General features: G+C 37.9%; 1 protein-coding gene across 1 annotated transcript; it reads right to left on the reverse strand.

The window, feature by feature from the left end:
• Window positions 1–11,283: 11,283 nt before the first annotated feature.
• On the reverse strand, window positions 11,284–97,358 carry LOC136826050 (polyamine-modulated factor 1-binding protein 1-like). Its single transcript, XM_067082942.1, has 10 exons — window positions 97,231–97,358; window positions 80,616–80,743; window positions 70,369–70,492; window positions 61,358–61,502; window positions 58,215–58,353; window positions 55,640–55,739; window positions 52,058–52,304; window positions 40,308–40,376; window positions 24,692–25,253; window positions 11,284–11,416 (listed from the first exon to the last, which is right to left on the reverse strand). The coding sequence occupies exons 2-10, from the start codon at window positions 80,722–80,724 to the stop codon at window positions 11,292–11,294; spliced, it is 1,620 nt and encodes a 539-aa protein (XP_066939043.1). The 5' UTR covers window positions 80,725–80,743; window positions 97,231–97,358; the 3' UTR covers window positions 11,284–11,291.
• Between the last annotated feature and the right edge of the window lie 46,821 nt (window positions 97,359–144,179).

Raw genomic sequence — 144,179 nt, forward strand, 5'->3', positions numbered from 1 at the left:
TTGTAATGCATAAGGGGTATTGCATTCTACCTCATGTTTTAATCATAATCTTGGACAGTCAATGATAATTCTTTCTGAAGTTCACTACGAATTACAGCTAATAGATCTGATCTTTCATTCTTTAACTACACACCACTGACTTTGACTAATTAAATCATCATCATTTACAGCCCTAGTCACCAAAATATAAAAGCAATTAACCTTAAATGAGATAATCACAGCTTACTTTCTAAATACACACATACATATGTACATGTATACTGTATATGTAAATATATATCTACAACCAGCAACGAGGGTGAGCGAAATGACTTAACCAAGTGCTTTCATCTATTTGTGCACCTCAATATGGTTTAGGTACAAGTACCAAATAAATAAAAACAGAGTCACAAAAAGACTTTGTGGCATGACAAACAATGCTAACAATTACCAAGTAATTTTAATACCTAAAATACATACTTGTCTTAAAATACCGTTCCTTAAAACTTCACCCACTTTATATATACCTGGGCTGTACCAGTCTTTTTATTTCAAGATATTATTAAAGTTTGATTCACCAGATCTTTACAAAACACAATTTCCTTAGATTCTATTCAATTAATGCTATGATTACTATTATTCATACTTTTATTCTGATCATTCATATAAAACTAAGACTACAGTTTTTTTTTTTTTTGGGCTAAGTTTTTAAGGGCACTGTGGGTCAGCAGCCCAAAGTTTTTAATCATAACCTTGACAAGATATGTGAAATTGTTGCAATTTGAGGTACTGTATCCAGACAGTTTTACTGAAAACACCTTTTATAAAGCCCAAAAAGATGTTTCATGGACTGACGAAAACTCAATGTTCTATGGACTGACGAAAACTCAAAAAGCTTGAAAACAAAAATAATCTTGTGCTTCCTTTTTATACTTGTTTTAATAATACCCTGAGAAAGGTCAAGGCACTGGGTATCAATGTTATTTTTAAAACACTAGGGACTATTAGGAACATGTTACTTAGATACTGACCAAAAACTGAAACAGGATGTATCTATAAGATTCATTTTAAAGAATGTAACAAAGTATATGTGGGACAAAGTGGAAAGACACTGGCAACTCAACTGAAACAACATAAATACTGTGTAAGAACAGGTAACATGTCAAATGCATTATTTATACATATGAACCAGCACTGATTACACAAAGAAATACGATGAACCTCTCAAAAGGAACTTGGGACTCAGATATTATAGATAAAATCTTCCTCCAACCAGCAATTAAGCAGATTAAGAGGCTGTCAACTGGAGTGATATAACAGATGACCTCAGGAACTCTTGGTATAAATACCGCTTTTCTGTAACTCGTGAAATATATAGCATTAACTTTCTATCTTTTGGCATTTTTATGGGTTCCTTTAATTAGATAGATAGACAGACAGATAGTTAGAAAGATAGAAGGATAGACACTATATATATATGTGTATGTATATATATATAGGCAGTCTCTGCTTGCCAGTGGCATTGGTTAACAGCATTATGGTGTTACAGCGCATGGCTGGCAACGTCTTTAACCGGATTTTTAGTGCTGATTTCTGGTTAACAGCACCGTTAAGAACAGCACCTTAAGAGGGGATTTCGGAGCTGATCTCTGGTTAATGGGGCCATTAAATGGGGTTTTCAGTGCCATTATCATCAATTTTCAGTAAGCAGCGCTTGAACGGGAAGGGAACGCCCCCGTTAACTGGGGACTCACTGTGTGTGTGTTTATATATATATATATATATATATGCGGTAAACCTCCGTATTCGTGGGGGATGCATACCACTCCCTCTGCGAATAGCTAAAATCCTTAAATACTTAAAACTCTTCTAACACACTTACAGCTGCTTATCTTGGTAGTTAAACATGCAAAAAAAAAAAAAAAAAAAAACTTTAAAAATGCTTACACAGGTATTATCTTACCTACGATGGGGTTGGATTCCAAAAAACCATCGTTTGTTGGAAAAATTGTATCTCGAATATAGCTTAGCCTGCACTAAGGTATTCAGTACCATGTATACATGCTGCATATATCGTTTATCGGCATAAAAATAGCAGTAATATGTGTTCTTTCATGCCCAGTAATTTTGATTAAAATGCTTTCTCTCCAATTTTAATTATGGTCGCGTTTCATCCATACTGCCGATGCACGATAATTTATAGTCATTAACATTGTTTTCTCAGCTTCAGCTACAACTCCATACCGAATAAGGGTATAATGTAAAAACATGTCAGTCCTATTCTACTTAATGTCATTTGTACCATAACCACGGTAATTGTTTACTAACGTACGATGGCTGAAATACAAGCAAAACAGCTGCTGTCATCTGATTCGGTTATAAGCAAAGCAACAGTTTCTTGTTCGCATGTTTAAGGCTGTATGCTTTTACGCAAGAGTATAACATTACTAACAATACTTTTATCATTCTCTTTTACTTTTTTAACTAGAAGATGGGATAAAGAGATGGAGAGGAAAAGAGTTGGTCTATTGTAATTTAGTCTCTCCCTGTACAATCAGACAGCTACATTGCGCCAGTGAGTTAAAAATATTCTATAAAATATCGTCATATCGGTATTAATTACTTACCCCACTAAAAATCAATTATTGTAACTCAGGCACTACCTGGAAGCACCTGGTATTTTAGCAGTTTATCACAAAAAGTGCATTTAGTCATGAAATATGAAAATACAGTAATTGGTGAATATTTCTCAGTGAAATATATATATATATATATATATATATATATACTCCGAACTGTCCTTCTACCCGCAATAACGCTTCGCTGCTGCTGAAGAAAAGGCGTTGGGTGGGTGATACATAGTATAATGCTACCGAGGTCTAAGCGATGTCGGGCAGGGCAGCCGATCGAGACTAGGTCTACCCCCAAAACCAAATCAAAAAGTCCTTCAAAAAGAAGGCATCATTAACACCCCATACAAAAAGAAAAAAAAGCACGTTAAAGAAGAAATATATATATATATATATATATATATATAATATATATATATATATATATATATATATATATATATATATATATATATATATATATATATGTGTGTGTATATAATATATACACCAATTTTAAATTTTAGTCATACTGTAAGTCCACCACAATCGACGTCAGCAGTGCTTGAAGCGTCATTAATTAAGTCTCCGCTGAGCAATTTTCTTTGGTGACATTCCGACTTTCTTCCACCTCAATTCGTCACCTAACGCATTGCCAGGTCACACATTTCTACTACATTTCAACTTTATAAGTATTTGTCCAACTGTCATAAATCATGTGTGTATGTTCTACTAGCTGTTCATGGCAGCATCAAGACTGTATCCATATTGAAACTCTATACGTTTTGTATTGTAAGGTGTACTTGTTCGCCAGATATTGTGTTAATTGTTTTTGACCTCAGGTCACGCTCAATGTCATTGTCTTCAGCAGTTCGGCGCAGTGCGATACGCTATATAAACTGCCTGAATCTGTAATACCAGCAGTAACTTGGCGTGGAGCACCATCGTGCATAGAACAGTGCAGCCGTGGTCTCTTGAAAGCAGGAGGTGATCTTCAAGAGCAGTGGTCCAGGAATTCATTGTAACATTTTTTGGGAGGAAGTGCAATCCTCCACAACCTCTAAACCACCTAAACATCCAAAAATCATGACAGATTCGGGGTGCTTGACGGTGGCAACTGTGTAGGCAGGGTTGAATCTGCTGACTGAAGATGGCCGTCTTACTGTGATAGAACAGCCCTGAATACACTGGAATGGTGATTCATCTGACCACATGACCTTCCTCCAGTCATCACCTGTCCAGTGGATGTATTTCTTGGTGAAATTCAGTCGAGCTTTCTTCATACGATCTGTCAGAACAGGTTTGCGTGCAGCACGGCGGATGGGCAGCTGGAGGTCCTTCTGGAGACGGTGTTGGATGCAGCGGATTGATACATCTTTTAAGAGGACTGGGTGACTTGTTTTTAGCTGAGAAGCTGTAAGACAAGGGTTTTTACGTAGTTCTCTCACAAGAAGATGATCAGTGACCTTGGAAGTCTTCCGTGGGCGTCCAGGATAAGGTTTTCTTGGGGGAACGACGTTGGGTGGTAGGTCACGAGCAGCAGCCAGCAGCAACATTACGGTTGACTTTGCTCGGCCAGTACATCTACAGATTTCTTTAATAGGCACTTTTTCTTGCCTCCAGGCTAATATGCAAGCCTTCTCCTCCTTATTCATGTGTGCATGACCCATATTTAGGGAATATATAAAGAATTAAAAGGCAAGAAGTGCTCCAGTCCAAATACTGGGATCTTGGGGGCAGAGCAAATCAAAGCAATAAATTTTCCGTTTGCTGTCTGGGTCAGCACTGAGTTCTGAGGCACACACCTCCCACACACACTACCACAGGAGAGTTGCCAGATATCACCTGCCAACTCTAGCTCAAACTATAGGGCGGTGTAACGACCCGAGTGGGCCGTTATGCAGGTTCTTTAACATACTCAGGACGGGGCTGTCTTGACTGACGGCAGATGCAACAAACAAAGGAGGGGAAAACAACAAAAACAATATAATGAGCTCAATATTAATTTATTCACAATATTTAAGTGAGTCAGGTCTGGTAAAAAGATAAAAACCATAAATACAAGAAAAAACCAAAAGGCAGCACTAAACAAAATCAAGTTAAAATAAACAAAAAAAAATAGCTTTAAAAAAAAGGCAAAAATAAACAACAGCAGGCAGAAAAAAAAAATACCAAACATACGTCCTCCATCGGGTCACCAAGACAGCCCTCAGCTGCAAACAGGGACAAGACCCCACAAACCACAATACCCGATGGAGACATCAGGACAGCCTCACGCTGTCATCAAAGATGAGCAGCTCGTGGTCACACGACTACTCATGGTCACACTCCACCTCTCTGACGTGCTCCACTAATTTGCTGCTCAAACTCGACCAACGCCGACTCAAAAAACTGCCTGCTGCTGCCACAGCCGCTACCTTCGCTGCCCTACCAGACCCCCGACTGGCGAAAGAAAACGGCAGCTCACCGACGAGAACATCAAACAAAAAAACTTGAAGGTAAGGAGGCAGCAATCCACAAAAGGAACGAGCGGGAACCAGCAGTTCCGCAAAACCATCACTAACGTGACACCTCCCACCTAAAAGAAAAAAAAAAAAAAGATTTTTTTTTTTACACTCATGATCCTCCAATGCCGTAACAACCCCGCCAGCCAAAACAGAGCCATCCTGTCACAGTCGCCATTGTAACGACCCTGGGCCGTTATGCAGGTTCTTTAACATACTCAGGAGGGGGCTGTCTTGACTGACGGCAGATGCAAACAAACAAGGAGGAAAACAACAAAAACAATATAATGAGCTCAAAAATTAATTTATTTACAATATTTAAGTGAGTCAGGTCTGGTAAAAGATAAAACCATAAATACAAGAAAAACCAAAAGGCAGCACTAAACAAAATCAAGTTAAAAAAAAAAAAAAAAAGCTTTAAAAAAAGGCAAAAATAAACAACAGCAGGCAGAAAAAAAAACCAAACATACGTCCTCCATCGGGTCACCAAGACAGCCCCTCAGCTGCACAACAGGACAAGACCCCACAAACCACAATACCCGATGGAGACATCAGGACAGCCTCACGCTGTCATCAAAGATGAGCAGCTCGTGGTCACACGACTACTCATGGTCACACTCCACCTCTACGACGTGCTCCACTTCATCCAATTGCTGCTCAAAACTCGACCAACGTCGACTCCAAAAACTATGCTGCTGCTGCCACGCCGCTACCTTAGCTGCCCTACCAGACCCGACTGGCGAAAAGAAAACGCAGCTCACCGACGAGAACATCAAAACAAAAAACTTGAAGGTAAGGAGGCAGCAATCCACAAAAGGGAACGAAGCGGGGAACCAGCAGTTCCCGCAAAACCATCACTAACGTTTAAATGCAAATAGATTTTGGACATCTAAACAGTGGATTCTTATAGGTCTGATTTCTATTTGCGGTGGCGGTGTATATATATGTGTATATATATGTGTGTATATATATATATATATATATATATATATATATATATATATATATATATATATATATATATATATATATATATATATATATATATATATATATATGAACGTCTTTACTGTAATACTACAGTATAATATGAAGTGAAGATAAAAAGGCCCATAAAACACTATTTGAACGTTGCAACCATATATTTCAGGCACTTCCTTCTGTGCCCCTGTTCACTGGTAAAATATGGACAGATGAAATGTTACAAGGGTATATATACAAAGCATATATAGGTGTGGCATTAAGTCTCCGATGGTATGCAGGTGACCGTTTCCTAAGAAGGAGGAGAATAAACAATTCCCTAGTGGTTTTTGGCCTCAATAACGCTCGTTTGGCGACGATTCTGGTGGTCATGTTTCCTTTAACACCTTCTTCAGAAGCGGTCTGAGGATTAAAGCGTCGATGTCGAACGATTTCCAATGTCCTCCTGACAAGTTCATATTGTTGGTTTGATTGATGATAGCAGATTCCGGCATCTTTCTTTTGTACGGACAGCTACTTTTGAAAACCAGCTCCGCCCCGCGCTCCAGTTTAAGGAATGGCCTGTATCTCTGATATGTAGGAAAATCCCCGAACTCTCCGAAGCATAACGTACCGATCTTTTGTGTTCTGTTATTCTTTGCGAGAGCGATCTGCCTGTCTCCCCCAACGTAAATGTCATTACAACTGTTGCACAGTACCTTGTAAACTCAGGCTTCTTCCCCTTGTTATTTAAGTATACGTTAATGAGCGAGCTCCCGATGGATTTGGGATAATGGAAAATAAAAGGATTGTTAGACCTAAGTTCTTCAGTGGCTTTTTGGATGTTTTCGTCGTACGGAAGCTTTATTTTGTTGTTAAAATCTATTTGTCTGTTGTGAGTGGGACCTCTATAGTATATTTTATTCGCTTTGTTAATAGCCCTCACGATAATCCACCACACATTACATTACATGTAATACAGTACAGTAACACTAAGATTAAAAAAAAAAATCAAGATTGTTACTGTACTCACCACAAAAGAAGTTGAAGTAAAACTTGAATGAAGATGTAGATGGGTACCACTTTTGCTGCTAGTAAAAATGATGAAGATGAAGTGATGACGACTTTTGCACTGTGCAGTCCCAATGATTGTATTTACGTCTCTTCAGGCGGCCAGTACTCCATTCCTGGGGCACCACTTCCACTTCTTCGTGGTTTCGAAGGTGTAACCATAGTAACGCGCAGGAACGGCTCTTTTGCGGGCTGCAAACATTGTGGTGGCAGTTGCTGCCAGCTGCTTCTTTCGGGTTGAAGGGGCCATGACGTCATCCCGACCATGTTGCAGGTGAACTGATCGAACCATATCGTGCGTCCCATTCCTGCATGCGCGATTTCTTAACCAGGTTGCAGGGCCTGGCGAGCCATTCAAAGTCAAAAGCCAGTTTGGGTGGCTTCTGTTTCTTGCTGTGCCCGCTATTGCATTTCGCCCGACTTAGGTCAACTCTTGAGGTCTTTGTCAGTTAGCAGCTGGGGTGGCGGTCCTGAAAAGTTCGTCGATGTCACCATGGTCATGTCTGCAAAGCCCTCTCAAGGATCGCAGCCAACTGCACAGCTTTCTGTACTGCTGAGTGTTGGATTTTGGCGAGTGTAAATCCTTTGTTGTCGTAAACAACCTTGGGCCTAACTTCTTCAGCTGGCGTTAATGGTGGAGCTTCATTTCTTCAGTGCCTTGTGGATATTTTGGGCGCGTAGCAATTGTGTACTGCCGCCAGTATGCCTTCAGTTGAATCGTCGTCTTCTTGGGCAACATCCACAGGAAACAACCAGGTTCGCCAGGGCATTCCCTTGTGTATAGGGCCTTGAATGCCCTGATAACCCCTGGTCCACTGGCTGAATAAGTGATATCGTGTTGGGAGGAAGGAACTCAACCTAACCCCTGAATACGACAGATCAGTAGTACGGCCACCAGCATTATCCATAATGAGAAAGGACTTTGAATGGCATGCCCTTTTCTGCTAAAACACCTTCACTTGCGGATAAAACACTGGTGGAACCAGTCAGAAGTCAACATCTTCATATCAGGCCTTTGGATTGTGCATCAATGTACGGGTAGCAGATCCTTGTTTTTTTTTTTTAAAGCCTTGGGTTTTTAGACTTGTAAATAAGTCCTGGCTTTAATAAAAATCCACTGTAGCATTACCACACATCACAAAGGTCTGGGATCCTTGTATGCTTCAAAGCCAAGCTTTGCTTCCTCTTTGAACAACAAAATTATGAGGGGTTCTTTTTCCAAAACAAGCCCGTCTCATCATATTAAAACTAGTTCGGGCTGATATCCACCTTCAGAGATAATCTTCTTGAGTTTCATTGACTTATGTTTCAGCGGCGACTGTGTCAGCGGCAACCTCGCCAAGCAAAGGAAGCGCTTTTGAGACCGTGGCGTTCTGAAACTTTTACAGACCACCTTTCATAGCAGAAAATTGCAGTTTCTTGCGTGGTGAATGACTGGACGTCCCTGGTTGCAGATCTTCTACATCTTCTTCATCTTCTGCTTCTTCGTGGTTGCCACTGTCGTCCTCTGGTTCCTTAGCGGTGAAGGTCTTGTACAGGCTCCTAGCCTTTGTTTGGATAATGTTCGTACCCAAGGCTATGTTCTTCTTTCAGCAGTCGGCTATCCATACAGCCAAAGCAGCTTCCATACGGACAATCATTTCATTACGAGCCGTAACCACTCTCTTCGCCAACTTGTTAAAGGTGATGGCAGCTGTCTTCCTAATCTTCGCCTCGTCCTTGTAGATGTAGCGAATGGTGGGTTCGTTCACGTCAAAATGGCGGGCTACAGCCGTGAACTTTCTCCCTTCCTTCAACATATCGAGAAATTTCACCTTTTCAACGATCGTCATCATTCTTTGATGGTGTTTAGGCTCAGTATCAGCCTTTGAAAGAAAGCAGCAGCGCGCAGGGAGCCATTGCAGGGTGAAAATTGAAGCAAAGTTCAACAAAAAACCACAAAAAAATCACACAGCACGCTTAAAGTAAACCGTTTGGCGGCTTGACCGAAGTGGCGCAAAGAGAGACAGGAGTGCTGCGGGTTCTGAGTATCCAGTCTAAGCACCAATCACAGACCCGATTAGAAACCAGGAAAGCTGTGATTTGTCGTCTCCCCTACCATGCACCAATCACAGCCCGTGTTACAACGCACCTTAGTCACGGAGATGGCACGCTATGTTTCCCAACAATGGAACCGCAGCGGTGTATGGGCATCACTTCGATGGTTCTTTTTTTTTTTTTTTGTCATAGGGTTACAAGTGCAAAATTGTTTTTTTGCTATTTTATGCTTGTTTGTTGTTCTTAGACTAGAAATACTATTTATTAAATATTTTAATGGATTTAATGAGAATTTTAGATTGCTCATATATTGCGATTTTCTAGAATTTTCAGAAAATCCATGATATATTTTCCATTAATATATATTAAGAACTCTTCTGAAGTCATGAATTCAAGATAATCAATTGCAGAAGTAGGGATCACTGTGTGTGTGTATATATATATATATATATATATATATATATATATATATATATATATATATATATATATTATATCTCAGGTGCTGTTAGTGACTTGGGCCTCCAACAGATTCTGCCCATGGGTAATACAGTATAAGTAAACACAATGAGGATCATATGAGAACAATGTCAAAGATATATATATATATATATATATATATATATATATATATATATATATATATATATATATATATATATATATATATATATATATATATATATATATAAAAAGAGGGTCTTAAACTTTCAATTATCAACACAATTATATCAGCCTGGTAGGGCGGTGTATCTTGGCATATCAGGAACACAGGAAAACATCTACTTGGTAAATGACAATGACACCACTCCTGGAAGCAAAATAATTCCAGATGTGACTACTAATAAGGTGATATCTCACTTAGGATGAGTTAATACACAAGTAAATTGGACTGCATTACTCTAATCACTTCTAATAAGGGAATGGCATTGCTCTATGCACTTCTAGCAAGGGACACACTCACACTGATAAATACACTGTTGCAAGGTCAAAGGAAAAGGGACTGAATTAAATCATGAATTGGGAGAGAGATACTGAGTTAGAGAACAAGTTACACTGGCTTAGAACTAACCCTCAAGTCACAGGACGTACTGTACTTTGCTTCTTTGTGATGCTTAGATAGAAGATTCCACAGGCGTGGTAGACCTCAACTATCTTGGGACTATGTCTAGCTCAAAGGTTAAAGCTCTCTAAGTGTAGGAAATAAGTGCCTAGCCTGGCACGTGGCTCAATGCTTCAGATAGGCATAGCCTTCAGCAGACACAAGCAGCCTGACTGACAACTCCCGTCGTCTTGCCCTTTTTGTAGCAGAAAACTGTGCTGCAGGCATGGCTTATGGCGACAGATACGAGTGTACCTGCACATTAATGAAAGATCTTTCGCCAGTACTTGAAAATACAAAAGGGGGTTAATGAGGTTTGGGCTTGGCTAGGAAGGAACAGTTATCTTTTCCAGGTGTTTTCCCTGGTGACTTGTTAAGTCCAACCCTTGAAAGAGGGCAACAAGACACCCCCAAAAATTCCCTGTCACTACATATACTCTGGCTATACCTATCCCCCTAGGCAAATGGAAAATTTTCTGAATTACTGAAGGACTAAGCGATATAGCAGCATAAAATCATAAAATTATATATATATATATATATATATATATATATATATAATATATATATATATATATATATATATATATATAACTATATATATAATATATATATTATATATATATTGTATGCACCTCTTATATTATTTGTCTTTCATTCTCTACTTGTGCTGTGTTTTAATCTATTCCTAGAATAATTTCTATACAAAACTTACAAAACATATGCACTGCAAATACTAGTGATGGTTCTGTGCAGTTAAAAACATGTTTTAAATTAAGACCTAGTCAAAAGTAAAGGTGTATGTGCATTGCCTGTGGCTTGTGTGTTTTGCTGATAAGCTTTTTTCCTGTTAACTATTTTTCCAATTATCTATTATATATATATATATATATATATATATATATATATATATATATATATATATATATATATATATATATATATATATATATATATATATAATTCTATATTTATATACATAAATATATATACAAACATATAAAACTTACTTTAATAATAAAAAGATGCTTAGGCTTTATATACAATTTCTGGAGTTTGCAAGAGAGATGACATATAAACTTTCCATGATTCTTTATTCTGAAAAGACATACTGCTTGTCACTGATGGTGATGATCTCTGCAACTCTGCACTCTAAACAATTAAGAAAGAAGGAAAAGATAAATTTCTATGACTGCCCTGTTCACTGCCTTTGATATAACATACTACAATTTCAAACATTGAAGAAGTTTCTGAACATCACAACACTTTACCCCTTACAGCTTGTAACAGAAAACATTAACACCAGCATTAGCCTTAAAGTTGGGAGCTAGTGTGTACATTTTATAAACCTGTAATTGGGACAGGGTAACTTAACAGCTGTTAGGTCCTAAGGTGCTGACAGGAACAAAGTTGACTAGCAGTTGGACCTGTAAATTAAATGTAATTGTCACTGGGATTAATGATTGGATGGGAAATGGACCATTAATCACCCTGCCTGATCACCATCCCCCTCTCTCGTCTTCCCCTCAAACTCTGTTGTTGCAACATAATCACATCCAACAACAGTTTATTCTAAGTAGTTTAACTGGATATCCGACACTTAAACCCAAAACAATCTATCAAGACTAATAATGAATGAATGATAAAAAATCCTATTCAAAGTCATACCATCATTCTCAAAAACAAGCAACATATTACGCTAGAATGTGTCCATTCTAGGTAAACCGATTTATCATCTTACACCTAGGTCCCTCTTTTTCCTCTTATAGTATATATTTATTCTTGTCCAACTCAAGGTTCTTCAATAACACCAGCCCGGCTCAGGAAGCTGTGTCCATTTGTAAGATCCCTTCCCAAGAAACACATGGATCTTAAGATATTCCAAGTACTGTATTAGAATGGCAAATCTGAGAAACCAACTTCAAATTCAAAATGTTCAATACAGAATTCCTGATACCTGTATTTAAGAACATATGTGCATATTTTCCAAATCAGATTGTGTAAACCCTTAAATACAAAAGTGTCTTGCTTGTTTGTTCATGGAGAAGCTAGTACTAATAGTCTTCGAGGGGCGATTACAGTTTCATATGCTGTGGGTTTCTGTCTGCTGATTTCCTAGCCGTGACCCACCACCAGGTGGCAGTGGGTACTGGCTAAAGAATCGGCGGACGAATACAAAAAGATGCAGACCTAACCTGACAAAACCGACCTAACCCCGAAAACTTTGCCCCCCCTGGACCCCCAAAGGCGTGCCCTTACCAACCTAACCGGGAGGGGAGAATGGCCGATATTGGTGGCTCCATTCTTCTTCATTTTGGCGCTGGGACACTTGCTTTTGGCGGGATCTGGACAACTGGAACTGGGGAACAGGACCTCCGTGGAACTGACCAATCGTTTGGATGCGGCGTCCTGTGATTGTTGTGATTGCGAAATGGAGCCACATTTTGACGGAGTGTTGAATCGGCTCTATTTAAGGGATATGCGTTTAATTAATAAAGCTTTAGCCATGCTTGATGAGGGACAGCGGTGCCTTCATCACACTTGCCACAAGTCCCGCCGAAGTCATAAGTGAGCAACTTTTCATTAGGTAAACCAGCAATGACCGCTCTTCATGATACAAAACACCTAAATCCATAAGGGTCACTGGATTCTTAGCTGCAAATTCAGCGACTGGGTTGGATACGACACGGACATAGCCATGTTGGCAACTCTTGAACTCGGACGAGACTGAGGCGGGTCGCCAGGGCAAGGCGGGTCTCGAGAACGCGTCGGGTCGGTCGGCGGGACTCAAGCATTTGGTCGTTGGTCGTCAACTGTTTGGGTGGAACTACTTACCTTGGCGGAGATATCTCGGCACGGCAGAATGAGTTAGGCGGCCCAGCATACGAAACTGTAATCTACCCGTCTTCGAGTTTAGTTTTGCAACCGTTTTGTGGATTATAGTTTGTTAATTCAGTAAGCATGACTAATTAGTCAGGGAGAGGTTAACTATATCCCTTTGGTATAGCTAGCTTTTGTTCAGAAAGCAGTGTTGGGTGCCACTTATGCAGGTAAACATGTCTAATTATTTGGAGCCATTGCAGAACAATGGATCATAGTTTAATCAGCAAAAAATTTTCCGAGAAACCTCCAATATGTATTGCCATTTTTTGATGCCGTTCAACTGAAATGGCATTATGAAAAGTAGTGATACAGATTTTTGGTCTTGGCCCAAATTCTATTCTTAATAAAAGGGAGAACGTAGTTCAATATGTCAAAATTCAAAAACTATAAAAAATCTAATTTGAAAATTGTACAGTTGGCACTGTAGAAATAATTTTGGGAGAGCTGTCCCATTGTTCTGCATTCTTACCAGTGCAAGAATGCAGATTGGTGGGTCTTAGTTTCCACTGGACACATGGTCAGGTATTGACTAAAATCTAACCAAAGGTCATCTTGACCTAACCTGACCTAGGATACCATGCCCTGACCTGGCTGAGGGGCTTTCACACACTGAGGCTTACCCAAGTAACAATGGACATTGGACAAGAGGACTGCCTGGGCTACCCCTTAATGGTAGTAGGCAAAAATCCTAATTGTTTTATCTTACTAATCAACAAACAACAAATGAACTTTTTTACCTTATTCAAAATTACTGACATTGAAATTGTCTGGTTCCAACCTCTTTTTATCCTTCTTCAGGAATTTGGAGTTGATTGTGAAAGGGCTAGACTCAGGTTGTATTGTATTTGGCCAAGACAAGAAAATGTTTGGCAGGCAGTGTTGGGTGGCTCTTGAACAGATGAAAATGTTTATTCCAGAAATGTCCCCTCCCCCCCTAAAAAAGAAAAAAATGTTTCATTTACTGTTTCTGGATAAAATCAAGTTTATGAGTAAGGAGGTGGTGGTACCTGAGTTTCTATGGCCTTGAATTTGTCACATTTTGAAACAGTAAAAAAAAAATAAAAATAAAAATAAAAAATAAAAAACATCACATGCTTCCATTTTGGAGGCTGGGTTTAAATTTTCCGTGATTAGGTAACTGGGCAATCAGGGCATCACAGTAAAGAGTAAGGTGCTGTGTAACAAGGTTCATGTCAATCTAGGAAAATTTACCAATTGCTTTTTTCATTTAGAAATGATGGAAAGGATATATAGCCATGACCCATCATTCCGTAATCTAATCAAATATTTCCAGATTTACCATATTTTAGACAGAACACCTTTCATATACAATTTCAAAATAAAATAAAGTATATGGGTAAATAGGGGATAGTACCTAAGAGTTTCTAAAGCACTGAATTCATCACATCTTGAAACAGTAACAGGAAACACTCACATCATGTGCTCCTATTCTGGAGGTTGGAGCAGGAAAGAATGGCTGAATCTGGAACACAGTGCAGGTATTATGCGTAGGCAAATGAATCATATTGTTCCAATTGGTTAGAGGAAAAAAATAAAAATAAAAAAAATTTAAGCCTAGGGCATGACCTACAGGGATTGGTCATATGGCTCTAGATGGGTTTTAATTTACTGCAACCAGGATGCTACAGTATGTCCATCTTAAGAACTAAGGGAAAGATGTGTTGCAAGACACCATTCACATCAACTAGGAACTTTTTACTTTCCAGCATAAAATTGGCAATCAACAAATTGGCAAACTGAGTTCTTTTCTGGATGGTTCCAAACATATTGAAAACTTTAATTCTATTGTATCTTCTGCCTGGAGGCGATGGAAAAATATAGCCTGACCCATCGTTCTGCACTCAATCCTGATTAGTTCTTTCTTCAATGTAACTGAGTGTACTCTACAGTACAGTACTGAATTTGCTTATTTTGGTTTTTGCTCTATTTTACAACACCATTTCAGTGTTGATAGTTTATTTGCTACTTTTTACCTGAATTTTTGTTGTATTTACACCACTAGTGTCACCCTACATATTGTGTTTTTTTAATAGGCTTGTGACCTGCTTGCTCAAGTAAGATGAAGCAGGAAGTGTATCTTCTTAGTGATCTTAGCCTAACCTTGGTTAGCCTATGAAAACAATTTTAAAATATACAAAATCCAAAGAAATAAAAAGTACTGTATACATAATTGAATATCTAATGTGTGTACTAAACACAAAGCAATAAAAAATACAAAACTTCCAAAAATAAAATGTTTCATGAAGTACCTTTATCACATAGACTAGCCCACCTAAACTACTATTCAAGATCAAAATAATGACTGTATCATGAAACACAAACAATCCATAGGTAGTGAAGTAATGTATGTACAAATGCATATACCATTAATGCTGTGTAATAACAATAAAAAAACAAAATGTTCAAACCACAATAGATGTTTGACAGTGTACACTGGACTACTCTGTTATTCAAATTTTTGTGATGAAATATCTCTAATGTACATACGGTACGTACAACAGATGGTATTGTAATTGAACCATATACAATTCTACTAAACTTACTATTGAGTAACTAATGTATAAATTAAGCTACACTCATACACTAAAACTAAAGGGGCTGTAGCATACAGCTATGCCTCTCTCTCTCTCTCATATAATACACTGTACAGACTCTTTCATGGACACCTGTAAAAAAATTTAAAATACAATTTTAAAAATACAAAAATACTACAAAATTTTTACTATGACCTCAGACCTACTACACTGGGCTAAACGACTGCACCTATACACATCACTCAATACTGGAGTTGCAATGCCAAGCACAAGGTGCAGGAAAATTTACGTTTACTTACGAAGTGCTGCTATGTAAAACTGATGGATCAAGTTCAAGAAATACGAGATGTCTTTATATATAAAAAAAAAAAATAAAAAAAAAAAAATAAAAACTGCAAAAGATGTTCTGAATTTATTCTAAAATTAATGAGCTTTCTTTAAAGAAAAATATTATTTTATGTTAGCATGAAAAAAATTAGGATAATACAAACCATTTAAAATGAATCTGTAGGTATACTGTAATACTTTTTATCAACACTGGACTACTCTTATATAACATACCCGTTTTTGTACTATAAAACAAAACACTGTTTTTCATGCTACGCATGTGTCTTCTGTTACTCTGTGTAGGGGGGTGATGTGCAAAGGCTGGTGACAGAACTTGCATCTTGTGCTGCAATCCACAATGTGGTGATGCTGATAAGTTTTGTCACACTTGTGAAAGGGTAACAACCTGTGTTTGCCTCTCATGTAAAATATGTTACATCTCTATTATTTGTGATCCAACTTTAATAATTTTTCCTTACAAATTATTTCTTAGTCATTGCAGATATAACTGAAAATGTCACAAGCAATAAATGTGAAAGGCAAGGGACCTGAACTGAGCGTAATCTCAGGGAAGATGATGCTGATCACGATGGGGTGAATGTTGGTGCCTCTATCTCAGCAAGTGAACAATACATCTTGTCATTTATTCAGTTAAAAGTGTAAGAAAAACTTCTCAAGGCTTTGTTTGAGGATGAAACTGAAATTAAAATGAGTGAGTATAAATTGAAAGAGTCTGAAGATTAGCATAGAGAAAATGAGCGAGAGGGAAGGGAGGAGTGAAAGTAATGGTGATGATGATTATATGAGTAAACAGTCAGTTACTTATGCAAAACATTACAAATCTTTAATCAATTTGTATTTTTCACAACTTACAAACCTGAGGCCTTTACATTGGGAAAATTCTCCTGCCCAGCTGGAATACCGGCTATTCTGCATAATACAATCAAGGCATGGCAGAGTAATACAGTGTCATCCAGTGGGGCCAACAAGTGGGCAGTCTCATCTCACTTGCCCCCTGCTTGCCTCCAAGAATCTCTTGATGCAGCCAGTGATCTTCTAGCCCAGGGAAAACTGGATGAGAGGTGGTGGAGGTGGGCCATTAATGTAAGGGCCTCAGGTTTGTATGTTAGGAAAATTACAAATTAATTAAAAATTTGTGATTTGTTCCCATACAAATACAAACCTTCAGCCTTGACATTGGAAGACTTACTTATTGGTGTGAGGAAAAGTAAGTAATGACCGACTTTAGGTCCAGCTCAACTGGGCTCACTTCCTGACCATTGTTAGAGTATAGGAAGGAGTTGAAAACTTCTGACTAAGAGGAGAAAAAGTTTTCCTAGTAGCCAGACATCCGGGCTTTTGACATAAAGAGCATAAGATTCCACAGTGTGCCAAGAAGAACAGGAGGATTTGTATCTATTGTAAAACCCACAATAGGTTTACTATTTTGATCTATGAAGAAGTACAGGCAGTCCCGGTTTCGAAGACGTTCGAGGATTCTGCGCTTTTCAAATATATTCATCAGAAATTATTTCCTGGCTTACGACGCATGTTCGGGGGTTACGAACGCCGATCCGACAGAAGAAATATGGCCCCAAAATGGCAGAATAATCATAATTTGAAGGTTTTTATGTAAAACTCAATAATAATGCAGTTTACATCGTTTTCAATGCACCCAGAGCATTAAAATGTAAGGTTTTCTTATGATTTTTGACGATTTTCGACGATGTTCCGGCTTACGACGATTTCAGGTTAAAAAAACGGAACCCCGTCCCGACCCGCCTGTACTCTGTTTAAAGAGGGCAGAATAGCATTGTTTCTATTTCTGAGATTAGCTCACTGTATGAAAAGTAAAAATAAAAAAGATGTCCACTTCACCTGTATCTAGAGAGATCCTTGCTGAAGATTGTCCTCTTTGCTGCTTGCTGGGAACGGAGAAGGAAAAGGAGAAGGTAATGAAAACATTCAACACAATCACCCTTTCTTCCACACCAACATCCAAACTAGACACAATCTGCCCACAAGCAGCACTGGTAAGTTAGGCAACTTATTGGGCAGCCACCACCGGACCCAAGGAAAAAGTGTCCAAGGACCTATGAGTGACATACTTCAGGTAAAAAGAGGTAAAGGTGGTCTGATGATTCCACATAACAGCCGTCAAAACTCTTTGAACAGATACATTCTTCTTAAAAGGGATGGAAGGGTCGAGATTGGACATCATGAGCCCTAAGTTGTAATGGGGTTTCAATGACATAAGAAGCAAATGCACTTCTGATCACCTCCCGTAGCCAGAAGGAGATGACATTCTTGGACACTTCCTTCTTGTTCCAGCCAGTACAAACAAAAGCCTTTGAAACCCAGATCTGAGGTACCGAGGCCTTTTTAGATAGTAGCATAGTGCCTGAACTGGACATATGAGCATTTCACTAGGATCATTACCAACAAAATCTACAAGAGAAGGAATTGAGAAAGACTCAAATCTGTCATCAAGAACCAATGGATTCTGAGTCTTAGCCACAAATTCCAGGACAAATTCGAAAGACACCAAACTCTAGCACCTTGAGTGTTTTACCTCAGAAGAAAGGTCATGAAGCTCTCCAACTCTCTTGTTGGATGCTAAGGCCAGTAAAATACCATCTTGAAGGTTAAAGCCCAATCTGAAGAACCCCATAAAGGCTCACACGGGGAGCAAGTAAGGCTGCTAAGAACCAGCGACAAATCCCAGCCAGGAGGTTTGAGTTCCCTAGGGGGGCAAGATTGCTCAAAACTTCATAAGAGCAACATGAAGTCATTCTGTCTGATGGCAGCTAGAGCTGTAAGGGGGAGTTTCCATTTTGAAACAAGTCTTCCTGTAGAACAGATTCAAAGTTGACCGGTCCGTAACAGGTCTCCACCCGCCTGATGCCTTCTCTACCAGGCAAACTCGGCTGTAGAAGCCCATGGAATGATCCTTCACTACTTCCACAGCTCCCTTCTACATCATCTCCTTCACTTCACTCCGGAGAGCCAGATCCTTCGGCAAGCCTGGAAGGTATGTCCTCTGACGGAGATGACGATCTGTGAGAGGAGGATGAAAGTCGAAATGGAGTAGATATCCTACCCAAGGAACATCTACTACCCAATCTTCTGCTTCTAGCTACTGCTAAGTTGCCCAGTGGCTCACCAGACACCCCACCACTCAAGGCAGGGGATGGGGAGGGGCACCCTCTCTAGCACTTCCTCCTCTAGCTCTACTCTACCTCTGCGTCCCCATGGTCGCGGCTGAAAGCGACACTGCTGAGAGGTCTTAGTGGTCTTATGAGACGATTGTCGTTCCCTACGAGGACCCGTCAAAGTCTGAGGTTTCTTCTTCGAAGAGGGCTGTTTCACTCTAGCTGTGTTGGGATGAGCAGGACCCGACGATTTAGAGACAGCTTGCAAAACCAGATAGTCGTTGTTCTCATCGAGCTTCATGACAACCTTCTTGTATTTAGGCTCTTTAGAAGGAGCAGGGAGTTTTTTAGGAGGCATTTTAGGGCATGATTAGCACCGATACACAAAGATTAAAACCAACACACAAAGATCCGAGATTACACCTGACGAGAAGATGCTACGTACTATGCAGAGAACTGGCCAAGATGCGATCATGCAGGCTCCCACAAAATTCCATCTTCCATGAGATGGGATTGAGGATCCAGCCAATCATCACCAAGTCTACAGCCAATGAGCACCAAGGAAAATGAATGGCGCTCCTGGATTGGCTGCTTTGCAGACGACAGCCAATAATATATGTCAGTACTGCTGCGCCTGGGTATACAGCATCCCAAGAGAGATGTTATTGAAATTTTGCTGTTTTTACATTAATATATTACAATACTGTAATGCTTGAAAATTAGTAAATCTTTTTCATCATATAAAGTGTACTGAAGGTAGTCATGAAAATAGACTTAAAGGTACTTACACTCCACAGATGTACGCAAACATATGTTCCCTGCCAGTCCCGTCGTCCTGCATATTTTATGCTCTACGTAATATGTATCATCCTAAAACACTTTATGTACATAATATTTAAAAATCATCCTACAACAAAACTTCTAATAAAATGTACAGTATGCGCAGAATATCAATGTTATACGTATGTATGCGCAGAATATCAATGTTATATGTATGTGCATTAGTACCATGTGTACATGCCTACGTATGTGTTTACCGATAATTGGCAAATGACCCAGCATCTCAGTTCACTGCTATCTCTTGGCTGTGCATGTTTTATGTAAGTTACTACGGACTTAGCATTTTGGAATCATGCCCTAAGATGCCTCCTATAAGGCCTGCTCCTTCTAAGGCTTCTGGCAGAGCCTAAGCACCTGAGGAAGATCATGACACTTGAGGAGAGGGCAGACATTATTGTAATGCTGCATGAAGGCAAAAGTCATGGAGAAGTAGCAGCTTGTTATGGTGTACTGCAATCACATCCATTGAGAAGGAATATGAAGACAGTAGAAACCTTGGAATGGCCTTTACTGGAGAAAACCTCACCACCCTCTCTATCTCACCAACAAACTGTGATTTTGAAGAATTTCCTGGTGTGTACAAATTTCTTAAGAAAGCAGGCAGCTGCATACAATAATAAAGGCATGGGATGATAATGAAGAAAGGGCCACAAATATTTTCAATGCCATTAATGAGCTCATGCAGCCCTACTGTTCCACCTTTATTGCCTAAAGGGCAACAAATGTTTTCAATGCCATTAACCCTTAAACGCCTACTGGACGTATCATACGTCGACTAAAATTGTCTGTTGGGTGCCAAGTGGACGTGCCGTCGTCGACTACAAAAAATTTCAACCTTCAGTCAACTTTGACTCGACCGAAATGGTCGAAAAACGCAATTAATAGCTAAAACTCTTACATTCTAGTAATATTCAAACATGTACCTTCATTTTGCAACAAATTGGAAGTCTCTAGCACAATATTTCGATTTATGGTGAATTTTTTTGAAAAAAACTTTTTCTTACGCCCGCCGCGGTAACTCGGCGAAAATTTCAAAATTCTTGCGTCATTTTGTCGTAATTTTTGCACTGTTCTATATTAGCCGTTACATAAAGTTTTATATATGAAAATGTGCGCAATTTCATGTAAAATACAGCAAAATACAACCCATGGTTGTAGCTTTTATCAGTTTGGAAATATTTTCATATAAACCACGATAACTGCCCAAATTTCAACCTTTGGTCAACTTTGACTCGACCGAAATGGTAAAAAAAACGCAATTGTAAGCTAAAACTCTTACACTTTAGTAATATTCAATCATTTACCTTCATTTGCAACCAATTGGAAGTCTCTAGCACAATATTTCGATTTATGGTGAATTTTGAAAAACTTTTTTCCTTACGTCCGCGCCAGAAATTCTTTCGTCACGTTGTCGTAATGTTTGTGTGTGTGTGTGTGTTGCTGACTAGGGGTCAAAGATTTCTCACGAATTGTCTCTCTCGTTCTTAGTTAGCGCAATCTACGCATTACTGTTTCCCTGCATGTCTTTGACTATACAGTAAATAATTTTAAATTGATCTTATTTTACCTGTACCGTCTACAAACTGTAAATGCACCGTTCTAAAACATAGAGCATTTCAGAACAAAGAGAAAGAGATAGAATAAAAACTTTTTACAAACGAGGTTGAGAAGACTTCTAAAAATAGATCGGTGGAATGGGGAGAGAGAGAGAAATAGTATACTAATCTTCACACACTCCTATATTTTTACGTCAACCATTTATTTCTTTTTTTAAGGGTATGTATTAAGCTAGCTTTTAAATGAAATTACAGTACCTTTAATTTCATTTAAAAGTTAGTTTAATACTGAATTTCCATCTTTCGATACCTAACATAAGAATAATATCTCTCTCTCTCTCATGTTATTCTCTCTGTCTCTGTAATAATTCATAAATAATTTAACTTGCTATTTCAGCAAGGAAAATACCACTCTCTCTCTCTCTCCGTAATAATTGATAAATAATTTCACTCTCTTAAGTAAGGACAACCCTTATCTCTCTCTCCTCTCTCTCGCTCATAGTTAGCGCTCACGCATTTTTACAACTTATTATTTCTCTGTGTGTTTTTACCTGTACAGTAGATAGTTTAAACTCATCTAATTTTACCCGTATCATCTACGAGGTGAAAATGCGCTAGTGTGGCAAATACATTCTAAAACACAGAGACATAATAACTCCTACACTGGTATGATCATGTTTGCTTCTGCAAGAGGATTGCCTTCCATCTACTTAAGGGTGGTATGCCAACTTTGTATGAGGGAATACAGCAGTACCCCTAAATACCAGCAGATCATGAGGAACACCACAATCCTCTACAGCGACATGGACCACTACCACCTCTACTGCAAAGAGGTCCTTGCCATTCTCCAGTGGGAACCAACAATCAACATATCCCAGGAGATGCTCCTTCTTACTACTGTCAAGAGATCGAGGCACACCTGAGATAATGCAACTGCCGCCTTCCTCCTCCAGCAGTGAGCCGAGCGAGCAGAATCCCCAGTGCCAGCTAATCAGCACCTCCATTGCACACCAGACTTGCAGCCAATAAGAGAGCTTCCAGGCTGTGATGTTCAATCAGAAATTGTCTCCCTTCTTTGTAAATCCCTTTCCAGGTATAAATATTCCATGTATGTACCCCTGGTGCCATTCACCCTTTGTAAGCGGTAGTGTGGATTACTGAAATGCCAGGATGATAAACAAACTTTGGTCAGCTGCTTTAAAATTTACCTGCTGAAATGAAGAAACATATGCCAAGTTAAGGTGCAGTATAAGCTCAATGGCATACAAACTTTTATTCTTTTCAATCATAATAATAATAATAATAATAATAATTTAAGTAAATAATATTATAGGGCCAAGCTAGGTAGTACCATCTGGGGTAAAACTAGCCTACAGTAATGAGCGATGGGATAACTTTAGCCTGCTCAGGAGGCCTTACCTTTGTATATAAGGCCTGGGAGTGATTCTCTCAGCTGTTTTTCAAAAGTACATCTTATATGCCATCAAATACAGTATGTTTCTTCTAAGATTTAATATGAGTCCTAATTCTCTATGTATGTGAAACAAACTTTGCAAATCATATGCCATTTTGTTGAGTTTTCTACCTTTACTCCACTCCAAACCACCTCTTTTATCTCTGAACCTTTTCATTATAAAATCTGTGAAAATGACAAACTGCAACGGTGAAACAACATTCCCCGGTAAAAATTGATGGGGATATAGTGCACATGATCTTAATGCCAAATGGAGAAAAAGCACTGACTAGAGAGCAGTGAGCAGGATACATCACTGCCACAAATGTTTCAATCAAAGCAGTGCAATAAGAGCATTATAGAGTGCCATACACCAATGAATATACACTGAAGAAATAAAATATCTACCTTATACACAACTGAAGAATGTTATTAATGAAATGCCATAAAGATATGTGAATTGCTGTTCATGATAAGAATGTAATAACAAGAACAATGAAAGTTTGGAAGATGTACTGGGCCAGAAGACCACATGGGAGACTAGTAATTGGAATTACTCTTTACCGACAAAAGAACATCCATAAATACACTTGAACATCTCTAAATAGCAATCATAGAATTCAAACATACTGCACAAACATTAATCGAGACAAAAAACAAATCTTGAGGAATGTTAGAATCTGTAAAGTAGTAGTTGTCAGTGATCACCAACTTGTCAATACCACACAACAACTGAAATTAAAGGCATCTGACAAAAATTTTGGCAGAGTATCTAGGCTTACTACCATACAGCTTTTTGAAGATAATCATCAAGAGGTTTTTGCAACTGAATGTCAAAATAGCTCTACAGTTCTATATATCATATCTGAGGAGCAGCAGACTAAGAATAAGGCCTTGTTTAAAATCAAGAAGGTATATAAATCTTGCTGGGAAAAAAGTATTGGGATATGGGTTAACATGAATATCAGATACAACCTGGGTTATAAAACAGAATAAACAAAAGCAAATGGTACCTGGAGAAAACTTTGAGAGATGAAAAATACAAAGCAGAATATACCAAGTCTACATAATGAAGTTAAAAGAAACTCAAAAAGAGTCAAGTGTAAATATCTAGACAAACAGGCTGACGTTGGCAAAGCCAAGCATTCAGGGGGTGGCAATGGTTTCTGAGTAGGCACAGAAAAGACAGAAAAGACAAATAAAAATACAGCTCAAAAGGAGGGATAAGTCAATATCTTCATCCAAAGAAATAAATCTGTGCAGATCATTTTTTTTTGAAAGGCATGAATAGAGATATGAGTATAAGCTGACTAATATTCCTCATGATGACAAAGAAAGGTACAGTATTCTTTACAGGACACATGTATAACCTTAGTGTCCTAATGCTAAAAGATTACAACAGGCTGTTACAAAATGAAAATGAAAGCAGATCATTGCATGCAGAAAACAATTAACAATTCATTGCATGCAGTACACAATTAACACTAAGTATTGCAAATAATAAAAGATAACTGGGCTTACACATAAACAACCCAAGAATGTAGTTAAATTACTTAGTGACTATATATATTTAACAATAACAAAAACTTGACCCAACATGCTTTAAAAATTTTCTTCACTAATAAAAATGTTATTAGGTATTTACTGATGGACGAAGTGTTACCTGACCGAGAAACTGATGGAACAGATTGGCACAGTCTTTTCTTCTGGCTGTCTGCAGAGTACTCAGATTCCTGACTTGGAGTGAAAGTCAAACTCCTTTTGGCTTTCTCAAAGTATGGGCAACTGCTCCTCAATTCAGCATTTGAAACACTTGTATTATTACTTTTGAACCTGTTAAGAGCATTAGATGCTAATGAGTGCCCACTAACATTAATACTGTAGATACCAATCTTCTCTTCCAAGGATGTCAAGCAACTAGAACCAGTTGTTTCTATGGATGGAGCAGCAGAGTGGCTTTGTGAGACAGGCTCAATGGAGCCTCCCAAGGATGAATGCATTAGTGTCCCTGCTTCAACAGTTACAGTACTTGAAGATGTGCATGATGGGGGACCACAACAACTTTCACTACTTGTTGAAGGGATTCTGCTCATACCAAAGGCACCAAACTGAACTGAAGAATTAAAATGTCTATTGCCACCTTTCATATCAGTAAACTTGACATCTTCAAATCTCTTAGGCTCCTCTAAAGATCTGGATATCTTCTTTTCTCCAAACTTTGGAAGCTGCATAAGTAAAAACAAACTAAATAGTGAATTACAGTTAAAGAAACTTAAAATATTAAAATTTCACATAAAAGTGTAACAGTACCGAGAGAGAGAGAGAGAGAGAGAGAGAGAGAGAGAGAGAGATTATAGCTACTAAAACCAGGATCACAACACCTAGGTTAATGACACTGTAGTAAATTAAAACAGGAAACTAAAAAATAAACACATGAGTTTGAAAGTAGTTTCATATGAAAAATATCTAAAAACATCATTAGTATACATATACAGTATATATATATATATATATACACAGCCATACCCGAACTTATGCGATGTTAGGTTTCAGAACCCTTCGCGTAAGGCAAATTTTCACGTAAGTTTGGCACGGTCATTAAAAACGCTAATAAATCCTTATTTCTAAAGTTTAAACACTAAATATGACCCTAATCATGCTCCCAGATTATTAAACTAACTTTTAAATGAAATTAAAGTTACTGTCATTTCATTTAAAAGTTAGCTTAATACATTACCTTAAAAAAAAAAAGTTGACATAAAAATAAAGAGTTGGAAGAGAACTTCTGTCTCTCTCCCCTTCCGACTGATCTACTTTTAGAAGTCTTCTCAACCTCTTTTTAATAACTTCTTTATTCTAATACTTCTCTTTCTCTTTGTTCTGAAATGCTTTTCCATGAACAAACAGTGTTTTTTATTTGGACTAATATAACTCTTAGTTATTATGTCTCAGTGTTTTAGAACATATTTGCCACACAAGGACATTTACAGTTTGTAGATGGTACAGGTAAAATTAGATCAATTTAAACTATCTACTGTACAGGTAAAGATGTACAGAGAAATAATAAGTTGTAAAAATGTGCGAGCGCTAACTACGAATGAGAGAGAGAGAGAGGTTGTCCTTACTTAAAAGAGTGAAATAATTTACGAATTATTACAAAGACAGAGAGAATAACAAAGAGAGAGTTGTCCTTACTTGAAATATCGTTATTTTATTTATGCATTATTACAGAGAGAGAGAGAGAGAGAGAGAGAGAGAGAGAGAGAGAGAGAGAGAGAGAGGAGAGAGAGAGAGAGAGTTATTCATATGTTAGATATCAAAAGATGGAAACTCATGATTTATGAAGGAAAAAGGAAAAAGAAAGAAGTGAGAGAGAGAGATAGTACCAGAAATCCTTTGAAAGATAGTGGGCAACGATTGGCATATTTCACAGTTTTGCCCTCGCCCCTCTCTTCAAAGGTTTCACGAAAGATCATGAAATGATATTTGTTTGTTTAAAATATCACATAATTTACTATAGAAATGTATGAATTTTGTAATTACAGTTATATTATTATTATTATCTGTTTTAATCTTAATATTTGAAAATTAGTACTTATTATTAGGTAAATCATTTATTTATCATATACAAAACAAATAAACATATACATGTAACCATACAAATTCTCTCATCTCTTACCGAGATAATTTTTATGGTTACATGTTTACTGTATTTTATTTGTTTTGTTGATAAATAAATTATTTACCTAATAATAAGTACTAACTTTCAAATAATAATAATAATAATAATAATATAACTGTAATTACACAATTTATATATTTCTATAGTAAATTAAGTGATATTTTAAACAAACAAATATCATTTCCTGCTCTTTCGTGAACTTTTGAAGAGAGGGGTGAGGGCAAAGCTGTCAAAATGTCAATCATTGCCCACAGCGTGTCGAAGGATTTCTGGTACCCTCTCTCTCTTTCGTCTTTCTTTTTCCTTCATAAATCATGAATTTCCATCTTTTGATACCTGACTAAGAATAACTTCTCTCTCTCTCTCATGTTATTTGCTGTGTCTCCGTAATAATTCATAAATAATTTAACTTGATATTTCAAGCAAGGACAATCTCTCTCTCTCTGTAATAACTGATAAATAATTTCACTCTCTTAAGTAAGGACAACCCTTATCTCTTTCACTCTCTCTGTCTCCTCTCTCGAGAATTCGCAAACGTCGCGTCTGCGAAAAAGTCACGTATGACAATTAGTTAGGTTCCAATGAAAAGTTTACGTGTCTGTGAATTTGCATAACTCAATCATTAAGACTGAGGTATTACTGTATGTATGGTATGATTATATATATATATATATATATATATATATATATATATATATATATATATATATATATATATATATATATATATATATATATATATACATGCATACACACATATATATAGTTGACCCATGGTATTTGCGGGGGATGGGGACCACAACCACCTGCGAATAGCTAAAATCTGAGAATACTTTACACCCCCTCCTCTAAAAAGGCTGATAATTGCTTGTTTTATCAGTTCAAACAACAAAGACCACCTCTAAAAATGCTTATAACTACCTATTTTACTAGTTCAAATACCAAATATACCTTAAACTATCATCCTAAAACACTTTAATATAATTTCAAAGTTATCTTACAACATTACCCTTAAAATATATATGTATGTATGGCTTACCACTTCGTATGAAAACTAAGTCCTCCCCTATACTGTACTGTATTCAGGCACACATTTTCTTTCATACAGTTACTATTCAAGCCGTCACGTTTTCTTTTACAGGGGAAACATTGGTATTTAATTCACTCACCAGTGATCAGTGTTCACTGGAGATGATGATGATGATGAATTAGCTGTGCAGTCCAATGAATGAGGATAAAGATATGACTGCACAGCAAAGCAGAGGAGTTACATCTCCTCTGGGAGTGCCTCTTCCCCTTCTTCAGGGGTTTCAGGAGGCTCCATCACGTTGAGGTAATTGTACATTTTCACGAAGGTGTTAAGATAGGGCTTCATGAGATCATAAAGGCCATTTGCAAAATTAGTGGAGCTTTCCTCAGAATCATCCTATGCTTCTATCATCGTCTGCAGCTCCTTGGCTTTCCTCAGAATTCTGTACAGCCCTTGAAATTATTCAAAATCCTGCTCCTTTGGGAGAGGGGGGGATAAAGAGTTCATGAACGAGGGCAGAGTTCTTCTACACCAAGGACCATTGCAAGATTTCTACCCTCTTCATTTTCCTTCTCTATGGAGGAGGTTTGAAAGCTGATGAGGTGGAGGCTGTTCTGACATCTTTAGTTTTCACTAGGAGGAAAATGCTTCTCTTAAATCTGAGCGTGTCTCATCACAGAACGAGACAAGCTCTTGTCCTAACTCCCTGGGTTATGGATGGCCTGGGACTACCAGTTTTTAGGCGATACTATACCATCCAGCTGGGCAGAGCTCTCTAAATTACTCCTCAGAGCCAGTGAGCGCTATGGCTCTCTGAGAATGAGCTGGCACCAGGTGCAGTTGCCACCGGGAGTTCTATTCAGAGGAAGAAAGTAGTTCTTGCCATTACACCATAGGTTCTGGATGACCTTCGAAACTGAACATTCAAACTGGATAGAAAACTTTAGTCTTCCTCAAAGCTAGTGAGTGCTACTGGGTGCTCAGAATGAAAGCTGATGTCATGCCAAAGCTGGTGCAAGGCTATTGTTATAGGCAAGAGAGTAGGGTGCCAGATGAGCTATGAGCTTGGGTGTTGTCTGGCGCTCCTGGAATACATGGATGTCCGTAAAATTCCTAAGGGAAAAAGAAAAAACGGATCCAGGTCTTGGATGGGTCCCTGTCCTTGACTTAAATCCAAGGAAAAATGAGCAAACTACTTCTTCTTCCTTGCTTGGGAGTGTCAGGAACTTCAAAGGGAATTAAGATATGGATACCAACGAACTAGGTCTCCATGTTTATACATGAGTTATGCATAGTTCGATAGCCCTTCATGGGGTAATTGTAAAAGGAACATGGACGTCTCACAGAGGAGATGTAGGGCCTGAGATACTAGCTTTGGAAAGTTGATCCCCAGGGTCAGAAGATGGCAAGAGAAGATTGACTACCATGTCTTGCAATGGTCTCTGCAATACATATAACCATGTCTTGCAATGGTCTCTGCAATACGTCTAAAAAAACCTTCAATGGTAATCCTCCAGACAGCAAGGAGTTTGTCATTGGAAAGATCCTGACTACAGAGATCTCTTGAAGTGAGGTTGTCGAGGGAACACCACAGTGGGGAGGATCCTGTAGAGTCCGCCCACAACAGAGAGCGTTCAGGGACCATGATACGAGCTAGAATAGGGCTAAGTGGACAATGTAACTTGGAGTTAGCACAAAGACTGTGCAGCTCCTTCTTGACTGTGATGAAGGGTGTGAAGAGAGGTAGTCCGATGGATATGTCTACAGCATGGGGTCTGTTGCACATGCTATAAGAATGGTATGGACCACAAAAATTGGAAAATGAAGATCCCTTGAAGGAGCAAACAGGTCTGTCCCATAGATTCCAAGGATCCCAGCAGCCTGGGGATTGACGGTCTCCTTCTGACGTCTCAGTACGTCTGATAGGGCTTAGTTCTATGAACCGATCAAGAACTAGAAGATCTGACTGATCTGTCCACAGAAACAGGTCTCTTCCTTTAGAAGTAGGTTAGTTAGTTGTAAATGATTTGTTTAACCAGACCTCTGAACTCTTTTAGGGTTCTTCTCGGGCTGGGACTTTAGAAGTAGGGAGATGTGGGGATAGAGCCTTGTTTACAGAAGTAGGGAGATGTGGGGTTAGAGCCTTGCCTACATAAAACATTAGAACTGCGGTCTAGTCTGAATGTTTACCACCACCTACGAGTGCAATAAGGTCAACAAGCACTGAAGTTATCTGAAGAAACTTCCAACTCTAAGAGAAGGAACTGAAGGATTCAACCTTCCGGGGACCACACCCGGAAAAAGCCCCAGTTCCTTAAGAAGGCTCCCCAACCCATAAATGAAGCACTGATAAGAAATCCAGGACTAGGTTCACGGATGAAGGGACTACCTTTCCAAAAGACTAAGTTCAGACGACTGTAAGAACAAGGGCTCCAGAGAAAACTAGTGCTGTCAGGAGGCCGACATCTGGCAAGGACATGGAAGGGTGCTTCCTGCATCTCCAAAATCCATTCAACAGCCATGAAGATTAAAGGAGGAGGCTATCTGGTTCGTCCTCTATCTGCTGTGGGCATGTTTCGCATTGGTAATCATGCACTCACAGCTAAAAGCAAACTAGTAGGACGTGCAGAACCACAGACAACTGTGCAAACAAGCTACCAACTCTGCAGACTTTATGTCAGCCAGGAGAAAACATCAAAATCTTTGGAGATTTAACAAAAACTGAACTTGATAAAACTTAGCGTGGACTCAAAGATACCCTCATACAATAACAAAGAAGTGCAGAACTCTATGCCCAGAAAAAATCCATACTTGTAAGAACCTGGGCCTTGTGAGTTTACGCCAGGCGAACAGAGGCCACCGAATACTAGAGATATAATGATGAGCTCTCTAGTGCAGGTCTGGGCCCTCAACGAATGCGCCAGGCACTAGAAGTGGCGCCAGGAGCTCGGGAAAGGGTCCAGGAAAACAGGAATTGGCACCTTACAGGAAATGTCATTCAACCAAGAACAAAACTGAGAGAAGACTGTGAGAAGAAGATAGCTTTAACTTGACAGGAAGCATATGACAGCAACTGTCAACATGTAGATCTTCTGCAGAGTGAAGAACCAAGAAGCTTACGGCATTCTAGGTACTGTTTGAGTCGAGCTACCTCTCATGTGGTATTCAAACCTCCTCATGGATAGAGAGTAGCAAAATAAAAACCAACCTATCATGTGGCTAATCACAGCCTCCCATGATTAGTGAAGAACGATGAACCTCCCACGTGGGATGTGGTATTCATACCTCCTAATGGATAGAGAGTAGCAAAGAATAAAAACCACCCTACCATGTGGCTAATCACAGCCTCCCATGATTAGTGGAGAACGATGAACCTCCCATGTGGCTAATCAAAGCACTCTCATGTATGGAGGTACGATGAACCTCCCATGGCTAATCAAAGCACTCATGTATGGAGGGTAGTTGTGAACCTCCCATGTGGCTATTGTAGCCTCATATGGAGGAGAGTTGAGTGTGCAGGATCTTCGAGTTCTTCCCCGTCCGTTACTGTCTGATGTCTGCAGAAGAGGTTGGGAAGAAACCAAACCTCCACTGGATCTGCTTATCTCAAAGTACTAACGTCAAACCCAATATTCTCACTATGAACCTGACTAACAGAGAATCAAAATTCCAACTTTCCTCAGACTACATTCATTACCTAGAGTTCCCCCACCCTTAACATTACTACATGATTATAAGATCGAGTTGGTCGTCGCAAAGGGACCAAGTGAGAAATTCTTCTTCGAAGAAAACTGAACGTCTTTAGGTAGAAAGTCGTCAAAACCACACCGACTTCCAAGTGGCCGCCTCTAAGAACCTCCGCACTAAGAGAGTACCCCTTAGCTAAATGAACGCACCCACGATAGAACGCGGTTAGCGGCCACACACCGACTAAGAGAACAACTTTCATGTAAAAAGGAGAACGATGCATCTCCCAAAGTGACTATTCAGAGCCTACCCATTAAGGAGGGAATGAGGCAGTGTGCTGAGCCGATGACCCTCCGCCCAGGTTGCGGCAAGGCCCGACTGGCGAGAAGTATCCCAGCACCGATGAAACAACCTAGGCTGGCCTACGAGAGCACCTCTTTGGACTCTCGTGGGAAACTATCAAAGACTAGGATACTTAAGATGTACTAAACTTAAGTTTATAATCACATGCACTGGTTGCTTAAGATTCTAAAGCCTAGAAGGAATTTCTCTATCTGGTTAACTAATAAATCACCGCACTTCGTGAATACTACCTTAGCTAAATGAGCGCATCCCTAGATAATAGACTTCATAGATTAAACGTGGACTAAGTGAATAACCTTCCGAGTCTTCGCACTAAGAGAATACCACCTCAGCTAATTGAATGCACTAGATAGGAGAATTTGTCACTGTCACAGCCGTGGGCCAGAATTGAACGCCTCTTAAGTAAAGGAAGAAAACAAAGATGGACTATGAAGTAAACTACACTCCAGAATAGAGGACTCAGAACCATTCTCAGAAAGGAAGATGAAATGGACATACTCAGATACTTGATAATGAAAAAACTGAAATACTAGCGATAATGAAAAACTGTTAAATACTAAATATAATATCACGTCAAACTAAATTGCGTTCAGGGCATAAACCTCGTGACCACACAAGAATCGCGGAAGTGTGCCGCGTAAATCGTGTTCGTGTAGGAGCGCTTTATGAACCAGGAACCAGGAACCTTTTCTCCAAAGTAACTAATCGCATCCTTGACAGCGGAATGGGAAGGATTCGAGGGTGAGACAAGAAGTGTACACAGAAGTGACTTGGAGTTATCAACCTTTGATAAATATTCGCATCAGACATAAAGACATCCCCGTTGATGCTGTAAGGACTGGGGTGTGAGTGACATACTGGCTGGGTGTTTACTGGTTTATTGGTGGTTCCTTACTGAGATAAATGTACAGAATCTTCGATGTTATTGACGTGTGCGAGTGGTAATGTAGTGTCTACACACAGACAGGTAAAACAGAGATAAAAGGTTCAGACATCTGTGTTTGTCGGCAGACAAACAGATGGCGATATCAAGAGACATGGTTAACATACAGTGATGAAACATACATCAGTGGAAAGGCCAGGAAATTCTACATATGGCCAATTGCTTGAGATTCAAGACAGATTAATGGATACAATGCAGTAGCATAATAAATGTGAAATGGAGAGACATTTGGCATCTTCACAAACAGAAACATGTGGATACAGTTTGATACAGAAGATTCGTTGGAACATTATGAGTACATGATTAGAATGCTTGCATGGCAATGCAAGTAGTGGTGATTGTACATACATTAAGACAACAATGCTTAAGGAGAACAGACGGAAATATTGCATGGTTGAAATCGTTCCTGTAGAGAAAGAAAACGACGCTCCAGTTTTGTCCTGTCCATTCCGACGATGACGATTGACGAACACACGTTGTTTGGAAGAGACAGCGTGGCTCTACAATATCTCCCAAGGCGGGTAACGCCGGATTGTCTGGAAGAGACGGCGCCGGGGTGACGGGCTCTTCACAATGTTCCCCATGCGAGGCATCGATGCGAAATTCTTGCCGACAATTGTGGTTGGCTCAGGGCTTGCCTGAGGCAGGTAGGAGGAGGCTGAAGGGCGGCATCCAGCAGGAGCTGGGAGGAGGCGGGTTGAAGGGTGACGCCGGATGATCCTTCAGTGGCGGCTCGAGGGCTGAAGGATGACGGCGCCTGATCTTGGTAGCCAGCTCGAGAGGGCGGCAGCAGGGCTGAAGGATGACGTGGCTGGTCCTTCGTTGGTCAGCTCGTCCAGTGCGAGTGCGGGGCGGCTTCAGATTTCCTGGAGGAGGCATCCAGGCTCCGGTGGTGGAGTGGGTCATCTCGGAGGGTCGGACTTCTCACTGGAGAACTCAGGACAGTGGGAAACAGCGAGGCGGCGAAGGGTCATCATCTTGGGTCGTCTCATCTTTGGGTCGGCTCCGGGTCCGCAGTGTAAGGACCGGGTATGAGTGACATACTGGCTGGGTGTTTACTGGTTTATTGGTGGTTCCTTACTGAGATAAATGTACAGAATCTTCGATGTTATTGATACGTCTGAGTGGTAATGTAGCCTACACACAGACAGGTAAAACAGAGATAAAAGGTTCAGATATCTGTGTTTGTCAGACAAACAGATACGATAAAGAGACATGATTAACATAGTGACAGTGGAAAGGCCAGAAATTCTACACATATGGCCAATTGGCTTGAGATTCAAGACAGATTAATGGATAAAATGCAGTAGCATAATAAATGTGAAATGGAGAGACATTTGGCGTCTTCACAAACAGAAACACATACAGTTTGATACAGAAGATTCGTTGGAACATTATGAGTACATGATTAGAATGTTTGTCTGGCAATGCGTAGTGGTGATTGTACATACATAAGACAACAATGCTTAGGAGAACAGACGGACATATTGTATGGTTGAAATCGCGTTCCTGTTGAGAAAGAAAATGAGATGCTCTTGTTCTGTCCTGTCCATTACGACGATGACGATTGACGAACACACGAACACACACGTGTTTGGAAGAGACAGCGTCGGGCTCTTACAATGCCGGAACCGAACACTCGCAGATAAAGAACCTTAAACGAACGAAGCAGAGTTTTAGCCTCGGCCACGACTTCCGGAAGAAGAGAAATACTTATCATTTCCTGCCTAGGAAACTTCCCGAAGATCGCCCCCCCCTTTTTTTATCTGCAGCTAAAGCCAAAAGAAAGAAATAAACCTAAACAATTATCTTAACATTAGAACTTCCGACAAATCTCGAGGGGAGCCGAGGAACGTAATCGAAGAAGATCTTACTACTAGAAATTTTCAGGGAAGATAGAAAAATGTACTGCAAAGTGCTGAGCGGTAGCCAGCAATAGCCGAAAAATGGAAGACTCTTGACTTTCTGAAGGAATAAGAAAACCAGCTATTTCGGTTATGGCAGGCCTAAAGATGGAATGACCTTCCTTCGACACAGACTCCCATGTCAAGTTGACTGGCAAAGCTTACGGGTTGACTTCTCAAGCTGGAAAGAAACACTGTCTAGACATAGCTTTAGAGTGTCTGGACTGTCTAGCTGTTAACTCGCAGTCTCCCACAACTAGGTTCATCACGCAAGAGTTTGAAGATAATGGTGAAAATGCGGTTGTCTAAAAGATCTTCTGCATGAGGAGGAACATCGAACTTCCGCTAAGGAGCATTAGGAATTCGAACCGAGGGCGTTAGAGCCAGCAAGGAGCTAGTCATAGACGTCTTGACACTACCGCAATTCCTGATTACCTGATGAATGAGACCGAATGGGGAAAGTATACATCTCTTAAGTTCTAATGATCTTGTTCCCGGAGTTCTCAGATACGACACGGTAGTTACGATGTCGCAGCAGACCCACTACTGTGTTGCAGACTAGGACTAAAACACCTGAGGGCTTCCTTTACAGCCGAGGTTCCCGGAAGGTTGACTCCTTTCGTTCCGATCCCTCCAGAGGCGAAGCCTGGGTTTCTCCTCGGAGGTTGTCTCCCAACCTGATATGAGGCATCTGAGTATAGATGAACGTCAGGAAGAGGGGAGACCAGACCTTCGGATGTCAGATGCTTCTTCTGACTATCACAGACGCATCCGACAAGCGAGAAATTGTTCCAGATTTATACCTGCATTCTCGATGTGGAAGTCCCAGCGATTCCTGAGACATACCTGAAGAGAAAACAAGCGGAGACACAAGACCCTGGAATATGAGAGAGAGAGAGAGAGAGAGAGAGAGAGAGAGAGAGAGAGAGAGAGAGAGAGAGAGAGAGCATTCTCCCTAAGAGGCTTCTTCAAGTGGGTACCAGCTGTTCCCTGTTAGACAGGAACCCTCTACTTCCACATTCTGTACCTTCAACGATGCATAATTGCCGACACTGGAGACATGAGTTAGAAGCAAATAAGTTCAAGTTATGCTGACCACATCCTGTTGTACCCAGAGCAGCCACACTAATCATAGCTTGCTGTGACGCTACTGCTGATGATGGCTACGAAATAGACCATGGAGATATCCTCCTCGCTAAAAGACTGTTGCAGAGCACAAAAGGCGCCCTCAGCAGAACCCTCTGAATGTCCTGGACAGTGAGGCGAAGTTTCAAAAGAAGCCCTCCTCTCCTGCCAAAGAACGTTGTACAGTCAGGCAACATGTTAACCTGGTATGCCAGCCTTACTGACACTGAAGTGATGAGGTGTCAGGCAGTACCAGACTGGAGGAGTATCTCATCTTGTTTGAGTAACTATCGGTTCTGTACTTGGCACAGCCACTCGAACATCGTTGCTTCGTAGTAGGCTCCTCCGAACCTTGGATTGAGGATAAAGTGAGATGAAGTCTACCATCCACTTATACTCATTCTCATTGGCTGAAAAAGAACTAATATCCGGTACCGGATCCTCTTCTTCAAAGAACAATCCTTGTCAGACTGGTTTGACTGAGCTGGAGGATTGTCGGACTGGTCTGACCGAGCCGGAGGATTGTCGGATTGGTCCGACTGAGCCAGAGGATGTCAGACTGGTCCAACCGAGCCGGAACAGGAAAGAGGCAGGCCGATCCCTAGCAAATGCTGAACTCGAAAACCCGGAACTTGCTACACCTGGGTGCGTGAGACAGACACCTGACGCCGAACATACTGGGAGGCACCAAAGTAGGCTGTTTCAAACCCGCACCACCCAACGGGATGACGCACACCTGGGCGGACCACGCCCCTCCTGAGAGCGAAGAGGCCGCAACACCCGAACCCTCAAATCCGGATGTATCAAAACACGCATGAGAATGGGGAACTCAGAACTGAAGACCCGAATACATCCCGAACTAATATGGGATGCCTAGACGGAGGGACAGAGAAAACCCGCCGGAAAGTTGAAGAAAGAAGCCGAAGGAGGAAGGAAGAAGCCACACCGATGTAACCACCGGAGCGCCCCAACGCCGGGGTTGGACAGATGGAGAAGGTCCCAAATCGGACCGAACTCAAAGGAGTATTGAAGGGAAGTACCATGTACCCTGGCGGCGGACAGAAGAAGGTAGTTACCAACTATCCTGGAGAATGGAAAGGCTGCGGAAACTATTGGTGCTGATACACTGAACGCTGGCGAACTGCCAACTGTAATAGCATCCGAATCGAGGGGATACAATACCAGTTGGAAGCTTCTCGGTGCTGATACACTGAACGCTGGCACAGGCTGAATCGCTGACTGTAGCATCCGCAAGAATCGCAGGAGGATACAATACAGTTAGGAAACTATCGTGCTTATACACTGATGCTGGAAGGCAAACGCCGACTGCCATTAGCGAGTATCCACAAGAATCGTGGGGATACATTACAGTTAGAACCCGTGAAGAATGAAATAAGAGTTGCTGGCGCCCATAAACACTTGAGAAGCAACTAGACCGGATGCCTGAGAAACTACTGGATTTGCAAAGGGTGATAAAGACGAGCGGATCCGTAAAAGTACCCTTCCCTTAACCCCGAAGAGAGAGAAGGGGCCATGAAGCTCTAATATACAGGTTGAAGCAAGAAAGCCTTGCTCTGCTGGAGTTAAAAGCCAAGAAAACAGGGCGCAACCAAAGACCCCTTTGAGCCCTCCAGAGCGGAACGAAAGAAGATTGGAGAAGGCAATGGAAGAAGGCTTAGAAGAAAAAGGGAAAAATGGGAAAATTCGTGAGCGGCTTTAAGAGGCCATAGATTTAAAAGAAAATAGACTAGTCCTGTTCCCCACCTGATAATCTTGATAGACATTATCAAATCAAGAAAATTCTTTAAGACATGATCATGAATATTGGAAAAACTCGATCCCAGAATTACCACCATCGCAAGACGAAGAAATTTTAAAAACCCCAAAAGGAAAAGGAACCTTCAAGAAGGAGTATTCAAGGAAAACAAATTCAGAACCAGATATATAGAAACTAAATCTGAATGACCCTCCACGGATCTGGAAACCTTGTTGCACAGAAATACAGAAAGCAGGAAATAAAACCAACGATTGACCTAAATGAGAGACCTAGACATTAGCAATACGCAACCAAACCCTGAACCCAAAGACCACGTTCAACTACTTTTCCTGTATAATTTCTAAATTAGGAATTCTACCCTTCTGAGTGATTCCTAATTCTAAATTCACCTTAGAACTTACGCTTTTAGAGGGAAGGGGGAAATCTGCTGCCAACACTGCCTGCTCTGCGCCGAGGGGGCCGGCAGATTCTACCCTTTTTTGGCCTGCGAATCTCCATAACCCACAGCACCTGTTAGGGCTGGTTCTGGAACAGGCAGGGGGCTGAAAAAGAACGAGTAGTATCTACAGCACTATTACTACTATCCTTATCTCTAGGTTTCCGTTAATTTAGTCATAAAGCTGTAAAAATAGACTAGACATGCCCAGCTAGTAACTTGTCCTAACTTTTTGAATAATTCTTCCATCTGATCGACCGACCAAGACTGCCGCTATCTGACTGATACTACACTGTCTTCCTACATAAAATAAAACAGAATGTCGATCGTGTTTGAGGGTACTCATCCTACCTTGCAGGACTGATGTGGGCCGATGAGCATCAGCATCTCCAAAGAAGAAGGCTCTGCTGTCGAAGATGTAAACAAAGTGGAAACATTCGGCGCTAGCAGATTTGCGATATCTTCTTGTTTGACTACTCAAACGAGTCAAAAGTACTGATCCCAAAGTCAAATTCGGAGAAAGTTCAAATCCTATCAATAAAGTATCCATCCAGGAGAAAAACGTTAAAACAGTCAAATCGTGATCCTGATGTCCAAATTCTTAAATGGGGTCCGGATTAATGACTAAAAATTCGCCTGATGTGGGACACACCCACACAGCATGGCAACAAAAGCAATTGGGGATCTCTGTCTCACTCGGCTGGGACTTGCAGCAGTGTTGCCAACAGTACTTCAGGTGACTCATTTGACAAGATTTTCTTGTAAGCGTTGGTAACGCTGACAGTTTATTACCCACTTAGTGGGTAAAAGATATGGGGATGTAGTTCGGGCTGGTAGGTGAACAAGGCTAATTCAGGTGTTCAGGGAGTGTATTGCAATACTTGTTTTAATGTTTTTAATAATATTTGTAAGTGAGATAGTACAGTATGTACAGTATCTTATTCAACTGCAAGCTTAAAATCAATCAGCAGATACACACTTACACAATCAAATGCCTAGTATAGCTTAGTCTACTGTTGTTATTTGGGTTTGGTTCTTTCTAACAAGAATCTTTTTATATTATGTTCTGTAAATACTGTATCACTGAATGACATTAAGTTTTCATTTCATATTGTTGATACAGACATTTTATTTCGTGTCTAGTCAGTTAGAACAATTATATATTTCTCTCCATATAGCTCAAGTGTTTTGTTGTAGTTACACACACACACTATCAAGATTTCAATACTGTGTAATATATTTTTAAAATTTCGTTTCTTCCCAGAAATGATATTGTTATACAGAATTTGTAAAAACTGGTCAGAGAGAGAGAGAGAGAGAGAGAGAGAGAGAGAGAGAGAGAGAGAGAGAGAGAAAGAAGTATAGCTTGGTTTACCAGACCACTGAGCTGATTAACAGCTCTTAGAATTTGCTTGAAGGATTAAGACTTATTTTTACAAAATTGGTTATAGCTGAACATTGTGGAATCTTATAGCGAGAAATGATTTCTATCACCAGAAATACAAACTGACATGTACCCAGACAACTTCAAATGGTACTGAATTACATTATTAAACACCATGCACTCACAAACAGTGCACTTACACATACATGCATCATTTTACTTTTCCTTACACCCTCATGCAATATTGCATTAGTTATTTTCTAAATGACATTAAGTACACTATCACTTGTTTCAGAGGTCCTTTATTCCTCATACTATTGGACTTATGGAACAGCCTCCCTTAGGGTGTTGTGCAATTTGAACTTTAAAAGTTCCAGTGAAGATGCAACCCATTACTGCCCTAAAGCAATTCTCCTTGTATTTTAATACTTTACCTATATTTTTATCTATTTATTTATTAATTTGTTTATTTAATATTCCTTCTGTTACTTCTTTCAAATGAACACCAAATGCTTTGGAAGCTTGAATTTCAAGTCAACGGCTCCTGTGACCTTGTTCCATATGAACAGGGTTTATCTTCTGAATAATAATAATAATAATAATAATAATAATAATAATAATAATAAAAATAAAATAATAAAATAATAAATAATAAAGAAATAAATATAATAATAATAATAATAAAATAAAATAATAATAAAATAATAAATAATAAAAATAAATAATAATAAATAATAATAATATAATAATAATAATAATAATAATAATAATAATAATAATAATACAATAATACAAACATGCTATGTGAAAGTAATTGGTTTGTGGCAAAGCATTCAATTTTTTCCTTCTGTGCTTTACAATTTTTTCAAAATAAAAATTTACAATTTTCCTTTTCATGCAACAGCTCATTCACACAAGAATTCATTAACTTTTTATACGCAAACTTACTTGGAGTTTCGGAAGAGAGAAGCTTAAACTCAAGTATGGCTTTGGACGAGGTGTATCTTGTCTTCGAATCTGTTTGAGAGAAAAAAAAAAAAAAAAAATCAATATCAAATTACTCATCATAAAACAGAAATTGAACCCATTTTAGATGGAGCTATTTTCACCAGCTTTGGAGGCAGAATGAGTTCTTTTTTAATTTTCATACTGAATATGTGCATTTTTATTCTGATACAAATGATAGTAATAAGAATATCAAGAAAAACCATATTCTAACCCATGTGCAATTCATTTATAAATATTGTGTAAATGGGAGAGAATCAGCCAAACATCACATCACTATGAACAGTGAGACACCACTCTGCTTAACGGGCTAATTTCCTTACACTGATTTTAAACTGACCCCCCCCCCAAAAAAATAGCAGGGCTATAGTCCTGTGGTGCCTTTCCAATTGTAGGCCAAATGAAAAGAACTAACTTTAAATAATTCACAAACAATCTGATTGATCTATGAATAAAATGTTCTCATTTGACCATTTTATAATTAGACGACACTTTAGGTGCAAAAGTGTATTCTAAATGCACTCACATGGTTTATTTGTAGCAATGACTACATCTTTCTCCATTTATTTTTTTAATTAATATGTTAACACTCTAGCACTGCACATCACTGTAGTAATTAACAAATATTTACAATAATATAATTTTATGTACTTGGCAACTGCACGGCATACATTGCTGTGGACACACTAGTACATAGAAATAAAAATACAGTCCACATGTTCAGGAGACCAGGTAGATGACTTGGTTTTTATTTACGTTATATTAAACACCTTGATGGCAAACACCACTCAGCATCCAATTCACATTCCACATTTCCATATGAGTGTTTTGTCATTATATATATATATATTATATACATACACACCAGCAGGGAAGCACCATCTACATATCAGTAAAGACACCATGGCCAAAACCCAGAACAGTATTTTAACTTTATTGGGACATGTTTCGAGGTACTCTCACTCATCAACCTACAAATTAAATTGATAATGACAATTACAGTTTCTTATATTAAATTCACAACAATTCAGCAAAATAACTGTAAAAATGATAAGAAAACATTTGAAAGATGGCTAATCAAAATAAATAAATGAAAAAAAAAAAAAAAAAAACTAAGAAGTGACTTACCGAAGTGTTCAAACCATCTCATCCAAGCTGATCTGGTAGTTTTTCTATCGAAGGAGCCCGAAAATTGATCATCCCATTGAACAACAAAATTTTGAAAGTTAAACCAATAGGCGAGTAACTTGACATAATGTTTCCAATGGTTCACCCAATCAAATGCTGCTTTGGCATCTAAAAAGCATAAAACATACAGGCGTATTTGCGTGAAGCAATAATTGGTAACAATTTTTAAAGCATTAACACATATTTCGTGCCTAGATTTGCTTTTTAAACCCAAACTGATACTCACTTGTATATAAAATTCCCATATATTTACTAATATTAAATTTAGCATTTTAGAAATGTGTGTAATTGCAATTGGTCTATACAGTACAGTACAGTAGTTGTTTTTAACTGCGGGGACTTTGGTTACATTTTTAAAAGTGGGACTATTATAACTTTCATAACAAAAGCAGGTAAAAATGAATGTTAAGGAATGAATTAAAGGAGAGGGGTATCAATGAGAGCAAATAGTCTGAAGCATACCTATAGACTTCCCAAGGGATACAACCAGAGCCTGCTTTATTGATGGACAAAGAATGAGCAGCTTTCTTCACCACATCAAGAGTAATATATTTAAAGTTACCATCACTTATTTCAAGTTTCCACACAGTATTCCTAGTAATGCTCTTGAATGATATTCAAAACAGATTGAAAATGCTTTTTCCACAATAGGAATATTTGTTTGATACCCTGAGCCTCTCTGCAATTTTATGGGGGGACATTGGTGCATTTTCTTTTTACTCAGTAATTTAATGTTTGACCAAAACATTTCATACTCTTAGAACTAGACTCTGACCAAGTGCTCTCGCTCTAATGCTCCTCATGCTCACAACAACATTTAAGTGCTAGTTTTAAACCTAGAACGAGTCTGTCACATATGCAGTGCCCAGGCCCTTCTCTTGGAGACCCATTCATCCCCAGAAAGGAATGCGCCTCAAGCAAAGTCACAGGCCCCTCAAGAACGAAATCTGACCAGCCAGGCACAGCTTTGTACCTCTTTTCTTCTACTGCGGAATACTTCTTTTTCCATTGGCCACTATAGTAGTACACAGTTCATCATGTCTGTCTTGTATATAGTGTTTATGATCAACAGAATGACAGCACTGATTAGAACAAAAGAGAACGTGCATGTCAGTAGTAACATTAGAGAGCCTCGACTTTAAAAGACTAAACATTTGTCTCAGAACTTCATTACCAAAATCCCAGTTAACCATCTCCAAACTTCATTTACTGGCAGCAGAGTACTTTAGGAATTTGATCAACATAGCTAATCATGGTAAGTAGTAAATGATCAGACTGTGCAATCATACTCAATATAGCAATAACTACAGGTTGGAGAAGTCCTCAGTTATAATGCAGAGGTCGATCCACGTTCTAGACAAAGGACCAAGATTAACGTGAGTGTAGGAATCATGAGAGTGCACAAAGCGAGACCAACTCTTCATAAAAATTTGTATTAGAGCAGAGTTAAAGTCACCAAGAATGCAAATATTCTCATGTTCATCATCTTCACTAGATTATATTTTGCCTATCTTCTCCAAAAATATGTCAACATTTACATTTGTATTAGTAGGCATATATACATTAACAAGCAAAATGGAAGTATTTTCCAGCTTAAGGGACAACCCCAAAAATCCTATCATCATCATATTCCACAATTTTGGTAAAGGGGGACAAAGACTTAAGCCAAGCCAAAGGAAAGATAATCCTCCATATGGTTGGTCTATCTGTAGTTCCACATCATCTTTCATTGGAGATATTGAAAATGTAGAAAAATTATCACGAATATTTTGTACAATGGATAATTCGCTTTTGTATAACCATGTTTCTTGCAAAGCAATTAAAGATGACCTATCACACAAGCCTCTTATGTACTCAACAGCAGTCTTAATACCGGAAAATACTGAACTAAAACGGAGAGTTATCATGCTGTTGATACAATGTTGTCCAGTATTTATGATTGGCTGCAGCAGCCAGAAGAAGATGGTGTTCCTAAATTCGTTGCTTGGGACTTGCGAAAGCTGCCCTGTATGGAACTTAAAAATATTGATGGGTTCAACCTGATTAAGAGAACCGATGCCCTCACGCATGACATATCTGAAATGAAAGAACACCAAAATGTTATCTCTACACAAGTATCAGAGATGACATCGGCACTAATTAGATTACAATCTCAAGTTGAAATATTAACCACAGAATGTGGTCCAAGCTACTGTGTTAAGGTACGTGATGGTCTAACCTTAAATAGGGCGCCACCTGCTCTTTCAATGCAACAATCACATAGGACATTAAAAGTACCCAAACATCTCCTCGTAGGGAAAATTTTAATCAGGTTGATGCTATATGCAACGGACTGAGTAGCGGTGACACTGACCGAACTCTGCAATCACTGATCAACAGAGTGATAACTGAGGCCCAAAATGAGTTTACCAACTCAGCGGATGACAGTGGCGGTGATGATATGGAGAGGGGTTGGTCACTTCATGAGGGATAGGGAAGGTTTTCTCTGACCACTCTCAAAGAACGACAAAAAAATTATGAAGTTAGAAGATTAGATAGGCCTCCATTAGTTAGGGGAACCAGGAAGGAGACTGCTTTAAAGACCATCCCACCACCACTGCATACAGTATTTGTCACGAATCTACATTCAGATACAACTCCAGAAGTAATGAAGTCTTATGTCAGCGATCTTTTCCCAAATGCTGAAATTACTGTGGACAAGATTATCCCTCAAAATCCTTCAAGTAACAGGGTTTCCTTTGTCGTCAGATGCCCTGCAGAGCATTATGATGCCTTGCTTAGTGCTGGCTCGTGGCAAGAGGAGGTGAGGGTCTGGCTTTTTCACCCAGCTCGAACTTCCCATTTTAAGCACCAGCAGCATCGAGAACCAGAAGAGCAGCAACAGCATAGAGAAGCGATTACTGAACTCAACAGAGATCAGGAACTGACTGCAAATGATACATATGAATATACGATGTATTTTTACCTTTTTTCCTGATGTTTATGGATATCCTAAAAATTACAAACTTCAATTGTCTTGGTATTAAGACTGCCATTGAGTACATAAGAGGCTTGTGTGATAGGTCATCTTTAATTGCTTTGCAAGAAACATGGTTATACAAAAGCGAATTATCCATTGTACAAAATATTCGTGATAATTTTTCTACATTTTCAATATCTCCAATGAAAGATGATGTGGAACTACAGATAGACCAACCATATGGAGGATTATCTTTCCTTTGGCTTAGCTTAAGTCTTTGTCCCCCTTTACCAAAATTGTGGAATATGATGTTGATAGGATTTTTGGGGTTGTCCCTTAAGTTGGAAAATACAACTATGATGTTGACATATTTTTGGAGAAGATAGGCAAAATATAATCTATAATTGAAGATGATGAACATGAGAATATTTGCATTCTTGGTGACTTTAACTCTGCTCCTAATACAAATTTTTATGAAGAGTTGGTCTCGCTTTGTGCCTCTCATGATTCCTACACTCACGTTAATCTTGGTCCTTTGTCTAGAACGTGGATCGACCACTGCATTATAACTGAGGGACTTCTCCAACCTGTAGTTAATTGCTATATTGAGTATGATTGCACACAGTCTGATCACTTACTACTTACCATGACTAGCTATGTTGATCAAATTCCTAAGTACTCTGCTGCCAGTAAATGAAGTTTGGAGATGATTAACTGGGATTTTGGTAATGAAGTTCTGAGACAAATGTTCTTTAGTCTTTTAAAGTCGAGGCTCTCTAATGTTACTACTGACATGCACGTTCTCTTTTGTTCTAATCAGCGCTGTCATTCCGTTGATCATAAACACTATATACAAGACAGACATGATGAACTGTGTACTACTATAGTGGCCAATGGAAAAGAAGTATTCCGCAGTAGAAGAAAGAGGTACAAAGCTGTGCCTGGCTGGTCAGATTTCGTTCTTGAGGCCTGTGACTTTGCCCGAGACGCATTCCTTTCCTGGGGGATGAATGGGTCTCCAAGAGAAGGGCCCTGGGCACTGCATATGTGACAGACTCGTTCTAGGTTTAAACTAGCACTTAAATGTTGTTGTGAGCATGAGGAGCAATTAAGAGCGAGAGCACTTGGTCAGAGTCTAGTCTCTAAGAGTATGAAATGTTTTTGGTCAAACATTAAATTACTGACTAAAAAGAAATGCACCAATGTCCCCCATAAAATTGCAGAGGCCTTAGGTACCAAACAAATATTCCTATTATGGAAAAAGCATTTTCAATCTGTTTTGAATATCATTCAAGAGAGCATTACTAGGAATACTGTGGAAAGAAAACTTGAAATAAGTGATGGTAACTTTAAATATATTACTCTTGATGTGGTGAAGAAAGCTGCTCATTCTTTGTCCATCAATAAAGCAGTGGGCTCTGGTTGTATCCCTTGGGAAGTCTATAGGTATGCTCCAGACTATTTGCTCTCGTTGATACCCCTCTTTTTTAATTCATTCCTTATACATTCATTTTTGTCCGCTTTTGTTATGAAAGTTATAATAGTCCCACTTTTAAAAATGTAACCAAAGTCCCCGCAGTTAAAAACAACTACTGTACTGTACTGTATAGGCCAATCGCAATTGCCACACACATTTCTAAAATGCTAGAATTAGTAATACTGTATTAGCAAATATACGGGAATTTTTATATACAAGTGAGTATCAGTTTGGGTTTAAATCAAATCTAGGCACGGAAATATGTGTTTATGCTTTAAAAAATGTTATCAATTATTACCACGTACAAAATACGCCTGTATTTTTATGCTTTTTAGATGCCAAAGCAGCATCTGATTGGGTGAACCACTGGAAGCTGTTTGATAAAAAGTTATGCCGAAAAGTACCGAAACAATATGTCAAAATTTTGTTGTTCAAAATTTTGTTGTTCAATGGGATGATCAATTTTCTGGCTCCTTCGATAGAAGTAATGGCTTGAGACAGGGAGGCATTCAGTCACCCTACCTTTATAACATTTATGCAGACAACCTGAATATTTGACTGGCTGGTTCCGGAATAAGATGTCACATCGGGATGTTGCTTTTAATAATTTTAGCTATGCATATGATCTAGTTATTCTCACTCCCACTGCTAGGGCACTTCAAAACCTTCTGAAGATTTGTGAAGACTTGCCATAGAACATGATATACAACACCAGCAAAACTGTGCATATTGATTCCTTCATGTAACAACAAAAGTCAGGACTACGCAACGACTTCATTGCAAAACGACTTCCTACAATTTGTAAATTCATTCTCGTATCTGGGCCACATAATTACTAGTAACAATAAGAGTAACGAAGACATTGAACAGCAGCGTCAGAAGCTGTGTGTGAGAGGGAATATGCTTATAAGAAAATTTAATTTCTGTGATGATGAAACTAAAGTTCAATTATTCACTTTTTGTACGACAATCTATCGTTCTTCACTATGGTATCACTACATACAAGAAACTTAAGGAAGACTAAGAGTGTGTCATAATGATATAATAAGGGGGCTCATGGGGGTCGCCTGAAGTAATAGTGCTTCACATGTTTTTGTGACACTGGGTTTGCCCTGCCTTGATGTTATCCGGGGCCATGCAGTACAGTATTTAGTTTAAAACAGAGATTGGAGAAATCAAATAATGTTTTGATACGAATGCTAAAAGACAGTGATGAGTCTTTATTATTTACATTATACATGATGAATGGCACAGAATACTCTATTGACAGATAAAACTGCTTTTTTTTTTATGTTCTATATTTGGAATGATTTGTGCCTTATGTTTTTTATGTATATGGAGAATAATACAGTTGTTATTGAGCTTATTTGTGCTTGCTTTTTAGGTCTAGTTGCATGACCCTTTTCAAAGTTTGTTGATTGGTAAGATATTAATTTGGTTGTGATAATTGTATTTTTTCTGTAAAATTGTTTGTTTAATATATCAAAATTGTAGACTCTTGGCAGCACTACTTTTATTTGTAATTTATTGTATATGAATTCATATTCAAAATAAAATATTATTATTACATACGCATAAAAATTCTCTCATCTCAGTAAGAGAGAGAGAGAGAGAGAGAGAGAGAGAGAGAGAGAGAGAGAGAATTACTATTTTTATAAATTAATGTTATTATTTAATCTTACTAACTTAATATTAACATTGTACTGTAAAACATTATTTTATCATAAAATGTATATGTAGGTACAGTACAGTATTGTCACGAAAATAATATGAAAATACAGAACACTGCTCTACAAAAAAATTTGCAAATATGCGAGTTTCCCGCAAATAAATAGATAGGTTCCACAGAAAAATCTGTGAACAGGCGAGTTCGCAAATAGGCGGGGGCCCGACTGTACAGTAATTAGTGAATAGTGCTCTATGACAAAATCCACGATACTGTATAGTGAATTTTCCACGATATAATTGGAGATAAGTTCCACAAAAAATCTGCGATTAACTGAAAACGTGATTACTGATCTGCGGTCTAGCAGGGACCCACTGTATTACAGTACTGTAATATATTAATGTAAATAGTGTAAAATATCAATAACATTTTTTTTTACTTATAAAATGTTCTCCCCAAGCCAAGCGAAATGCAATGCTCTAGCGAAGGAAAATGCATCTTGGGATGGATGCTGATACTGTACACCCAAGTGCAATGCTACTTGACGTGCTATTGGCTGTTGTTTGCAAAGCAGCAAATCGAGCTGTGCCATTCATTTTCCTTGGAGCTGACTGGCTGTTTACCCCCATGACTTTCTCTCGAGATGTACGAAGCCTGCATCTCTGTCAGTTCAAAGCAAATCCTTAGCCTGTGTGTGTTTCACTGTGTACCTTTGTACTTTCCTAGTCTTTGACTGCAGTGTAAATCTGCCCTAAGATGCCTTCTAAACACTGCTCCTTCTAAAGCTTCTTGCAATGAGTTTAAGCGCCAGAAGGTCATAATGCTCGAGGATGTATTATTTCTGGATATGTTAAAAGAAGGTAAGAGTTATGCAGCTGTAGCCCGCAATTTTGCATAAATAAGAGTACTGTACGCTACATGAAGAACAAAGAGGCGGAGATAAGAGAGGCCTTGAGTGTTAGCTTCTTGGGTAGTGCAAAAAGAGTTTCTACAGTGCGTGATAAGACAACTGTTAAGATGGAATCTGCATTGGTGTGTTGGTTAAAAGACTGCTTTACGAAGAAGATCCCCCCTTAACGCCAACATCATTTGTACAGTAAGGTGATGATTTGCTGGAAGCAGACTTCTTAGGCTTCGATGATTTGCATAAGAAGAGGAAGAACCACAAGCAGGACCACTGTCAGCTCCTCAAAGTTTTCAGACCAGAGCCACAAGCAGGACCATCGTCAGCTCCTCATGGTTTTCAGGCCAGCAAGGGTTGTTCCACCATTTTCAGAGGTGGTTCCAACTCGAGTGTTTCTCTGCGTGGCGAAGCAGCATCAGCAGACACAGAAGTGGCCACGAAATATCCCAAGACCTTTCAGAAAATCATCAGGGACAAGAGCTACTGTCCAGAACAGGCATTCAATATGGATGACACTGGCTTGTTCTGGAAGAAAATGCCTTCATGGACATACCTTATGTAGGACAAAGCCAGAGCCCCTGGGTTCAAGGCCCAGGACAGGGTTACCCTAATCATGTGTGTGGGAATGAGGCTGGCTTCATGCCAGGCCTCATTTAAATGGCTGCAAACCCCAGGGCCCTCAAGAATAAGAGCAACGGGTGGCTGCCTCCGCTTTTGATGCACAACCCCAAGGCCTGGATCACCAAAGTCCCTATCTCTAACTGGTTCATTCAGAGCTTCATCCCTCAAGTTAGGCAATATCTCAATAACTTGGGTATGGAATTCAAGGTGTTGCTGATTATGGATAATGCTGGTGGCCAGCCTGTGAATCTTTATTATGACAGAATCCAGCTTGAGTTCCTCCCTGCCAACAGCACCTCTCTTCTTCAGCCTATGGACCAGGGCAGGATCTGTGCCTTCAAGGCACTCTACACCCAGAAATCCCTCCAGCACCTTGTGAATGCAATGGACACTGATAGTGAATTTATACTGAAGGACTACTGGCGTAAATTCATGATTACCACGTCTGACTGTCACATACTGAGCACTGAAGGACATGAAGAAGGAGACCCTGAATGCCTGCTGGAAGAAGTTGTGGCCACTGATAAGGCAGTCCAGTTGGGACACCCTCATTGATGCCCACTCTGACCTCCTGACGGACCAGGATTTGGAAGAGAGCTGACAAAGTCTGTCAGTGAGGAAGAAGACACGCCAGGTTCAGGGGATGAGGAGGAGGATGAGGGCCTGTCCTAACTTAAGAGGATAATCAAGGAGGCGCAGGAGTCGGCTATGGCACAGGATCCTTATATGGAACGTTCCTTTAAGTTTTCAAATGCCCTTGATGTGGCAATGGTACCCAATAACGATGCCCTCACCAGCATAAAGAAGCAGTGACAGCAGCTGCCTATCACCATGTTTATCAAACGGACGAAGAAGGACCCTCCAAAGCCTCCCAAAACCCCTGAAGAAGTGCCTCCCCAAAGTCCCCTAAAAAGTGCCTGGAGAAGGGGAAAGAGGCGGGCCCGGAGATGTTACTTCTCTGCTTTGGTGTGCAGTCATATCTTCATTGTCATTCATCAGACTGCACAGCTAATTCATCATCACCTTTAATCAACATTCATCACTGGTGAATACCCGTATGATTTAATCATTATTATTATTGTTACAGGTACACTGTTATTATTAACTAATCTTATTAATCTTATTATTTGAAAATTAGTACATACTTATTACATGTAGTATTATTATTATTATTATTTAATCTTATATTATTATTTAACCTTAATAAACTTAATAATATTTGAAAATTAGTACAGTACTGCAAATCACATTTTAAAAAATGTGGAATTATTTCTAATTTTGTATATAAAAGTTTATGATAAAGTAATTCATATTTCATTGAGAGAGGCAGGTGTTTTACAATGGAAGTTTCAGCACAGTAGCTGGAGACGAGACTTGACAGGAACGGTTCAACTAGCAAGGGAGATTATAACCTTGAGTTGCTTATGTAAGAAATTTGGATTTTAAATATTTTTATACAGTGATCAGAGATGAAACATCAACAGTGATAAAATATCTTGTGTACAGTACTGTTATACAGTAATATGTGATAATCATAGCGTCAACTAAACTTGTAATGAAGTAAGGTACAGTAAATCAGAGAAAGAAAAAAGTATGGCAACAAATACCTATGTACTTGTGTTTACATCAGCAAAAACAATTACAAATGTTAGGATGATAATTTTTTTTTTTTGTGCATATTACGATGACAACAGATCAATATAATAATACAGTATAAATGGATTCTGTAAGTGAAATAACATTATTGATATTTTGCTGTTTTGTCGTTAAAGGATATGTAAAGTGAGAGGGAGAGAGATGGGTTGAACTGAGGAGTTTACGCATATTGGTAAGCTGTTTTGTAATTCTGCAGGATTTTAATTTAGCATTTTATTGATATTTTGTTGTGTTTACATTAATATTTGAAAATTGGTAATTAATTTTATATAATAAAAAATGTATTTAGTCATGAAAATAAAATGAAAATACAGTAATTAGTGAATACTGCTCTATGAAAAAATGTGTGAATTAGTGAATTTTCTGTGATATATTTAGAGATAAGTTCCACAGAATAACCCACAATTAACTGAAGGTGCAATTGCTTATCTGCGATCTAGGGGGGACCAACCGTAGTATGAAACTTTTTTTCTGCAAATGCAATTGTAGTTACCAGAACTGAGTAGGAAACTAAAACACAGAGCGAACAGTTCACTAGCAGGAGCTCTATCTTCCTCTCTCCTTGACCAAAACATCCACAGTTAGGATGAGAATATTTGGAATGGCCCCAGTGGTTTTTGTATTTCACTACACCTCACAAAACTTACTAAAATAAATGAAAACTATTCTGCATAGTTGACTTGAGTGTTGTAAAATATTTATAAAAAGGATTTTGTAAAAAGGTAAACGTTCCCGTTTGAGTTTAATCATCCAGAATCCAGATGAAGATTTTGCAGGGAAATTCATCAGTTTACAGTCTATATACATCATGCAGCTGTAATATAAAAATGTATTTATAAAGAGCAGTTCTGCTCAGTAACTGCTGTTAATAATTGGTGGATGCAAGGACAATCTTAACCACTGTGAAAGAGCACTGCTTGACTATGAGGAGATCAGTGTGGTGCTCATAAGCAACAGGCTACGAATCATTGGTGTACATCATGCTGAGCCTGAAAACCTCTCTCTTAATAAGCATACTTTCTTCAGTCCTGTAGAGCCACACTGATTTTTCCTAACAGCCTAGAGTACCCCAGATATTACCTAAGCACTTGGTTTTCTACAGAGACAATCTTAGCTAAATGAAGTGTTTGCATGACAATACAATATGGGTCTGTGACTATTTGGCAGTTTTGTCAGCACCAGCTATAACTCAAAAAAAGTAACATTAAGTATGAATACTAACCGGACTCATGGAAATACATGGACGGGGAGATACACTTCTAATATTGGAACTCTGTGGACTTTGCCAATTCAGTGGCTGTTGTACTTCAAAGCACCCTTGATTCTTCTGCCACAGCTGTTGCTGCTGAAGTCTTTGCTGCTCCTGTCTCTGCTGAAATTCTTGTTGTCTTTGCTCCAACTGCTTTTGCTTTGCAATCTGAGCTGCTGATATTTCCTCTTTGAATTTTTGAATATTTATATCTAGGTTCCTGCAGAAGACATTAATAAAACTTATCAATTCAAAAGCAATCCTGAATGACATACTCCTTTGCTCAGTAACCTGGGAAAAACTGGTGTCACAAAATGATGAAAATAAGCAGTACAGTATATAATATAATCATGACCACTCTTTTCTAGAACTGCCAGGTCTCCAAAACTTGAAGATATGACTGTTGGTTACTGATGTCTAAGAATCAACTGTCAAATACTTGACAATGAGAAAACAAATACATTGCAATATAATTTTTCAAATATTTTCAAATATGTAAACATTTACCTACACTTACCTTGAGAAGTATCTCAAAATTTCTAAAATAAATCACCACAAAAAAAGCATGGAATTGCTTAAAGTAGACTCAGCATAGAAAAGACAACCATACATTCACCATATAACAGATAATAATACTGTACACCATTTGAGAAGTCATTGTCAAGGTATGACCATACAGTAGAATATTTCCATTCTGCACCAATGAATTATTTTAAATGTTACACCACAATTATATAAGACCCTCTGAGACTTGACCTCCGCATTTTTAGTCGTGACTCTGTATGTGAAGGGAGTGAATTATGTGTAAATTTTAGACTGCTTGTAGAGCTGACTACTGATGATGTATGAATAGTAATTAAGATGGAAAATAGAAAGGCAACATGAAATTATGGGATTACAAAGGAGATGGTGCAGCATATTAGAAACTGTGGTGATAGCTGAATGGCTGATCAGTAAGTAAGGTGCAATTAAGAGGTGAGAAAGGTTCAAGTTCTTTGATTCATTACTGGGTATCAAGTAAAATTCTTAAATAGGACATTTACCAATAATTTTTCTTTGCATTTTTTCATATTCAAAAAGCTAGGCCTATTGATTTAATGAACTTGAAGGTTATCTGCTGAAAAATTACTCAATCATTTATATGTGACTGGTCTTTCACTTAAATGCTATTACATAAACTATCTTGTTCACTGTAAACTTTCATATCCTGTAATCTAGCAAAGAAATTCTTACTAGCAGTTGATCATAAGGTTATTAATGCATCATCAAGGGAAAAAGAAACATACATGCACATGTTACTGATACCTACTCTTCTCTAAATACTCAAGAATACACTGGGCGAGAATACCAATGTTGTTTTCATCAAATAATACTGAAAATGCATGGACTGTGAATAATCATATAATGAACTTATTTCCATACATACAGCATTGACTGTAGACCTAAGACTTTATATCCTAATAAATCCGTACCCTAACATCAACTTTATTTCCCCTTGTAAACAGATTACACCCAAACAGAATTACAGGTATAAAAGGGCAACTGCCCGGCATAGGATTCAAACCTATGCATTTTGGGTTTCATAAAGAGGACATGAACTTATCCATCAGCAATCAAAAGATTCATATGTTAATTTTGACCTTGTTGTATATGATCCTCTTGAATTAAGTTCTCTGTATATACTCACTTATTACTGATAATAGTTTATGATAGTTTAAATACTATAGGAGAATCAACCAAATCACAGTTGAAATACCTATACAGTAGTCTAAACAGAAGACCACGTCAGTAAAGATGTCGCGGGATGCTGGTAGTAGGTACTGGGCGGAGGGTGGGGAAGAAAGAGGATTCTTCATGACGTCACTACAAAACCGAGTCGACAGAAGAAGCCATCTGCACGAGTGGAGGAGGAGGGGATTCCTCCATGACGTCACCATGTAACCTTGACAACTGTGGTGTCGCCTGCCCAGATGGGGGAAGAAGAGGTTTCTTGCACAAGGTCATCACGTAACTATAAAGGCATCTGAGAAGCGAGAGCTGTTCTATCACCAGGCTAACTCACTCTAGATAAGTTAGTGGCGGAAAAGGATGGGCCGCTGTATGAAAAGGAATAATTGTCCCAAGGTGACGATTACGAGATGATAGAGAGGAAAACTCAGTAAAGAGGGGGGAGGGTTACTGTCCTCTTAGGTCCAAAAAGAAAACAGAGGAACTTGCATGTGGCTCAGAACTACTGAGGCAAACGTAAGTCAGGTATTTCCCCATTTATGATGTTTCCTTTTACAATAAATCGAGTTCGCGATGGGGTTAGCAGTACTGATGGTATCGAAATTATGATGCGATACCGATACGACAATATTTGAAAATATTTTTAAATTTCACACATGACGGGTGCAGGCAGCAGCATACAGTCAGGCAGTGTATGGTGTACGATACGTTGGCCCAAAGGGCTAGGATGCGAGTATCTCTTGGCCTGACCTAGACCTCACTTGCCCTCGCCCTCTACGAAGTCAAATTAGGTCAGTGTTCGTGGTGCGTGATTTTTGTGCGCCTGACTACACGTATAAACTGTTCAAAACTCAAATTAGTGTATATCAATATAGTGCCAAGAAGAAGAATCCCATTACTTTAGAGCAGAAAATGAAAATTACCAACCAGCATGCTGCAGGAAAGGCAGTCATGGTGATCACTTGTGACAAGTATCTATCGCAATCAATGGTATACGCCATCATTGAGGACATGAAACGGAAAATGGACGCTATAAAGGCATCTGCTTCAGTTCATTCCACGATTACAACAAAGAAAAGGACAGGGCCTTTGGAAGAAATGGAGCAGTTACCGGTCACGTGGATGGAGGACCAGATACAAAAGTGTGTGCCACTCGCTGATGCCATATGAGCTGCTAAATTTAAGGATGCTTTACATAAGATTGTCATTGATGAAGGGTATATGCTGGAGCAAATCTTTAAAGTCAACGAAACGGGACTGTATTAGAAGCGGATGCCTCAACGGTCCACATCCATAAAAAAGCAACAACAATGCCCAGGTTTAAGGCATACAAAGATCGACTGACTCTTCTGCTTGGGGGAAATGTGGCTGGGTATACCATCAACCCCTGGTATTTGCAGGGGATAAGGACCACAACCACCTGCGAATAGCTAAATTCCGCAAATACTTGACATCCCATCCCAAAAAGTGTTTAAAACTGCTTATTTTAATGGTTCAGACACCAAATGTATACCTTAAACTATCATCCTACACCAAATATACCTTAAACTATCATTAAAAACATTTTAATATTATTTCAGTCATCTTACATCATTACCCTTAAAAGTATATGGCTAACAGCTAAGTGTGAAAACTTTTCAAGTTACACCATATATTCAGCTACATCAATTTTCTCTCATACAGTACTGAAACAGTCCTGTTTTCTTTTTACAGTACACAGTAATTTACGTTGTTATAGACAAACTATAAAATAGCAATACAATACAAGGAAATAAAAAAGAAGTCTGGCAGAATTAATCCTGATGAACAAGCAGCTATTGTACTTACTGACTCTTCTGTTTGCAAATGTCCCTTTCCCTTTCCTCTTCTCGAAGTTTAACAACCTTTGCAGCCAACTCCAATGTAGCAGCTTTAAACTGTTGCCAATCTGAAAAATATTCCAACACCACATCATAATTGAAAAGCAATAATTAATAGTTTATATTCCTGAACACTATAGTTTCAATTCTTTCAAAAGAAAATTGATTTTTTTTTTCAAATGAACAAATCACTCATAGGTTGCCTACATTCATGGTCTTCAAATGTACCAGACACTGTTGTCTTTTATTTAACATGAAAGAAGGATGGTAGCAGTCTTACATATGAACCAACTGGAAAGTGTGTCTCACTTTTCATGAAGAGCAAACTGTAAGCATTAAAACAATTAGCAGGGCTGGGAAAGGGGAAAATGAATCAAGGTAAATACAGACAAAAAAATTTTATGGGGATGGTTGAGCTGCTAATGCCCCAGAATTGGCCGATTATGACCACTAGAATTCATCAAGCCTCCCGGGAAAGAAGAAGAGCAAAGAACCCAAGGCTCAGAGGGAAACAAGTTGTTCAAGTCCTGAAGAATTCCTGATAAACTAAGGCTTCTTATGTTTGATTCGTTTTGCAACTGAATAATTGCTTTCTCATAGCATGAAAAATAAACCATAAAAAATTGTGTGAAATAATGAGAAATCAGGGGCTATGAGAAATTTTTGCACTATGACTACCCAAAATTTTCAAAAATAAAGTATTTGCTATAGCATTTTTATTTTTGTCCATCCTAGAATACACCGTATAACTTACCTAATTATTGCAATGGAAGAAAGTGTACTTAACCCTTCGAACCCTTTAGGCTACCTGTACTAACCCACCACCTTTTTACCATCTCAGTCCTTGTGCTAGCTGTACTACCCCACTGAAAAGTTTTTAATTATTCATTGCTTACTTCATAATAGAAAGTTTTCCTTTTTGTAGATCAGCATACTAGCTACAGTGGTTCCTAGTGATTAATTTTATTCCAATTTGAAATAAATCATCATCCCCATTCCCCCTTAAAATCATTCCAGATTAATAAATAAAGTGAAAAGATCAAGATTCCTTTTCTCAGTGGCTTTTGGCCACGTTCAGTGTCTATCAGGGGTAATGCACATCTCTGCTTTACCCGCTACCTAGAGAAAACAAGGTCTCACGTGAGGGATTATTGGGGGTTAAGAGGCGTGACTTCCCGTGGTCACTTTTTTTTCTCCTATGCAAAACGTTGTCTCTTTAATATTAGAAATTATGTTTCATTCTTTTAGAAAAATAAATCATATACTGATCATATTAAGAAAATAATAAGTGTTGGCAAGGACAAAGAAAATTAATGGGAGATATATAATGAGAACATACACATGGAAAATTATCCATTTACCTGAAAACAAAAATTGTATTGTACCTGTGCTAGAATATTTTTCCCCATTTGCAAGTGCACCCAGCACGACTGCATACTGTATACATATTTGTTTCAGTCACGGAATACACATGAAACTTGAGCATAAGAAAGAGAGAGAGCAAACTGGGGTGTGTGTGTGTGTGTGTGTGTAAGGATGGCACAGACATCCCTAGAGTGGCACTGAATCGATGGACAACGGAGGGGTTTGGATCACAAGGCCATTCGGGCTCTTTATCCACCATGAGATGCTGCCATGCTTTAATTTGTTTCCCCCCCCCAACTCTCCTTTGCACACGCATGCAGGCATGCTTAACACAGTGGCACAGGTAAAAGCAAACGTTTCGTGTGAATATACCGACTGTTGACCCTTATATTCATCACCACCATCACCAGCACTAGCTTCACTATTATCATCACCATTACATCCACTCCCCCTTCCCTCTCATCTATCCCTAATGAAATCACAGCCCTCACAACTATACACTAGACTTTTCTGCAAGCATCCTCTCAAATCATCTCTTCTGTGGTCATTTTCAGACTCTTCCAAATCATCTTCGCTTGATTCATTCAGCTGCAAAAGAAATAAAAACTGGGCACTATACCATGAAAGGTGTCACAGCTTTGTTTTTGTATAACAAAAGGTGTAGTATAAAAATTTTACACCCACTGCTCAAGTCACCATCTCCTCCCACAGACATCATTGCCTATAAGTCTTCAGCCAGACTTAATTGCACAAATGTAGCCTACTCCTCAGAGTTACCTCTTAAGACACAAAACACCAGTGTTTTCAGCAAAACAAAGCACCACAAACCCAGGGATTACAATGCATAGAAAAGCATCTGCTAATGTCTGTCAGTAAGGTGTATTGACTGATTAAACCAAAACTCCTATCATTCCTATGTTTTCTGGCAAGTGGCTTTACTGCACAGCTTCAGTCATTTTTGACTTGAGAACTATTCACTAAACACCCAAAAACAAAACCTCTTACTATCAAAATGCTACTTTGTATTTAAGATAGAAGGAAGTCATTCTACTGATAAAGTATACATAAACTCTCAAAATGCACTACGTGGATGTTTAAAGTCTCTTAGCTTTTCATCTGAAACTCTCAAAATACTAGTTTTGTGTTTCAACAGACCAAGAGAGAGACAAAAAGATTACCTTCTAGAGCTGCAGTTCTATAATTCTTCTTCACAATGGCCACTTCAGACTTGAGCTCTTCTTTCTGTTGCATCACATGATCTCTCTTCAATGATTTCTCGGTGACACTGTCATCAACTAAGTGAGGTCCCAAAAGTTTCTGATGATAGAAAAAACCACATTTCTTTAACAATACAACTATGGTAATCTCAGCAAAAGTAAGTTTTCCTTTAAATAAATTTTTACTATTTCTGAATTCACTACTTTACTTCAATTTCCAGACATTTAATTCAAAAAAATTTTTTATTTGCATTTTTAAATAAAAGTGAAAATTATTTTCCATACTCATTAGTACTGTATTATGCAATTAATGAAAAGACTTGTTTTGTACACAAAAAGACAAAGGCCTTAACAACAATGCCAGTATTGCCATCATCATCAAGACTAACTTTCAACTACTGTATACCCGTTTTGATGAACAATGGCATTTAAACGTAAACACTATAGCATACAATAATGACATGACATGTAATGCTGGTGACTATACAAATAATCAAGTTTAGAATGAGTTTTGAGCTGAAGATTCCCATCAGAAGTGAAAATACAAAATTAGCAAAAACAGCTGTAAACTTGGCGCTGACTGCAGATTCTCATTGAGTTTCACATAATTACTTAACTATTTGAGCACCGTAGGAAATTTTCTATGTCTGGCATCCAACACCGCATGGTGGGAAAAAGGGAATTATAGGCAGCCCTTCCAGGTTAGCCAAGCATTATTCTTTTGTTTATTTTCAATGTTAATCGCAGATGTAAGCTACCTTTAACAGTAGGTAAGTTATCCCAAATAATTATGTTTTATAAAATGTACAGAAAATAATATTACTCGCATACTATTTTTGTTTTAAGGTCAACATTACTCTCATCCTTCACTTTGCTAGACATATGCCATAAATGTGCAAAACAGTTGGGATTTTTTATTCTCACATTTTCACACACACAATTGTTGTAGGAGTTAAATAATTGGATGTAAGACAAAATATACCAGGATGTAAGAAAAAAATATACCAATATCTTTTGAAGATTATGCTTGCTGAGGGAAAGTGGTGTGTTGAAACGTTCTTATCTTTGTTAATCTACAGACACAACTGCCATTATCATCATTCACTATGATGACTGAGTCAATATTACTTCCTTAACTAGAATGCTGTTCTCTGGTGTGGATGTATGCTTCTGGCAGAGATTTATCTCCTTTAGATAGAGTTGTTCGTGGTGATAGATTTCTATTTCCTAACAGTAGTAGTAGCAGTTACATCTTGGACCATTGACTGACGGTCTCTTGTTTGTCACTTTTTCATAAGTTGTATTTCAACAGAGATCTTTCACATTCACAATTGATCCCTGATCCCCATTATCTGCTGAGAGCAGCCAGATTCACTGAACAGCAGCACCAATATGCAGTAAACGTGCCTTGCAGTCAAACTTCTCAGTTCCAGAGGTCCTTTATTCCTCACACTGTTGGACTGTAGAACAGCTCCCCATAGGATGTCGTACAATTGGAGCTTCAAAAGTTCAAGTGAAGATGCAATGCATTATTAACCCAACACTATTCTCCTTGCATTTTAATACATTTTTATCTACTTATCAATTTTTTTCTTTCTTCATAAGTGAGATCTCTTCTTTCTGTAATTCCCTTTACTTCCTCTTGCTTCTTCCTAATCAACACCATATTCTTTGGAAGCTTGAATTTTAAGTCAATGGCCCCTATGGGCTTGTTCCATATGAATAAGGTTTCATCTACTGAATAATACTAATAATATAAGAGTATCTGAAAGATACTGTACAGTACAGCAGTGTCCTGTACCACATGTACAGTAGCTACTGTACAGGCATCCTCAGTTTATGATGGGGGTTCCGTTCCTATGCTGCGTTGTAAGCTGAAAATCGTTGTAAGCCGAAAAATTGTTGAAAATCATCAAAAATCCTAAAAAAAAAAAAAACTTACTTTTAATGCTTTGGGTGTATTGTAAACGATGTAAACTGTATTTTTATAGAGTTTCTCATAAAAAAAACTCAAAATTCTGATTATTCTGCCGTTATGTAGCCATATTTCTTCTGTCAGATCGGTGTCGTAACCCCGAAACATGCGTTGTAAACCAGGAAATAATTTCTGATGAATATATTTGAAAAGAATCGTGACCTCAGAACTATGTAAGCTAGACCTGTCTTAACCCGGGACTGCCTGTATTGTGTGTTGTTCATATGCATATGGTGCATAGTATGTCTTGTTAGGAAATTGAAAAAAATACTATCTTATAGTTTAACACTCAGTTTTTAGTTTAAAGTGTTTATTAGTGTTTATAAGCATATTTAGTGCATATGGTTATGCAGTATTGACAAGGTAGAAGGGGGGGGGGAGAAAGGTACAAAACTGCCATTTTAAACCCACAGTATTTTTCATATCTGGAATTTTCCATTATCTGGCCGGGCCTTGGAGTCATTAATCCAGATAAAAGAGAATTTTCTATTAATAATTCATTGTACAGCTATGCTTGTAAGTGATATGACATGATTGCATAAGATTTTGTTCAAAATTCACGAACTGGCAACTAACATGCTTCATATTTATTTATTATTCCAATGTGAAAACACAATTATTTAATACAATAAGGCCATAATATGTTTCATAAGAGCAAAATCTGTCATATACTTCAAAACTAAGAAAATATCACATGTAACTAAATTTTGGAAAAACAGTCACTAAACATTTTTAAAAATTTCATTCACTCATCGCATATGCGTTTAACAAAAGAATCATAAAAAAAGTTCAAATCACACAGGTTACGAATTATAACTAAAGAACCATAAAAAAAAGTTCAAATCACACAGGTTGAGAATTATACCAATGCAAAAAGGAAACATATTTATATAAACATAGGGGAAAATAATGCTAGTTGTGAATTCCCAAACTTGTCGACATATATGACATTGGAAATAGAAAAAAAAGTTTAACACTACTATACTTGGCAACGTTATGTCAAGTCTGAGATTTTATACAATACAAAAAGAAACATGTTGCCTCAGATTTGCGCATGACTGCACAACAATAATGTCAATAAAGGTAACATTCAAAACAATATACAGATATAACCACATATTTCACATACCTTTGTTTCTTCCAGCTTTGAATAATACGTTTTGGCAAGTGAATCTCTTTCTAGATTAAGAGCCTCTAGTTCCTTCTCAAGGAGAGCAATTTCAGCATCCTGGATAGCAGTGTTTTCCTCCAGCATTTCTAAGGTTGAATGAAGACTGTTTAAAAGATATTAAGCACATTTATTAAAATATGAAAAATTTGTAAAAGTAATTTGTATTTTTCCTAACTATACAAACCTGAGGTCTTTATAATAGGAATATGCTTCAGCGTAGCTGGAGACCGGCCATTTAACTTTAAACAAATTGGTTAAGTATGTAGTTGGCTGCTGACTATGGGTGTGAGTCCCGCCAACCCAGACAGAGAAATGCACTTGATATACCTTAACATAAGCGTGTAGTTATATACACACACACACACACGCTTCTTCCCTTTTTCATTTTTATTTTATGCCATTATCATTTTTATCTTTACCATACTTTCTCATTCATTTTTGTGTTGTCATAATTTTCAGTGCATATAAGAGGAAAAGAAAATAAATATCCCCAAGTATGAGCATGTACAAGCTGTCCCCAGTTTTCAGGGGGCCCATTTTGGTTATTGGCAATCCGGTTTCTGAGGGCTTGTCTAGTGATGAAAATTGGCAATTTTGGCACGAAAATAGCTGATTTCTGCTTACTGGCGCCAAAAATAGCTGATTTCTGCTTACTGGTGCCAAAAATAGCTGATTTCCGCTTATCGGCGCCGATATTGTATATTGGTGCTAATACATACCTAACAGAGGCGCCCATAACTGTCGGCAGATACAAGCACTGAAAAAGTGGTGAAAATTGCCAATTTCGTTTATCAGCAATTTTCAGTTATCGTCACACTGTCAGAACGGAACCCCCGCCAATAACCAGGGACTGCCTGTACAGTTATACACACATGCAGGCTCCTTCCCTTTGGTTGAGGATGGGGAGACAAGTTATTTATAGCTCAATGTGTTGCCAACATCTATGACAAAATTCATGATGAGTATTGCACTGTATTGCAGTCTTCTATAAATTAACAGCCAACAGTCTTGCTGCTGAGTACCAACAATTTCTATCAATGTCATTAGGGCAAACCCTCTCACCATATTAGACCTGAAATGAGAAAGGTTCCTCATTGAATAGTACATAATCATACATAATTTATAGAAGACTGCAGTACAGTGCTGTAGATTGTGGTGAAGTTTGTTGGGACCTCATATAGTGATTCCCAATATACTTTTAGTACAAGACTAAAAACAATTGAGGTTGTTGATTGATTAGGTATTTAGAAATCTTAGTTGTTGGTTAGGTAGGTTGGTTCAGTAAGTATTGTCTACATGAATTTGAAGTTAACAACCTATATGTACTGTAAATTTTGTAAATAAAACTACATTACAGCATTTGATTAATGTATTTACACTGGACAATATATGGCCAAATCATTCCTCCCTACCATCAGTCATTGTTCTCACTCCACAATTTAATGCTAGCCCAATCTTACGTCTTTGCCCCAGTATTTACATAGTATTTATATCCACCAAGTATTGTCACAAGTTACGGATTAATATACAGGCCACTGGTTAATTAATCTTACTGCTAGCCAAACTATCATCCTTACTTTCTATTGTACTGTTAAACAGATATGTCCTATCACTACTAACCAGTCCAACCTGAGGCCTAGCTTACTGTTCTAATATAATTTTACTAATTACTGAACTACTTTTTCTAAATCTCTGAAACTACAGTTTCTGCACTAAGTTCAGATAGCACCTTGTCTACATTATCTGACATAAATACCATGCTTCCTGCATGGTCTTTATCTTACCCCATTCATCTTCATCTACTTTATTGGGGCAGTCTTCCACTTTAATAAGAAGCATACACTATGCTAAATGTCTGATCTACTTCATTATCTATCTCACGTAGTTCTTCAACCTGTACTCCTTTGCTTACGCAACCTTACCTCCTCCTACCTTTTCCATTCTTCTTCCTAGTCTCCACTAAAACCAACAGTTTTCCTTCCAAAAAACTTTCCTCTTGCTCACTCATATCATCTTCTATTCTCTTTTGCCTGCATTCATTCAAGACTTTCGATTACTGAAGCTGAAGGTTCACCTCAATGAACCCTATTTATATCCATTTCCCGGAGTCAGTTCTCCATTTGACCCCTTTCACACCTTGGTTCATACTTGGTCTCCTACATACTCCTGCTATGTGACCTACTACCCTGCATACTGCATGCTTAATCTTAGGCGTACCACACCACTGAACATGACCAGTCCTACAGGAATTTTCACATACACCTATAGCTCCTTGCAAATCTCACATTCCCGCTATATATTCTAACTTTCTAAATCTAAAACATCTGAATACCTTATCCTTTGTATATTCCCTCAAACGATGTCCTACCCGACCACATGCAAAATAGGTTCCTAATGTTTACCTACATTCACCTACTGTATCCAATGTCCTTCCCTTCCACAGCTATAACATTAAACGTCTGTCTCTCTTCTCATACCACCAGTAACATTCCTTTGTCTATTCCTATTCCCATTTACATTTCATCCATAACTCAAACTCCTACTTCTATCCTGCCTTGTCCTACTACTGCTTTTCATCATACTTCCAGCATTCTTAGAATCCATTCCAAATTCATTTGGACCTCTTACAAAATTATTCCTAGTCTCCAAAGAATGGGCTTAACATTGCATCCTGGTACTACCCACTCTCAATCCCATCCTTTAATCCCTCCATTCTCCCTACATATGGTAGCTTCTCATTCCTACTCTCCCCCATGTCTTTGAACTCAAAATCCTCCATTAACGGTAGCACACCATTCCACTTTTATCTTTCCTTCTTCAATTGTATTTTATCCTTCCACTGCCCATTCACAAATACAGCCACTTGATCAGAAACTGTAGCCAGGAATTTCTTCATTAGCATTTTATCACTATTTAAATCCTGGTCCCCATATTACTTCCTGGCCAACATTTCCAACCTATGTGCATACATTTAAACAGTTTCACCTTTTCCCAAATTCATTCTTCCTCCAGTATTGTAGTCTTTCTTTCACTCATCTAAACTTACCAGTCATCCTATCTTTCACAGTTTCAAAATTCTGTTTCATTACATTAACATTCATCATATAAAAATCAAATAACTATCCCTTTTCAAAACCTCCTAATTCCTGGAACACTGATGCTTATTTTCATCATACTTCTCCACACAATATCTTCATACTCCCTTCAGAAATCTGCTGTCTCTCTCACTTGATTTATAATATTTCCCAATTTTTGGCATCTCCCTCAGCAAAATACTTTGTACTTTTTTCACTCCATATCTCGAATCCACTGTTTCCCCCTCTTTGCTCCTCTCAGTTCCCCCTCATCCTCACTCGATGGTGTATACATAACTTTTATTCATCTTATAAATTGTCTCGGTCCTTTCTTAGCCTTGCCTTTCTTAACCTTTCTTATCTTTATCCCTGCCTTTAACATCCATTCCCTTTATATTCACTAAGTTCATCTAAACCTTTTGGATCCATGGTTGACTCTAACCTCCCTGCTCCTGCCCCTTGTGCTTCCTCACTCTTACTAATTCCTAACTTAACTTCCCCAGTTATCTGTGCCACCTCTTCCCACATCGGCATTCTTGACCTGTTCTATTACCAATTGCTTTCTTACTCTTCAACTTTACATTTTCCTGTCTTAGCTGTTCCTTTTCTGCTTCCATCCTGTAAGGCATGCCCTTGCTCTTGTCTTCTCTAGTTCCTTCTACAATCCCTGTAATCCCTCCATTTTTTTTCTCTTATACAGTACAAATTTTAAAAATTCCTTTCTGTCTACACTATCTTCACTACACCCTTTACCATGTATTTTTCCAACAACCTTTTCCCACTAAAGTAATACTTCGATCTTACACGATTCGAGTTGTGCGAATTCACACACACACGAACTTTTCACTGGAACCCAACTAATGGGCATATGCGATTTTTTCACAGACACAGCGAAATTCTCGAGAAACCCTGCAAAAGTGGGTGTTTAATTTTGAAGTAATTTACAAGTTTTCATGCTTTTATGTGTAAAATCTGTATGAAAAAAAGCATTTCATTCTTTATGTGTAAAATCTGTATGAAAAAATGCATTTCATGCTTTATGTGTAAAATCTGTACGAAAAATTAATTTCATGTTTTAATGTGCAAAATCTCTATGAAAAATGCATTTCATGCTTTCATGTGTAAACCTCTATGAAAAATGCATTTCATGCTTTCATGTGTAAAATCTGTATCGAAAATGTATTATTTTTATTTTGTACATGCATAAATATGATGCAAAGGTAATTTCAGCACATTCAGTTAGTGTACTTTTACAAGATGTGATACCCATTTGCAAAGTTACTGCACTTTTCAAAGATGATACCCCTGCAGAAAATGCTTGTTTAATGTTTGAAGTACATTTATAAGTTTTCAAGCTTTTAACTGTAAAATCGATATGGAAAATTTATATTTATATTTCTGTACATAATACTATTATGTCCATTTGCAAAGTCTTTGTCACAAGGACTTTACATGCCTTGAGATGAGGTTGTTCCAGTCGCGCTCACTTGATAAAATGAATTCGTTAATGTAATATCAGAGATGTAACTAAGAGTTGTATGTCATTCTTTGAAAATTACTCTGTTCACCTCTCGGAGAAAAGTGCTGGTGCAATCTGTATGTGCATGTAATTACAGCACGTTCAGTTGGTGTACTTTTACAAGATGTGATACCCTTAGTTACTGCATTTTCAAAGATGATACCCCAGTAGAAAGTGTGTTTAATTTTTAAGTTTTGTGTTTTTGGTGTAAAATCAGAATGGAAAATTTGTATTTATATATCTGCGCATAAATACGATACAAAAGCAGTACAGTTACTTTACTACAGTATCTCTCTCTCTCTCTCTCATTCATAGTTAGCGCTCAAATACTTTTACAATTTATTATTTCTCTGGTACGTCATTACCTGTCCAGTATATAATTTTAAATTGATTGAATTTTACCTGTACTGTATTACCTTCTACGAACATTATGTACATGTTTTCGATGTTTATGGAATTGTACTTTTGTTGACTGTGACGTTTTGCCTAGTGACGCAAAAGAAAACGGCTTTACTCTAGTGACAAAGAAAACGGCATCCCATGAATTAGGGTAACATTAGTATACGTACGCACCTACCGTAAATGCGCTATTATGAAACTGTGCAGTACTCAATTTCTATGTCAACCATTTACTGTATTCCTTTTTAAGGGTAATAAACTAAATTTTAAATAAAATTACACTAACTTTAGTTCATTTAAAAAGTTAGCTTAATACTTTGGGGGAGCATGATTAGGGTCATATTTAGTACTTAAACTCTGTAAATAAACATTTATTAGCACTTTTAAAGACCATGCCAAACTTACACGAAAATTCACCTTGCACGAGGGGCTCCGGAATCTAACCCCGCGTAATTTCGAGGTATGACTGTACTTCACAACTAGACTACTATAAACCCCCTTAACTGCTGAACTCTACTATACTCTCACTCCTCCCAATACTAAGGCCCAACGATGGGTGACAATTATGTTGTTTTTTCTTAAAGACACATTATGATAAGTTTATTGAGAGGTGCAGAGCAAGAGCAATACACCACATCAACCATTTTGGTGAATAAATCAATCACTTATTAACCTACACATTTACTTACTACTATACTGTGGTTTTATTTACAAAATTTACAATACATATAGGTTAATTAAAATTCCTATAAACAATACTTACTGAAGCAACCTACCCATCCAGTAACCAAGCATCCTAAATATCTAATCAGTCTACAACCCCAATAATTTTTTGTCTTTCCTATTTACAGTAAACCCACCGTATTCGCATTCTCATGGTTCGCGGACTCATGCATTCGCGGGTTTCTCTGTGGAACATATCTAGCCATTTTTCGCGGAAAATTCGCCCATTCGCGGTATTTTTCAATGAGAAATATTCACTAATTACTGTATTTTCATATAATTTTCATGAATAAATGCACTTTTTGTGATAAAACTATTAACATACTCGGGTATAAGCATTTTTACAGGGTTTTTCTTGGTTTAAGCTATCAAAGTGGGCAGTTCTAAGTGTTTTTAGAGTTGTTTTAAGCATTCGCGGATTAACAATGTACATTGTTAATCCCTTTACAAGATACCAGCACATAAGTGTGTTTTCAAATAAAAGAAAGCTGTACAGACACCATTACTGCAAGCACTCAAAATGCCCATTATCAGTAAAACCAGGCTTGCATTATGTAGCTACCATTAATCCTCATTAATCCTAACATGAGGAAGAACAATGACTTGAACAATCTGTTTATGTATCATGAAATCTAAAAATATTAATAAGTTAATGTATTTAAACCAGTCATTATATGGCAACAACACGACAATCAAAGAAAAATAAATACACTGAAACTGCCAGGCTGAATGGCAGAAGTCTGGTAGAGAGCTAAGAGCGACTTCTGTACTCAAAGGCAGCTGGAAGCCAAGTGGAGTGCAGACAGTAGGTGGGGAGGGTTTTTCCCTAACTGTTGGTAGCTAAATACCTTATCATTAAAGCTGGCCATACACATACGTAACTGGCATGCTGATTTCATACACGGTCAGTCTTTACCATGCATGGGGGCTGTTGATGCCAGTCCTGTCAAGACTGGCCTGTCCTGTCATCCTTTCAGCATGTGGAAATGACTGGCACGTCTTGCACGGGCCAATTCCTTTTTACATGCTTTTTATTCAACTTGACTTCTGCGTCTGTCCGTCTGCCTGTTTAGGTCAAATCTTGTAACTATATTTTTGACCTGTTCCCTTCATCCAATAGACCTGAAATTTCCCTCTTTCCTCCCCCTTCCAAAGCGTTAATTTAGCTGTGTCCTCCCCTCCCCTTCCCTCTTCCATACCCTTCCTCTTTCCCTCGCCCTCCCCCTCCCCAAACACATGATCAAGTGTTAATTTAGCTGTGGCCTTCCTCTTCCCTCCACCTTCCCTCTTCCATCCCCATCCCCCTTCCAAAGCACAAGATCAAGTGCTAATTTAGCTGTGTCCTCAAACTCCCCTTCTCTCTTCCATCCCCTCCCCCTTCCAGAGCATACTATCAAGTGTTAATTTAGCTGTGTCCTCCCCTCCCCCTTCTAGAGTATGCGTTCAAATGTTGATTTAGGATCAAGTACTAATTTAGCTGTGTCCTCCCCCTCACCTTCCCACTTCCCTCCCCCTCCACTCCCCTTCCCTTTCTTTCCTCCCCTCTGGAGCACCATCAGCGCTAATGTGCTGTCCTCCCCACCTCTTCCCTCTTCCATCAACCCCCTTCTACCTTCCCCCCCCTTTCCCCCTCACCTCCACTTCCCCTCCCCTACCCCTTCCTCCTCCACACCCTCCCCTCCTCTTTCCCCTTCATCCTCTTCCCATTTTCCTCCCCTCCCCTCCAATCTCTCTCTCCTTCCATCTTCCCCCTTCCTTCCTCTTCCCTCTTCCAATCCCCTCCCCTTTCCCTTCCTCATCCCCTTCCCTTTCCTCTTCCCCTCACCTTCCTACTCCACCTCCCCCATAAACAGATATCAATTTTGTTAACTGCAATCATACATCAATTACAATTTCTGTCAAAACTAAAAAGTATAAAATAAAAAAACAATTTAAACATACTTTTATTAAAATGCACTATAAAGTAAAAATTAATTTTTTGAGACACCAAGATTTCTTACAATTAATCATGTCTTAACAAAAATGAAAGCGTGGGCGCCAAACCTGGAAGGAAATGCTACAAGAAAAGAAATAATTTTTTTTTTTACTTTTTTACTTTTCTTCCATGTTTGGCCCCAGGGCCTTTTATATTTTGTAGACATGATTCGTTGTAAGAAGTCCTGGTGTGTCTCAAAAAATTATTATTTTTTTTTTTACTTTTTATCCATTTTAATAAAAGTGTTTTCAATTTTTTTTTATATATTTTTATTAAGACCTAGGCTGATGGATAAAAATAAAATCATTGTTCTTTTTTTCAATATAAAATTTAGTTCCTAACTTGTTCAATGATACAGACATATAAATGTGTACATCTGAGGCTCATTGTGCATATCTTATTTGCCTCCATTTTGATATACGTGAAATATCTCACTATACTGTATGCTAACAAAACCAACTTAAATACAGTACAATAAAATGTCATTGAGTACTAGAAAAGATGAAACATACAGTAGTATAAAGGAGTATAATAGAATAAAAAGTCTCCGAAGGCATCATGTCATTCTTAATTAATTTCTTTTTCTCTTTCTCAGCCGTGGCTTCAGCCATACTTTATGCTTTTCCCTGCAAATTTCATGTTTGTATTCGTCATTATTGCACTAATATTCCTTTTACTTGGTGCCAAGATTTAACACGATCTAAATCAAAGGGTGGAAACTCTCTATCAGGACACTACAGGACTAACAGGAGCTCAGCCACTGCATATCCATCTGCCCTCTTGAAACATGCAGAGCAAATCATCTGTGTGTGTGGGCAGTACCCAAGCGGACTGGAGCGCGTGCTAGTCCCAGCAGGACAAACCCGACGCCAGTCGCGTACGTGTATGGCCAGCTTGAGTCTGAATGCCCATTTCCAGCTTGCACTTGAAGCAATCTCCTATGTAAAGAACAAAGGTGTGTATTTGTGTAGGAACAAATGTATTTTTGACTTTCAATATTTTCTCATTACAACAGGCTCACCAAAATGTAAACTGATCATAACTCAGGGCACGTGTGTAATAAAGAAAATCTTTGATAGAGAAAAAAAAAAAAAAAAAAAAAAAAAAAAAAAAAATCAATTCATTGAAATATGAAATTAAAATTCTTAAAACCTCCAATAGTAACACAATTCAGTAACCTTTTACTTTTACTGATGCAAGAGAAAAATATAATACTATTGCAAAGAAACATTATCCTCAATTCATACAATAAAAAAAAAACTAAATGAAAATGACAAACCTTTTGATGTGTTTATAATTTTGTTCTCTTTTCTGATACTCTTCAACACTTTTCTGGACATATTGTAACTCTGATCGTATTTGTGCATATTCTTTCTCATTCTCTCTTAACAGCTCTTCAGTGACTGGAATATAAAATAGAATTTATATATTGCATACATTAAGGGCTTTGCATAAAGGATGAAAAATATTTACAGGGCTATGGCTAAATTTACACGAGGAATGAAGGACATTACATACTCAAAAATAAACAACAAAATGACTACACTTCCTATACTAAGAGACCTAGAGTTAAAATGAAATAGAAAGAACTCTAAGTAAACAATCACTAAACATACATATACAATATTGTATGTGTACAGTATATATTATATATTATAATGTATATACATATTGTGTATAAATATATATATATATATATATATATATATATATATATATATATATATATATATATATATATATATATATATATAAACACACACACACACACACACACATATATATATATATATATATATATATATATATATATATATATATATATATATATATATATGTATACACAGGCAGTCCCCAGTTTACGATGGGTTTAGTTCCTAGGCCACATCGTAAGCCAAAATCATCAAAAGTCCTAAGAAAACATTACTTTTAATACTTTGGGTGTATTGAAAACGATGTAAACTGCATTTTTAGTGAGTTTTTCGTCAAAAAAAAAAAAAAAAAAAAAAAAAAAAAAATTATTCTTCTGCCGTTTTGTAGCCATATTTCTTCCATTGGCTCAGCGTCGTAACCCTGGAACATGTGTTGTAAACCAGGAAATAATTTCTGATGAATACTTTTGAAAAGCGTTGTAACCTCGGAATGTTGTAACCCATGGACTGCCTGTATGTATGTGTGTGTATATATATATATGATGAATGGCCCCATCCCCAGGTCAAATAGGGCCATCTTTTATTGCTGTATCTGTTTTAAGAACAGAATCAAACATCTTACTTTCATAAGGCGTCTCTGGTAGCCGTGGCTCCCTGGGTCAGCAAATTCCTTCTCCTTTGTCGACTTCTCTCACTGAACCTATTCTTAAACAAAGGCCTACTGGAATTAAACACTGAGAAGCAAAACTAGACTTTATTGCAAATTTAATGAAAACGATTCAGCAAAAGCTACAATCATGAAATGGAGTGAATTCCACCCCCTACGAATGGAAAACATCACTAGAGGGAAATCTGATACACAAACATTCAGGTTATCAATTCTATACCAGCTGATACTTGCGACTAAACCTTGGTCACCAAGTAAAGTAATAAGGTCATGATTATTCTAGACCACAATAAATGTCATATAGTATGTAAAGAATAAACACAACTTCCAAATATTCATCCTCTAAGGACGAAACCAGAATTCCTGTTGAAAGAAGCAGATCACATACTAAAACCAGAAATGGTGTTAAATGTCATTCCTATTCAAAACAGAAAAATGCACAATGGAACAGGACAATGCATAATGGAGACCCGGAGGTATTTCACTGCAGCGCTACTAGGACTTTCCACAAAAATGTCTGGAAAAGATATGTGTTCATGAGTCATTGTACTCACTTTCCTATGGGCCAGATAAGATATCGTCATGGTGGTGGTCTTTAAACATTCACAAGACCACACACTAGCCACCAAAACCAAAGTCCTCCTGTGAGTCACTGTTCCTCTGATAACATACCATTCAGGAGTGCAACACACATACGCACTCACACCATCATTGCTTCTAGAAATGTGATGACCTCAGGTCAATGTTTGATCACGCTGTCTCCATGGACTTAAATCATGATCAAATAGCTCTCTGTATCCAACTGTGCAAACTTCCAATGTCAACACAAATGCACCTGCAGCAAAACTGCCACTGCCAGGCTAGCACACAGTTCTCTACTGTTGTCCAAAGTCATCCAAGACTTAATATATATATATGTAATGTTGATGTTATTGTCACCTTTTTATGTGATGTTTCTTTAACACCTTCAAAATATATATATATATATATATATATATATATATATATATATATATATATATATATATATGTCACCTTTTATGTGATGTTTCTTAAACACCTTCAAATATATATATATATATATATATATATATATATATATATATATATATATATATATATATATATATATATATATGATATATATATATATATGTAATGATGTTGATGTTATTGCCTTTTATGTGATGTTACTTTACCACCTTCGAATGTTATACTTTTATTCATGGCCCACGTAAAGAAGTTTAGTTTTCCTTTATAGATGGTTTATTGTTTCTGGCTTTGTTACTATAGTAGTGTTTGAGTCCCAGGAGGCTTTAGAAAGACACAGTGCAGCTCTCTTACTTCTTTATTAGCACACTAATTAAAAATAACACTGTACATGTACAAGTGATATATATATATATATATATATATATATATATACACACACACACACACACAGTTAAGTAGTATGAATACAAAATGAAGTGTGAATCAAAGTGTGAGCCTTGCTTCTTCTCAACCCACAACTGGTGAGGCACTTGACCTCACCCCACTAAAGCCCTATTCTTCTTCTGCTTCTCTCTGTCCTTCTCTGTCTCTCTGCTTCTCTTCCTTCCCTTTTGAAGGTTTTTAAAAATGGAATGTCCATCCTACAATAGGCAGCCAACAGCTTCTGTCCAACCCTTGGTAGAAGTCTAATTGGCTGAAACTTATCTAAGGACGTCCTTTTGGGTGTAATTAGATGAATTAACCCCTCCTACGAAGGAGGTCCTTTTTACGTCACTGGGAGTCTTGAGTTCTAGCGAGACTGAACAGGTAAGCTTCACAGGTGAGGCAGGTAAACATCCTTGTTACGACTGCGGTTAGATTACTGGCACCTGTGTTTTGCTACGTAAACATGACACAGTCATAACATTCCTGTTTTGCTATTCCTTCCCTCTCTCTCTCTCTCTATCACTTGTTCTCTTCTCAGTTCTTTTTCTCTCTGTTATATTTACGTTATTCATATATCATTACATCACTCAGTCACCTACCAAACATTGTTCTCAATGTTTAATTAAACATAAAATGGATACAATAGTAATAATTAAACTGGCAGTAAAACAGAATAATGGATATAATAAAGATTGTTTCTCCAACTGTGGAGGAAAAGATAAAGTTCATCAAAACATTCTCAAAAAAAAAATTGATCACATTAAAACATCAAATACTACTAGAATATCAAATACTGTACTAAAGGAATATATGGAAAATACACATATGATCAATAAACATCAATTTTTAATTATTGTTATTATATATATTGAGTTCTGTCAATATCCCTTGTATTTTTCTTATAAGATTTCTCACTATTATGATAAACAAAATAACAGTAATCAGTATTACCATTAGATTTACAAATGATAAAATTGGGGAGAGTTTCTTTATAGTAGAAATATTCATCAACATAGTTCAAATTTTCAAGCTTCTTTAATTCTAACTGAGACAACTTAAATTCATTTATTTTATATGAGTAATTCTTATATGGCACATGTTTGTTGAAGTTATATGTTGTGAAAAGATGAGGTTCATAATATAATTGGTTTGCTATCACTAACTGACATGATGTTGTAAAAGATTTAACATTTTTAAACCTTATTTCTGTGCTAATGTTGTGACATTTAATTTTAGCTACAACAGTATTTGGTGAAAACAAAGATTTCTTGACCAAATATAAATGCTTCAAATGTACTATTATAATCTGTGGTACATACATCTTTTTCTTGGTTTTGGTTTAACACAATTTCTTGAATAAAGGGATAAGCATCAGTATTCTTATACAGGTTACCAAAATTACATATATATTCTTGTTCTTTTTGCAGAATACATTCATTAAACTGTTCGTCGTAAAGAATGACAACAGTAGAGCGTGTTCTTCTAATGCAAAATGCCTGATTGTTCCCTTTTGAATGATTACTTGATCATTAATCAACATAGGAAATGGGTACGCAGTGATTGATGTGTTTGTGATCTTAGTATTGAAAGGTACAATTAAAATAATTTTATCATAAAGCACTTTGGCACTTATTAAATTATAGTACATGAATACATCTTCCACAAGTGGCTGAAAGTGTTTTTCCATGATGCAAAACCTAATACTTTCTTCTAATTCTTTAGGTGTGGTTAGTGGTGGGCTCAAAATACCTTTATAAGCATGCAAAATGGCATTTAATGTGTTTTTATGTTCCTTTAATATCAGATTTTCTTTATATATATAGGTTTCACTAAATACATTACATTTATGATATTTTCACTACATACATTATATTTATGACATTTTCACTACATACATTATATTTATGATATTTTCAGTCTAATACCCATACATATACATGCACATATTTAACTGTCGGTTTCGTAGATTACATCTTTTGTTTACAACATTATCTACAGCATTTTTTCATGTCTTATGATATCTATAACTTCAGTTGACCATGGATCTGTTTTTACTACTTTTATGTGATTCCAGTGAACTACTTTATCTTTTAGATCACTTTCATTAATTATTCTACATTTAATTTTAAAACTTCTACAACTCTATATGGTCCAGCGAACTCGGGAGAAACCTTTACATTTGGCCCTTCTAGAACATGATTTTGTACATAAACTTGAGCACCTACTGTAATGTCTGGTTTAATGGTACTTTTATTATAATATCTGGCATGAGCGTTATGAACCTCTTAATTTTTCCATTGTTTTCATGATTGTCTCGTACGTACGTCTGGTCTTCCATGCAACATTGTCATCATAGTTATAAGTATGTCTAGGTGGTGTTGCATTGTCTAATAATGTTAGGCATTCTTTTCTGATAACCATATGGAAATAATGTGCAGATTCTCCTAGTGTCTCATTTACAGTAGGCGGTCCCCGGTTTGACAGGGTTCGTTCTTTTCGTCGCACGCTTGAAAATCGTCGAAAATCGTCAAAAATCATAAGAAAACCTATTGAAAATGATGTAAACTGCATTATTATTGAGTTTTACATCAAAAAAACCTTCAAATTATGATTATTCCATTTTGGGGCCATATTTCTTCCGTCGGATCGTCGGGCGTTAACCCGGAACATCGCGTCGTAGTTTTGAAATAATTTCTGATGAATATATTTGAAAAAGCGTCGTAACCTCAGAACTGTGAAGTCGAAACCGTGTCTTCTGCCTGTATTATTCAATGTGGAATCTGTATGTCTTCTAAAGTCCCAATCTTCTCTCCGTGGGCTCACTAAAGTTTCAGGATATCTTTTATTTTACGATTACTTTGTTCTAACGCTCCATTAGAACTTGGTTTACAAGCGATTATCTGACACCTATTTATTTCATAAAATTCACATACTTTCTTTGAAAGATCACTAGTAAATTCAGCAGCATTATCAGAAAGAAGAACTTGTGGACATGAATGCCTTGTGATAATTCTAGATTTAAGAGCTTCTGCTACTGTGGCTGTATCATCATTGTTTGAGTGTAATTATCAAGCTCTCTTGGGGCCTAAAGAAAAAGCTTAACTTCTCAACACAGTGAAGATGAGGCCTGATGCCTAAATCAGCAGAGGTTCATAATATAGTCACCTGTGCCATGCCTGACAGCTAGGTAAGCGGAGAATTTGGACCTGACCTCACCTGCTGCTGTCTTGTTTGCTCACGGCAAATCCCTTTTCTTCTAAATGCAGGAAATCGATGCAGTTTCTATATAAGAGCAGTTACAAAATATTTGATAAGGTAAAAAACTTGGTAGATAACACCACACACATGTGTGTATATGTATATGTATTTGTACATGTGTGTGTGTGTGTATGTATATATATATATATATATATATATATATATATATATATATATTTATATATATATATATATATATATATATGAAAAAATCACAGTTCACGTGACTTCAGTGTATAAGCAGATCCCACAAAATGACAGACAGAAGTTCAGTACCAAGTGCTGTCACGTCCTATTAGCATCATCTAGGCACGTTAATAAATGTAAAGCGCTTTGGTACTGAACTTCTGCCTGTCACTTTCCTGTGAGATTTGCTTATGTGTATGTATGTGTGTATATATATAAATATATAATCACATATACACACATACATACATATATATATACAAAGGGCATATTCAGGTCTCCTTGGAAGGTAATGATTAGTTGTAGTTTTCATATCTTTCTTTCCACCTGCATCGAGTTTAATGGGTGGGACTTCTCGAACATTAGCTTGAGAATGGTGCCTTGGACTATCACCAGTCTTTTGACCAATTCCAATTTCTTGTTTCATGGGCAATAGCACATTTAGTGATGTCCCTTTTGTACAGGCAACTTAAAACAACTTTTACTTTCACCAAGACTTTTGACCGTCGACAATGAAATTCTGAACTGTCCATCACAATGAAAGAAGGAACTGGAATCTTTGAACAGGACTCATTATAATCCCAGACCACAATATTTAAGCCCATCAAATTCGTCGAGGGTGGGAGGTACTAGAATTGTATACAACAACTGATGATTTCAGTCAGTGCCACCTACATCACTATCTTATAAATTTTTATATTTGCCAGTTATCAATATCATAGTCAAAACAAAATGACCACGACTATGTAGTAAATTTTAGACGTTGCCACTATTCCCTAAGTCTGGATATTGCGTAGGTGTGGCAGACACATCACCGCATCTTTCCATGCTAGGTCTGAAACGGAAAACAGCTTAACACTTGCTTTGAGTATCTAACCATGAAGACGTAAAATGAACTGAAATCTGACGAATTGGAATCATATATTAATTAAACTGCTTTCATTAAAAGGTAGGGTGAGGATGGTCTAGTTTCTAATCACCTAAATAAATCATACTGATGCACAGACTCACTGATGAAAATAAATGATACAATGCGATAAAAAAATACCGTTATTGACACCTCAAGTGATGGCAGATTTGTAAATAAACCCAGATTGGTCTCTTTCTTATGGACAGCCCAGGGAAGGGATAATTAGTATTTTATGACTGGATTAAAGAACTCCAAACTGAGGAATGCTGATTAACTGTAGTCAGATTAAAAGACGGGAAGAAGTTTGGCAACGTTGCTAATGACACCCATATTGTGTGTATAGTGTTCCTCTGTGCACTATAAATCTATATACATAAATACACACTCATACATACACAGAGGCACTCTCTCTCTCTCTCTCTCTCTATATATATATATATATATATATTCACTCACTCTCTCTGTTATATAATCATTGATCTCTGTATTGATAATTGTTCTATTTTATATATTGTTGTTAGAATTCTCTAACGTTATGAATTGTCAATGCCAGAATTGTTAGGTTTGAATTACTTTATACGACATTCACTGTTGTCAATTATGAAATCTTAGGACCGGAAATTACTGGCAACCCATTCACAATCATCATATATACCTCACTTTGTTGTCTTTGCATTGTTTGCCCTCTGTTTTCATTTTCATCATTCTCACTATTGGATGAGTTTTCAGAATTATCTCTTGCAAAATTTTGTACGTAACTTTCACTTACATTATGGTACTTGTATACTGTTTCATGTATGAAAGTTTGTTCACCCTATATCTTACCCTTTGTTCTGTAACATTCTAGAATTTACCCACAAGTAACTTTAATTAGTCTCTATATATACATGCATATGTACGTACATACATACATAAAAATACACACATATATATATATATGTACATAGCAACATAAAGAATGTTCACAGCTTCTGGAGTAATTTTTATGAAATGCTAAAGTTAAATTTATAAAATAAATTACAATTATTGCCAATGTTACAATTTAGAGTAAATAAACAAAACAGTTTGTGGTCGTTATTCAGAATGAAGAGCATCTGGAGTTCAGCCACATGCACTGAACATATCGTCAAGTAATAAAACAGTCAAGTACATTTTTCATATTTCAGTCAGAATAAATGTCAATAAACTACAATTACTTATTGTTGTTCATTTGCGCTAGAGCTGGAAAAGAAAGCAGAGAAGAAGAAAGTAACTTACAACTGATACTCAGTTGGATTAGATGGGATTATAGCCCTTCTACCCCGTATCGAAAGACCAAATTCCATGCCAGAGAACGAACCAACCCAGCAGCGTGTTGTCTCGTTACATAGCGATGTCGCCTAGTGATTGGCGAATTCCTGCTGCATTTAATATAGAAATCCGGATAATTATGATAAAAAGGGGTTCGGGAGGAAGTGTTTTTGTTTGGATATCTTCGGACCTTGAGAAAATATAGAGGATTATCCTTGAAAGGAAGGCAGGAAAAATCGATTGTATGTATACACACTAAATGCCACGGTCAGAAATCTGCTCCCCACAGGGTGTTTCGATATTAGAGGCCCCCCCGCCCCCACCTCTACAGCATAAACTAAAATTGATATGGACAAAAACAAAAGTAACTCAGAACAGGTATTTATTTAAGTTTCTCTCCTGAGTATTTAATATTTGTGTGGCCTCCATCTGCCTTCTACCACAACCTGCATTCTTGAGGGTATGATTTCAGCAAATCACAAAAGCTGAGACTCAAACACTCCATTTCCCTGAGCACTTGGTCACCTCTCTTCACAGTCATCGAGGCTTGTATACCATCATAGTTCACTGTGTGCGTGCTTCAACATGATCCTTTAGATACTACCAATGTTTTTCACAAACATTAAGGTCCAGGGAGCTACCTGAAATTCATTGCAAGAAGAAATCAATACCACTGTTTCCGAAGCTTAGCTCCTGTGTCTGAAGAGCCTTGAAACATGGTGCCTTATCATGCAAAAATGTGACTTCTTCAACAGATAACACATTTTCAGGATCTTTGAGGAAAGAAATACTCACCAGTAAGCACAGTTTCTCTGAAGTATTCCATTCCATGCCTGTCCTTTTTCTATAATGATCCACATAACCATTTGTAAAACAGAAAAATTCCCAAACATTCAGAAAATTTCACAATCAAGGCGATAGCGCATGTCATTGCTGATATCATCAACTTTGCAGCCAAATGATGTCATTTTATGATTTGACTTCCTGACTGTGTAAATGAAGAATTCATTTGATGCGGCAACACGGAGAAAGTCAGCTTCATCCCAATCTTTAGAAATGAACCACAAACCATGCTTAGCTTCTCTCTGTTGCTGAGTGATGTTGGGCTTGCTGATAACATGAAATGGCTTGATAACCTGATTTTTCAACTCACGATATACAGCACTATAACTTCTCTTCTTTCCCCTTTTGTTTCTAATTCAGCGCCAATTTACGTAAAGACTTTCTTTGGTCTACTCACTGCCTCAGCTATGTGTCTTTTGACTCTGAGAGAAAGGCCTTCAGGCCTTCCAAGATTCTCACTCTTTTGCGATGACAGTCATATGGATTTCTGTTCCAGTTTCTTTTAACAAAGGATTCATCTCTTTTAATGTATTTAGCTACCAGGAATGTGAAATGAAGATGCGTCAGCATCCCTGGCCTCTCTGAAGGTTATAGCCTGGATTCCCGTTGATCCATCTGATTTCCTCCGAGTCATTAGCCATGGCTGTATCTAACTCCGTCTCTCAGTCTGAAAATACAAGAAATGTAAAATGAAAGATAGCTTAATAGAAACTTAAAATAATGTACTTGGAGATAGGATACAGCAGAAAACTTCATAACTTTCCATTTGTTCTGTGGAGGGGGGGGCCTCTAATTTCGAAACACCTGGTATATATAAACTTACTAAATGGCTTAGGTAGCATTGGCACGCTATGTATATGTATGTACTAAACGGTTAAAGGGTTAAATGACTCTTTACTGCTGGTGGGGCAAGGAATGGGTAATAAAATCAAATACAGTATATTAGTACTGCTGGCTTGCTGTGATTCAAAAATATTATGCAGTTGCACATCTGGTTCCATTCCTTCTATTCCCTCTGTGAATGGAAGGATAGTGTTGGTTTGGTAAATCACAGCCTGTGGCTGAAATCCCCAAAGTGGTGGTTTGTCCTCTTTGTACTTTTATTATAGCAAACCATACACTAACAAATGCCACATCCAGTTAGGAAAAGTTATGACAAACATACATGTACCATAAGAAAACAAAATTAAATAAAAACACGGGTATAATTACAACAGAAGTAAGGCCACCACTGATCAGGTTACATCAAAATCATCCTAAAAGAATGAAACTGTACTACTTATAAATACTGTACTGCTAACCTGAACAAGAATGATTTTCCTCTGAGAGACGTCTCTGATCTGCACTGAGACGTCTGGACAGTTCATCAATGTGCAGAAAGTAATTCTTGTTTTTATCCTGGTCTGCCATTTTTCAATCACATGAAATCCTGAAAATACAAAATCAAAATTAACAATATTACTGTGATACTTCAACCAGAAACTATGGGTTAAACCACCCATTCTTCTAGATTCTGTTTCAAAATAATGCTACTGTTTCTCAAAGCATGTCTATCTATTAATACCATATCAATCATGTTTAGCCTTCACAAAGGTCAATGTTAATCCCTAAAAACATAGATTTTTATTTACAAAGGACAAAGAAGCACTCTCCTGCAACACTTGCATCACCTGTACCCTCACCCTTCTACCCAACCACCCCCTTAATGAGAGACTGCCGTGATGTAGTTGCATGGCTCCAGCACAGAATATTCTTTCTCATGCTGTAGATTTGTGACGGGCAAGGGGGCTCTCAATCGAGGGGAAATCATTCCCCTGTTTGACTTAATGCCTCTCTGTCCTCTTTTCTCCTACTCCTTTTTTTACTTCTTTCCTCCAGCTTATTTTTCAGTTCTCTTCCATCTTCTATCACCCATATGACTACCCCACTTCTATATAGGCTATATATGCTATGTTACAGTCAACATGCGTAAACAGTCATTACACAGCGTGGCGACTGAAATTCCAATCATCCAACGTAATGCATAGAGACATTTGATCCCCCAGGGCTAGTACTAAACTTAATGGGAAACAGTGAGTCACTACACTGTTCGCGGGTTCAATACTAATCCCCTAAGAGGTCAAATATATTTATATACATGTTTAGTACTAGCTCATGTGAGGATCAAATGTCTAATTGCAGTATTTAAATTTCAGTCATTACTGTAATGACTGATTCTTTTATGTTGACTGTAACACATATATATATATATATATATATATATATATATATATATATATATATATATATATATATATATACTGTATGCAGGTATTCCCTATACGATGGGGTTAGGTTCCAATATACCCATCGTTTGTTGAAAAAATCGTAACTCGAATATGGCCTAGCCTACACTAGGGTAATCAGTACCATCTATACATATATGGTAGCCTAGCCTACACTACACAGTATACTTTATACATATATGGTATAGTAATTATTAGTGTCAGCTAATTCTGCAGGTTCAATGCAGACTGACATGATAAGTCAGTATAAAGAGAAACTGAATAACAAACAAGGCCTGGCCTGCACTTTCATATATCATATATGGTAGCCTAGCCTACATTATACTGTATTCTATTTTCACATAACACCGCCTTATTATACAAACATCAAAATAACGAATGTGCATCTTTTCCATGGATCTTTTAAAAAGTTATGCTTTACTACACTGTATCCAATCGTAAATATTCTTATATATTGCTTTTGCATTATGAATTCCGATCATAGCGATCAAATGTTTTGGTTTCGGAATCGATCACGCGGTCTTTATTTCGATGCATTTAACTCGGTTCAGAGGGCATTTCTTGCTTCTAGTTAGCGTAAATGAATCTCTAGATACTTTATTTATAAGGGACATATGTATTTTTCGTTACGTTATATGAAGTGTTTTTATGTCGAAATATAACTTAAATATGTCTCGTTGTGAAATTATTTTAGCCATTTTTTTCGTTAGTAGATGACGTTGGCGGCTGGCCGTTTGTTTTGTGTAAACAAAAAAAATCAAGATTCCGTTCGCTATTTTCTCCTGATCTCATCATCATACTACGAGCTTTTCGTATGTATCTTTTATCGGCGTGAAAACAGCAGTAATATGTGTTCTTTCATGTCCAGCAGTTTTGATTAAAATACTTTCCAATTTTATTTGCGGTCGAGACTCGAGTTTCATCCATGTTGCCAATGTACGATAATTTTTCTCAACGTCAGCTACAACTTGCAGCTTAAATTTACTGCAGCAGTATATTTCCTTGCCGATCTTTTCTCCAAAGCGGATAAGGGTAGTGTAAAAACATATCAGTACTTAACGTCACTTTTAACATAACTACGATAATTGTTTAAGTGTACGATGGTTGAAATACAAGCAAAACAGTTGTTATCCGATTCGGTTATTAGCAAAACAACAGTGTCTCGTTCGGTTGTTTATGGCTGTACGCATTTTCGCAAGAGTATAAGGTTACTAACAATGCTTTTATTATTCTCTTACTTTTTTAACTAGAAGATGGAATAAAGAGATGGAGAAAAAGAAGTTGGTCTATTGTAAGTTGGTCTCTCTTGCTGCCTGATTCTACGGCAATTGTAGTGTACGCTGTTGCCTGTACCCGCTCGAAATTTAAAAGTATTTTCTAAATATTGTCGTACCGGTATTAACTGCTAACTCCGTCGTAAACTCGAATTATCGTAAGACGACTTATCATCACTCGTGCACTACCTGTATTTACAAACGCACAAAAATTGCAAACGAACACTGACCTATTTTAACTTCCGACACAACGAGAGCAAGTGAGGTCAGCTCATTGAATTAATGTACCTAATACAGCCTCTCGGGCCAGCGTATATCGTACACCGTGCGCTGCCTGATTGTACGTTGTTGCCTGCATGGTCGCCAGCGAAATTTAAAAATCGTATTTTCAAAATATTGTCGTATCGATATTAATTGCTAATCCCATCGTAAAAGCGAATTATCGTAAGTCGAATTATCGTAACTCGAGCACTACCTGTATATATATATATATATATATATATATATATATATATATATATATATATATATATTTTCAAATCTTTGGCTTACATAGTGAGGATATTTCCACCTTCATTAAATTTCCTGTCTGTGTGAAACGAAAGGGCCTCATACCTTGGATTGGGGTTCATGTTCGAAGCTAAATGTGGGAACTGTAGTTGGGAGCATCACCCAATACGATGATGTTTGGACCTGAAGGGTGTTAGTATGATGTCATATTGACACCTGAAGGCGGAACTATCCCTGAGATCAGCCCGTGGATTCCAGGGGTGGGCTGTTATTAGGGGTAGGACTCATGGCATATTTTCCGGAATGCCCACCAACATAGAGTGGGGAAGATTGTATTCTAGTGATAGTCTCGGTCCCAACAAGCGGGTTAGGCTTACACTTGTGCCTCTCTGGTATGTTGGTGCTATCCCTTTTTGGGTAGGGTAAGGGGTGGACATCTGGGAGTCAGTTCCTACTGGTGTCATTAGCTGAGAATAGGGCCCCATGAAAAGTCAACGGTGCCTCTTCGGTGTTCACCAGCAGTTTTTTTTTTTTTTTTTTTTCATGGAAGGTCCCCATGTTGAAATTAGTAACCCTGGGCCAAATGACAGTCAGACACGGTTGACGACCCAATGCCAGGCAAGAAGGAATACAGCCAGGAATCCCCAACAAAAAGCATCTGGTTCCAGTATTGTCACACTGGAACCATTTGCAATAAAGAAAAGCAAGAAATATGAAATAGTTCCTGGGGTCTTTGTACCCAACTCATGTGAAAAATATCTAAATTTGAAGCTTAATGGTGACAATATTGATGTTTTTGACGCAAACAGGGAAATTGTAAAATGCTTTGGCAGACAACCGAAAATATCCCCTCCGAACAGTAATATGCTCCTGGTAGAGAGTGTCTCCCCAGAGGAAAGCATGAAGTTGATGAGTTTGTCGGCCCTTGCAGGAGTTATGGTGGAGTGCACTCCCCACTCCAGCAAGGGTTTGATTTATGCCCCTCAGCTGATGGGTTTCTCTGAGGAGAAACTTGCAAATGAACTGAAAGATCAGGGTGTAATTAAGGTGAACAGGATCACAAAGAGAAGGTGGATAGAGATCGGATACCTCAACCTACCTTAATATTGACATTCAATACTTTAAGACTCCCAGAGTGCCTCTGCAGCCTGGCATAGATACAAAATAAAACAGTACATCCCGAGGCCCAGAAAGTCTTTCCACTGCCAACGTTTCGGACACAGTGAACGACATGCACCATCATCTCAACAGTGTGATATATATTTATTTGAAAAAGAAATTCAGGCATTAAGAGTGATGGAAAGGATAACTTTTAGGAAGCAAGAGAGAGAACAAAAGCTAAGATTGTAAGAGCAGGTCTAAGTTTTGCCTCAGTAGTAGCAAAACTTAGAAACCAACAGAAAGAGACAAACTAACCAAAATAAGAAGCACAAAGGTAGAGTCAAAAAAAGAATTGCTGAAAAGATGCCTAACAGATTTGTAAGAGCCCCGACGCTGTCTCTTCCAAACACGTGTGTGTTCGTGTGTTCGTCGATCGTCATCATCGGAGTCGACAGGACAAAACAGGGCGTCTCGTTTTCTTTCTCTACAGGGCGATTTCAACCATACAATATTTCCGTCTGTTTCTCCTAAGCATTGTTGTCTTAACGTATGTACAATCACCACTACTTGCATTGCCATGCAAGCATTCTAATCATGTACCCATAATGTTCCAACGAGATCTTCTGTATCAAACTGTGTGTATGTTTCTGTTTGTGAAGACGCCAAAGGTCTCTCCATTTCACATTTATTATGCTATTGCATTGTATCCGTTAATGTGTCTTGAATCTCATGCAATTGGCCATATGTAGAATTTCCTGACCCTTCCACTGATGTATGTTTCATCACCGTATGTTAATCATGTCTCTTGATATCGCCATCTGTTTGTCTGCCGACAAACACAGATATCTGAACCTTTTATGTCCGTTTTACCTGTCTGTGTGTAGGGCTACATTACCGCTCGCACGCGTCAATAACATCTTCAAGATTCTGTACATTTAGCTCAGTAAGGAACAACCAATAAACCAGTTAAACCCAGCCATTATGTCGCTCATTCCCCAGTCCTTACACTGGTGACCCGGGTGACTCGAAGGACCAGCCAACCCAAGATGGCGACCCACGCGCCCGATTGACCCTTCGCCCGCCTCGCTGTTTCCCGCCGTTCCTGAGTTCTCAGTATTAGTCCGACACTCCGAGATGACCCACTCCACCACGGAGCCCTGGATACCTCCTCCAGGAAACCTGAAGCCGCCCCGCACTCGTACTGGACAGAGCTGACCAACGAAGGACCAGCCATGTCATCCTTCAGCCTGCTGCCGCCCCTCTCGAGCTGGGTACCAGGATCAGCCGCCGTCATCCTTCAGCCCTCGAGCGGCCACGAAGGATCATCCGGCGTCACCCTTCAACCAGCTCCCGTCCTCCTCGAGCTCCTGCTGGCGGTGCCGCCCTTCAGCCTCCTACCGCCCTAGCCCAAGCCCTTCGAGCCAACTACAATTGTCGCCAAGACAATTTCCGCATCGTTGCCTCGCTTGTGGGGAACATTTGAAACCCGTCGCCCTGGCGCCGTCTCTTCAAACAATCAGGCGTTACACACGTCTTGGGGAAGTACTTTGTAAGAGCCCCGACGCTGTCTCTTCAAACACGTGTGTGTTCGTGTGTTCGTCGATCGTCATCATCGGAGTCGACAGGACAAAACAGGGCGTCTCGTTTTCTTTCTCTACAGGAACGCGATTTCAACCATACAATATTTCCGTCTGTTTCTCCTAAGCATTGTTGTCTTAACGTATGTACAATCACCACTACTTGCATTGCCATGCAAGCATTCTAATCATGTACCCATAATGTTCCAACGAATCTTCTGTATCCAAACTGTGTGTATGTTTCTGTTTGTGAAGACGCCAAAGGTCTCTCCATTTCACATTTATTATGCTATTGCATTGTATCCGTTAATGTGTCTTGAATCTCATGCAATTGGCCATATGTAGAATTTCCTGACCCTTCCACTGATGTATGTTTCATCACCGTATGTTAATCATGTCTCTTGATATCGCCATCTGTTTGTCTGCCGACAAACACAGATGTCTGAACCTTTATGTCCGTTTTACCTGTCTGTGTGTAGGCGCTACATTACCGCTCGCACGCGTCAATAACATCTTCAAGATTCTGTACATTTAGCTCAGTAAGGAACAACCAATAAACCAGTTAACACCCAGCCATTATGTCGCTCACTCCCCAGTCCTTACACTGGTGACCCGGGTGACTCGAAGGACCAGCCAACCCAAGATGACGACCCGCGCGCCGATTGACCCTTCGCGCCTCGCTGTTTCCCGCCGTTCCTGAGTTCTCAGTATTAGTCCGACACTCGAGATGACCCACTCCACCACGGAGGCCTGGATACCTCCTCCAGGAAACCTGAAGCCGCCCCCTTTTCGTACTGGACGAGCTGACCAACGAAGGACCAGCCACGTCATCCTTCAGCCTGCTGCCGCCCCTCTCGAGCTGGGTACCAGGATCCCGCCGTCATCCTTCAGCCCTCGAGCGGCCACGAAGGATCATCCGGCGTCACCCTTCAACCAGCTCCCGTCCTCCTCGAGCTCCTGCTGGCGGTGCCGCCCTTCAGCCTCCCCTACCCGCCCTAGCCCAAGCCCTTCGAGCCAACTACAATTGTCGCCAAGACAATTTCCCATCGTTGCCTCGCTTGTGGGGAACATTGTAAACCCCGTCGCCCCGACGCCGTCTCTTCAAACAATCAGACGTTACACACGTCTTGGGGAAGTACTTGTAAAGCCCCGACGCTGTCTCTTCCAAACACGTGTGTGTTCGTGTGTTCGTCGATCGTCATCAAGAAGTCGACAGGACAAAACAGGAGCGTCTCGTTTTCTTTCTCTACAGGAACGCGATTTCAACCATACAATATTTCCGTCTGTTTCTCCTAAGCATTGTTGTCTTAACGTATGTACAATCACCACTACTTGCATTGCCATGCAAGCATTCTAATCATGTACCCATAATGTGCGTTGATGAGTGTGGGCGAGATCTTTGTTACATTGTATCATTAATGTATGTGAATCTCATACAATTAGTATATGCCATTCAATACTTCCACTGATGTATGTTTCATCACCGTATATTATCATATCTCTTGTCTCGCCATCTGTTTGTCTGCCTGACAAACACAGATGTCTGAACCTTTATGTCGTTTTACCTGTCTGTATGTAGGCGGCTACATTTTTGCTTCATACTTGTCAATAACATCTTCCAAGATTCTGTGCAGTACAGCTCCAGTAAGGAACAACCAATAAACCAGTTAACACCCAGCCATTATGTCGCTCATTCCCCAGTCCTTACACGTGTCAATTGAGACACACCCTCCACCATCTGCCTCTTTGGAGGCGGGGCCAGCACTCGCTGGCCTGGTGTCAGCTTCTGTTGGTGCCAACTCCTCTTTGGAGGACAGACCAGCAGATGCTGGTCCCCCAGTGCCAGTCCTTGCTAGAGCTTCTGCCTCTTCAAAGGCAGAGCTGGCTACTGCCAGCAATAGCAAAATAGATGAGGTGGTCTCTTTAGAGAACATCTCTGCTCTGTCCGCCTCAATTGAGACGGAGAGAAAAGAAACTAAAAAACCCCTCAGTGTCACAGACACTGAAGGAATGGATGTTGGCTCTTTCAAGGTGGTTATTCCCCCCCAAGAAGCCAACAAAACTGCCCATTAAATTGCCTTCCCCAAGTAGAAAAAAGAACCCTCCCAATCTTGTATAAAGGAACCATACTGATGGTCCCAGATGGAAATAAATTCACTTCCATAATTCAGTGGAACTGTCAGGAACTTCGAGCAAAGTATGAGGAAGTGAAGCTTTTGCTCTTTGAGCATTCTCTTTCTTTTTTTTTTCTCCTCCTGTTGGGGTATTTTTGCAAAAGACCATGCTAGGTGAATATACCCTTGTCCTAGGGAATATGTTCACTTCAGAACTGAATTTGATTTGGAGAAGTAGTAATCACAGTGGATCCTCATTTACATCCGTCGAGATACTCCACACTACAAAGTAAAACTAAATACTCCACTTCCAGCTGTGGCTGTACGGATTAATTTAAGAAGGCAATATAGCATATGTTCCCTTTACATTCCACCCAATAGTCATGTCTCGAGGACTTAATATCCTTTAATGTGGCAACTACCAGAGCCATTTCTTCTTGGTGACTTCAACAGCAGACATCCATTGTGGGAGATGTAACATCAAATCAAAAGAATATGATGGCATCTATTGTAGAAAATGAAGATATAGGCCTTCTTAATACTGGAGAACCTACCCCATTATCACATTCAGACTGGTACTGTCTCCTGCACTGACCTTTCAATTTGTAGCTCTAATTGCAGTGTTGATTTTAATTGGAAACAAGTGATGACTGGCATACCAGTGACCATTCTCCAATATAATCAGCACCAATGATGGTCCACCTATCCAAGATCACCACAATGGTGCTTGGAAAGCAAATGGAAAAAATTCAAGATTTGAGCGAGTTGGAAGGGGATGCTACAGACTTCCTAAGTGTAGATGACGCCATCGATCTACTCAATGGAACTTTCCATACTGCAGGCTTACATTCAATTCCTCGAACTAAAGGACTTTTTCAGGAGACGGCCAGTTCCATGGTGGTCAGAAGAATTGGGCTGCTGCATCCCCTACAAGATCATCATTGACCAGGTGCTGTAGACATCGCGACCATGGATAATGTCATCACTTATACACAGTGTAAAATGACGATTTTCGAAAAGCTATGAAGCTGTCAGAAGACAGTCATGGGCAGGATATGTATCCTCTATTAACAGCAGAACAATTGAAGTCAGTAGCATTTGGAAGAAAATAAGAAAAATTCAGGGTAAATTTACACTAATCCTCCTCCAGTACTTAAAGTAAATAATAATCATGTCACTGATGCCACAGAAGTTAGTAATATATTTTCTGAACACTTTGCTCGAGTCTCTGAAAAATCAGATAGTTCCCCAAGCCATCATTTCAGAATGATGGAAGAAACAGACATGACTTTTCATCAAACAAAATTGAATCTTGCAATATGCAGGGAAAATTTGACTCTGCTTTAGCCAGGAACAAGAACACTGCTCCTGGCCCAGATGAGATTCCTTAAGAAATGTTTAAACACATTTCAAGAAACAAAACTATAATAAAGCATTATCAATAGAATATAGGATGAAAGCAGCTACCCTAAATATGGGAATTGTGACCATGTTACCATTCCTTAAGCCTGGAAAAGATCCTCTCTATGCAGCAAGTTATCGCCCATTGCGTTAACTTGCTGTTTCAGTAAATTAATGGAAAAAATGGTAAATGTAGGGCTGATGTGGTATTTAGAGCACAACAGTATTTTAACACCTTCTCAGTGGCTTTCAAAAATGCACTCCACACTGGATATCTTACTGCAACTTGAAACCTCTGTCTGTGAAGCATTTGCCTCAAACAACACCACGTGATAGTGTTTTTGATATAGAAAAGGTATATGACACTTGCTTGGAGACATGGAATTCTCAAGACAATGCATAATAGTGAGTCTCTGAGGAAAAATACCTTTATTTGTCTTATCATTTTTACATTGTAGGTATTTTAAAGTTAAAGTTGGCAATACTTTATCAGAGAAAAAGTACCAAGAAGGTGCTCCCAGAGGCAGGGTTCTCAGTGTAACACTTTTTGCTCTGGCCATAAACAGTGTTACATCTGTTATTCCAAAAGAGGTCCTTAAGGCGTTATTTGTGGAAGACTTGTCAATATCTTTTGCTGCCACCCGTGATCTGAAAAAGAAAGTTGCAATGAACGATAAATAAAATAGCAAATTGGGCTGAGAAACAGGGCTTAAAATCTCTGTAAGCAAGACTACTGCTGTCCACTTCTGCCGGATCAGAGGAGTACATCCTGATCCAGACCTCTATTTGTATGGCCTTAGAATCCCATGTGTAGAAGAAGCCCTTCTTAGGCCTAGTTTTTGACAGCAGAATGACTTGGGTCCCCATATCAAATGTATCAAACAAAAGTGCCTAGAAGCTCTACACATCTTGAAGGTGCTGTCTCACACACCAGCTGGGGAGCTGGTGGAAATCTCACTAAAGCTTCATAAAACCTTAATCTTATGAAGCTGTCATACGGTTGTGAAGTATATTCTTCCTTCTTCATCTAACTTAAAATTTTTAGATTCTGTTCATCACTGAAGTATTATAGCCACAGGAGCCTTTAGTTCATTTCAACAATATCTGGTTGCTAGTTGATTACAGGAGAAATACCCTTTGAACTCTATCGTCAGTCATCATTACTTCGATACTGGTTTACAGTGCAAAGACTTCCCCAAATCTCTGGCATTTGCTGTGGCAAACTGAAATATTTTTAACGGTTTTTATGAAATCATCCAAGGTATCCTACCCTTTTAGCTATAGAATTAAAAAGATTTTAGAGGATACAAATATTGAAAAAATCCCTGTACTTCCTTTTGTGTATCCCACTACTCCTGTCTGGAGTTACCTGCTGTGAAATTCTGCAGGTACTTCAATGGAGCAAAGAGGGATAAAACTGATGAAAATGAGGGCAATATTTTTAGAGCATGCTTCAGAGCATCTAGATGCCAGATTTATATTTACCGATGATTCTCAAACATAATGCTGGCTAGTTGGTTATGGAGTTTTAGTGAATCTTTAACCGAAGAGGTGCGCTTCCTTCAGTTGCTTCAAACTTACAGCTGAGCTGTATGGCATCTTAAGTAGCACTGGAACATATTGCAACACTCCCAGTCTAGCTACACAATATTTTGTGACTCTAAAGTGCCTTAGAGGTCCCTGAAAGTCTTCAATACTGATCATCCCTTAGTGTTGAAGATCTTACAGTCAGATCCTCTTACACCATTATAGAGAAGCATTGTTTCTTTTGTTGGGTTCCCTACCCATGTGAATGTATCGGAAATGAAAAGGCAGACCAGCTAGCCAAATTAGCAACACAAATTCTGATACCCAGAAATGTCCTGTTCCATATTGTGATGCATTCCATATTATATGGAACCATCCAGCAATTATGGGCACTTCAGTGGGACAAGTGACCCCAATAAAATGAAAGAAATCACTAATCAGACACACCCCTGGAAATATGACCTAATGCAAAGGAAGTAGGAGGTTGTATTGTGTAGATTACGTATTGGCCATACACGTTTAACTCACGTAAATTGTTACTGTCTTGCCACGCACCAGGGTCGGAAATGATTGGAGACCCAGATGAATGGCCTTTAGTTCCTTTATGTTGATATGGGAACTTCTCAAAACTTCCAACCATGTTCCCAACACTTCCTGATTCCCAAGGTGAGCTCCCAACCTAGGTTTGACGCGTCACAGTAAAAGTCTGGGTCAGGCTCGCTGGATGGAGAGACTTCCCTTCACAAAGTCTGTCTTTGTACGACCACCCCTCAAGATCCTGTTTGATCTCCAATGTGATCGGAAAACCGAAGGAGTCTGGTTATGTTTTTCAGCTCCAGTTTGCTCCTAGACAGACTTGGAGCTGTCTCATGTGAAGTCTGTCCAACTTCACAAACTTCTCAACTGAGGCTAATGTTCCTAAGAGGCTCATCCATTGAACTGCTGAACATGATTGAAGAGAAAGTAACTCTCTGACAGATTGAAGGCAGGAGGTGACTCTTCCGGGGGAGAGAAAAGCCCAAAAAGTCAGGGTCCAGAGTCATTCCCAAATAGAGAATCCACAGAATTGGGAGTCGTCTGCGACTTCTGAATGTTTATCAGAATGCCTACCTCCTGTGTTAGGTAAAGATTTTTCATTAAGTCCTCTGTGCATTTCTCTTTCGACGGAGGCCTGAGAAGCCAGTCGTCCAGGTAGCAGATGTTTATTCCAAGAAGGTGAAGCCAGCTTGAAACTGGAGAACTTTCCATTGGAACACCAATCGTAGAAACTTTCTGAAGTCCCGATGTATTGGAACATGAAAGTAAGCATCTTGCATATCCAGGGTGACAATCCAGTCCCCTTGATGGCTGGCTGACATGACTAACTGATTCATCTCCGTGTGAAATTTCGTCTTTACGACATTGATTTAAGGTACTGACATCCAGGACATGCCTCCAGCACCCCGATGCTTTGGGGACTACGAAGAGTCTGTTGTAAAACCCTTCCGACTCCTGATCCTTGACCAACTCCAACACCCCTATAAGCAAAAGGGATTCTACTTCCAGCGATACGGACATAAATTTCTCGGAGTCTGACGAGTAAGCTGGTAATACAATTTGTGATTTGGATAGAGAAGGGTTCTCCTCAAACGGAATGGCATAACCTTCTTCAATACCTTGACCTTGACCACACAAGGTTCTGCACCTCTCTGACTCCATTCCTTCCAAAAGAGGAGCAGTCTGGCTCCTACCGGAGCACAAAGTACTAGATCTTCACTTCTTGGTTCCGAGGGATGTCGCAGATTTGTGCAAGGTTTGGGTTGGATCTTCTGCCTACCTCCACGAAAGGGCTGGGATTGGAGGGGAGAGAACGACTTTGTAGTCACAGTCGGGGAGTCTCTGGGACGTTTGGCGGATTGCGCCAGTAGATCGTTGGTAGACTTCTCCTGAAGCGATGTCAAGATCTCTTGCACTAGACCTTGTGGGAATAAATGAGCTTTGTCCAGAGGTGAGAACAACAGAGCCAACTTCTAGGTAGTAGTCACCCACTTGGTGGCAAAAGAAACCACAACTCTCTCTTCTTAAGAAAACACATCGAAAAAAAGAGAGGTGAACTGTCCCTTAGCGCCTTGTCAGCATGACAGTATTCCCAACCAGTCTGTCGTGAAATCCTCTGCCAGCAAAGGACAATCCTCGATCTTTTTGGCCAACACACCAATAATCCAGTCGAGGATGCTATTCACTTCTAAATTCTTAAATAAGTCCCTGGTCAGATGGTCTAGCTCGGGAAAGGGAGGAGAACATTACTTTTGCTGAGGAAAAGGCCGACCGACATGTTGCATCTACCAAGCCAGAGAAGTCCCCCTGGGAGGAGGCAGGAACTCCCAGAGAAGGAGCTTCTGGGGTTTCATAAAAGCAGTAACTTCTCTTGACCAACTTGCAGGGCAGAAAAGCAAAAGCTGCTTTACCCTGATCCCTCTTAGAGGCCAACCAGACATCTATCTCTCAAAGCACCGTCTTGGCAGATGAGGAGAGCACTAACTTCAGCAGGTTAGCATTATCAAATGGAATTTTCCTAATTAGAAAAGTTGAAGCAGGAGATACCGTAGTAGTAAAAGTGAAGTAATCCAGGAAATTATCAAGATAATACCTTAATAAGGGGGAGTAGGACGACAAAGGGGAAGTATCCCGCCCTACATCCTCATCATCGGAAGAGACTGGCAACAAAAACGCGTCTTTCGACTTGGTGACAGCTGGGTTCTTCTTCAAGAAAGACATTGAAGTTATCTAATTGCTGTTTAAGAGAAGCAAGCTAAGAATCTCCTTGAGTCGAAGATTGCACTAGCAAATGAGGCGCAACTGGCACCGAGTTGGCGTGCGGTGTTGCCTGAAACTCTGAGGTTGGTGTCAAGCGCTCGGTCAAACGAGACTGTCTAACAGGAGCCATCATAGCACGTTCGGGAGACGAAGGACATTTAGGGGTAAGATGGGGTCCTGCCAAAGAAGAAGGTCGACTAAGAGGTTCTTCCAGGTGTTTAGCAGTCAAGAGCAGGTGATCCAAATAAGAGATGGACTCCTGACTGTCCCAGGCTGATGGAGTCAGAGGAGCAGATGTGGAAGGAGGCACCGCGCAACCGCAGGAGGGCCGAGGACTCACACTAGCCTACTTGTATTTCTTGACAGGAGGGGAGCTGTCCGCCGCAGCAGAGTCTCTTCAAAGGTCGGGAGCCTTCTGAATCCAACGACAGACGATGAACACTGAACGAGATGCCTTTCCAGTGGCACTTTGTCATAGCCTGGGACTGTGCAACAGGTTCAACGGAAGGGGTGACTGTCCGTGGGCAAATCCCACTGACCTCCCTTGGACCTCCAGTATCTTCTCCCCAGTGTGGGGGAGTGGACATGGACCTTTGTCTACAAGCACCAGTGGGATGGACAGTAATCTCCTCAAGACTTTGCACTGCACTACAATTTTGCACATTGTCTTTTTCCATGAAGGCTCCAAAACTCTATTACTATGTTGGCTAAAAACTCTAACTTTTTGTCGAACTTTGACTTGAGACTGGCAATGGTGTCACAATCGGGAGCACAGGAACATGGAACAGGAGTACATGGAATAGGACTAGAAGGGCTAAGGATAGGTGACAATACAGGAATCTTAGGAGAAGAGACAGAATTATCTTCTACAAGGTCTGCTACTTCTACGGGTTCTAGGCTGGCTTTATTTCCGGCCCTAACAGCCACCTTCGTCTTCCTGTCTTTATACATTTTGTCTTGATGTGACCTAAAGACTTTCCAAGGTTCATCGTCCCAATCTTTATATTCTAAACAAGTAATTTCCCTATCACAAATTTGTCCTCTACATTTCACATACTCTGTGAGTCATAACAAGACTTTGCTAATCCAGTCCTGCAGCCTTCAATGCAAAACCTAACACTGGAAGAGTTAGAGTCAGACATCCTAAATCCAGTTAAATAAGTTAATCAAGGATAACCAACTGACTAAGATTCGTGCGCTACAACGAAACTTGAGTAGGTTACTTCACCAAGACTCTGGAAAACCATTAAAAAAATTATGATCTAGGCTGCAATGAACCACCGATCTTACTCGGGAGCTGGCAGAAAACGAATTGAAGTTCTCTGCACAGTTGTCCTCACATTCCCTGATAATGGGCAGGGCACACACCTACACCAAAACTAATGCTAGCACCACCACGAATTTTGAATTTTCAGGCTGCAGTACGTAGGAAGCTCATAGCTATGCAATCACTGGTAACTTGCTTATATAATAACCAAGTGTTCCCAAAGGAAAATAAATGCCTGTCCCTGTGAAGCATAAAAATTTACACGAAATTAAGGCATACATGCAAAATATTTTAAAGAAAAAGTTACACAACTGTACTATAGGAACAATGAATACCAAGTAAAGGAGTTTTCAAACAATGTCCAAATTCCAAAATCCCACATAAATGGTTAAAGTTTGGGCAAAAGAACCTGCTGGGTGTCAACATTTTCCATATACCATATTTTCCTGGCAAAATTAACAAAAAATGTTTCAAATACACTAGCCAACCTTAAACACAATGGACTGGGGCAAAATAAATCTGATTCCACTGAGATGGCCATCGAAACAACAAGACCTGAGAAAAAATTCCCAGTAAGTAACAATATAATTGAAGACATCTTGCTGCTGGTAGATTTTGCCATGCTTTTTGTATTAAGCATATTAAGGAGACATGTACACAACATAAAAACTCCAATAAAAAGTGGTGGTATTAAAGTAAAATACCTTTCTCTAAATTTACAATGCCCTGGGTTCAATGTGATGGGGGTTCAAAGGGGCAAAGCCCCTACCAGGTAAGGACCTAGCACCCTACGAAAGTTTACTTTACATATATCCTTGCATTTCAATTACTTTGGGTTTTACCCAATCCAAAAACCCGTTCCCCATGGTGGTCTCTTGCAATTAAGAGTTCCCACTGGATACCCAAGTGATTGGCCTAGGATATTGCATGTAGCCTAGGGGGGAGGGAAAAAGAATTTGTGGTAAAACTGAACAGTAATTCTAAGCCGCAGTTCCGCGGTGAGTTAGACTATGGCAATTGATGTTTCCTATGTTATTTTACTTGCTTTCCAAGAATTTAAAGTAATATTTTGTCGGCCGGCTGTAACTAAACCGTAATTGACCCTTGAAGACTACCTGATGGGGGAGATCTAAACCAGCATTCTGCAGCAAGCCCCCCCATCCACCTCCATAGCTAAAATGGCAAAATTGTAACAGTAAACGCCCCTAGAAATACCAACCTAACGCACCCTAGGGGTGTTTACTGGTTACAAGTTTGCCATATTAGCTATGGAGGGAGATGGGGGGGGGGTTTGCAGTGGAATGCCGGCTTAGATCTACCCTGTCGGTAGAAGTAGTCTTCAAGGCCAATTACAGTTTAGTTCTGGCCGACTAAATATTACTTAAATTCTTTGTAAAGCAAAATAAAATAACATAGGAAAACGCCAATTGCCATAGTCTAGTTCACCGCGGAACTACGGCTTAGAAATACTCTGAAGGCCAGGTTCCCGCCAGTTCCGACCGTAATATTTGACGCCTTCTGTATATTCCTATATTTACTGTCTTCTGTTTGTACCCAAGGCTACGCTAGTACTAAACAGTTCTTCATATGTCTAAGTAAACTGCTGGTTATTGAACCGTCTGGGCAGCAATTAATGTATCATAGGCTAGTATTAACTATAGGCCTGTCTGAAGGATACATTAGGCATAGCCTAGTCTTTCATTCTGTTGGGAGTGCAGGGAAAAATATACGCTTGCTCTTTATGTAACGTGTTAACTTTGGTTAAACTTTTGTAACAGGCTACAATACACCATTCCTTTCTATCCTTTCATAAAGCCTTACTGATGCTCCGAGACTACGTAACCTACACAGCGGCCTACGTCATGGAACTTCACGAACACATAGGCCTACAGGGTCTCGGATAACCTTCGTAAACATTAACCGAATTCTAAAGACGTAGACGTAGTCCCGTCGTTAATATAATATTAAATGCAAGATACTCTGTAATAATGTCACTGTTATAATGTGTAATCATATTACCAATATCACCAACTAGAAAATTCTCAAGGAAAGTGGAGTACTTACAAGTCGTCACGCACATGGCACATGACAAGAAACAAAAGGCTAAGCACATGCGTAAACCTGTATTCAAACGATTTATTGTAAACAATACAATTTTACAAAATACATTAGACACGAAATTACTATATTTTTCTTCAAAGAGGAGTTATTACGCTACTAATGGTAAAATACTCATAATCTCCGAGGGTTATGTTCATGGCGTGGATCTTTTAGTTTTTTTTTTTCTTTATAATTTTATCACATGGCATTTAGTTCCATTGTGAATTAAGAGGCTGATGTTGATCAGCGTACTCCATTAATTTTCAGTAAGACATGAGGCTATAATTTCTTGAATACTTTGCTTATCAATATCATAGTTTTTTTTTTAAATAAATGCATTTTAATTTGTTCTTGGTCTCATATAAGATTTTGTGTCTAAGTTTCTCCTAATTTTTTAAAAACCTCTAGATGCCACATGTTCAAATATTCTTCATCTGCCTTAAGGTACTACAAGGGCACATTTTCTGGCAAGTTACTAACACATTTTTTTCAAAGCAACAGTAGTGGGTTACTATAGTGGCCAGTGTTTGGATTTTGGCGGAAATTCGTCCGAGAAACGGATGATGACGTCACACTTCGAAGATGACGGAAATTGCGGAAAATTATTTCCGCCATGTATATTCACATGGCAAGAAAGGAAAACAGCTCTTGTAGAATGAAATTTTTGTACCAAAATTTTATATTTGAGTTTTTTAACCGTTTCTACATTTATGAATGGTTTACTGATAATGAATTACATCCGGAATTGAGCCATCACTCACTGACTGACAGTAAATGACGTGAGTGGTTTGTCATCTCTTCCTGGCAGAGTTGGTGCCAAGAGTTCAAATAGGGAATTTAAAGTCACGTTAAAGGTTTATCAGGAAAAATATTGTAGAATTTCCCTGAGAATGGTTACAAAGGAAGGTCACTGACTGCCTGGAGAGAGTGGCGGAAAATTTAACGAGGCAGAAAGTTTGTTGTCTGTGGCCGATTTCCCAGATATCCTACCTCTATGAGGTAAAGCAATCGTACTTTCATATATTTAACCCAATCATTAATAAACCTTTATGAAACACCATTAACAATGGAATAAATTTACGTGGTGTCTCAAACTTGAACAGGTACTTTGTGAATAAGATACCGAGTTTCAAGTCGTGTAACGCTCGTGTAAATTCTAGAGAAATATAGGTTAAACTTCCCAGTTCAATTCGGTTCTGAGAATAGTCACTCGTTAGCGATTGACAAAGAAATCATATGGACACTTTTTGCTTTTTGTACGAATACTATATTAGTAATGAACTTAAAGCATGAAATGATATGTGTACCATACTTTGAGTGTAATTAGGCTCTATCCCAAAGCTAGTCTGTCTACGATGGGATGGGAGATATTCGAACAAGGCCATTAGAGCTGATGTTTTCTAGTGATTGCTGCAGCCGCGACGAAAAACTGCAGAGAAGTAGGAAGGCGAGAGTGAAAATATGCAGTAAGATTTCTTGAAAGGGGTCTTTTGAAAATAAACGTGAGTAAATTGAGGATGTTATGGTGTACAGTACATTAATTAATATAGCATTGTTCGAATCTCATGCCGTCGTAGTCATACTGTAGCTGCACTATATAGGTCTAATCGTAACTCGAAACGAAATATACTTCTGTCGTTGATATGGTCAAGTTGAGGAAATCTATTTATTTCTAGGTATTGCAAAATCTTATTTAGAACATAAAAATAATTGCATACCAGTTATGTACTGACTCGTCAGTCTAGGTTGAGTATTTGCATTAGTCTTTGGTGATTACTGATGAAATAACAAACTTCTGCATATTGCAATTTACATTATTAATAATGATACTTAGCTTACATGAAAGTGAAATATAAGGTATATATAGCTTCTGAATACAGGTAGGCTCTATCCTAAAACTAGTACTAGGTCTAATCATACAGAAATGAACTTTCTTCCGTTGATAAACTTTAAAATAGTAAACAAGCTTTAAAAATCATGTAATTTCAGGTATATCAAGAATCTGTTGAGAGTGCACTAGTCATCACTAAGTATTTGCGTGCTGACATCCACAACTACTTACTGAGCTGATACAATATTATCAATTATTAGTGAATAAGGTATACTGTATATGTATATATATATATATATATATATATATATATATATATATATACAATATATATATATATTGTATATATATATATATATATATATATATATATATATATATATATATATATATATATATATATATATATATATATACAGTATACCTTATTCACTAATATATATATATATATATATATATATATATATATATATATATATATATATATATATATATATATATAAATATATAATATTAGATATGCAAAATATATTGTTTCTCAAACGTGTTTGCGTGAGTTTTCTGATCAGTTCTTGTGAATTATCAAATATATTAGAAACTGTTGCTTACAAATTTCCCTTGGAAAGATATATAAATTTTTTTACTTTGGTGAAAAAACTTTCAAAATGATTCTTTCAGGGAACTATGCTTGTTTTAGAGACTGATAGGTACATGAACATATGTAAATTTTACAGCAGTTTATCATTTTGCTGCAAAACCTAAAATGGACATAAATACTTGATTGTTTTGCCTGATCTCTTGGATGTACACCTTAGCTTGTCCATTTGATTGCAACATTCTTTCTTATCAGGTGGTACATACGGCTACTGTGGGAGGCAGAGCCCGTGCCAGCACAAGGCTGCTAAATCTAATCAGTAAGTGGTAATAATAGAAAGTAGTACTAGTAATTGTAATTTGTTATACTGTACGTACAGTATCACCAGCACTACCATCGCTACTAGTGAAACATAAGCCAAGTCCATTAAAACTGCCACCAGTACTATTACCAAAACTTATACAAATGGAAAATATATAACACTAACATGACTGCTAGTATCACTAACGCTACCATCACTGTAACTATCAATAGTATTATCATCATTACTGCCATCCCCAGTATCACTTGCGCCATTACTACCATTACTGGTACTACTAAATACCACCGCCATTAATACTCTCTTCATACACGGTACATGATAAACCTGTGGACCTAACTGTTATGTGTCAAAGAAGGGTTGGGAAAATAACCGAAATGTCCGGTGACGATTCACGGCAAAATTCAATTGCTAATATTTGAAATAAACACTTTCGTTCTAATCCTTACCAATATCTTAAAGGCAAAATGATGATATTACTAATGACCATTCAGCAGACTATGGCATCTCGTCTCCGGAGAAGTTTCAGGAGCGTCGTTTAGTATATTTTGCTTTCCTATTGTCTTTTGAAGGGTCATAGGTAACTAACACCAATTAAAAAAAATAGTTAAACATATATCTCACAGTTGTGCTTAAACAGCAGAGAAAGCCTGCAAATTGCAAGCGCTGCCTCAAGGTAAGTATACCTAGCTGCTACTATTTTCTTAAAGCTAGAACTCTAGACAGGCAATACTGTGCCACATTAAGCTCAGCTCTGTGAAAACAAAGGGCGAAAGAAGGGAAGGAAGCTAAGGAACAGTATTTCTCCAGGCGTTGACTCGTTCATTAGCTTCTTGGAAAAGCTGCAAACTGAATGACTCAGGAAACCTGACGGGGGCAGAGTTTCACGATTTAGATGTGAGGATGAATGAGTTATCAAATTGGTTCTTCATGAATTCACATTTCCTGGTTATATATATATATATATATATATATATATATATATATATATATATATATATATATATATATATATATATACATATATATACTGCCCCAGAAAACTCTGAAGGACTCCCCAAAATATTTTCCTGCACTTCCTTGTGCTGGCCTCACTTTATCCAGATATTACTGTAGTGACTGTCTCATTTACCCATGTATTACTGTACTGACTGTCCCGTTTATCCAGGTATCACTGAATTGGCTGTCCCTTTTACCCAGGTATTACCGTGGTGACTGTCCCAGTTATCCAGTCATTACTGTGGTGACTGTCCCATTTATGCAGATGTTACTGTGGTGAATGTCCCTTTTTATCAAAACATTACTGTGTTGACTGTCCCTTTTATCCAGTTATTACTGTGGTGACTGTCCCAATTATCCAGACATTAATGTGGTGACTGTTCCATTATGCATGCCACTGCAGTGAATCCTTTTATCAAAACGCTACCGTGTTGACTGTTAAGCATACCTTAGTTTTACCAGACCACTGAGCTGATACACAGCTCTCCTAGCTGATTGACCTATTTTACGTGGCTAGAACCACTTTTTTATCACCAGGTCAGCCGGCTGTGAACTGCCCATGTTGTCCAGCTCTTTATCCAGGTCCTTTTTATCCAGGTATTACTGTGCTGACTGTCCCATTTATCCAGTCATTAATGTTGTGACTGTCCCATTTATGCAGATGTTACTGCAGTGAATGTCTCTTTTTATCAAAACATTACTGTGTTGACTGTCCCATTTATTCATGTGTTACTGTGCTGCCTGACCTTTTTATCCAGGTATTACTTTACTGACTGTTGCTTTTATCCAGGTATTACTGTGGTGACTGTCCATTTTATCTAGACATTACTGTGGTGACTGTCCCCCAGGTATTACTGTGCTGTCTGTCCCTTTTATCCAGGTATTACTCTGCTGATTATCCCTGTTTACCAGGTATGACTGTGGTGACTGTTCATTTTATCTAGACATTACTGCGGTGACTGTCCCATTTGCCCTCCACTAAACTTAAACACACCCCCACTTAACTGAAACATCCCCACTAAACCTAAACACACACATCCATTAAACCTAAATACAAACCCCACTAAACCCAAAACACAAACCTTGATACAGAATTATTAATCACAGGAAAGCAAAGCATTTTCAATAATATATTTCTTTGCCATCGAGACATGAAATGAGTTATGATAAACCAGCACAGTTTATTTACCACATAAGTTACAAAGGGAGGGAGGAAGGGGGTACGGGTTTGAAACCTACCCGGTTATCTAATTTGGGTTAAATGATGGCCACCTGCCAAATTTTTTCTAGATCGGTCAAGTTGTTATCACATAAATTACAAAGGGAAGGGGGGAAGGGAAGGGGAAGGGGTATGGGTTTAAAACGACCCTATTTTCTAAGTTGGGTTAAATGATGGCCACTTGCCATATTTTGTCTAGATCGGTCAAGCGGTTCGGATTTCTATAGCGCACAAAGCTATAAGTATACAAACATACACACATATAAACATTCACTTTTACATATAAGATATATATACTCGTATATATATATATATATATACATATATATATATATATATATATATATATATATATATATATATATATATATATATATATATAGCGAAGTTGAGGGTGGGTTCTATAAATCCAGCAAACAGCAATTTGGTGCTAGGAGAAGGACACTTCTTTATTCCTTTTTTGAGTACTTTATTCAGCTGCCGACGTTTCAAGACGTTTAGTCACATTTTCAAAGCTACATAATAAAAGAAACAGACATTAAAATACGGACTCGGAATAAAACATAACATAAAATTATAGGTACAGTAAAAAGGAAGAGTGAATTATGCACGCATTGAATAGAGCAGCTAGCAAAATGTAAATTATCGGGTGGCAGAATTTGAAAGCTTCAGCAGGTAGACCATCGCAGCCGGGCCATTTATTATTAGGTAGGTTGTTTATAGCATCGTTGATGTTACCTGGCGTTATACGATCGGCGAAATGAAATTGAATGTTATCAGTAAGGAGGTTATCTACATCCCTTCGGGAGTCTTGATCGTTTATACAGTTCAGTCTTGATCGTTTATGCAGTTCAGGATAGTGCTGAAGTGATCGCCCCACATTCTTGCGATAGCCTCGTCACCAACGGCATCTCCTGCTCTCTGTGATAGCTTTTTAGTTTTGGGATTTAGGGATTGAATGTCTTACCAAAGACGAGGGTAATCTCCAGATTCTAATTTTCTAGACATTGCATCAGCTCTTAGTTACTTTCCGTTCAGTTTGCAGTGCTTAAGGGCAAGTTTGAATTGCGCTCTCGCCTGCCTCATTAGCAGTGCAAAGTGTCCTTCCCTCGGGCTACCATTTTGCCTCCACGGTAAAAACATTTCTCATGAATGTGTATATAGATCTTTAACCAAGTCATTCCATCCAGGTATGTTACGAGAGTTGCCTTGACGAAATCTAAAGTTATCCCTGCTGGAGACAAGAATAGTGGAAATTATATTTAAATAGAATTCTTTCAGATCTCTCCTGTGATGGCCATTTCTACATTTTGGGTCAGTGGCTTAGTGCACAGTAAAAGGCGTCTGCCGGTTGAACTACTGACCGCAGCCTGGTTTCCGTGGTGTCCCTAAAAGATCTGGTTTTCTGTTGGTTTTTGAAATCCCAGTTAACAGCAGGTGGGTGACCAGTTAGGGGGTTCATGGTAGGGAGGGATGGGGTACTGAATGACACCTGCATGGGAATGTGATCATAGCCCATTGCAAGATCGTAGCCAATGTTGCAGTCACAATAGAATCATGAAGCTGTGGGGACGTGATGCAGTGGTCCAGCCAGGAGGTTGTAATTGTGTCCGTTCTATTTTGTACATAAGTGTAGGAGGAGGGAAGGAGAAGCATTACATCGCTAATTTGGAGAGGGTGATTTTGACAGAAGCGAGTAAGTTCGTTATAAAATTGTTTTGTGGGGTGAGAATTAAGGTCCCCAATTATACAAATATGATCAGCAGTAGAATCGTGAATAATGCTGTGTACCTCACCTAGTATCATGCAGTATTGATCAAAATTATTGTTCTGTTCCCAGGGCATATAAACATTAATTGTTAGGATCTTAGAGTCCCCTCCAATCACTTGAAGCCCCAGCAGTCTATCACTCTTATAAGTCAACACATTCACCATATTGCCTAGCGATTTGTGCCACAGGAAAGAAAGGACCCTTTTCGGGCGACCGGCTACGATGTGATCTGTAACTTGCATCGACGAGGTCGAGAAAGCTCTGAAGTCTTCATGCACTGAATCACAGATGGCAAGGTCATGAGGCCCACAGGAGCGTTTCTTCTAATGCAATGATGCCTTTGAAGTTTTTACGGAACATGTTTGGGGAGGAATGCTCTGCTTGAGGCCAAAAACATTCCAAGAGATTATATCTAATGTATCCATGAATGAGTTGATCATTTGGGTGGATGGGGGGTTGGCCAGCGGGAGTGTGCATTCACTCGCTGTGGGATGTTGGCTGGTGCAAGGCCTTGGGCTGGTGCTTGTGGTAGAAGGCGAGCCTGAACCCCTGCTTGGGGTGTCAGTAAGTTCCCCTTGTGTAGGTGGGGGGGGGGAATTTGTCCCGGATTAGGTTGTATATTGAAACCTTTATATTTGGACCGAAATTCTCGCCTATTGGGGCTGAACTTGGACTTCAAGGGCATTGAGAGTGTCTCTATCCATTTCAGTGACCTCAAAAACTATTGTTTAGATACTAATATCTTTCATTTCTGACATTTTATTTTTCGCCCCTTCTCGCCCCCTTTCTATTGGGGTTGAACATGGACTTAAAGGGTATCAGGAGTATCACTGTTCATCTCAACGACCTCGAAAACTGTGGATTAGAAACTAATATCTGTCATTTTTGACATTTCATTTTTCACCCCCTTCTCACCCCCTTTTCCTGTCAGGGGTGAACTTGGACTTAAAGGGCACTGGGAGCGTAACTGTTCATCTCAGCGACCTTGAAAACTATGGATTAGACACCAGTATCTTGTTTTTGGTTATTTTTACATGTCACCCCCTTTCCTAGATAGTATGTCATATGTATACCAAGTCTGACTGAAATTGCTCAATGTGTTTCAAAGTTATGCAGGAACATACACACACACATACATTCATTTTTATATATAGAGATATTGTATGTATTTTTGTCTCATACACACGTATTTTTATATTCACAAATATAAAGCCACAAATGTCGTTGAAGATCCAGTTCACTGTACCTGGGAGCTAATTATACCCAAGGGGAGTTACAGTTGATGAGTGCTTCGTTACGGGCAGGATTCGAACTGGTGACGAAACATTAGTTATCATTTCCCCTGGCTGAAACTTACTCTCGATGTATAGTGAACTGGGTATCAGCCAATATTTGCGACTCAGTATTTATGAACGTGTGTGTGTGTGTGTGTGATTGGGTGTCGTAGCTCAGTGGTACAGCACTGGGCTCTCATTTGTTAGTACTTTGGTTTGATTCCTGATTGGTGATAGGTGCTAGCGTTAGCTGTGGTCAAGAAAAGGTATGGGGCACGCAATCACATCTAAAAAGTTTTCTCTGAACCGTTCTTGCTCTGACGTTATTGAAGTTTACTAGGAAAGGCTATTGCTAATTTTTCGTCTGTTTACATTGTAACATTACCAAAAAATTTATTACAAATAAAATGGTCTAACGATTGTTTAAAACCAGCTGTACACGATAGAAATGTAGCCTAGAAGGTAACAGTCTGAAATAAATACAATAAGAATACTTACAAAGTTGGAATATTAATGAAATACTTTATGATCGGTTTGGGCTCCTCACGTTGCCAGAAAGCCAAAAATTTCATCAAATGATACTTGAAGCTTTCACGAGAGGTATAAGAGGTCATACCATTTACATGGATTTGTTTCTGCGAATCTCGCAGGTTTTCGATGGTAAGCTTTCGTTCAAGTTTGCAGTCATCATATAGGCAACGCTTAATGAATTCATTAACATTTTTAAAACAGCGATAGGGCCTTCGAATTCTAGACACCATGATACGTAATCATCGTTCTTCTGATGAAAACTTATAAATGTTATCAATTTTGTTCATAAAATGCATTTCATGTGTTCAAGTTAGAGCCCAATAGCCTGTATTTTTTCCTTTTGTTCATTCTATGCAGCTAATTTGCTCATAAAGTAAATAATGGCGGTAATTCAAGAGAGGGTCGAGATGGCAAGTCCTCAGCCTAGGGGGATGGTAAATCACTAAGTCTGTATACCTATCGGTGTAACACAGAACACGCGTAGGGATACACTGCGTTTGATTACAGAGATTTTGGTTATCCTTTTTTCTTATTTCAAATAAACCATTTTGGATATTTCGTCTGTCTACTTTGTTCTATATATCGTCCATTTGAACATTTCTTCTAGATCACTTCTGTCGAATTTGAATGGTTACCGAGATGTTTGAAACCATATTGACGAGATGAAACGATTGCCAACACAGAATTAGTCAAGTATCATGGGCTCTGTGAAATGTTATCTAACTAGCACATACCTACGTTTGCTCAGCTGTGAATAGATTTTAATTTTTTACACTTCTAATTACGGCAGATGCAGAATATTATTGTTCTTGAAAAGAGCATTCTTAAAGTTTTTTCCCACATTCCTAAGGAAAACTGTTCCCATCCTGAATCCGTAAGCCATGCCGCGAAAAATGTTGAATCTTCATCACAGGTTTTGCCCTCGATAAAAAGAATAAATGACCCCACTCTGTTGTCAGTTTCTTTAATAGCCCTTGAACAAACTTTCATTCCCTTTAGTCAACGAGGCTTTGTGTCTAGAGGGGTTGAAATTGTCCAGTTGTTCAGAAGTCGAAAATGTGAAAATTTTACGACACGCAGACATACGTACACAAAGGCGACAACACATTTGTTCAGCTCACTGAGACTTTCAGCTTTGGTAATCTAGCAAGGCTACGTTCACTAGGCCTAATGTTCCACTTAGCGCGAGACATATCATTCGTTTATTATTGTTTGACAACGAATTCATTTATATAATCTATGACATATATCGTACTTAGTTTTTTTTATTTCTCTAACAACTATACAGGATACAAAAGAGTAAGTTCAATATAGATAGTACATAGGGTACTCTGAATTTTGAATTTTAAGAATGGTTGTACCTTAAGATATACAACCGTTGTTAAAACACACTCTCATTTCTGCCATTAAAGCGCATACTAGCGTCATATATCAGCGTAACGTCAGCACAAGCTTTTGAAGATAGTAATTCGCCTTATTACGTAGAAGTCGCGAGTTGTGCTGTTGATAAATTAGAAACTTAGTGTGAATCTAAAGACCAGATTGGAATTATTCAACTTTTCTTTCATACTCATACTATATTTCCTTACTCTTTTGCGCAGTGGACTGGCTGAGATAACATCTTATACAAACTACAGTTTGTAAAGATCTTTTGAAGTGTATAATGAATTAAACTGTAACGCTTACCCTTTAGCCTAGGTTAACGTTATACTGTAAACTTAGTTTGTATTCAAAGAACCTTTACTGTCAACCTTGTTGTAAGGGATTTTTTTATACAATCATTATAATGTAGCTGTGAATGGAGAGAGAGAGAGAGAGAGAGAGAGAGAGAGAGAGAGAGAGAGAGAGAGAGAGAGAGAGAGAGAGAGTTTTTAAAACTGAAATGGTATATTTTGGGTCATGCATACGGATGACTCCATAGAGGACAGGCTGTAGTACGGTAATTTTCCACATCATGAAAAGCACCTTTGATCTTCAAATTTCATTTCCTCACGTATGAATATATTTCCAATAACATTTTTGAATATACACATTTATAAAAGTGATGTCCTTGCCCTTTAAGAGTACCTTTTTTCACCAGCGTTAGTAATTCTTCCTGTCACTTGGTTAATTAGTATTTTTTTGTTCTTCTTTCGCAGGTGTTTTCACCAAGCTTTCTTCTGTTTTCTTTTACATGATCAAACTTTCCCGCTCGGAGGTCGGCCCCTAGTTGGAACCCCTTTTCATTCCCGTATATGTACTTCCGTTCATATTCTCTTTCTTTCATCTTACCTTCCACCCTCTTCTAGCAATTGTTTCATAGTGCGACGGCTAGGTTTTTTGTGTTACACTTTTAAAACATTTTCACTCCCAGTTTCCCTTACAGAGCTGAATGACCTCATAGGTCTAATTTTTTCACCCGTATTAATCCCGTCACAGCACCACTGAATCTCAGTATCTCGTCCTTTCAGTTATCTCTATTAAGCAGGCATTTCTCGGACAATTCATTTCAGCAACCTCATGCGTTCCCACACACCTTTTTTCAGCAATGCCAACGCTTGCTATTTTCCTCGCCTTAATCAAAAGGGTGACACTTTTGAGTGCACTCTTCTTCCAATTGTCACAGTAGCCAACACTGTGCTGATGTTTGGCGTCGCGCAATTTCATCAGCTAGCGATTATTGCGAGCACAGAATTTTGTCTACGCTGGAAGAGGGAGAAAAATAGTAAATCCAGTACCTTCCTCTACGTAATAGAAGTGTTATGATCCCGTGATGTTACAGTTATATTGAATGACCTAAGAAGGAAGTTTTTATCAATGATTTCGTGGAAAAAGTTATATTATATACAAGCACGATTGACATAATATCAAGCTGAGTAATATATTTTCTGGATTTAAGATATTAGATATATTACATGGGTACATGCACTTTCGAAAGCATCTTGCAAGAGCAAAGTAGTAGTCATTTGGTAAGTGTGACATATGCAGTAATTACATTGTTTTATTGCATTATTAGCAGAGAGCTAAGGAGAGTTACCGGAAGAAATTAACAGTGAGTAGCAACCTTTACCTAATATCACCTCCCCTCTCATTCCATCATTATTCTTTGCGCATAATCATGACTGCCTCGTGAAATTAGCTACTCTTGCTCTGCCACCTTCCATAACAGCATCACGGTTCCTGGTTCCTCGATACCCCTCTACAGCTATAAATGTGGACACAGTGTTGGAGTAAGCGCAAGGCATTGGTGCTTGTAGAAAGTCAATCATTAATAGCCATAATGTAGCTAGGACGTACTGTACACTCGGCAAGGAAAGTGAAGATAGCCTACAGTTTTTTTAAATCTTCGGACATACAGTATATTGCTCAATAATGCGACATCTGGCAACTTTAGAAGGGAGGAGCTTCGTCTTAGTGTGTTGGTTTTGCTTGACCTCCTATAACTTTCAATCATATTCTACGATTCTGACATCATTGATACTTAAATGCAGAAGTAAGCTTTACAGTATTCGTTCAACTTGTAATTTGCAGCGACAGTTCTGAGCAAAGAAACATTTTTCGACGAATCACCAATTAACCTTATACAAATGAATTTATGACACCACAATGAACGGAATGTTGCATAATCGGAAACGCGATCTTCCATAGTGAAATCAAGAGTTAAATTTGAGCAACGTGGCGAACAATAAAGGAACGAATGCAATGTTACGATGAGAGAGAGAGAGAGAGAGAGAGAGAGAGAGAGAGAGAGGAGAGAGAGAGAGAGTTGCTGTTGTGTGCTTCAGGGCCCAAGTATGTAGAGCTACTCATTTCATTATTTTTCTTTTTTGAGATTGAGCGATACTATATTTGTATAGTATGTTTGAAGGATGGAGAGAGAGAGAGAGAGAGAGAGAGAGAGAGAGAGAGAGAGAGAGAGAGAGAGAGAGAGCATGTCGTGCCTAGGCCTAGTATAGATTTACCACTGCATTATTTTTTTTTTTTTTTGAGATTGAGTGGATAATTATATTTGTATACAGTATGTTTTAGCGATGGAGAGAGAGAGAGAGAGAGAGAGAGAGAGAGAGAGAGAGAGAGAGAGAGAGCGTTGTCGTGTGCCTAGGCCTATATGTAGAGCTACTCATTTCATTATTTTTTTTTAGAGATTGAGTTGATACTTAGTATTTGAAGGTATGTTTTAGAAGGATGGAGAGATGAGAGAGAGATGGAGAGAGATGAGAGAGAGAGAGAGAGAGAGAGAGAGAAACTATGGCAACGCAGAGAGAACGGGCAACGTCAAGAAACATCCAGTTACTTGTGTTTTCCCGCTGAAGTGCTCCACACATCATAGAGAACGCTCTTGCAGATTTAAATAGATTTGGTCAACTTACCGTAGCTGTCGCAACATTTACTGCCATTAATTCCAGCTGACTTTTAACACCGTGAAATACAAATATGAATGTGTGAAAATTAAAGAAATTATCACTACCTCGTATGATGATGCAATAATAAGCCTGTCCATAACGGAAAACGAGTAAATATTGCCGTTCTGATAAATAGTACTACACCGAGATATTCACACACTATCTTTTAGATCTCTATGAACGAAGTCATCTGAGAAATTCTGATTACTTCGGACATGCTTGGTGTTTTTAAGTATCTGAACGTTTTTGTTTTGCAGATTTAACATATATGATATAATTTGCATTGTATTTTCATATTCTAGAGTAAATTTACCGAGATTATGTGTTTTCTGTAAGAAAAAAATAAAAATTCGATGAACGAAATCTAAAGAAAACTGTATCTTCACTTTTCTTGCCGAGTGTACATCATTTTTACTGCACGTATTTATGATTTCCGTGACCTTCATCACGAATCCTACAACTTCCTTAGTTAGGTTTCCTTATTCCTTCACCGGAACTTTTTTAATATTCACCACCTGAAATCTGTTGCAGTCAAAGATATCTTTTAACGTCTCCTGATTTCGTCCTGGATTTCACTTGCTCTTTTCTCCTCACTCTTTGGCAAAATTCACATCCAGCTTCTTCTTCATGCAAACACTCAAACGAAGCCATATTTCCTTTCCCCGCCGGTGAGCTAATAAACGTGATATTGCTTTCCAGGCAAAGAGCAGAAACAACCTACGACGCTGTAAGATCCTCGATAATATTCTCGCTATTTCTTCTGTTTTCCTCTTTTTTTTTTGGCTCTCGAGTTTCACCTGGCAATGCAGTTTTCGTATTGCAGATATCCATGATAAAAGAGGGCATGAAAGAATGCTTCAAAATTGCTGAATCTGGATGAAATGATCTCCAGATGCCAAAAAGATGATCCATGAAAATGTCTTTCTTTCTTAGTGTGTGAAGATTTGAAAAATGTTGACAAACGTCAAACGTTCAACTTTATTATTACATTTATTCTGTTCCATTTACATATAAAAGTAGTTTTGGATGTATCATTTTCTGACGGCGCACATACAGTCATACATACATACATACATACATACATACATACATACATACATACATACATACATATGTATGTGTGTGTGTGTGTGTGCGCGCATGCGCGTAAAGCAAGGGAGGCAGCAAGGTATGTGCGAAAGATCTGGAAGAGAACGGTAGTATCCATGAAATGTAAAAGGGGTTGTTAAGCTAATTCCCCTTTATGGATATTAATTTGAATGCTGAATGGGACCGAAAGGAAAAGGGTTGAAGCGACTGAAAGGATCTGTTAGCTTAGATTGGTCCGCTGGTATAGTGGTTAGTGTCGTGGCATGCCACTCAGGTGTCACGGGTTCGTGTCTCCCCCAGGGCGATGGAAAATCACTGGCTCTGTATTATAATCAGTTACAGCCGCAGTGTGGGTCTGCGGTTGGATGTTGAAACCAACCTTCTCTGTAAGCTTGATTTTCAAGTCAATGGCCCCTGCGTGCTTGTTCCATGTGAATAACTGAGATGGTGATGAGATATAAAAGAACTGATAACGATGGTGGAAGAACATATTTGAGTGCTTTGAGGTATTTTGTCACAGATAAGAAGACCCAGAAAGCGCTGAATAGCAAATGGTAGAGATACTGAAAATGAAAGGTAAGGAATAGAAAAGAAATGGTTTAGGTGGTGATTCTCAACCTGGGGACGCCCCTGGGGTGTCAGCAATTTCAGGGAGGCGCGAAGGGAAAATTTAAAAATTCTAGAATTATATTCGTTATTTTTCTGAACAAGAGTGAGGAACTAATATTCAGAAGTTTATGCCTTTTAACGTTAGTTTCTATAGTCTACCATTCTAGTTAGACTCGCTAGGCTTACCATTATTTTGTAATTATTTACCTCCCTCCCTGTCCCTCGAAACTCCTTCTCTTTCTCTTTTTTTTTTTATTTGCCTCCTAATCTGGGAGGGAATTTTACTCATAGATGCAAGGGGGGCGTGGAGGGAAGGACCAGCTCTTGGAGGGGGCGTGGTAATAAACGGTAGGTAAGGACTTCTTGGGGGTGATTTAGATAAGAGAGACCGTCGTGAAAATGTATTCCTTAAGGGATTTGATTTTTGGGGCTGATCATTTCTATGAAAAAAAGATTCACGTGGGAGTGTTATGGATTTTTGCTAATGTAAATGAGTACTGGAGTGGCAACATGGAACTTGTTATTGAATAATTGACCTATTCATATATTGTGCATTTCATTGTTTACTTACTGTTCTTTTGTAAAACTTTAGGATCCTTGGGAAAATCTTGGAATGCTTGCTTTGGAAAAGTATTTGGCTATATACTGTATATGGTAACTCATTTGGCCAGTGATATTCGGGATTTATTTACGTTTATATATAGCTTTTCGTGAGTAATCTTACTGTGTATGTGTAAATTGTCGTGTTCTTTGCATAGTGTTTCTTTTATTCTGTTATGGTAGTGGTAACTATTACTGTTCTTTTATAAAATAGTTTATATTGTTATCATTTCCTTTCATTTTAGCCTAGTGAATTGTAACAGGAGAAAGAAAATGGTTGGAAAAGATTTTTAGATCATGTGTAAGTGCAAAGTTGATGGAAAAGCGAATTGAAGGATTTAGTGGCAAAGGCATGAGTGGTTGGAATATGCCCGATCATCATCTGCTTATAGCACACTACCCAACAAAAATTAGTTTCAGTATGAGACGAAGGGTTGAAATGTAGCTCTACATTTATTCAAGACCGAAGAGTGTGAACAGAATAAAGTGCAGAGCTGGTTGGAAAATGGGCCAGGAAAAAAGCCATTAACGTGGAAGGAGTCTTTGAGGACAATGCAAACTTCCGGGTTGGGGTCAGAGACTCAGGAGGGAGTGTTTTAGGTGTAGTCATGTCGGAAGAAGTAACAAACAGGTAAATAACGCGCCGAAGTTTCTTCGGTGCAATCGAGTTTTCTGTACAGCGTATATTCAAGGCCACCGAAAATAGATCTAGTTGTCGGTGGTCTCGGTATAATGCTGTATGAGCCGCGGTGGTGGCTTGTCCTATAGCGTTGCCAGATGCTAGATCATGGTTAACTTTAATCTTAAATAAGATAAAAACTACTGAGGCTAGAGGGCTGCAATTTGGTAAGTTTGATGATTGGAGGGTGGATGATCAACATACCAATTTGCAACCCTCTAACCTCAGTAGTTTTTAAGATCTGCCGGCGGACAGAAAAAGCGCGGACGGACAGACAAAGCCATCTCAATAGTTTTCTTTTAGAGAAAACTAAAACAAACACAGGAAAGAATAAAGGAGACAGCTTCCTCTTCAAACAGCACTTCTCCATTTGCATCTTTTATTCCAAGGTCCTTCTGCTTATTACCATTTCTCCCGGAATTTCTCACCCTGGAATACAACTTCTTTGTTCACCTACAGTGCTCAGATTAACCAGTTTGTTTTATTTCATTGAGCGGTTCTTTTTACTTTCACCTACCATCTGATGGTCAGTTGAATAGTTGAATCATCGACCGGCCAGTAAAATTGCAAAGAATAATTTGTTTTTCATGATAAACCTCTTAATTCAATTATCCACCAGTTACTCGTTTTTATGAATGGTTTATTTGTCCCTCTACGTAAAATCCTAGCTGTAGGTCCCATGACTGAATAGGTAAAAAATTGGTTCTTAGCCACGTATTGAAAAAAAATCTAATCAAACTGATAGATAATTTAGAGGCCAATTCTAAAGGAGAGCTGTTAATCAGAAATCGATGACAAAGTGGTTAAAATATGCAATCAGAAATTTTTTCACCTACAGTGAATCAAGATTAACCAGTTTGTTTTATTTTCGACAATTTCTACTTCTTTCTCTTTCACTCCTTTTCAAACTATCATATTCATCCAGTTGAATACCTTTTGGTGATCACTTTTCAAATCTTTGCTTTCAGTCCTATTGTTCCTAAACTTGACATTTCCAATAATCTCAAATTTTTTTAATAACTAAATCTCTTAATTCAATTATCCACCAGTTACTGTTTTTATGAAGTTTATTTATTTGTGTTTTCATTCTAAAAAGTCTAACTGATCTAATACATGCAACCCCCAAAAATGACTGAATAAATAGAAAAATTCTCTTATATACAATTTTCTTGAACCAGTAGAAGTGGTATTGAAGAAAATAATTAATCAAACTGATAGATAATTTAGAGGCTCGAGAGTTCTCAAGGTAGTCCATGCAAATTTGTTTAAAGGAAATCGATGACAAAGTAAGAAAAATATGCATTTTTTTTCAGAAATTGTATTCATTCCTACAGGAATCAAGAGCTCTGAAACAGTCCATGCTTTGATTTTTGTAACTCACTTCTAATTTTCGACAATTTCTTATTTTTGTTAAATAGTTCTCAAAAGCAGCCGATGCAATCTGTAGTATTTTTAAACTGCTAGGATGACCTTTGGTGTCACTTTTCAAATCTTTTGCTTTACAGCCTTTATTGTTTGCAAACTTGACATTTCCATTACTTCTATCAAATTTTTTAAAAGATAATTCAGTTCTTTACTTGATTACAGTTGCAACACTACTCTGGTTCAAGTTAAAAGTTTACCATTTTATGTTTTCATTCTAAAACATTGAGTGGTATGCAGATGCATTTTATGATAACCAGCAACTCTCCCAAAAATAGACAAATTGGGACTTTGAAGGTTGACCAAGACATTATATGTTCTTGTTATGTACTGGCACAATTTTCTTGAACCATAGAACTGGTGGTCATAGGAGTTCATTGATACATCAACGAAAGTTGGTGGGACATTTGGCTGGAGACTTCTGCTTAACTAGTCCATGCTTTGATTTGTTCCAAAGGCACTCGCTTCTAAGGGGCGTGTCTATTTTCAGCAGAGGTTATTCTTATTTTTGTTATATTATGCTCAGAAAGAAATTACTATGCAATCTGATAGTATTTTTCAACTTATTTGCAGGATGACCTTTTATTATAAAATCAGTTAAAACCAGTTGGATGTTCAGCCGTTAGCACCTACTTTTGTGTTGATTAACGCCTTTCCCTTTACTCCTTTACTGTTATCAGCTCAGATTCATAAAACAAAAACCTTCTTAGGTTTCTTCAGGAGACTTGTAAAATACTGATTGTGATACTCTCTTTTGTGGGATTTTCACAGTTCTCAAAAGTTGTACTCCATGATATGGTTGATGCACAGTTTCATGCAATGAATCCTCCCATTTCAGATGCATTTTATGATAACCAGTTGCTCATCCCTTGTCCATTATTAGGGACAAAGGTTGGACTTGTGATGTATCTTATCTGTTGCCATGTCACCTTGTACTAGGTACACACACACCATAAATAAATATCATAGATACATCAACAAAGACATGCAGTTGACAATCCCTAGTTACCACTCGGTTTTGAGATAAGCTCATCTTGTTGAGAGGGTGATACTGTATGTATGGTATGTTGAACCCTTCAGCCAAGATCTCTGGGCTAAACATCCTCATTTTTCAAAGTCAGCACTAGTATGATTCAGCAAGAGGGGCTATATATAAACAATATTTCCCCTGAATGGTAAGGTCTTGATGGTGTCAGTCAGGCAGCACTGTTCATAAAGAATACGTCCGGCTGATGAAGGCGATTTAGAGTGATCTTTAAAATTTCTGGTGATAGAAATTCATTTCAACCTCTGGAGAACATTTGTGGTTAAGACTTGTGTGAAGACAAGCTGTAGGTCATCCTTTGAACTTGGATTAACCTCGCGCCATGGTTCAATCATTACAGGCATTATGGGGGTGAGGAGAGAGGCCTTATTTGCAAGGTTGTGCGGAATCTAGTGATGCAGTCCATCCTCTTGTGATAAAGTTGACGGCCTCTTTGATAAAGCTGACAGAGTCGTAGTTTCATAGAATGATGTCACACTGGTAATATAACTTTAATTTCTTTTTTGAAGGATAGAAACTACGCTATGGTCCTTCAGTAACTTGTGGGAAGCAATAACGTTGTTCAAAAGGACAGTGAAGTGTTCGATTAGTTTTCCTCGCGAAAGAGAATATCACTGAATAGATGTTTTGCTTGCTTTTTATTGCAAGTGTTTCTCATACCTTATGCCATAAACATAAGAATCTGTGTTGCTTTCTCTCTGTGAGCCTCTCAGACATACTGAAGCAACCAGGGTTGCATGGCGCTAACACTCGCTCATTACTCTGAGTAGCGCCAGGTACATACTAAACGACAGAATCCACCAGCTATTTCAGTTAATAATGGATATAAGGAAGATATGATTGACAATTGCTTTAGAACGAAGATGAATAACTTCCTAATGGATGACAAGGCAAGGAGACCAGAGGAGGATAGAAAGATCCTATTACAGGAGGAATTCCTGCACCGCCTCCAAACAGGAACCCTAAGCCATCCGGAGGATAATCTGGGGAGGAGTTCGTATCGGTAATGCAGACGAAAAGTTAGACTTGAGGACACACCACCACCCAAACTTTATGGCAGCCATAGTGATGAAAAACAGCACCACCCTAGCAAAGGAGAAAGCAGTCAAGACCAGTTTGTGCATCAGATACGTAATGTACAAACTTATGTGTCCACAGGGAAATTGTTAGTCCCAGGAATCCACCTATATTGGTAATACTACAACTACCCTGAGGAGGCGTTTGCAGTGTCACCAAAATCAGGGGGTCATTTTTCAGCATTACACCAAACAGCATTACAGAAGACCAACAGCAGACAAACTGATATAAACAACGACAATAACCGACATGATAATACCAACCATTAACTGCTGATCTAGACCTTGCTGATGATCACGGAAGTGGTATACGTAAAATTACGGAACCCTGCCCTATACGTTCAGACCTACCCACGCGCCCGTAAATTGGGAGAGAGCGGCGGTGATGGGGGTTTAATCTTCTGGGTGGTAAATTCTGTGACGTCAGACCGATCTAGCCTTCTATATAGAACGCTCATTATCTTTTGCTAAATATTTAATAATATTAATTTTTCACAGAATATGGATTTAATTAATAATATTAATAACTTAAGAATTTCCACATATTTAAAAAAAATGTCACTTGCAGCAAATTTTCGCTGTTTTATACAATCAATTTCTGGTATTAAATCACAGGTCAATGATGTATCCTACGAAAATATGTGCACTTTTTCACAAAGATATATTGCTTAAAAATAATAATGTATTTAGACACATTATTTAAAAATTATTATGGAATGAAGAGTAAACAAATTTTAAAAGAGAAATACAAATCATTCAACACACACACATTAGCTAGAACTTGAAACATTCTTTTACAGCCTCTTTACTTCATTCAACATTATTTGGGAGGAAATAATTTTCCTTTTTGAAATTCTTATTATAAAGAACTTTCGACAACGAACGAAATATGTGGCTGAATCAAGAAGTGTATTAGTCAAATTTGATATGTTTACAGCTAAATTTTTGATGTCTCCTTTTCCAGCTGTTAGTCCTTTTTCACCATGGTAGCATTTAAATATCTTTTCCCTTGTTTTCAGTTCATAAAATTCTTCAGAGGGTTTCATTAATTTTTATCACCTTTGTTTATTATACCTGTTCATGAGTTATTTTCTAACGGCACATATGACCCAAGATATGGACATTTTGGAAATTTATTGGCAATGAATCTACCGAAGTATTCTAAACCGTCTTTCTCTATTGCTTCCTCAAGTTATTCATCGCCAGTCTCTTGCAAACTTTCAGTGATGCTATTTTCTTTTTCTTCTGCACCGAAGTTCTCAGGTAAACTAGCCATTATGACCGAAAGACTCAATTCACATTGTAGTCACTCATTACAATAGGAAAAAGTCCGCATATTAAGCAAAGAATGTAATGTGCCAGCTGTTATGTTAACTCCTTTGCAATTGTTGTCTACGTTATGTTTTGATCCCATGAGATAACTGTCTTCCCTTTTAAAGCTGGCCTACACGTACGCGACTGGCACGCTGATTTCATAGCGACTGGCACTAATCGGTCAGTCTTTAACGTGTATGGGGGCTTAATAAAAGATGGCACATAATTCTTAGCTTCACTGCAACCGTCGGTAGGTGCTGATGGCAAGCTCCCATCTGTCGTAGGCGGGCAAAGAAATGTTCGACCATCTTAATTTAGTTTGTATGTTATTATATATGATGATATATAGAATTTGTCTTTTGCAGTTTGTAGCAGGTTGGTCAAAGACTGAGAAAACTACTAATCCCTTTTGAAATTGGTAAAGACCTGTACTCCCAGTATCTTCATTGGTCTTACTATTTCTACCATGCATTAAGAATTTCGCCTGGTTTGACATGTTTAACCCATATGCATCCTTAGATATTTTTTGTCATGTGGCACTCTTTTCCACGCGTCCTAGAAAGATGTGAAAAATTACTCCATCTTTCGTTTTACCTTTATTGGGAAAACATCCGTAAACAGCACAGTAACGAAGCATTTCCTGTATAGGTACAGATACTGTAAGCAATGAAAGTGAATGTTTTGCAATGGACAGTTTCAGTTTACCAGTTAAAATTAGGTACACGGAGGAGCTTCGCACTGAATACCAGGACTGTCTGACTTCATAATCCGACCCAGTGCTTACCAGCGCAGGAAAGGAGGACACGTTTTGGGTCTCTAGTGGGTTGGTTGGCCTGTTCACACAGCATCACAGTACGTCGTCCTACCTTCCCCCAGGAGGCAGAGGAGCTGGATGTGGAATTAGATATCGAGGTAACGAGAAGGGATTTACACAGCCCTTAACGAAGGAACACTTGGCTTACCTGAAAGGCACAATAGCCAATCAGGAGCCAGTGTGCCAGTCTACTGGGAGTTTTATTAGGTAAATTATTTATGACGTTTCTGTAAAACCTTTACGGCCGCGTGTAGCAATAAACACTAGTGTACTCGGTATGTTGATATCATGGGTTGCCCAAGAGCAACGGCCCGTGCTGCCATAAGGCAAGCTTAAACTAAAACAACAATGGATGTGGATTCAGTTGTAACCTTACCTGAGGTTGTTGTGTTTGACACCAAAATTCATACCTACTATATATATATATATATATATATATATATATATATATATATATATATATATATATATATATATATATATACAAACATGAAGCTACAAATGTCGCTTAATATCAAATTCACGCTACCTTGGGAATATCCCCGGTTGGGAATTATCGCCGAAGGGGAATTTATAAGTGATAAATGGATTGGTACTCGATCCCTCGACACAGATACTTATCCAGCGACTCTAGTCGACGGTCTACCCACTGAGCCATTTATAAATTCCCCATCGGTGATAATTCCCCATCGGGATATTCCCGAGGTAGCGTGAATTTGATATTAAACGACATTTGTAGCTTCATATAAATCACAGTGATAAAAATGTCATATATAGTGATATAAAAATATATATATATATATATATATATATATATATATATATATATATACAAATATGTATATATGTTGTATGTATAATATATATACGTATACAAATGAAATCCGAGTGGGTCTTGTTTGTCCTCCCCTGGGTGACAGTAGGGGAGACATGACACAGCCACCCACCCCCTGGAAACCTGTTTGTCTGCCCTGGATGGGGGCTGGGTAGGTAGGGAAATGGGAGGGTAGGGGAGACATCCGCCCTCCTATTGCAACCCTGTTTGTCCTCCCCGGGTGTGGTCGAGGTAGGTGTGGTAGGGGAGACAGGGCGCCTGGCTCCAGGTAGCTCCCCAACAAGCTCTCTTATATATATATATATATATATATATATATATATATATATATATATATATATATATATATATATATATATATATATAATATAATCACCGTAGGTTTGAACCATAATGGTCGACTAGGTGTCTAATTCATTACTCAGATGAATATTTTGTAGGTGAGCTTGCGCTTCGCAGCTTCGAGGTCGAGAGAGAGAGAGAGAGAGAGAGAGAGAGAGAGAGAGAGAGGACTGGTTTAGAAACGCCAGAAAATTAAAACGTTTTATTCACGGGAACAGCTACGTAGGTTCCAATATGGCCTCATTTCAATTATTGGCTTAATTAAGACTAGCGCTGCTAAATACTACCGTTACGAAATATGCAGACTGCAGCAGTTAGCCTGATTCCGTAAAATCTAACATTGATAGATAATTACCACTTTCTGATCTCAATATTCGTTTCATTATTAAATTCTTGTTCGAGCAAATGTTTCTGAACCATCTAGAACATCTGCCAGTTACCGTAATGAAAAGATGTTGGGAAAATAACAAAGTAGTTGTAGTATAATTTTATTTCATAACCATACATGGTTTGCCAACATACATCATTATATGTACTTTATAAACTGTACTTATAAAATCAGTTAAAGAGTAATTACGATTCATCGCGGAGTAAAGGTGAATGAGTCGTTTTCCATTGGTGATGCAGCGTTTCCTTTCGGACAATCTCTCGACTGGCGCGACTCCACTACTTCTCGAATCTCGAGCCAAGCAGGAAAATCGCGTCAGTGTAACTCGGCAGTGGTATCGTGTAGGGTGTCTCTCCCGCTCTTCCTTCCCGTACATCACTTGCGTACGAGGTTTTTTCGTGGTTCCGTTGTTTTATTTTTGAATTGGACCATAAAACTTATATGGCATAATGAAGTAGCGTGCCATGGATACATCTTGTGTCTTTTACTGGACGAACTTACTATGGTAAGTAGATAAACTCAACAATAAGTTCACTGCAACAGGTATTTGACTTTTGTCTCTTGATGACATTACGATAACTTTCGACTCCACTTTCTTTTTCCATTGATATTTTTGAAAAATTCACCCCAGGAAACGTGTTTGAGTCATTTTTTGCTCTCTTTTAATCAGAACTTTGTTCTGGAGATGGTTATAACAAATGGACTGATCAATTTCATTGCTTACTTGTAGGCCTATTTGTGTCGTTTTGGGTGAATTCTTGTTTAAGTGAGGCAGTCGTTCGGTTTTTGAGGTTTGTAAGTATTTCCTTCAGTTCAGTATTTTTTACCGACACATTAATGTGTGTGGAAGTTTCCTCAGTTTTGTGTATGGACTCGAACAGCAATTCATAGCGACTGAAATGGAATTTTGTAACATGCATGGAGGTACGCCATCGTACTGCATGTACAAAGCTAGGCCTATATTTCTACCATGGGCCAAGTTAGGCTAAGATGGCTGTCGGACATTTGTCATGATAAGCTTTAGCAATTTTTATATTATTCATAATTGAATACGGACGTTGTAATTGTCATGGTATTACATCACAAATACACACCTGAAACTGGGAAAATAAGGAAGCTGTGAGTAGGCCTAATTCAGCCGGTGCAGGTAGCCTATGGATCATCCATACTAATATTGACGTGTTAATATTTGTTGTCAGTTGGGTAATGGTATCGTGGTCATTCGGGTAAATGTTTTTTAAATAATAAATGCGAGATGTTTAAATTCTGTAAACGATAAGGATGGTTATTGGGATAAGGTGTTAGTATTATTACAGCCGTTTCAAAAGTGAGTGATTGTTTTACCTTATTATACATGAGAACGAGGCATGTACTGGCATGTTAATTAATTGAAGATAGTTAATATCGAATGCAGCTTGGAAAATTTTGGCATTTGTATCATAAGCAAAATTTCAACTTGACATTTTAATTGTAGTTTTAATGCCAGTGCACATGCTCTTTTTTTTCAATGTACTAAAGCTTTGCACAGAATCTATAAATATAATTGTTTGTACTAATCTTTTTACCTCTATGGGAGGTCTTCGATGAAGTAAGAGAATTTTAAAATTCACCTCGCCCACAAACCGAAAAGGGGCAAGGCAAGAGCGAATAAACGGTATATTGTGGATTAAGAATTTACTTGTTTTCTGCTGAGAAATTATCGTCAAGAAAATTTTCAGTTGCTCTTATAAATTTATAATGTCCAACCGCTTGTAAAATGTTTTATTTCCTTTGGACCAAGGATTACGATTTTTAGTCAGTTTTTGTTGTTTTCCAAAACGCTCATGATAGTTATACCTGGTAGGCAGGTTATGATTTTGGGAATCATTAGTGAGACACTTATTTGGGTATATCAGTATAGATCGTTTATTTATTTATTATTTTATTTCATTCTTATGTACAGGCCAATAATCCCTCTTTTTTTTCTCATTTTTTTTACTTGTTCACGCAGACATTTTCTTCTGTGAAAGTTTACTATGGAAAGTAATTGCCACTTAGTAATTACCAGTTAGTCCATGTGAATTTGTATAAATAATAATCATCGTCGTTCATGGACAGTTCGAGACAGTTGCTGACATTAAATAATTTGACTATCCGCGATCTTTCGATGCGATAAGTCATAATCTTGCGGAACCAGTTTCAGTAAGGCCGGTATTTTCAAGTACACTTAATGAATTTTATGTTTGTTTTGTTATGCTGCAGATAAGATGTCGGTTTTGGTAAAAAGATGCGCTTATTTCTGAACTGACGCTTAAAGATGAATTTAATTTTTACGGTTTATTAGGAAAAAGTGTTTTTTTTTTTAAATAAAAACTTCCTTTTTGATGGCCATACGCAGTCATCTTCCTTTGGAAAAAAATCCATTAATTAACAGAATAGTGTCTTGAAGTTTTTAAAACTTTTTCAATGGCTTACAATTAAAAACATGATTCTTGTTCTCCTGTAGATGCTAAGCCTTTATTGTTAATAAGAGCAGATTTCGCTCATGGTAAAGTTTTTTTTTTTTTCAGACATGCATTCTTATGTTAAGAAATATTGTTTTTCCAAATGCTTGCCCTATCTTGAAAAAACCCTCTTTGCTGTAGACTAATATTGTCAGAAATGATGAATTTTTGTTTTTGTTTTTGACAGATAACCGGTTTTTATTTTGGCTGGGATATTGCATCCCCGAGTGAAAAACGAGCGAGTTCCATTTTGCTCGTGGCCCTTAACGCAAGACACGCGAGGCAAATTTGTCTGTCGGTGTTTTTCTCTAGAATTTCCAGGTCAAGACCCAGGGATGCTAAGCATTTTACCCGCTAAATTTGCATAAATTCACGTTACGGCCGTAAGGCTCATTTTAGTTTACGCCCAGGAGTTCTTTTTCTTGGTTTTATTGCTGGTACGCGCTGTGACAGGGGAAAAATTCTTTACCTTGAATAAGCCTTTGATATCAAGGGAGGGTTTTTGAGTCCGGACATGCTTTTCTGAATGTGAGATTGATCTCTGGTTCGATTTCTGATTTACTAATTTTCAGTCTTCCGTATGTTTTTCTTCTGTATTTATAATCGTAATTGTTTATCCATTAATTATTTGGTGAGGTGGTGTTTGACGTATATATATATATATATATATATATATATATATATATATATATATATATATATATATATATATATATATATATATATATCACTATGGGCTTCTCAAGGAACTTACACTTGCGTTGCCATAAGATCAGCTTAATCTGACTACAGACGGGTTTTAGAATAAACTAGAAATACAGTGAAATATAGAAAGTGATGCTTGACGGGTTACAATTGGATAACCAGTCGGAAAGGATAAAAATTCTACAAGTTATTGAAAATGTACAGATAGATTAAACCATCCCATTTACATCAGTGTCATAGAGATCCTAACTTACCACCTTGTCCCCGAAAACTATTAACCCGGTATGTCTCCACCTTTGCGGCGTGTTTAGTACATGCCCCTTGGGGATGACCGTAAAAACATAAACAAAAGACTGTAGATATCATAAAGACAAACAAAAGGGGGTATTTTTTTGTCTTTATTTTATGCTCAGTCTTTTATCTGTGTTTTTACGGCCATCCCCAAGGAGCTTATACTAAATGCACCCCAGAGGAGGATACATAGCGGGTTAATACCGTTAAAAGGTGGATGTTTCGTAGTTTGGCAGTCGGATGCGTGGTTTTAGCTCCCGCATCTAGTGCTTAGTGCTTTATGGTTGTTTGGAAATTACACGGTTACATCTTGGTAATGAGGTCTAATTTAAAATGACCATAAATTCCATCCCACGATGAGTGTTGGCTTTTCGTTGCCACGTTGACGGTGAGAAGGACAATATCTGGGTAAAATGTACGTTTATAGTACTTGGCACACTAAAAATGTGCCGGTCTTGGATTGAAAACCTACAAAAAATTGTATGTGCGATATTTGTGTTGATTGGAAAATGCCGATGAATCTTTTGAAAATAATTAAGAAACTTTAAATAAATTTGGCCGTACTAGGTCAGATTGTTGATCTTGTTTCTGTAAAAGCGGATTTTAAGTAGAGGAGTTGCAAATGAAATGTGATTTTACAAGAGGTGTAGAAATTAAAGGAAGAGCTGGGTGTTTCATTGTAGAAAAAAAGTTGATCTTCGCAGGCTGAGGGTCGTATTATAAATAATGGCAGTTCATTAGTAGTGTGAAAGCAAGATTTGTGGCGCTTACACGGTAGACTAAAATGAAATACCTTTTGAGGCGTGGCTCTCCAGAACATCTTTTTGACGTGAGGCTGAGAACACGAAACATAGCCTAATCAGTTACTATATTACTATTTTTAATCTCTTCTTTTTAGTCATGCTAGATTTCGGCTGATATTCCCGACCCAGACGGCGACAAACATAAAAGAATGCAGGGTTTCTGCATACTGGATTAAAAGCCACGTTTCTTCCTTGTTAAAGTACTAATACCTAATTGGAGATAACTGTTAATCCTACCAGTTTTCAACTTCGTGTCCTTTATTCAAACGAGATTGTGTGTAAAGGGTGGACTGCTTTAATCATGTGGTTACTCATGCTCGCATGTATCCCAGTTGTTTTTGACCTTTGCTCTTTGTTATTAGTCGTAATATAATGAGGAAAGTTTTTGAGAGTAAAAAGCAGTGGTAACAAACATTGCGCTGTGGAATGTAATAGGATCACAATGACGTGTTATTAAAAAAAAAACCGGTATGTGTTTCTTGGTTGTTTTCTTACCGGAAGCTTTTTCCTTTTGTCTGTTTACCTCTTCAGTCTTATCAAACTGTTATGAGACTATAAAACGAGTCTCCTTTTTCTTTTGAGAGTTAACTGAACGGTAGTTAATTATAGTATGCCACAAATTACATATGGATGGTCTACACTAGCAATTCTTCAATAGATGAAACATGGAAACCTTCGGGGAAGTAATTGACCCCGGAGGTCGGGGAATGGGAATACTCCGGACAGCACAGTTTGTGCTGGGGTATTAGATATGCCAGTGATTAGTTTGTGTAGGTATGCGGGGGATGCTGAAATAAGTTTTTTGTCCAGTGTTTTCCTCCATCCACGATTCAGCATTTAAAGTATAAATTAAAGTGTCCATTATCTTAAGCTACCCTCAGTTTGGAGAAACGGTCTAATTTTAGAAAAATATTCACTGCTTATACTTAGGTTTAAATTTACAGAGATTGTTAGTGCTTCATGTACCAGTGTGTTTACATTCGTAGGCGTGAATCACTGTTATCATAGCTATAATTTGTTTCATTGTTTGCAATTATTCTGGGGACAGAGAACCAGTTTCAACCTTAGTTTAGTGAGGATTTATTCTTAAGAATAGTTTTGATGTCTCAATCGTCTGATGAGTATAGTTTTTGTTCCAGTGTTAATATACTGGTAAGGTTTGTTCTCTTATTTAATCACCATTTTGATTCGAGTTGAGGCCAAAATGGCGAATTGTAAAAAAAAAAAAAGTACGGTGTCAGTGACCATTGTAGTCATTACGCCAAAAAACTTAGTTAATCATTCAGCAAAGAAAACTTAGAAACCCCGTTTTTAGTATGGATATTACGTGACTTCGCATCAGTTTATGCATAAAAAAACCGTATAGCATACATGTACACGCACTTAAACAAAACATTAAATGAAAAGTTAAGCTGAAATACTTTGGGAACAGAGCAAACAAACCTTGTACCATCCATTCACCAGTGAATAAAAATGGTCGACAAAATAATCTGAACCTGTTCCAAAAGATGTAAATAACCATTTTCTAAACTACCTTTTCAACTTTGTTACGGGTTACTCTAGAAGAAAGAGCCCGTGCCAGCGAATGGCTGGCTTGAGCTAATAACAGCTTTCCAAGTTTGAATTGCCGGATAAAAGATTAAATTATTAACCCTATGCTCTGTTTCAACTCATCTGGTACCTAAGAGATGCCGGTGATCGTATTGTTTTAGAGCATTATAATATAGGACTAGGCCCCGCCTTTTTTCTAGCATTGATTAATTACGGAAGTTCTGCATTTTCCATATAAATATTGCAACACTAATTGACACACTGTCCCCTTTAAAAGTAGTGCTCATCGAAAAATGCCTAAGATTTTCGGTTAGGCTTAGCTTTTCCTTATTATTAGCATTTATTATTGTTACTTGGTTTGAGGTAAAATCGGTACACCGTAGCCTCGTATTCACTTTGAGCATCGCGCAAATCAGGCACTTTACACAGCACTTCACAGACACATCCTACTCGCACGAAAGCTACTTAGAGATGTGTTTCCCTAGGCACTTTACAGTGCCAGATTTGCGCGATGCTCATAGTGAATACGAAGAAGAGGAAGGGAAAAGTGAAAACAAAGACTGTTGAAATTAAATCAAGTAAAGGGAAGATCAAACTATCAAACGAACTTTCTCTCATAATTATCGAAGCAGCACGTAAAGATGGAACACTGAGTAAAATACTGGAGAAGGATGAGAAAACCCAAATCGAGAGAGACAGCAACTTGCGGACATTGGTCTGAAGAAGTTGATGATGAAGGAACTTGCTGTAAAATGTGTGATACATGGTTTCACTACGAATACTCAAGTGTTGAGGTCAGATACCACCCATACTTCGGAGTGACAACATATTGTACATCTGTAATAATTGCAAGAGGCCTGAACAAAGAACACACAAAAAACTCACTGAAGAAATAACAGAAAGCACAGATATTAGCAAAGTTGATTCAGGATTCGGCTAAGAAAACTAGTGACGTAATGATCAACGTAGATGAAATTCAAAACAAAATTGACAGTGTCGATAAAGATGTAAAGACCATGACAAACATGGACAAAACTTATGCTGAATCACTAAAAACAAAAAAAGTGCTTCTGATCAAATCCACAAACGAAGAGAGCACAGCAACAAATGAAAAGAGACAAATTATGAGTCAAATAACGGCGCCAGTTGAACAGGTTAAAACTACAAGAGATGACACTTATTTATAAGATTTCCAGACAGGAAAAACTTACAAAAGGCAAAAGGGGAGATTCAGGAAATCAGCAATATATCAGTAAATGAGAAGGGTAAAATTAACCAAAAATAAAAGTAGTATATGTCCCGAAGGATGAAGATGACATTGTCAATAACATTGTAAAGAAAAATCCATGCATAGGTCTCATTTCTGAAAATGAAAGGAAATGAAAGCCAAAGATGACAAACATAAACACTATATCATCAAACGCACACCACAAATACGAAAGGCTATCCACGATAGTGACAAATTGTGTACACTGTATAGCCGTTGCAAAGTATACGACTGTTACATGCCCTATCAATGCTATAAATGTCAGGAATTTGGTCATAGCTCAACATATTGTAGAGATGACCAAGTTTGCCCCAGATGTGGTGAAAATAGCAAATCAAATGATTGTGCTAGCATCATCTTCAAATGTAAAAATTGTGTAAAGAAAGGCCACAGTGATACTAAACATAAAACATATGATGGAAATAAGTGCACAGTATATAAAGAATGTGTCGAAGGTGAAAAGTAATACCTATCATGGCTTTGACTGATAATCTTCTATGCAGTTTAATAAAACTAAGTCTATTAGAAATCTTATAAATGATCACAATCTAGATATATGTATGCTAACGGAGACTTGGCTTAGCAATAGTGTAAGTGATTATTCTAAAATAAACGAAATAACGCCAGGGTCTCACAACTTTTATCACGTACCGAGAGAAAGCAAAAACGGTGGTGGAGTGGGAATCTTTGTCAAAAAAGTATACAAAGTATCTATAATGAACCAAAATGTGTTCAGTACATTTGAATACATCGACACCAAAATTACACTCATAAGCAAACACATTCAAATCATAACAGTTTATAAACCACAAAGCACAAGTAAGAGATCGTTCCCAGATGAATTGAGTGACTTCCTCGACTTGTTAGCTGATGACAAAAATATAATTTGTAGTGACTTCAACCTACATTTGGATGATAACGATGACAAATATGTCAAAGAATTTATAGAGTTATTTGAAAGCCAGGGCCTCGTAAATGTTATGAAAAAACCGACATCACTATCGAACCATATCATTGACCCAGTGATACAAAACAAAAACGAGATTGTCAGCGACACACAAGTTGAGCCTGAATGCGTGGTATCTCCAATACATAAACTGGTTACATTTGATAAAGTATCTGGAAAGGCCTATACACTGAAAAAACTATCACTTACAGAAACAAAACCAACTTTAAAGCTGATGAATTTATTGCTGAGAGCATAAAGAAAATAAGAGAAACACGCCAGGAGTGCAGGTGTAATTTGAGGAATACCTTGACAGGTGACTGCGGTATGCGTAAGCTATTTCACATTCTATAGCAAAAATACATTGGCGTTAAGCTGCAACGATAAATGTCTAGAAGTAACAAGGCAAATAATAGTTAAAGAAAATGCCAAATGGTTTAACAGTGAATTACGTGAAGCTAAGAAAAAGAAAAGAAAATGGAAGTTCTATGGAAAGATCGAAAGAATCGAGAAGTAGTGAAAATTGGTCACTTTATAAAACAGCCAGAAATCAATTGCAACGACTTGATTATGAAACCAAGAAAATATAACAATAAAAATGTTTAGGGTAGAAAAAATTTCCAAATCCATGACAATTTAACCGGAATATTGGGACTCAAGAAAGAAAAAGTTGTACCTGATGTAACTAATGACTACAAAAACCTAGCCGATAACTTTGTGAACTACTTTGAAGAAAAAATTGAAAGAATCTGCCATAGTTTAGATAAGGAGGTCCCTCCTGATCTCCCGGGGATCACAATGAGAAATAGCAAATTCAGTACACCTACTGTGAAAATGGCCCGTTTCCCATAAGTGATTTAAAAGAGGTAAAAAACTTTGATCAGTTGCGGGAGCTATATTTTGATATTGTTAAAATGAGTCTAGCACAGGCATCCTTCCCAAATAGTGAAAAGCTAGCTTGTATAAAGCCGGCCTATAAAGGAAAAGACGATAAAGAAAATCTAAGCTTCTATAGACCAATATCGAACCTATCGCACTTATCAAAACTTATAGAAACGGAAGTTCACAAACAAACGTGGAAACACTTGAAGCAACTCAATATTATACCTGATGATCAGTCAGCGTACAGAAAAATCACTCAACAGATACTACATTGTGCGCAATTATAAAAGATATGGTAAAAATGATATCAATTGGAAAATGTGGCATCTCTGCTGCTTGAAGACCCAAGAGCACTAGACATCGAAGATGATGTACACAAATGGTACAAAAGCTACTTAAGAAACAGGAAGGCTACAGTGGTTATATCAAACGTGAAATCAGAAAAGAAAGAACCAACAAAAGGGGTGCCCCAAGACAGCGTTCTGGGTCCACAGCTATTTGGCATTTACACAATTGAACTATCTAGAATTCTAAATAAGCACTAGGTTAAGTAATTAACTGTATGCTGATGATACTCAGTTCTATTTTCTTGTCGAAACGGTAAGAAGACGCCATTAGTAAAATTGATACAATAATGAAAGATATAAAAAAATGGGTGTTGGCGAAGAAATTGAAACTCAATGAAAACAAAACTGAGTGTATGCTGTTTGGATCTGACAGTGCACTACGAAAATATGAACACTTACAAAGAATAACCATTGGCTTGTCAACAATAAATATTGTAGCAGCAGTGAGGAATTTAGGAGTATTTATTGATAATAAATTGTCGATGAAGGACCATATGTTGCATGTTACAAAAACCTGTAACTATCATATTAGAAACACTGCATTTATTAGAAAATACCTAAACAAAGATGCTCTGAAAACAGCAATTTGCAACCAAATACTTTCGAGGCTTGACTACCTCAACGTTATATATTACGGTCTCCCTAACTACCTACTAAGAAAATTGCAAGTACAATATAGAGCCGCCAGGTTAATAAAAGGACTACGTTCCCGTGACAGAATAACCCCAGCACTAATTGAGCTACATTGGTTCCCAGTAAAAAGCTAGAATAGAATATAAGATACTTTACAGTCTTTAAAGCCTTCAAAATATACAACCAACATATCTGAGAAACTGCTTAAGCTTCTTTAGACCTGAAATGATTATTGTAACCAGACATGCAAGTGAAGCATATAGGCTATTTGAACCTACAACAAATTGTAAGTCAGGTGAGAGAGCATTTGTACACTGCGCACCAAGACTATACAACAAAATACCACCTGAAGTGAAGATCATACAAGAAGAAAGCAAATTTAAAAAAGAACTAAAGACTCTCCTATTCTGCAGGAGCTATGATACTGACGAGAAAACACTAAAAGACAAATATAAGAAGCACCTTATTTTGACGACGTACAAGGGCCCGCCAGAGAGGGAATCAGCCCTGTGGAGGGCTGTACAAAAACCAAACAAAGTGAATAAAGCGAAATGCGCCCCCTAAAATAGCTTTGTGAATTCCCTCTATTTGGATTAACAAATACATTTTCAATAGTGATAGGCTTTTGCTGTATTTAGTGAGAAAGAAGGGGGAATGCATTTTGTGCTAGCATTGCTGATTTTACCTCATACCATTCTTGCCACTCATAAAAATAGACCGAAGTCAGAACCCCGACGATGGTTATACGTTTTCTGGGTTTGTTGTCAGTAAATTGCTGAATATGAGGAAAGGCAGAACCTTCCTTCAAAAACCGTTAGAACTGAAGTGCTCCTTTTAGCATCACTTGGAAACTAAAATCATGTGGCCATGCATTTTGAATGCTTAGCTTGGTTAGGGTGACCTATCGAAGCCTTTCTTTTCTTGCGTATATTCTAAGTATACATTGACAATACACCATTTTTCCTTTTACACAAATTTTTTGTAACATTTCATATATCTGCATACACAAGGTTTCCATAAAATACAACCCGGCGTTGTTAATAGCGAGTTCTCTGATGTTCTCCCTGGGGGATTTTAATGAGCTACTGTTGCATTACCCTCCCCGCCAAATGTACTATTGGATCAACGCCCTTTATTCCTATGACATGATTTCTACTTGCTTTCATGAAACAACCAATATAAGGAAGGCTGTTGTTGAGATCAGTATAAAAGCAAGACTGTGACAAGTATGCAACATTTGGACTGTAAAGGAATTTTGCAAATTCTGGTCTGTTCAGTCGAGTTTTTATTTCATTTACGACAAAATGACTTTCATCACTTAAAATGGAAATTTATGAAGATTATAATGTAACTGAAACATGTATGCTAGCCATTGGTTGTATGTACGGGATGTATACCTCTATAAGAAACTGTAACAAACCTATGCAGTTCCCGTAACGGGTAGTGCTGTCAGTGCACCTCATGCCGTTCACTGTAGGCATTACTTAAGGTTCCTTGCAGCGACCCTTCGGCCCCTAGCTGCAATCCCTTTTATTCCTTTTACTCTACCTCCGTTCATATTCTCATTCTTCCATCTTCCTTTTCACCCTCTCCTGACAATTAATTCATGGTGCAACTGAGAAGTTTTCCTTCCGTTACACCTTTCAAACCTTTTTACTGTCAATTTCTGTTTCAGTTCTGAATGACCTCAAAGGTCACAGCGTTTGGCCTTTGGCCTAAGTCCTATATGCTATTCAAACCTATGCGGTGACTCGAGTCTGTATTATTGCTTCTTATTATGTAGTTTGTCAAGTATAAAATGCTTCTAACAGTCGATATTAAAAAGATATTGTGCAGCCAGATCTTTTGTCATATTGACTATCGTTTCATACATTTTAAAGGATCCGTTATATATAATACCACATTGGGATAAAAGCCATAGCGTTTAGTTTCAGCTGCAGCTATGAATGCCAATGTCAAGTAAGATTTCGAATCCCGCGGCCCGGCTCCTTCTCTGGTTGTTCATATACGTTTGCCACTATTTCTTAAGGTGATTTGTTTTCATATCACTGTAGTTCAGGTTTATGTGTAGTACCTCAAAGGGACATATTTATTAATGAAGTTATTTTTGCATGACTTAATGTGTATATCCTGTGTCTTATTTATAAATAAGTGCTGTTGTAGGAATTCAAATTGCATTTGTGTACAGTCGAATGGTATGGGATTATGCCAATCAGCGGCCGACATCATCAGCCGTATTGCCATAACAGAATGTTTATTGGAGACGATATTTCGGTGTCAGAGCAGCTAACGCCGACTGGAGTTTTTATCAACTCGTATTTTTTATGACTAATTTTTCCCCCCAGTGTGATTAAAATATTCTTTCTGAATTTTTTGATAACATTTCGGAATGGCAAGATGATATTCCCAGCAATAACAATCAGTTGCAAGTTGTTACCGTTGTATGTCCTTCAGTTTTTTGGGATGATAACGCCACTGCTAATAAGTATTCGTTCGTTGTGAGACAAAACGGTTTTGGTTATTTTATACTTAAGTGTTGGAGAGAATGTTCATTTTGTTCACGCCAGGGTTATGAAGTGTAAAAAAAGATATAACTAAAGGGCAGAAAGACGAAATCTTACATTAGACGAACAAGAACTGCAGACACACTTGCTATGGTATGTTACCACTCGAGGCAGTTAACCTCCTTACGCTGTCAGAGATAACAAGGAGTAGAATATAGACGGTTAACGTCATTCTAATTATAAGCGTTTTTCGAGCAGTTCTTTGATTTTTGTAATTCAGCAGGGTAGTATGATTGATCCGTTAAGGATTCCTAGCTGTGGTAGATGTACTTAACAGTTATTATTACCCATGAATGTGAGTTATTTTTAAGGTAAAGTGAACTTGATATAAAATGATATTTTTGACTTCATGTTTGTGGAGGATGGATAAGTCGTGTGCATAAGCGACAAATTTTCATAATTAATCGGGTGTGACAAAATTAATATAGTTGCCAGACAGGCATATATACAGTAGAATCGAAAGCAACTTATATCTCTTGATAGCTAAATGCTATTTTATCATTGTGTCTAAACAAAAGGCAGGGGTTCGATTCTTTGCCTTGGGTGCCAGCTATTCCCAGTGTAAGGTACAATCGATATTAAGAGATATTTGTGGCTTAGTTTGTTTGATATATTTAGTTTATATATATATATATATATATATATATATATATATATATGTATATATATATATATATATATATATATATATATATATATATATATATATATATATATATATATATTCAACACATGAGCATGTGTTTCACAGAAAATAAACTACTGACTATAAACAGGATCAACCTAAGTCTCTCAAGTGAAAGGCAAGGGGTAAGTCAACTGGTAGCGCCCTTGCATTTCATTTGATAGACCTGGGTTCGACCCCGATGCATATATATATTTATATGTATACATACTATATGCTTATGTATTGAATAAATAAATATATATATATATATATATATATATATAAATATGTATATATACATACATATATATATATATATATATATATATATATATATATATATATATATATATATATATATACACACACACAGTATATATATCTACAGTACAACAACTCTTTTTCAGCATTATTTGTAGTCCCAAGACTGTGGCACTTGACCTATTCCTTTATTGCTCGGTTCATTTTTTTTTTTTATTGTTTTCCCTGAAAATGATCATCTTCGTTCTTGCAAGAAGTGGGTATTTTTCTTCCTTGTGGGTTAGGCCACATGCAATTTTCCTTTTCCTTTCTTTTACCTGTGCTTTTAGTATCTAAGTGATTCCTTAATGGTACTTTAAGCCGTCGGGTCAATCTGACCGAATTTTTGTGATTTTCAACTGTCGTATCTTTGTATTTTAGTTTTTAATTGCTTTGATTAATTTTTTTATTTTTAGTTCTGATTTCACTACAGCTTCTTTATCTTGGCTCAGCTATTCAGATTTCAAACATTGGTATTTTGTTCTTTGGAAGCTTCGTGTTTGGCTTAGATAACAACGTAGGGGGTCCACCCCATCAGCATCTTGTTTGTGTGTATATATATATGTGTGTATTTATATATATACACACATGATATATATATAATTTATATAATAAATATATATATATATATATATATATATATATATATATATATATATATATATATATATATATATATATATATATATAAAATCACGAAAGCCTCTTCCAGGAGGTACTTTTTATGTTATTTCAACACAATACATGGTCAGGTTGCAATGGTGATTACATTAGCCCTAAGCATTAAACAAAAAGTTTAAACAATAATTGGTATTGTATATAAATTATATGGCTAACACACGACAAAACAAGCGTAAGAAATTCCAATAAAAATTAATAGGTTTGATAACTTGCTGAGGTATATTGATTTTTTGGGGAAAAAGGCGGACGGTAGGTTGGTGGAAAACGTACAATTCAAATGGTTTGGGAGGGAGAATGGGGAAGATTATTAGAAATGCTTAATATCCGGCGTCTGCGCACTGCTGATGAGCATACTGATAATGTATATGAAGTTGGTTTTGGGAAGTTTTCGCCATAGGGTTTTTCATCAGTTAAATGATGGATGTGGTAGCGACTATTATTTTTCATTTTCTTCTGAGCCCCCTGCTCTTTAGAGATAAGGATTCAATTAATATTGTGTGTGTGTGCTCATGCCTTTCCACATATGATCTATGGCCAATAAAGATTTTATATATAGTGGGTATGTATATATATATATATATAATATATATATATATATATATATATATATATATATATATATATATAAATATGAATTTTATCACATCACCGTGATTCATATATACAAACATTAAACTAAACGTTCATAATCATCCAATTCGTTCCTACCTGGGAAATAATATATATAACATATGCTTGAAAATATATTCTTTCCGGGAGGTAAAGCGAATTGGATATTAAAGGGAGTTTAACAAGCATCGTTTATATATATATATATATATATATATATATATATATATATATATAATATAATATATATATATATATATATATATATATATATATATATATATATATATATATATATATATATATATATATATATATAGCTGAAGGTGTGTAAATAAACAGGAAAACGCATTTATTGTCTTTAGATTCAATAAAACATGAAATGGAAACATTGCCCATTAGAATACAATATTGTATGAAAAAACATAAATGACTATCAATAAGGGACAATAATATTTTTCCTCAGGCACGAGGGGGAAAATGAGTTTTATTGCTCATTAGCGTGTGCATTCTGCAACACACATGCCATCTTCTCAAGAGACGATGCTTTTGGTACGTTATGTGTGTCTTTTAGAAGGATTATAGGTTCGTGTGTTTTTTTGTTTGACTGCCAAACGATTTATTAGGCAAACAGTTCTGTAGACCTGCCTGTTGCATTGAAAACATTGTTAAAATAGAAAAAAGTATATTTGTTTACCTTAACCTAATTTTCAGTATGCAACTTGAAAATTATTCAAAGCTTATTCTGTGGGTACAACAAAGAATGTAGTATCTTCCTCTTGTTCTACGTGGCTAATGATTTTGTTCTGTTAAATTTTAAGCATTTTAAATAATTTAGTCGTCGCATGGAACTTTGAAAGCTGCGAAAGTTTATCCATTATTCGTCAGTGGAAGCTGTAACACAAGCGTGGGCGTCTTACTTGGGGTCTGGAAATTCAATCGAATGGCTCGTGTAGGCGTACAACCAAGATGCATGTTGCATGCTGTTCCATTGAAGGGAAAACCCCGCAGTTCCGTGCAGTGAATGGCATCGAAGATGGGGGATCTCGATCAAAGGGTTCGATGTTGGAATGTTTTAATTTTTTTTCCCAGCACTAAGGGCGTTTTATTGGCTGTTCTGTGGGGTTGTGGAACAAGTTCTCCTGATAGCGTTGCAGAGGCTGTTGCTTGTAAATTTTAGGGAGGCTGCGGTGCTACGTTGAATTTCCATGATAGTCTGAGCTTGTCTCGATTATTCACTAAACTTCAGTTTGTAGTTCCTCGTTGGACGAGTCGGTAGAGTTCTCGGCTAGCACTCTGCTAGGCCCGAGTTCGAGTCTCCGGCCGGCCAGTGAAGAATTAGAAGAATTTACTTCTGGTGATAGAAATTAATTTCTCGGTATAATGTGGTTCGGATTCCACAATCAGCTGTAGGTCCCGTTGCTAGGCAACCAATTGGTTCTTAGCCACGTAAAACAAGTCTAATCCTTCGGGCCAGCCCTAGGAGAGCTGTAAATCAGCTCAGTGGTCTGGTTAAACTAAGGTATACTTAACTTCAGTTGGTGAGAAATACTTACACAAATCTATTTTTATATTCTATAATTTCTTCTAAATTATTTCAGTTTAAGCCCATCTTCATTTTACTCTTTTGATTTATTTTGACTCTACAAGAAGACTCGTTACTCCCAGGAAACTTGCAATAATATTAGGTCTGTGATTTGTAATGTAACACTGGATCAAAGATTACTGCTGCTTTTACTGTAATCACCACCATAAAAAATAATTACTCTCAGCAATTTTTTCCTTGTGTATACCTCAGTACCTTCCGCATCGCCTTTATGCCACTTCCATTGTAAGCTTCCTGCAGGCATGTGAATGCCACTTACATCCTTTTCATCTACTTTCTCAATTTTCACACGTTTCATAACAGTCAATTGATCCACGACCTCCTTCCCTGGGCTAAACCACTGTTCTTCCCACTTACAGGCTATCTAAGAAAATCCTCGTATACACCTTTTCTTTTGTACTCAGCAAAGTAATGCCCCTATAATTCTTAGTTTCTTTTGTCACCTTTACCCTTAAGCAGTGTTATAATTATTCCCCTAACTTTCTTTTGTAACCTTTCCATGATCAACCTTTCACACAATCTTACCCTGATCAACCTTTCACACCCTATCAACTACTGAATCAGTTTCATCACGGGATCGCAGTATCTCGCGCGTAATCCCATCAGCTCCTTGCGTCTTTTTCATTTTTCAGCCTCTTAATTACCCTCATATCCTCAACAGTAACTTTCCCCTAACGTCTTCAACCGTAACTTCCAAACACGTACTTAAACTTCCCCTTAACGCCATCCACTCTTGCGCCATTCAGCTCCGCTTGTTTTCTAAATTCTTTTTTCTACCTTCCACATTCAACAAATTCTGAGAATTGTTCGCTCCATCGTTCCAGGACTGCATTCATTTCAGACAATATCTCGCCATTTGTATCTTATTTGAGATCCATTTGTTAATTACGGTTTCTCTCAGAATTTACTCCCTTGAACAACTAATTCTCCCCGAGGTTCCTGTTCACCTTCTCCCCCTCTCCTTTTTAACACAGCATTTTTTTCCTTCCCTCCTTCATGACAACCTCATCCATTCTTCTTTACTCTTCCGCTTAGTCCTTCCTTCTGTCTTCCAGTATCACCTAAAATAATCTTTTATTCTTTACTTAAGTTCTCATTTTCTCATTACCCAACGCGCACTGCTTTTATTCACTCTTCCTGGGTTTCTTAAACCACAAACACCTCGTGCTGTCTCTGTAACCTCATCATGGAATTTTAAGCACGCTTCACACACACACACACATATATATATAGATATATAATATATATATATATATATATATATATATATATATATATATATATATATATATATATATATATATATATGTAATACATATTTATATATGTATTGATATATATATATATATATATATATATATATATATATATATATATATATATATATATATATATATATATATATATATATATATATGTACTTATATTTATATATGTATATATATATATGTAGATATATATATATATATATATATATATATATATATATATATATATATATATATATATATATATATATATATACATATATATATATATATATATATATATATATATATATATATATATATATATATATATATATATATATATATATATATATATATATATGTGTGTGTGTGTGTATCTGTGCTCTACTTACTGGTCAAAACACAGGCTCCTTAATACTTGCCGCAGGGCAATATGAACTCGAGCCAATAACGTCATCCCACCATGACCAAGTTCTTCTCTCTTCAAAAGTCTGACAAAATTGCATCATGAGACGGAGAAACTCAAAGAAACGTAGACTTTTCCCCTGCCCTCCATCATTTCATTTCTTTTTCGTGTTTTCCTTTTTTCATCTTTTGCTTCTCGTATTCGTCTCGCTCCTTCTCCTCTCGTCTTCATTTTATAATTTTTTTTTTTTACCTTGAACTTATATTTATGTCCAATATTTTTCCTCGTTCTTTTTTTCTTCTCTATTCTTCGCACATTTTCTCCTTATTATTTAGTCGACTCATATTTTCTCTTACATTTAGGATATTTTCACTTTACTACTTTTTTCCGGTTGTTCCTTCGTCTTCGTCTTTTTTCTATTTTTTTTTCTCTTAGCGTGAAGAGGAAACGTCTTCTTTCAAGGATTACTGGAATGATGCTCATCCATCTCTCGCTTTTAACGTTGATATTTTGGTCTTGGTTCTGGTCAGAAGCCGTAGGTTTTCTGCAGAATGTCCGTAATGGAATAGTTTGTATGAATATGTATACAGTGCTTTTGCATGCAATTTATCCAGCTGCCTTATCACTGGTGAACGCATCTCATCAAAATTGATGATCATATAGGAGATGGTCGAGACAGCAAGCCGTGACCCATGGGACCTTATGTATTGTACCGCTCATAAGTGATGTAACAAGATTCGTTTTGTGCTGTCCAAAATAGACGCAAATTACATTCAATGTCATGCGTTGGTAAGAAGTAGTAAGCCGCCCCCCACTTTTTTAAAAATTTTGTACTTGTCGATAATGTTGTGAATTCACAGCTAAAATATTTTCTGATTTATAAAGGTAGACACAAGTGATGTCTCTTGTGCAACGGTATCAGTTGTAAACTATGCAAATGAGTTGGATGTTGAAGTTTCCTTTATTACGATTTTCAGTGCTTAGCTCAAAGCACGGTATACCGAGGTTGGCAGTGCTGACATAACTTGCTATCCAGAGTGGTCTTCATAACTTAAGCAGCATATGACAGCAAACGTAGCAGAATCAAAATATTACAAAATTTTTTAGATATATGAATTGCAATTAAAGTCTTTTCTTATCTTGAAAGCAGTTTGAATGAGGATCGTCCTCTGTTGCCTTTAATGCACATACCTCTGGAGTAACTGTGCTCTACTCGTTTCTCTGTATCTGCACCACCTGCTGTTGAAGTGCCATTATGCTACATTTTCCAGTACCACAGAGTTCTCTTTCCCTTTATGATAAAACTGCGAACAATTTTCTTGCATTTCTATACTTTTCAGTTGGGAAACCCTTGAAAAATCCTCCTCTAACTGTTCCTCTACCGAAAACTTTTAACTCAGGAAGAACAGTCATAATAACAGTTTGTTTATTTTACTTGACGCCTTCTTAGCACCATCTCTCCTGCCCAACTGTTTTGGTATTCCCCTTAATCTCTCTCATGGGTCGCGTGAGGTCTCATGTTTGAAACACTAACTGAAAAATATAAATGTACGCTATTTCTCCTCCTCATGAGAACTTATTTGGTATGCAGCACACATCTCTTTGAGTTATCGTAATTCAGTGTTTTTTTCCACAACGTAGGACTATGTTCTTCTCATACCATGAATGGTATGGAATTCTACCATGAATGGGAACAAATTCTTACTTCCTCAAGCCCGAGTATCTTTTTAGCACGTCTGTAGCATCCTATGTGCTTTTAAAATGTTACCCCAATCTCTTCAGTTCTTTTCTCTTGACCTTTTTCCTCTCCGTTAAGAGCCAGTGACTTCACTTCTTCGTAAAAGGTTGTAGGATAAGAAAGACTCTGCTAACTTTATATTCCCTTCCTTGGCTCGAGATCTTTTGCCTAGCATATTTGCCCTCTTGTTCTTGTAATATGCTTAAGTTCATGATCCATTACTTCAAATGTAATCTCTTCATTTGGAAACTTAGTCTACATTCAAAGTGACAGATCAAATTAATTTATTCTGATCTTCTCTTGTAGGGAATGGGTTGCAGATTAACTAGACAAACATTTATTTATTTCAAGGACTGGTTTTTTATGTTCGCCATCCTAATAATTATTGATTCTAAAGCTTTTCTACCCGACAGTTCGGCTTCCATCTCAACCAGTCGCATTGTTTTTCGGATTCATGTGTTCCAAGCTATCTTATTGCTGTTATTTTTTTCACATTGACATTTTCCATGTATGTATTATTGGAAGTTTTCACATTTTTCATTTCATCCTTTAGCTGCGTATCCAGAATACTCTAAGAATCCTTTCCTGATTTTTTTTTTATAATGATGGTTGAGTGAGCGACTGTTCAGTTTGTTGACTTTTTTCCCCTCAACAACCAAAGTTTGCTGTAGTATCCCTTATACGTATCCCGATATTCCAATAACCTCCCTTTCGAGATGCTGGTTATCCCCTCCTAGTACTAAGCCTCTCCCCCTGTTTTTTTCTCAGGGACCTAAATGATTGTTAGCTTTTTAAAAGGTTAGTTTATGCTTTTGTTTTCATTGAGAAATTTGTTTTCGTTGTACTTTAAACGTACACCGTAATTTTATTCGAATATATGTTTATTCACATGTCCATACTGTATCTGTTTGCATTTTTTGCATTTATATTTGATTCGTACTGTTTATGTGACATTATAAATATATACACCCTTTTAAATATTAAAAAAATCTATAGCTACATTTTAACTACGACAACAAATTGTCTAGTAAGGAATCCTTCACTGCCCTCTGTCGCAGTCTCTCCTTCCGCATTAAAGATTCGGAGATTGGTGGATGACGTAGCATTTGTCAACTGCAGTATATCCCATGCAAAGTCGGAAAACTACCTCCAGTGGTCTATGTTGTTTTGAAATCACAGTTTGCGCAGATGGCAGTTGCACGACTGGTGGCTGCAACTCTGGTTTTAGGACTAATGAAAGGCGATAAAGAGTGGCTATGGTTGAACGAAAGACAGAATATGGTGACGGTGTTGGGGTGACTGTGGTCGTGTGGTATCGGTACAGAGATGATACTGATATTCTTACGAGCATTTATTAATGGTTTTTGAAAGTAAATTTGATTTTACTTTCCCGGTTCTATGGCGCTGTTTTTCTTTTCCCTTGTGACTTGGTCACCAAGATATTCATGCCTGACCGAATCAAGCGTACCTCGTGAAAGAAAAAGTGTATACTAGTTGAATCCAAGTGAGAAGTAAGAATAAGGTCTTTTAATTAGATTGACATTCTCCTCCCTCATGCCTGTTGTCATGAAATTCTCACTAAATTCGTTTTTAGGTCCAGGGGGATGCCAAAAAGATCTGTGCTGGAAAATATCCAGATAGGCTTTCCTGGTATCCTTTCTCCCAAACTCTGCTGACAAACGTTTTTTATTTCTGCTAACGGTGTGGAGCTCATACGGCATATAGCCGGTTTCAAAGGGTGTTCTTTAAGATTGCTGACATGCTGATCTGTAAACCCTTATTTTGGAAACATGGATCTAGGCTCTTTCTGACAGCTAATATGCCTTCACGAAACAATTGACAATGATTCCTTTTTTAAATCTTACTAGTGTCACCCAAAATTATCCTTTACGGTTTTCAAATTAATTTTGATGTTGCCACTGACTTGTTTAATCAAAAGGCCGTGATATATAAACTTTTTAACTTAGGTGTACAGGGTTCAATTCGTTTTCTTAGGTGGATGCAGCGCAGAGTTGGTGTTTTCAGTAAGCCTAGACCTGTTTGGTCTGTTGTTGTTTTTTAGAAAATAAGATAGTTATGTATTTTGGATGGTTTTACTCTAGTTGCAATAATATTTTTTACCCATATCGAATGAAATTGTTGCTACCTTGAACAGAGAACTCATATGGTTCAACATAACTAAAAATGACTTGTGCTCCCACGTAATGATTTACTTTGTAAAGGTAACGCTGTTCTATATGCTGTTTAATATTTGACACTAGTTCTTGTTACCTTCGCGTGGAGGTTTTTATTTTCTAAGCACTTAATGAAATATCATCTGACACTGCCGTGAAAATCGGTGTTGTTTGTAAGGCCACCTATATCGACGGAGATTATATTTTTTCTATCATTATGTTATCACCATTATCCGAGGTTCTTATCTTTATGACTGGTGATGTCATAACCTCAAAATCTTTAATTAAGATTTAGACCATCTCCAGTTGATGTCTTCATTGACCATCTTCGACCAGGTCTATTTCAGAAGGAAACTTGCTCTGACACCTGCAGTGCTTGTGCCTCAAGAAGTAGTGAGTTCTCATTTCTTTATTTGGAATTAAATGCGAGATGATACCTTTTTACGACTTATTCTATAGGAAAGCACGTAGTAATAAAAACATTTTTTTTTTATCACAAAGCAAGAACTTATGAAAACAAATACAGTTTTGTATACTTTGCCTTGCTCACTTATCCAGATTCAGGCATACGACGCCAGTCATAGCGATTGTCATCATTAGCTTAAAGAATTTCATATAATCACTTGAGTGATTATATAAGCATTATACAGTCATAGCCATTTTCATCTTTCATATGTATAAGACATTCTCAAAACATCGCTAACGTTCTCGTTATTTTTGACGGCAGTGTGATATTAAAGTCAGTCAACCAACCTCAAAAGCAAGGTCTCCCAGTTACATCCATTGTCGTCCTCGTAAATATGTCATCCAAGTACAACCGTGGTTGTCATCCCCACAAGCAACGTTATCCCTCATCCATTCGATACACTAAGGCAGTGTCTTAAATTTTTATTCTTCAGACGACTTTCTGCGGCAAGACAAGCCTTGAAATCGGTCAGTGACAAGCAGCTCTGCTTGAAGAGGGTCCTCGTAAGTCGCTTGGAATAAGTAGTGAGAGAGAGAGAGATTCTCCCGTCGTTACTTCTTACCTGTACCTCCATCCTTACTCTACCCTCTCACGTCTCTGGCCTGAAAGGCAAGTGTCTTTTAAAGGTAGGACACAATATTGTATCTCTTAATGAACAGCTTTTGTTTTATCTTTTTGGTGTATTTCTCTCTCTCTCTCTCTCTCTCTCTCTCTCTCTCTCTCTCTCTCTCTCTCTCTCTCTCTCTCTCTCCTCACTTGTGTGGGTGTTTGTGTGAGTATAAGAGAGAGTGAGTTTGTATCCTATATCTGCAAACCGATTTAAAATCCTATTAGGGAATATGCGCGTTCTCAGATCAGACATGCAGCTTCATTGACGAATTCTCATCAGTCACGGTGTAAAATCATTCGGTTTTAAATGGTAATCTATCAAATTTCAATGATGATCCTGATATCTGATTGTTAGTTACAGGGATTGAAAGCTACAGTGCGTGGCTTCATTTTCAGAGAACGCCTAAAGATTCTTCTTGGAACAAGGATGTAACTGATTTTAGGGATTTCTCACGTCTATCTTAATTGATCGGCTGTTAGATTTAGTTTTAACAAGCGAGATTTTTAGTTTTTGCAACTGATTAAGGAGTATTGTTGGTTAAAAGGTAGGTGAGTAAGGTTTCGTAAGTTGCTAGGAAGGAAGCTTTGGTAACTGTTAAAGAATATAACTTTAGAAGTTGATAAAGGATATGGCTTTTTGAACAAATAAGAAAGACATCCAGCTATCGTACCTGATTACATATTAGATTACATGTTTAATTCTCGTAACTGTTACCAAAGTAGAGTATACTTTAATTTTTCGAGGCGTAGGAAATTCTCGCTTCATAGCTAATAGGGAACTTCATTTTCCAATAATTCCTC

This window comes from Macrobrachium rosenbergii, chromosome 3, assembly GCF_040412425.1.
Source record: "Macrobrachium rosenbergii isolate ZJJX-2024 chromosome 3, ASM4041242v1, whole genome shotgun sequence".
NCBI classification, from domain to species: domain Eukaryota; kingdom Metazoa; phylum Arthropoda; class Malacostraca; order Decapoda; family Palaemonidae; genus Macrobrachium; species Macrobrachium rosenbergii.

What these genes read in the sequence shown, in the direction of transcription:
- LOC136826050 (XM_067082942.1), bottom strand. Translation starts at nt 80,724, where the DNA reads ATGGCAGACCAGGATAAAAACAAGAATTACTTTCTGCACATTGATGAA. An exon ending in TAGAACTGCAGCTCTAGAAG is followed by an intron (nt 55,740 to 58,214) that starts GTAATCTTTTTG and finishes AATATTTTTCAG; the next exon opens with ATTGGCAACAGTTTAAAGCT. An exon ending in CATGTATTTCCATGAGTCCG is followed by an intron (nt 40,377 to 52,057) that starts GTTAGTATTCAT and finishes TCTCTCAAACAG; the next exon opens with ATTCGAAGACAAGATACACC.